This window comes from Coptis chinensis, chromosome 1 (genome assembly GCF_015680905.1).
Source record: "Coptis chinensis isolate HL-2020 chromosome 1, ASM1568090v1, whole genome shotgun sequence".
NCBI classification, from domain to species: domain Eukaryota; kingdom Viridiplantae; phylum Streptophyta; class Magnoliopsida; order Ranunculales; family Ranunculaceae; genus Coptis; species Coptis chinensis.
Window position 1 is genome coordinate 58660468 of NC_141456.1, and position 129647 is coordinate 58790114.

The 129647-nt window shown below is 37.5% G+C and overlaps 4 protein-coding genes, 1 long non-coding RNA gene and 2 pseudogenes across 16 annotated transcripts; 4 read left to right on the forward strand and 3 right to left on the reverse strand.

Annotated features, from left to right (window-relative positions):
• Nucleotides 1-35421: 35421 nt before the first annotated feature.
• Nucleotides 35422-35982, reverse strand: LOC147524714 (uncharacterized). Its single transcript, XM_086576073.1, has one exon. It carries the CDS (start codon nt 35980-35982, stop codon nt 35422-35424), a length of 561 nt encoding a protein of 186 aa, XP_086432199.1.
• A 25751-nt stretch (nt 35983-61733) lies between these two features.
• Nucleotides 61734-63818, reverse strand: LOC147524715 (uncharacterized). The gene is made up of 3 exons (XR_015197114.1): nt 63693-63818; nt 63198-63272; nt 61734-61830 (listed from the first exon to the last, which is right to left on the reverse strand). It is a non-coding gene; the product is annotated as an uncharacterized LOC147524715 (long non-coding RNA).
• Nucleotides 63819-66341: 2523 nt separating this feature from the next.
• On the forward strand, nt 66342-68512 carry LOC147524716 (pentatricopeptide repeat-containing protein At3g26540 pseudogene; annotated as a pseudogene).
• On the forward strand, nt 68294-70974 carry LOC147524717 (protein trichome birefringence-like 14; annotated as a pseudogene). Its single transcript, XR_015220478.1, has 4 exons — nt 68294-68416; nt 68810-69013; nt 69611-69806; nt 69960-70974. The product of XR_015220478.1 is annotated as a protein trichome birefringence-like 14 (transcript).
• A 37-nt stretch (nt 70975-71011) lies between these two features.
• On the forward strand, nt 71012-78059 carry LOC147524718 (uncharacterized). 3 transcript variants are annotated; one of them, XR_015220502.1, is made up of 8 exons: nt 71012-71146; nt 71760-71889; nt 72796-72957; nt 74151-74197; nt 76473-76695; nt 76805-76904; nt 77497-77563; nt 77633-78059. XR_015220502.1 is itself a non-coding variant. In XM_086604098.1 (7 exons), the coding sequence occupies exons 2-7, from the start codon at nt 71811-71813 to the stop codon at nt 77682-77684; spliced, it is 630 nt and encodes a 209-aa protein (XP_086460224.1). In that variant the 5' UTR covers nt 71012-71146; nt 71760-71810; the 3' UTR covers nt 77685-78059. The 3 variants fall into 3 exon arrangements, 1 of the variants encoding a protein (XP_086460224.1); XR_015220506.1 differs by lacking the exon at nt 77633-78059 and having other exon boundaries at nt 76792-76904; nt 77497-77545; XM_086604098.1 differs by lacking the exon at nt 76805-76904.
• Nucleotides 78060-79094: 1035 nt separating this feature from the next.
• Nucleotides 79095-79598, reverse strand: LOC147524719 (uncharacterized). Its single transcript, XM_086576087.1, has one exon. The coding sequence runs from the start codon at nt 79596-79598 to the stop codon at nt 79095-79097; it is 504 nt and encodes a 167-aa protein (XP_086432213.1).
• A 23993-nt stretch (nt 79599-103591) lies between these two features.
• Nucleotides 103592-108011, forward strand: LOC147524720 (low-specificity L-threonine aldolase 1-like). 9 transcript variants are annotated; one of them, XM_086604117.1, is made up of 10 exons: nt 103605-104420; nt 104491-104642; nt 104776-104873; nt 105018-105163; nt 105419-105509; nt 105624-105755; nt 105847-106238; nt 106432-106532; nt 106799-106917; nt 107447-108011. In XM_086604117.1, the coding sequence occupies exons 7-9, from the start codon at nt 106137-106139 to the stop codon at nt 106866-106868; spliced, it is 273 nt and encodes a 90-aa protein (XP_086460243.1). In that variant the 5' UTR covers nt 103605-104420; nt 104491-104642; nt 104776-104873; nt 105018-105163; nt 105419-105509; nt 105624-105755; nt 105847-106136; the 3' UTR covers nt 106869-106917; nt 107447-108011. The 9 variants fall into 9 exon arrangements, 7 of the variants coding, with proteins under 7 accessions (XP_086460243.1, XP_086460236.1, XP_086460240.1 ...); XM_086604110.1 differs by having other exon boundaries at nt 105471-105545; XM_086604114.1 differs by having other exon boundaries at nt 105471-105509.
• Nucleotides 108012-129647: the final 21636 nt, after the last annotated feature.

A 129647-nucleotide genomic window follows, 5' to 3' on the forward strand; every position in this document is an offset into this window, starting at 1 on the left:
AAGTAGATTCAAAAGTAATAAATTCACTACAATTGACAATCAAAAAAATTTATGCAACAAATTAAAATTGTAATGGACTCGAGTAACCGCTCGATAGATCGAATTCATTACATACAAAATTGAATTATAATTAATAAAATTCATTAACAAAAAACTAAAAGAATAAGAGATTGGGGAATTAAGGTTTAGAAAACATACCAATAAATATACATATGAGTTATTGGGACGGAGAGTTGAGAGTGTTATTACTCTTTTTTTCTCTTTCATCTCTTTTGTTTTTCCAAACAAAGAAAAACACTTGCCAAAAGTGTTGTTTCTCAAAATACATAAAATTAGAGATCATGAACTTTCTCACGTTAGTTAGGGGAAATAGATTTTTATTTTGGTGAGTTACGGTGAGGTTTTAGTAACAAAACTGTATTCATATATATGGTAGTTACTTTTTTTGAGTATTATCCAAAAAAAAAAAAAAAAAAAAAAAAAACTTTTTTTTAAGAAGTTGAGGTGAGCCGTGGGTGTACCACTCCCCCCCCAGCCTCCAATCGAAAGTACCGTGACTCCTTGTCATCTTGATCTTGGCGTTTCCCCATCCTTCTCCTCAAAGTATTCTGATCTTTTTTTCTACTTCGGGTACAATGAAAATTTTTACGTTTCCGAATGGATAGCTTGGGTTCCTTAATTCCTTTTATAGACTCCGCCTGAAGGATAGGGATCACATAAGGAAATCCGAGTACTTGTTGAACAAGGATCTCTGACCTTGGGGAGCACGTAATCGGTAATCTGTGCCAATGGTCCACTGATATTCCAGTCCAGCCTCCTTCGTCTAAGGCCCACAACATAGATAAGTCCATTCATAATTATCGTAAGAAATCCATGCTTTACTAGCCATTTTGCCCCGCCCATGGCAGGGATTGTTTATTTAATATTGAAAATTTTTGTTTATTATTTGTTTTTTTTATTGGAATTCATATTTTTATTAATAACTCTTATATTATATAACAAACATTAGAAATGGATAACAATAAAACCATTGATAAACATATATAGACATTTGAAATGAAAAGTTATACTCCACAGAACATTCAAACAGTATCGAGTAACTAACAAAGTTTACCAAAAACAAATAAACTAAAAGTTAGGCAAATGTATTGTGGAAATCCTACTATTTGGTTCTAAAAATGGCTAATAAAAAACTTATCACTATATATACTACAACTACCATTTTGGAATGAAAAGTTGTTGGTAACAACATCAGGATTTCAATCATATGTCAATCAATATCATTACTTGCAACAACTATCACGACACGACGCGACACTTCTGTCATAAACTTTCATATATAATCGTCGTCCGAGAATAGAATTGTATTGTCCAATACTCAGACCTAGCTCCTATCCACGTTCACATTTCGAAAGTCATTGATAATTAGATTTACATGTTTCCTGAGACACCTGGAATAAAAAAGAACATTTTTCGTTATTAGATTAATGCTCAAAACATTTGAGATCCTAAACTGAAACCGAGTGAGTAGTTTATTTTCAATGATAAGGTACTAATTTTCATGTGTGCTAAACAACATAGCTCTAATTAAAATATTACACAATAATTCTTTCCATTATGCTAAGCAAGTTTACATAAAAATCTTTTCCATTACCTGAAATAGTTTAAACAATATGCTAAGCAGTAAAATTCTCAAACACTCGATGCGCTGCCACATGGAGAAGCGTCAGTCATACAGATAGTACTTTACCACTTTATCTCTGAAATACGAAATAAACCCATAAAAATAAAATTCAGGATGGTACTTAACACTCAATATATATAATTCAGGAAAGAAGAAAGCAAGATAAAAATAAAAATTCGCTTCATGATTTGAAGAAAGACATTTAAGATGAAAGCCAACAAAAAGCCTCCTTTCGATCTTTGGCCTTTCTTGAAGAAGAAAGTAATGATAGCTTTGAGATCAGCTTTGAGTACGTAGTCTTTTTGCACTTAAGATTCAAGACTCATGGGAAGAAAAAAAAAACTAAAATAATGACATGCATGATTTAGTTTTTCTCATTATCAAAGCATGACAACTATACTTCATTCATGCTAGTACAAATGGTAGCCTGAAATTCATGACACCTTAAATAACCAACTTACCATTTCAGAGGAAATATCATTTGTAGCTATACCATTAGGTATAGTAACATTCTGAAGAAGGAATTTGTCTTTTCAATTCAAATATGATGGTGTCTCCTTTTGTGCTTGCATCATCACTAAAACAACAACGTAACAACAACTTATAAACTGCAACTCCAAGCATAAAAACAGATCAACACATCAATCTAAGTCAATTCCCTATTTGGTCATAATTTGACAAAATTGTCCAACCAAAATCAGAGCAACACACTACAAAATGGCAAACTTTGTATCAATCACAAACGAATTCCGAAGGATTTTCACCTTCATGTGTATAATGATTTTATTGTAAAATACTGAAATCTATCAAAGCAAAACCTAAACCATCTAAAACAACTATGTCCAATGTTCTAACCTAATTATCCTAGACAAAACCACTTTTAACAAAAAAGATCAAATCTAACGGCTAACCTTAGCTAATATGAGGTCCTTTTAATTGAGAGGTTTGAGTTGAGATAAATCCAAATAGCCTCCAAAACTTTACTGGTAAACCACACTTTAAAAATAATATGACAATAGAATTAAAAAAATCTTTAACAGTGTCCCATATAAGATATGTGTAGCGAACAAATTTTGCGCGTGGCTTTTAATTAAGTGTTTGGCGTCGATGGCTGCAAAAGGCTATTTAAAACATTAAATAATTATTTTTATTAAAAAAAAAAAAGAAAATAGAAAATAGATCGCTGAACTTTCGCCGTTTATTTTGGTGAAAGTTTGAACTCAAATAACAAAAAAGAGAAACCGAAAACCCAAATCCTTTTCACCGGCTCACGCTTTTCCCTTCTTCACGCCGATTCACCGCCACGCCAATTCTTTGCCTTCTTCTTCTTCTTCTTCACCGCCATTTTGTGCCATCGCCCGATTGCTGCCACCGCCATTGCTCCACCGCCAGATTCTTTGCCTTTTCTTCTTCTTCTTCTTCACGCCCGATTCTTTGCCACCGCCAGCTTGCTCCACCTCCGATTTGCTGCCTTCTTCTTCTTCTTCTTCACGCCCGGTTTCTTTGCCGCCCGATCTTTGCCTTCTTCTTCTTCTTCAATCATACGCCTCCTCCATTACTTACTTTACCTTCTCGGTAATCCATTATCTTCTTCCCCACGTTTTATTTTAGAGATTTGTTTAAGAAATTGTATATTTTTTTGTGATTTGAAGCAGTTCATTAGTTTATTTAAATCTAAATATTGTAAGAATATTTGATCAATTGATTCGACTTTTCTATTGTTAGAATATTGTATATATATATGAGGTTTTAATCCAATTTACGTTATTTTTGGATAAAAAGTTCGACTTTTCAAATTTAAAGCTTTAGCTTTCATCGTATTGAGTTCTAGTTATGTTTTCATGGCTATTGTTTGCTTCCATTATGTGAGACCAATATTTGGTGGTAAATCCCACATTTGGACAGTTAATATGGCCTTGTCACAGTCTTTTTTTTTATTGGTTCTCCTATGTTATGTTAGGATGTTACTGAATATATTAATTTTTGAACTTGATATAGGATATGATATTCTTGCTGAACAAGATTGTCTTATTTTTTTTTTATGTAGTTGTAGTTCAGTTTTTAAATGGATAAAAGTTGGATGGATCCTCCGATCTAGGAAGATCTGATGTAAGTATATACTTGGTTGTGAGAAATTTATCGAGTTTGCTTGGAATAATCGAATTAAGGAACTTGGTGGTGAGATTTACTGCCCATGTGTAGGATGCCTTAATCTAATGTTATTGCCTAAACATATAGTGGAACATCATATAAAGAATCGTGGTATACTACGAAATTATGTCCGTTGGACAAAGCATGGGGAGAGTGTGGAGGTAAATCTTTGAGTCTAATCGGGTGATGATATGCATTCAATGTTGCAAGATGCATTAGGATTTCAAAACATGGTTGGTATAGACAATGACATACCACCTAGTTCGAATACAAATGAGTCTAGTTCCAAATGACACTTTCGAGCGGATGAGCCAAATGAAGAAGCACATAAGTTTTACAAGTTGTTGAAGGAAGCGGACACACCCTTGTACCCCGGCTGTACTAAGAGTTCAAAATTGTCTTTTCTAGTACGATTGCTTCATGTAAAGTGTCTTAACGGCCGGAGTAATCATTCGCTTGACATGTTGTTGAGGTATTAAATGATTCACTTCCAAATGACATCAATATGCCCAAGAATCATTATGAATCAAAAACAACAACGGGATCTTGGGATGGAGTGCATTAAGATAGACGATGTCCTAATGATTGTATGTTGTATTGGAAGGATAATAAACCAATCATGGACAAGGATAACTGTGATGTATGTGGTGAGTCAAGATGGATCACGACTTCGGAGTGTACAGAAAATAGAGTTAGTTCATCTACAAAACCTAAGAAAAAGGCTGCTAAGGTTTTGCGATACTTTCCTATAAAGCCAAGACTCCAAAGATTATTTATGTGCTCAAAAACTTCTAAAGATATGAGATGGCATGCTGATGATCGTACGAAAGATGGTGCTTTGAGGCATCCAGCTGACTCCAAGGAATGGAAAAGCTTAGACCAAAGATATCCTTCATTTGGTTTAGAATCTCGCAATGTTAGACTCGGAATGGCTAGTGATGGCTTCAATCCTTTTGGTAGTCTTAGTTCTATTCATAGCACTTGGCCCGTTATTCTAGTTCCGTATAATCTGCCGCCTTGGATGTGTATGAAACAACCTTTTTCATCATGTCATTGCTAATTCCCCCCCCAGCAGTCCACGGAAATAACATTGGCGTGTACTTCTGCAACCATTGATTGATGAGTTAAAGGAGTTGTGGGAGAAGGGAGTTGAGGCGTATGATGCCTCTTCAAAAAAGAATTTTTAAAATGCATGCAGTTGTTTTTGTGGACTATTAATGACTTCCCAAAGATTTGCTAATTTGTCCGGATGGAGCACTAAAGGACAACTTGCCCGCCCCTCTTGCCATGAGAAGACTTGCTCAAAATGGTTGCAAAATGGGAAAAAGTTCTGTTATATGGGAAGTCGTAAATTCCTGCCACTTGATCATAGATATCGAAAGAATAAGAGTTCTTTTGATAACAAGACAGAAATGGGAGTTGCCCCAAGCCCCTTTACTGGAAGTGATGTACTTGCTCAATTAGATGGATTCGACCAAATCACATTTGGTAAGGTGAATAGTGATAAGGTTATTGGACAAAAGAGAAGTCGAGAGGATAATTCTTTTGCCACACAATGGAAGAAGATTAGTGTATTTTTGAGCTCCCATATTGGAAATACCTTTGTTTACTCCATAATCTAGATGTCATGCACATTGAAAAGAACAACGGTGAAAGTTGGCTTGGGACACCTGCTGAATTTAGAGAAGAAATCAAAGGATAACCCAAGTCAAGACAAGATTTGGTGTTAATGGGTATCGCGAAAGTCACTTCATCCGATAGCTAAAGAGGGTAACAAATACTATATCCCCCCCCTCCCTTTTACCTTGTCCTTGACCGAGAAGAGGAAGCTTTGTCAATTCTTGAAAGGTATTAAAGTTCCGATAATTTTTCATCAAATATATCAGCGTCATGTTCAGTGAAAGAATGCAAAATACCTGGCCTAAAAAGCCATGATTGGCATGTTCTAGTCGCAAAGAATGCTTCCGGTTGCAATACGTGGAATCTTACCTAAGGAAGTTACATTAGTTCTTGTTGAACTCTCTAATTTCTACAAGCGGTTGTGTTCAAAAGTATTATGGGTTGCAGAGTTGGAACGCCTTGAGTACCGTTATTGTCACACACTATGCAAAATGGAAATGATATTTCCTCCATCATTTTTATGTTATGGTGCACTTGCCTATTCATTTAGCTGGTCAAGCTAAGCTCGGTGGACTATTGTACTATCGATGGATGTACCCAATCGAAAGGTCGAAGAAAGTAAAGATAATAGTAATGGTTACTTTTGTTTATATTTTGTTAAAATTTGAACTTAAATTTTGTCATCTTTTATATTTATTCGGTACTTGTACACTTTGAAGAAGTATGTTCGTAATAAGAGTAGACCGTGAGGGATCCATTGCGAAGGGTATCTTGTCGATGAATGCTTGACTTTCTGCCAAGATACTTAGATGATGGGATGGAGACTAAGTTCAACCGACGAGGAGGAATGAAGAGTTCGAGTTGTTGGATTGGATGGACGATTTTCTATTTTTCAGGATACAAATGCTTTAGGGAAAGGAACGCTTAGGACTTTAATGCATCGATGAGTGGGAACAAGCTCGCTTGTACGTATGTGCTAATCAATTGTGAGGAAGTGGTACCATTTATTGAGTAAGTCCACTTTATTGAAATTGTGCCTTAGTTAAAAGAAATATTATTTATAAACCTATGTCAGAAATGCAATAATGTTTTCATACGGAAACACAAACAAGTGATTAGGGATGAGCTCGAGCAAGGGCAAGTGCTAGGAATGTGGACCGTATTCATAATGAACGGTTTGGTAAATGGTTTGAAAACCAAGTAAGTGTTAATTGTATGCGGTTAGATTATGTATATCGGTTTATGTACTCTATTTACTTTTTCCAAAAGTAGTTTTGTAGATAGCAATATGATTTCACAGTTTTAGTAACATGCCTCAAGAAGGATTCTACTTGTTTTATTTATATTTATGTTTAGGCTGATTTAGGGATATTTAGAGAATGTTTAGTACAGAGTTTAGATTTAGTTTCTTATTTAGGGATGTTTGTTCTACTTGGAATTTAGTCTGCAGTTCCTAGAGCATTGGTAATTAGTCCATCCAACACAAAGAACAAGGAAAAAATAGGAAGATATTAGTAAATCTCTCCCCCCCCCTCCCTCGCATTAGTTGTTTCCTTTTCTTTTTGGGTCCCGAGAGAGTGGAAGACAGAAATGTCTCTCTGCATTACCGCCCGATTTGTGTTATCAATAGTGGTAAAGTTATTAGGGCTATTCAAAATTTCAAACCTTATAATAATTACTCATGTACAACAATTTATATTCCCTCGGATAGAGTGTTCGAGGTCCGAGCCTCAAACCTTGTAATAAAAGTCCAATATTCCGCCATGTTGTTTGTTGCAAAAGAAGCCATTTTTTGTCTTCTTTCTTTTGATTGAGCTACTTGCACTTGATTTTTATGTTTACTGAAGTTTAACATTATTTTTTCTCATTATCTGAATAGGTCCAGCAAATGAAAAAGGATGGGGAGTTGGTCAATGAAAGCAACTTGAGTTTAGCATATGGTCCTAGTCGATTTGCTTCTTGTTTCAAGGGCTGTATTGCAAATGGATACAGATTTCACACAAAAGCTCGTGGAGGTCACGAAGGAAAACTCAGAATAGTGGAGTTCCTCTAATACTAATTGTGATATTGAGGTGGATCTATTGACAGTGACAACATTGTGTTGCTCTCACGTTTGTTTGAATTCAGTTTTCATCTTGCATCATATCATTAAAAAATTTCTTACTTGATTGAACTGTCTAGAACAACCTTTGGTGCCTTCTTCTTCATTGTGATTGGGGGTTTCCTTTTTCTATTAAGAAGAAGAAGAAAAGTTACATTCTTTATAGTTTTGATTTGAATAGATTTCAAAACGTTAAAAAATAAATACTAAAATAAACTTACAAATCAATGGACTGCAAAATGTATAAATATATTTCATTGATGATATAAATATATATATATATATCGATCAATTTGGTGTGCTACTGTAAAACAGAAGATATAACTATCAAAACGTAAACCCATTGGGTGTCTCCATTCAAGGCTTTAATCACGACTGTTGCTGCTACTACCTATTAATACCTCCTGGTTTTGTAAGGCATAGCCTACATATCAATCGAATTAATTCATGCAATTAGTTTATGATATACAAAAGTTGAAGGGTAAAATATTGTCTCCTACTTTTCATAAAACTTACATATTAGAGTAAAAATTGTTTTTGGTATTTAGCAAACACTATAAAAGAGCAAAAATATTTACCTGAAAAAATCCTCGCCAATGGATCTCAACACGGTCCCCCGGATGTAATTAGTCTAAAAAATCCAAGGCATGAATATTATGAGGGGGAATGTCTATTGGTGGTGCTCTTATCCTATCCCAGTGCACACATTTCTCTATCACTGGTGTCGTGAATAATGAGATGGATATCTGAAAACAGAGCAAACATCCAATGAACAAATTAAGTTCCAGAAGGTACATACACCCACTCAAATGAGCTAAAGATTCACTGAAAAGTGTCAATAGTGCTAGTGCTAGCATTTTGGTCATTTTCTATCCATCATTCTATAGCTTGAAACAATTAGATGTTTTGAGGCTTTAAATTTTAAAATTGATGTTGAATTAGAATAATAACAACATGAAATCAACTCATCATGGAAAACGAAAATGTAGGATAAACTTTAATACCTTGCTTGAAAGGTGTTTGAAGCAATCATAGCGAAGTTCAAGATCATAACATGACAACATATACTGAACATGCCCATTTTGAAATGAAAAGGCGGAAAGAAGAACCTAAATTTCAGTCATTTTAAAACCATAACCGTCCGACGTTGAAACTCATAAACCATTCATTACAAATCAAGAGTCAACCATTGTATTGTGATAAGTGAATCAAAACTAAAAATTAAAATAAGAAAGAAACAAAGGTTGAAGAGAAAGGGAGTTTGACAAAAATGGTCATTGTCGATTTGAGAAGATAGATTGGATTGAGGGCGGCGATGGTTTCATCCATTACCCAAAACAAATCATACAAAAAGAAATCTCTAACCAAAAAAATCTGAAAAAGAATAACTCAAAATTTAATATAGATCTCAATTTCTTGAAAGAATAGTGGAAAAATAAGATTGGGTGTTGATTGAGATAGAGAGAAGATAGTTGATGAAGACTCCTCCGAGGTTTTGTAGGAGTTTAATTATGAAGAGTTTCAAAATATATGGAACTTGTCGGCTATTTGGGTTTTAGGTTTAAGAGTTTAAAAGTAGAATGGTTTTTTTGTTTTTGAATCAATTTTGTTGTTTTACAACCGTAGATATATCACGAATCCTTTTTTAATGTGGCATGTAATTGTTTTCTCATAATTTTATGGATCTCGAAAACACATAACCAATCTCGAGCAAATCCAATGTCTGGTGTAATTTTTAGTAGGGACTGACTTGCAAATAATCAAAATATTGTCCTGATTTTTAATTAATTTTGGGTACCTACTTAAAATTTTTGCTGACGTGGCTCACTATGAGCATCCTGAAAGAACCGATATTAATGTAGATAAGATTTGCCTAATATACATGAGACATTGATTCCACCAAGTGGTGAACTGTACGTAAGAAAGTAAGGATACCGACAGAAGACTTGATTAGTTCTTCATTCATACTTTGACAGGACTTTTTGGATCTCATCATTTACGTTCAGGGCTTCAAAGAGCAAGGCCTCGTTGTCACCTGACGGTGAATTGAGCTTGGTGACGCTGTTGTCTGAGGGTGACATTCAAATCATCCTGAGAGTTGTTCAGAATACAATTGATGAGATAGGCGCAGTTACGCAGTACACTTGATGTACGAACACAATTACGAAAGGAAGTAGACGGTAAATGTACAATAATGAAAAACATGTACAATGAACATGTTGTGACCTAATTCTTTTTCTTAGACTTCCTGTTTTTTTCCCTCCCCTTCTCTTTAGGGTTCCCCCCCTTCTTTATACTTGGTTCATCCCCTAGTCTGCGCTCTACCCTTCATCTTCTTTCCATCCCTCGGTTATGATAAACCCATGTGTCTTCTCTGACTTCGCACACCTATCTCTCACCTTTTGCACTATCCCCTCTATTTCTGCCCTAGGCGTGCTGCCTACCCTAGTCCGTGATGACCCACCAGCCCATGGGCTTTTTCGAACCTTTGGGCCCAATCATCCCGAATCGGTCCGTAACAGTTGCCCCTTCTTGGGAGCGTGGACCATGCTGGGCTGCGATGCCAAGAACACCGAAATGCTCTTCAACCAACTGACTTTCTTTGTACTGTAGAAGCCAGGTGTCGGTTTTTCTTAGGTTGCTTTGAAAAACTCTAGGGACCTGAGCCACCTCCAGTACTTCTTTACTCTAACCTTGCTTCTCTCTTCATTCTTTCTTCCCCTCTCAAACTCCATTAAGTCTCTTCAACCTCTGACCTTTTTCTACCCCTCTCAGTATTTGGTGAACTCTCTTTGTTTGCCGGCGTGGGAATGAAGTTCTTCAAGCTTTTTTAGTTGCTTCAAGGTTAGATCAGCTCATCTTACTCCTTTTTATTCTTTTCATTGATTTAATTTTGCTTTATCTATTTCATTTTTATCAAAATCTCTCTCTCTAAAACCTCATTCTCCATCCCAGTAGCCGTCTTTTTAGTATTGGGCTTTGTAGTTGTTAGCCGCCACCTCATTTTTATCCTTTTGTAGTTAATAGGGCTGTCAATTAACTAGTTCATGGCAGATCTTTCACCCCTTTACCTCTCGCGACCAAATCCACCTACTTTAGAACAGTCAGTCCTCGAACCCCCGGCTGCCACTCTTAGACGGCCTGACCTCGAGGCTATTCGTGCAGCGTTTGAAATCCCTGACGATGTTGGAGTCGAGTTTGTGCCAAAGTTAACTCAATTTCCGCACTTAGCCCCTTTTCAAAAGGGACACCTGGTAGCTACAGTTGGCCAAATCGTGGCCGTCTTGCGCTTTCCTTTAACCGACCTTGATTGCGAAGTGTGCAATTTCTATCGTATATCCCCTAGTCAAGGGACTGACAACTTCTGGAGAGTCTTGTTAGCGGCCAATTTTTACAACAAACATAATTCTACTAAAATTAGTTGTCACGACCTATCTTCAAATTACTAGCTGAAGAGAACCACCAAAGCTAAGGGCGTTGGCTATCATTATTTCTGCTCTCGTTCTGGTAGGAAGTCGTTTATTCTAAATCTCCCTGGCTCTGATAAAGACCGGGAATTATTTCCTTTATATTTGTCTGGCAACTGGAAGTCTACAGAAGATGAACCTCGTGTTCGTTTGAATTATTCCAAATTCCGTTTTGGGGGTGAGTTATAGCTATACTCCCTTTAATATTCATAGTTTACCCATGTCTTAGTTTGATGTTCTTAATTCACAGGTTGGTACGCAGACTCCAAAGGCGAACCAGGTGGGATATCTTCATTGCTATTGATGTTCACCTTTTGCGTATGTTAGAGATTCAATTCTCTAATTTGACAAAGTGCGAATATAAAGATTTTTCCTTACTCACGATATTCGTGTGCATAGTTTTGAGTAAGGATTTCGAACCAACCTAAGTTTAGGACAACTTACAACTTGTTTTTGCTCCTTAGGAAACTAGTGAGTAAGTTTTAAGCTATGGTTGAATTGATACTAACTACTTGGTTTCTTTTAATGCAAAAAATGAAAACTTTAAGTTACGTATACATGCAACTAAAACAAAGATAACAATTGACTTCTAGATAGGTGTGGAGAGTTAGTTCTCCTCATGTGAAGATAACCTCTATTGTATGATTCTAGGTTCTTGCATCTTAACCTTCCTAGAACTCATAGACAAGTCCTAATAAAGATTAACTTGATCCTTAACACTGACTCATCTCTAAGATCATATTGCTAGCATGTAGAACCAAAGTAATGACTTATCTCTAAGATCATCACCTTGATTTCTAACTAGACTCTACACCAACTACCATTTTGGGATAGGATGTAGGTCTAGTTGTTCTTCCTAAATAACTTACTAAAATCACATCACAAAGGTTATCCCTCATATGAGCATCATTAACCCCCCACAAGGGAAGGTTTTAGCTCATGATCCTAGGGATAAAAATGAAAGATGCAAAATAGATATGTATATGAGAAAGAGAAAGAAGAAGAAGAATAATAGAAGAACTCACTTACATTAAGAAGTTTAGATTTTATTTAGAACAATAACACAAAAGTTTCTACCATTAAAACTATTACAAGCCTTTTTCATAAAAACTCCAAACTAAAACTAAAACTAAAAACTCTACTAAGGAACTAAAAAAAAACAATCAATGATAAAGGAAAAGAAGTCAAGGGAGTAAATGGAGTGCATCCCCCTTGTTTTGTTTTTTTCCTTCCTTTCTAGAATTTTCCCCCTCATCCCACGTGAAAACACACACACACACATTTAATTCACTTTTATCCACCACATTAAAACAAAGTGACACCTTGATTTTTTTTCACTATTAACACCTAATCTTATTAATTACATGCAAGGTGTCAATTTTGCACCACTAATTTGACACTTTTGTCTTGACATGCTCCATGATTGATGACTCATCTCTTTTTATAGGCCCGAAAGGTGGGTCCATGTGTTATGTCCATTGGTGGGTCCCAACGTCGATTTTTGCAATTTCTGTCCTAAGGTAGAGCTAGTCGTGCTGATCATCTGGGCAGCTTACTTACCGAAATTAGAGTCTAGGTTAACGAGATATGAGCTCCGAAAGTTTACGTTTTCCTTTACATAGTCCCGTTCTGACTCGATTCTGTCATGTTTGAGTCCCCGGCTTTGTTCCGTCTTTGTTTAGCTTCACATGGTTGATTTGGAAGAATTCATATATACATCGTTCCCCGTGCTTTAACGCAGGTTTAACCAATATTTTCATATTTTACTGCAAAGACCTGCAAAAGTACGAAAATATACTTATTTCATGATTATTAAACACATAATTAACCAAATTTATATGTCTTAATAGGGTTTAATATTACAATTTTGGGTGCTTATCACACTACCCCAAAATAGCACTTTGCTTGTCCTCAAGGAAAGAAGAGACACTAAAACATATAAGTGGCCAAAAATGTGTAGTCCTAACTAATTCTCGTTTCGCAGAGTGCGGTTGCATTGAATATATACAACAAGACCTTAAACTACTAGGAATTCCCTAGTGGACGAGTTATAGCCTCGTGAGAGTTTTCCAGAGAAGATACTCACAAACTTCATTTATACTACAACGACTCAGTGACAAAAACTCATTTCCTAAATTAATCTCAGATATCCATACATCTCCTTAGCAGGGAACGAGGATTGATTTCTTTGAAACTCAAGTTAATATGCATTCAATAATTAAAACATCTATATATGATCATGCATACAGTGAACTCTTCATTGAAATGTACAAACAGGGCCGTTTCTGGATCCTTTGGATAGCGTCCCTAAATGGGTTCTCATAGGTATATGTCGAAACACAAATTTGCTCATAATTTTTCCACTCGGGTTTTGCTAACTCCAGTGTGCAGTGGCACACATTTCCTCACATCTCAATGACAGTTAGAGGAACCGAGGTCAATCAATCACGTCTACTACTTATTATCACACCTTCCTACTCCTAATTGAGCTAGATGTCTTTATTAGGTATTATGGGGCTTAGGTGATGGTATAGAAGAAAATAGAAATGGATAATCAAAATTAACGAGTATGAGAGAATAGGGTCTTCAAGATCACTAGAGAAATCCTTGTTTTCTTTCCTGCTTCTAACTGAGTTTCCCAACCTTGCGCTTAAGCCTCTAGATACTGATGATGATTTTTTTTTTTTTGAAGCAAGTAATTGACTTTTATTTGGGACAAGTCTTTCTCTTTATTTTTCTACATTTCATTCTATTTCTCATACTCCTCATTTGGGTAAGTTTAATTTATTTAGGGTTACTAGACGGGTAAGGGATTTTTGGTGAAAATGAAAGGTTTGATGAAAGGTTCAGTAGATTGACTAGCGGTAAAATATTTAACAGGTATGAAATTTTGGCTACGTCAATCCAAAGATGGCCTAAATTCTCGCCTAGGGTTCGGATGGTGATTAAGTAAGTAGACGCATGATTTTCTCTATTCAGAAAAACTATTCCTCTATGTCATTACTCATATATCACACATATCGAGGCTTTTTGGTTAGATTCTCATAGGATTGATCATTTAAGTAACTAACCGTGGGTTCCAGAAACTTACTATTATGTACAATCGATGATTCTCAGTGCATGAATGTTCATGAAAGATGTATAAACTATTGCATATGTATTATCTTAAGTTTCTTAAAAACAAATCCTAATTCGGATACTAATGTGAGATCTCTAGATAATTTTTATCATAGAAAAGGAAACAAGACTTTGTCAATAAGTACAATTATTAACAAGAAAATAAAAACTATATACATGCTACAATTTGCCTAATTTTTGCTACAGGTTTAAAGCACCCCCAAACAGAATGATGCTTAGTCCTGGAAGTATCAATAGATAAAGAAAGAAATTACCTGAGAACCGTGAGCAAAATTAGGGATGGATTGCTGGAACAGAAAGTTTGGAGAACATAATATATTATACATAAAGAAACAACGAAAAATAGTAGCACACAAAACATAACTATTTACAGTTAGATATATGTACAATGGCATACTCAAACTTACCATCCAGCAGGATGTGTTGGTCTGGAGTCCTCTATAATGAAATGCATTTCCTTAGCATCACGCCAAAAGATAATAGTCTGCCAAATTTCTGCCCATTCTTTGTCTCCGGATTTGTTCAAATGTGTCATCATTTTTTCGTCGTTCGTGTAACAACGAACATGGCTCAGGTACCGAGTGGGACGTTTCCATTGCCTAAACCTTAATGAACGAATGATTTTGTTTGCTGGGCACATAGAATCTACCTTGACCCAGTCATGAAATGTAGCTGAAAACTGCAGGAAATGTGTCCTCATAATACGGCAAGCAGTTACTGGTAACAGTATATACTGATCCTGAACAGTGCAAGCTTGCTTCAGATTGGAGATGACATAACCTGAAATATCAAATAGTGTATGACGCTGAGCAAGTGCATTTAATACTACGCAGACAGCCTCATTGGCCGTAGAAAAATGCCAATCTCCCATGATATTCAGGAGTATAAACAACATCGTAGTCCCCATGTTCATGGTCATGCTTGCTAAGGGAATGGTGATGGCTCGCCATTGCATCGGTCCAGTTCCTACTTGTTTAATTTCAAGACCATCACCATATGATGCGCGAAAAGCAGGCCAATAAAAGGACATGTGAGAATTGTGGAAGTTGTAATACCATGCTTCTGCCGGCTCGTGATAGGGAAGATCCAAAGTTAGGGCAAGCTATTGTTTAGAAAAAATATGACGTGTGCTACCAACTATGATTGTGAACCCGTCTAAAAAAATGTCATGCACATGGTTGAATGCTGGTGTGTCTTCCATATTAGCATAAAAGTATGCAGCCAAACTTGGAGAATAAGTTTGGTTAGGTTGAAGAACTAGGGAAGACCACCCAATGTTAGTGATGTAGTCACGGAAGAGATGGTCATAAGTATTGGAATCCATCATAGACTGAAAGGATTGCTTAGGAATGAGTTTCGGAGGTGTCATGTTTGATGAAGATGCAATGTTTGATGAAGATGCCATGTTGGATGAAGTAATGAAATGGGTAAGGATAAAGGCAAATTGGATGGATAAATGAGTATGAAAGAAAATAGACCCTCCTGTAATGACATTGAAAATCACATGTTAAAATTGTTCTTGTCACAACGTGAATTATGACAATTCTAGTAGGCATTTCTTACAAAAGAAGACACAAAAATAACAACAAAATTCATAATATGACGAAAAACGTAATGATATATTCGATTATTTATTTATTGACTTAGTATTATTATTTTATTTTCATTCAATCATAAAATCATGGATTATTATGATGATTCTGGAGACGCATATCGTGCACCACACTGTTTAGTTCTTCAATTTGTTGAAATGCGATCCGAAAGTGTCCCTTTGGCTGGCAGAGAGTGTAGTTTGATTCTCCATTAGGAGAGCGTAATTTTGCAAGGTCTGAGAATGATTTTCCAAGATTTCCTCCTGTTCAACATCATGTATTGCTTGACGTTCTTGGAAATCCTTAAGAGTTTTAATGATTATTTCCTGACGAGCGTGTAGTTCCCGCATGCCTTGATGAAGAAATTGAATGCCTTCCATGGGATTAAAAATGTTTAGCATGGCATGTTCATCAAAGAAATGTTCAGAGTTTGAGCTTGGGTCGTTCGGTTCATCTGTCAGAGTATCAGGAGTTCAAAAACCAACGGAGTAGTCTGTGTGTAGTACACTAATATTTGCTCTTTAAAGGGGTGTCTTTGGAGAAATTACTGGATAACCCCAACGCATCATAATTTTCATGACTAAAGTAGGTAGAGGTGCTAACCTTCTTGTTTTCCTGGTGATCGCGTTCCATAGGTGTTGGATTAGACAAAAATCATCCCTTTGAGTCTGCAAAATCCAAAGTAGGTGAAGTTGAGGCTTTGTGACTTCTGATTGGTGTGATGTACCTACCATATTGTGTCCCAACCAGTGGAGCACAACTCGTTGATTCTGTTTCAAAGAGCGTTGAAGAACAACGTGATGTCTATTTTCGACTTCGCCACGAGATACGGTAGCTCGTAGTAAAGTTTTAACGGAATCAAATGTTGACTATGGAAAAAGGAACTCCTGGATATTCATTGGAATTTGAAGTATGTCAGAGATAATTTCCCTAGTCAATTCAAATCGTTGTCCATAGGCATTGAAGTAGAATTTTCCATTTTCAGGTCCGCTAAATTGGTAGAACATCAAAACCAATTCTTGGGAATAACCAGTTGCTGAATGATATAGAAGAGGCATCCATCCTCGGCATACAATTTCTGTGTCAAAATAAGGAGAAAACCGGCCATCATAAAAAAAAAATCAGGTAGTCTTTCTCAGGCATTATTTTTCTTGGGTGATCCATTTGGAAGTATTACAGAGGGAAGGATAGTGAATAATGCTTGAAATGAGAATGGCTGAAAAGAATAGATTTATAGCCAATCTATGAGTCTGTACCAATCAGGATTCTAAGTGTAGTTAAATATGGAATTAATATTTGAAAACACAAGTGACTCGTGTGTTGTTGTGACACATACCTTTATGAACAGCAAATATGGGTATCCATAGTAAGTCTTTTCATGTCAGATTTCCAAAAATAATTAATGAGATGTTTCATTGTTAGAAAATACGGATGAAGGTTTCACAATGCTGTTAGACCTACAGGTAATTTCTGAATTGTTGATCATACCTCAATAATGGAAGATGAAAGGAATAATCGAGCAGCGTGCTCAAGGGTTTTTAGGCGTATCGTGTAGCGTGTTATGGTGAGATTGAATTATTTTGGTGAGTTATTGATATTTCTTCTTTGTTATGGTTTTGGTTGTTGTTGTTTTGTTTTTTTTTTTTTTTTTTTTTTTTTTTCTAAGAAGTTTTTATTTATTTACAAATTTTATATACAAATGTATAAGTCGAGAGGAACGTGTCAACAACACCAACAGTCCAGAAAAAACACCACAAACAGCTAAATCAGGCAACTTTCATGTCAGCTCTGGGGCGAACCCAATTCAGCCAGACTGTGGCTTAACCTTTATACTTTAGGGGACTAGGGTTTAGGACGGTACCATCCCTGACCAATGTGCAATGGTCTAGTAATAATATTACCCTTAGTACATATGGTATAGCCTCAAAATAGAAAACTGCTCAGGGTTGGCCTGGTGGAATCCATTGCCTGTACGAACTAGGAAATGTCTGATGTTGCATATCACGACTCTCTTTGGGCACCATGCTTAGTGCTAAGGGAAAGATAAAAAACACGAGTATATACATGTTGAATCTTTTAACGTCAGATCCTCAAGATGAATGTGAGTCTTTTAACGTCAGATCCTCAAGACGAATCCCAACCTATGGGAGTATCGGGACGACGACGAAGTTTATCCTGCTGAGCTGATGTCAGACAATAATATACCTTATACCGACTCATATTGGATAGTAGTTCAAGACCTGGACAGAAAGGTGTTTGACAATTCATACACTACCCCATCCTTTTCGCACGTCGCTTTCGAGCAAAAGTACTACGACCATTACATATTCGAGATGGGTGAGATTTACACCAAATGATTAGCTAAAGTTCGTGAGGAAGAGAATAGAAAAGGGAAGAGAAAGAAGGAGGGGAAATTTTGGGTACCCATTGTTTACCAGAAGGCACGTTTGCTCGATTAACATAAGACATTTATACTCAATTCTGATTAGAGTTTTTGTGGACTAAGGTTCCGGCACTTGCAACCACACACTCTAGGGATTTTTTAGAAAGGAAAATAGAAGAGGGCCCGGCTACCCTAATGGCGTACTTTTCCTGTTTAAATCACATGGAAGGAAATACACCAGTGAATCTATTAGTCTGTGTAGACTGGATCCTGGAGAAGAGTCTTTTTGACATCTGGAGAATGCAACTCATGATAATGTTTTAAACGTTGGTCATTTACTTGAAATTTGTTGTTATCGTTGAAATTTTTCAAAGATATAGCCCCATAAGTGGTAACAGCAGAGACAGTGAAAGGACCAGACCATCGAGTTTTTAATTTTCCTAGAAAAATGTGTAATCTTAAGTTGTACAACAAAATTTTTTGACCAACTTTGAAATCTTTTCTCAATATGTGCTTGTCATGCACTCTTTTCATGTTGGCTTTATAGGGCTTCAAGAGATCATATGCATCACTCCGAATTTCCTTAAGCTCATTTAACTGCAATTTTCTCTTCTCGGCTGCCGCATCGGTATTATAATTGAGGCTTTTGATAGCCCATAGAGCACTAAGCTCAAGTTCAACCGACAGATGACAAGGTTTTCCAAAAACGAGGCGATAAGGAGACATCCCTATAGGTGTCTTAAAAGCTGTTCTATATGCCCACAAGGCATCAGATAATCTTAGAGACCAGTCTTTTCTACATGGATTAACAATTTTTTCCAAAATGGATTTGATCTCTCTATTAGAGACTTCTACTTGGCCACTGGTCTGAGGATGATACGGAGTTGCCACTTTGTGCGTGACTCCATATTTCTTTACTAATGATTCAAAAATTTTATTACAGAAATGTTTTCCCCCATCACTAATTATGGCTTTGGGAACACCAAATCGAGAGAAAATATTTTCCTTTACGAACAAAACGACCGTTTTATAATCATTAGCACGACATGCCAAAGCCTTAATCCATTTTGACACATATTCAACAGCTACCAGTATGTATAGGAAGTCATGAGAATTTGGAAAGGGACCCATGAAGTTGATGCCCCATACATCAAAGATTTCCACAATTAAAATGGGATTTAAGGGCATCATATTGCGTTGAGTAATGCGTCCTAACCGTTGGCAGCGGTTGCATGCTTTGCAATGCTCATGTGCATCTCGAAACAGTGTTAGCCAATAAAATCCACATTGTAGAACCTTGGCAGCTGTTTTCTTTCCATTGAAATGACCACCACAAGATTGTTCATGGCAAAAGGATAACACGTCATTGTGTTCCCAATCGGGAATGCAATAATGGATTAGTTGGTCGGAACAATACTTGAACAGGTAAGGATCATCCTAGAAATAAAATTTCACAGTGGATAAGAACTTTTTTCGGTCATTACGAGACCAAGATGAAGGAACTTCCTCGGTAACTAGGTAATTTACTATATCAGCGTACCAAGGAGACGAAAAGACAGAATACAAGTGTTCATCAGGAAAGGAATCACAGATGGGTTCTGTATCATTATCGACCTTACTGACGAGTCGTGATAAATGGTCTACAACCACATTTTCGTAACCTTTTTTTATCTCTAATTTCTAGAGTAAATTCTTGCAAGAGGAGAATCTAGCGGATCAACCTCTGTTTTGCATCTTTTTTCGCTAATAGGTAACGAAGCGCCGCATGGTCAGTGTAGACAATTGTGGAAGAACCCACTAGGTGCGGATGAAACTTATCCAAGGCATATACAATGGCGAGAAACTCTTTCTCAGTGGTGGTATAGTTACGTTGAGCTTCATTAAGGGTTTTACTCGCGTAGTGATAAAATGTAAAAACGAATAGTTTTACCTACGAATAAGTGATTAAACTCAAATGTAAGTAAAACTAAAACTATTTTACGTCTTCTAATGTTAACAAAGTTTTTCTACACTCTCAATGCTATTGCACTAAGTGGAATAGAGAATTCGTTCCACTCCTAGTTCTTTAGAATTAACGTTTACTAAGATTATCAGTCTATCAAAGTTAATGAGAGTAACACGAAAATTATACTACGATGGAAATTATACTAATAAGATACGATAATTCAACTACGGAATACTAAATTGATACTATGATAAGGAATTAGGGGGGGATTGATTCCACCTTAACTCAACTTAATTTACTAACGAAGAATCGTCGTAATCCGAATTGAAATGTTTTCGCATAACAATTGGGTCTTCCTAATCCCTAGTTGTTCATGGTAATCTCTACCAACTAACAACTAGCATGTGAAACAATCAAACCCATTCTCATGGTGAACTAATTGTTTTCTAGAATGGAATGGATTATTACGTCTATTCTACGCTAATCAAAATCAAGTTTTCATCAAGGCTTCTTCAACCCCTTCTAATGGAGGTTTTAGCCTAGAATTATTACACTATCACTTCTCAAACAAGAACACATAGAACAACCCATTATTGGATAAATGATTAACTTATAAATCTAATTTGAACAATAATAATGATGATTCCAAATGAATTAAAACAAGATTTAAAACTAAATTAGCACTAAGATTATGAATACTAATTATCAATAGAGACAAACTAATTATGAATTTAAGACAATTAAATCTAAACAAGAATTGAATCAATAATCTAAAGTGAAATGAAGAACTATTACTTATTATAAAACTAAAATCTGATTCTAAATAATAATCTACTTGTTCTAACTGATTAATTGAATGTAAAACTAATAGCTCTAAAAATTATTGGCTAATGGCTAACTAAAAAACTAGATGCTTAAGAGTTAAGTTTTCTATCTTGAAATGGAGGAGACAAGATCCACTTTTTTGTGCATGGGCTGAGGAGCCATGTTTTGGGCTGGAAAATCTAGCCCAAAACCCAATTTTTTCAGTCCACAGAGGCCTTTTCACCTAGATTTGACTTCAACAGACTTTTCGTCTACTTTTGCTCCTTTGATTAGGTCAAAGCTTAGACCATTAGAAAGCTCTTTCCAAGGCGGTCGTTTTGACATAAAGTAGGCCCAATTCTGAGGTATGAGTCCAAAGATATGGCCTTCGAAAGTTCTACTGACTTTTGTGCGTTGTTTCTGCCTGCGTTGACTTTGACTTTTCAACTTTGTCCGGGCTTTAAAAAGATTTTTCTCCTTAAATCTTGGCCTTTAATCACAGAACTCCTTAGCAACCAACCCTTGTTCCTTTATCTCGCAAAAGTGACACATTTTTGTACATAATCGACTCCAATGCCTGAAATACATAAAAACACATAATCAGCATTAACTCCTATTTATTACTCGCATAATTGGTCTAAAAGTATTATTGTTAAGGGGTTAAAACTACAATTTTGGGCTCTTATCACGTAGTAAATGACAATTGGTTTATCTTCTCGGCGTTGCCCTAGTACAACTCCAATAGCATAGTCGCTCGCGTCACACATTAATTCAAAAGGTTTAGACCAATCAGGTGGTTGAATTATGGGAGCGGTAGTTAGGGCAGATTTTAAGGTCTCAAAAGTTTGTTTGCAATTGAAAGTGAAGTCAAAAGTGGCATCTTTAAGCAGGAGATTGGTTAAAGGTCGAGCAACCTTTAAGAAATCTTGAATAAATCTCCTATAGAAACCTGCGTATCCTAAAAATGTGCGAATGTTGCGAACTGTTTTTGGTATAGGAAGTGCAGCAATTTTTTCAATCTTAGCTTTATCGACTTCGATTCTGTCCTTTGAAACAATATGGCCTAGAACTATTCCTTTGTAACCATGAAATGACATTTTTCCCAATTAAGAACGAGGTTTTTCTCTTCACAACGTGTGAAAATCTTTTCCATATTGGACAAACAGTTATCGAAAGAATCACCATATATTGAGAAGTAGTCCATGAATACTTCCATAAAACGTTCAACCATATCACTGAAAATGTGAAGCATGCAGCGTTGAAAAGTACCAGGTGCACTGCAAAGGCCGAAAGGCATTCGTTTATATGCAAATGTACCAAATGGACAGGTGAACGTGGTCTTTTCTTGATCAGCAGGATCTATGACTATTTGAAAATATCCTGAATAACCATCAAGAAAATAGTAATATGTATGACCGACTAACCGTTCAAGCATCTGATCGATGAAGGGAAGTGGTCCTTACGAGTGACAGCATTAAGTTTGCGATAATCGATGCATATTCTCCATTTTATTAGAATACGAGCAAATTGGAGATACATTCATCTTTATCATTGCGCACAACTGTAATGCCATATTTCTTTGGAACAATGTGTACTGGACTCACCCAAACACTATCGGAGATAGGATAGATAATACCCGCATCGAGTAATCGTAAAACTTCGTCCCGTACCACATCCTTCAAGGTGGGGTTTAGACGACGTTGTGGCTCATGCGACGTCTTAGCACTTTCTTCAAGATGTATGTGATGGGTGCATACACTAGGGTCAATGCCCTTAATATCATCGAGAGACCATCCAATAGCAGAACAATGTTGTTGAATGACATTAATTAAACGAGATTCTTTATCGTCAGTTAATTGTGAAGAAATGATAACTAGGTGACGACCATCTAGATCAAGATGTACGTATTTTAATTCCGAAGGAAGAGATTTTAAGTCAGGAGTGGGTGGAGTGGGTATTATAGATTCTTGAGGAAAACCGTTTTCCATGGAGTAAACAGATTGATGTTCATCCAAGTCACTAGACATCATGGTCGTAGGGTCAAATAGTGGTATTGACTCTAATAACTCATTTACTTCTTGTGTATTATCATCGTCCTCAAATTCAGAATTGCTAAAGGAAAGAAATTGGTATACTTCATCTTCAGGAAAAGAGTTTGTTAAATACTCTTGTGCAATGCTCTCAACCCTGTTCACTTCACCATTAATGTCAGGCTCTGGAATTTGTTTCATCAACTTGAACACATTGACCTCGACCGAAAGATTTCCGAAGGGCATGGTCATGGAACCATCCCTACAGTTAATGAGAGCATTAGCAGTTGCTAGGAACGGACGTCCTAAGATGATAGGAATGGAATCACATGCAACTTCTGTATCCAAAATAACAAAGTCTACAGGATAGTAAAAGTCTTGGACTTTTACAAGGACGTTTTTCACAATTCCTTTTGGATACTTAATGGAACGATCAGCTAACTGTAGATTCATGGTGGTAAGTTTAAGCTCATGAAGACCTAGTTGTTTAAATAAGTAATATGGAAGTAAGTTCACACTAGCTCCTAGGTCTAGTAGCACAGTAGCCGTATATTTGTCACCTAAGGTGCATGGAACTGTTGGTCTACCAAGGTCCTTGTATTTGACTATACCATTGTGTTCTGTGATGGATAGAAACTGTTCGGTGAAGAACGCTTGTTGAGGAACATTAGTTCTTTTTTTTGTGGTGCACATATCTTTTAGAAATTTTGCATGTTTTGGCAATAGCTTTAGGGCATCGAGAAAAGGTAAGTTGATTGTCAAATTCTGAAAAGTTTCTCGAATTTCATCAAAATTCTCATCAGGTTTATTCTTTGCCAAGCGTGCAGGAAACGATGCCTTAGGGTGGAATTTGGCAAAGGGGTCCACTTGCTTGTTTCCTAATTTCTGAGATGTTTACTTTGTTGGATTTGGTGAATCCTCCGTAGGTTCATTATTGGAAATAGATTCATTGGAACCTTCGGATACCTTTGGTTGATCATCTGGCATACGTATTTGATTGTCTACAGTTTTGCCAGATCGAAGAGTAGTGATTGCGTGCACCTCACCTTGGTTTAGAGTACTTATACCAGGTGCATTGGTGAGTTCAAAGGTAGTGTTTGCTGGCTTAGGGTTTGGAACTGCTTGTCTAGGAAACACGCCTTTCTAACTCTTTTCTTACGCCAATTGTTGAAGTGATTGTTGGATAAACGTTAAAATTTGAGATTGTTGGTTCATGTAAGCTAAGAAAGTCTCACTTGTCCTATCCGTAACGAGTGGCGCAGGTTGTGCAACAGGTACTAGTTCACGATTATTGCAGAGAAGCTGTTGATTATAGCTGGGATTTGGATTGGCTGGAACAAGGCTGCAGTTGGTTTGATAGTTAGCATTGGAATTATTTTGGAATTGACTTTGTTGGTATTGCTGATTATTTCCTTGGTGGTATGGAATAAAGTTGTTGGGTGGTCGAACAGGTGGATTAGCAAAACCTGGAGGAGCCATTTGTGGTGGAGGTGGGCGCCAAGCGAAATTCGGATGTTGTCGCAAATGTGCATTAGGAATGTTGAATGCACATGCCTCTTCTGATGGTTGAGAAGGGGAGGCATATAACAAGGGACAATAAGCATCAGGATGGTCAGGGCTGAGACAAAGAACACATGAAGATGTGTCAACGTTCATGACCTGTTTTGGGAGTTGATCATTTACTTGAACTGCAAGGGCATCTACTTTTTTAGTGAGGGATTCTATCAAATTTTTTAATTCGGGATCGGATTTTACCTCAAAAATAGATGTAGCTTTTGTAACAGTATCCTTAGATGACCTAGACGACTCAATGTTACCCCAGTGGGTACCTCGTTTTGCTTGTTTGTCAAGAAAATTATATGCTTCAGTCGCTCCCTTGTCCATGAAGCAACTGCCGTTCATTATATCAAGTGTTTCTTTTTGATGATCGGAAAGTCCATTAAAGAATGAATGAACAAGAACAGTAATATCTAGCTGATGATGAGGACATTCTAACAGAAGATTAGTAAATCGATTCCATGCTTTCGTAAAGGATTCATGAGGATTTTGACGAAAGAATTGAATTTTCTGAAGCATTTCAGTAGTTTTCTTTTGAGTGTAAAATTGTAGCATGAAAGCTTGCACAAGTTTATTCCATGTGTCTATGGATTGTGGTGGTTGGCCTGCTAGCCAAAGTGACGCTTTATCAGCTAAAGTGAAAGGAAACAACCTAAGCAAGAGTTGTTCGGTAGAGACGGCGGGCTGATGAAATGTTGTGGCTACTTGCTAAATCCTACGAAGGTGATTGTACGGTTTCTCATGATCTAAACCATGATAAACAGGTAACAATCCAAAAACGTAAGGCGGGATTCTAAAATCGCCGTTAATATCCTCGAGTTTGATACAGGAAGAAGGTCCTTCCTGTAATACAGTATAGAAGTCCGATAGGGGCTTCTCAGTTGGTGGAGGATCGTCGGTCATAACGACATAAGTTAATGGCGACAAAGGATCTTGATGAAGGTGATTAACAGAAGAAGAACAATTTTTAGGTGAGAACTTACGCAATTGCCTATCGTATTTTTTTCGACGATAGGTATGTTTAAATTCTTTAGTGGAACCAGACCGTAATCTCATACAAGCATAAAATTAGATCTAATTGACAAAAGAACTTATTATTACTTGAATTTTATGATTCTCTTGAAGTATTAGAGTTGAACAACGTAAGCTAAGCTGCTGCTAATGTAGCAGTGAAGCTAGGAATACACGTGCATAAACCAACAACCAGGTCACAAGAGAGATATGAGGGAGGCTTTCTGTGCAAGCACGGTTCTAATTAAGTAACCTCAATCTTTCAAGTTTCCTAGACACCATTGGAATATGATTAAGATTTATGGAATTAAAATTTATGCAAGGTCTTACTTAATTATTTTTATTTTTTATTTTTTTTACCTTAAAATTTACGCAAGGGAGAAAGTATAATCATGCAAATACGAGCTACTCATACATTACTAGATACAGTAGCATGTGAAGATACTCTACTCATACGTATAGCAATACGAATAGGTAAGGTTGTATCATCAATAAATGCCCGACACGCTGAGGCAAATACACATCAATAAATAATGATATGTAGGCAAATAGGTAGATATATATTTCGTATACGTATATCTACACTAACATGCAAATTGTAATCACTCATATGTATCTAGATACATTAGCATGCAAAGATACTATACGTACGCAGATAGATACAACAATGCAAAAACGTAAACTAAACATGCAACGTATTATACATAAACTAAAATACGACTCTTGTATTGCATAATAATTCGATTTCGGCAATACTCATTGAGATTGCGAGTGTCATATAGAGAGCAACTTCACCCCGTAGGGTTTAGAAACAACTTACCCAACTCAGATTTTAACCCTCGTTGGAATGTTCTCCTCTTTCTTGACAAAATCAACTTATTAAACAAGACCGTGTAATTATACGTAGAGAAATACTAAACATGCAACAATAGACACTTATACGTATAAATAGAGATAACCATGCAAAATAGTACCATTTGTATGTATATATATATTAATATGCAATTCATACCCACTTAATCGCATATATATATTTACAGGCATATTAACATGATTCATGCATATTTCTAGTCTAATACGTAAATAATAATCCATAAACTAGTACATAATAACTACATACATGGTATTCATGCAAAAACAGTATAAAATTGGGAACTTGTAGCATCCCGCAAGTCTGCCAAAGAAATGAAACAGACGTTTCAACCCGTCGACATCCTTAATCTCAGAAGATATTTGAAGTATTTGTTACCGGTCTAGAGAGTTAGGCCTGGTAATGGAACAAGATTTCACAGTGGATGCTGGAGATGAAACAGGAGTACCAACAGAGACTAAACACTCACGCACGCGAGTTTAACCAGCAGACGCGTGTCCAGTATCGCGCACGTGCAGGAGTCTTCAGCAGTCATCCCAAATTTTCACAACAATCTTATATTAATGTATAGATTCTGTTCCAGGTCCTAACTTTTTATTCCTGTAAGTGCAACCAAAAATTCAAACTCGGATCAGTAGCGAAACCCGGGAAAATTTAAAAAAAAAAACAATGAAAACAAATGAAAAACGATGGATAGGAATGAGAGTGGGGTTTCCCCTTGGAGCAATTCCAGCTTGTAATGGAAGGTCTTTTGGTCCTTAGGATGGCAGCGACACCATTTAGATGTTCACCTTTTGCTTATGTTAGAGATTCGATTATCTAATTTGACAAAGTGCGAATACAAAGATTTTTCCTTACTCACGATATTCGTGTGCATAGTTTTGAGTAGGGATTACGAACCAGCCTAGTCTAGGACAACTTACAACTTGTTTTTGCTCCTTAGAAAACTAGGGAGTAAGTTTTAAGCTATGGTTGAATTGATACTAATTACTTGGTTTCTTTTAATACAAAAAATGAAAACTTTAAGTTACGTAAACATGCAACTAAAACAAAGATAAAAATTGACTTCTAGATAGGTGTGGAGAGTTAGTTCTCCTCATGTGAAGATAACCTCTATTGTATGATTCTAGGTTCTTGCATCTTAACCTTCCTAGAACTCATAGACAATTCCTAATAAAGATTAACTTGATCCCTAACACTATGACTCATCTCTAAGATCATATTGCTAGCATGTAGAACCAAGGCAATGACTTATCTCTAAGATCATCACCTTGATTCCTAACTAGACTCTACACCAACTACCATTTTGGGATAGGATGTAGGTCTAGTTGTTCTTCCTAAACAACTTACTAAATCATATCACAAAGGTTATCCCTCACATGAGCATCATTAACCCCCACAAAGGGAAGGTTTTAGCTCATGATCCTAGGGATAAAAATGAAAGATGCAAAATAGATATGTATATGAGAAAGAGAAAGAAGAAGAAGAATAATAGAAGAACTCACTTATAATAAGAAGTTTAGATTTTATTTAGAACAAGAACACAAAAGTTTCTACCATTAAAACTATTACAAGTCTTTTTCATAAAAACTCCAAACTAAAACTAAAACTAAAACCTCTACTAAGGAACTAAAAAAAAACAATCAATGATAAAGGAAAAGAAGTCAAGGGAGTAAATGGAGTGCATCCCCCTTTGTTTTGTTTTTTCCTTCCTTTCTAGAATTCTCCCCCTCATCCCATGTGAAAACACACACACATTTAATTCACTTTTATCCACCACATTAAAACAAAGTGACACCTTGCTTTTTTTCTCTATTAACACCTAATCTTATTAATTACATGCAAGGTGTCAATTTTGCACCAATAATTTCGCACTTTTGTCTTGATATGCTCCATGATTGATGACTCATCTCTTCTTGTGGGCCCAAATGGTGGGTCCATGTGCTATGACCATTGGTGGGCCTGAATGTCGATTTCTGTAATTTCTGGCCTAAGATAGAGCTAGTTGTGCTGATCATATGGGTAGCTTACTTGCTGAAATTGGAGTCCAGGTTAACGAGATATAAGCTCCAAAAGTTTACACTTTCCTTTACATAGTCCCGTTCTGACTCGATTCTGTCATGTTTGATTCCCCGGCTTTGATCCGTCTTTGTTTAGCTTCACATGGCTGATTTAGAAGAATTCATATATACATCGTTCCCCGTGCTTTAACGCAGGTTTAACCAATATTTTCATATTTTACTGCGAAGACCTGCAAAAGTACGAAAATATACTTATTTCATGATTATTAAACACATAATTAACCAAATTTATATGTCTCAATAGGGTTTAATATTACAGTTTTGGGTGCTTATCAGCTACAATGCATAAGAGATCTAGAGAGTGCTCAGTATCCATTTCTCGGTTTGTCTGCAGATACAGGATATCCTATTCTCTTCGACGATAGTCTATATTGCATTAGGGAGCACAAGCACCCCCTCTACCGTCTTCCATTCCAGTCTATTGCTTCTCGGTGTGAGGTCCCGCCTGAGCATACAACTAAGAGCCGTCAAGCTCCACCCCACAAGAAAAGAATAGCGGATAGTGTTTCATGTTCTCCCACTGTTTTGTCGAACAACGAACCCCCTTTTGTTTAGAATTTCGCGGCGCGACGTGAGTGGGAAGAACACCCAGCCATAGATCCACACCTATCTCAGACTAAGACCATAAAGTTTGCTCCAGCTCCCAAGCTTTTCCCCAGTGTTAACCATGACTCAGATAGTGATGATCAAGGGGTCGTCGTGGCCCCAAATTTGGCTAAAAGGCCACGAACTGAAGCTGGCTCCTCTCTGGCTCCACTGGATTCTTCTCGCAGAAGCACGTCTCCCCTTCAGCTTTGCCAAAAGGAGAAAGACTCTACAGATAACCGTGGTGGCTATAGGGCTAAAGTTGTCAGTGATGCCCACCCTCTTTCTTCTGTCAAGCTGCCTACTCGTCCTCTTACTTCTACAAATTCAGCTTTACAAGACCTTGATGTAGCTTCCGCTATGTTTCACGGGGCTCACCTCCCAGCTGATTTGGCTTATGCCACTGATGGTCTCACCGCGGACCACTGCACTTCTCTCTATCAAAGCCTAGAGCATGTAAGTATCCTTTTATATTCCTGGTTGGTTAGTTGCATTCCATTCAAGTTTTAGTACGAGATTAATTCAATTTTCTTAACTTCTCACCAAGATGGATAGATTAGATTATCGCATTTCCTGAATCCCTGTAAGCTAGAATTAGTTTGTGAGGGCTTATGAAGCCTCTTGTCTATAATATGATCTGAACTCTCAATAATATGAGGTGAAATTCCAATAATTAGAATTACATATAACTTCTCTCTAAAATTATCATTCAAGAGCTATTGTCACTCGAAAACATATCTCAACTTCTCAAGTAAGATTGCTTTGAAACTACCTTGTTTTGAATGTCCAAGAAACAATTTGGTTTTTCTGTAAAGTGAAGCCTTACTGTACAAAATCAAACAATCCATGTCATCAACCTTGTATTGTTAATGATGGGTACCTACTTACATGACTAATTGTGATTGTATGGTATTTCATACCTGAATACACTTCTTGTCAATATCCTAAGATAACATATAAAATTTCGTAAGCTTTTTCTGATTTTTTTCTAGTTGGTGACAGAAGTAATTTCTCATGCTTTACATAAAAACTCCCTTGCTGTCAGATTTACGCCACAGAGTACAAAAGTCTTTGTTTTGGTACATATCCTTCGTCTGTCATTGGTACAAGTGACAACTAGGCTATCGTCGGTTCTGACCTCCTTCATTTCATTATATATTCGAATGGTTCTGCTTGCTACTTATGTTAATTTTGCCTGCAGGCATCTCTGGATTCTCTCCACCTTGTTCGTGCTTTCAACCTCTACGCTAGCCAGGGTCGAAGGATGAAGGCGGAGCTCTACGGCGTTGATGGTAAGTCTGGCCTTCGCGCCAAATGTGACCAGCTCCTTGTTGAAAGGGATGCTGCTCGACTCGAGATCGAGACCTTGTGCACTGAAAAGGAAAATCTTTTGAAGTCTCAAGATAAAGCCTTAAAGAAGTGCCTAAAAGATAGAGAGGTTGAACTTCAGAAGCTGTATTCTAATGAAATTACTCGTGTCTGCAAAGAGTATCGGAAAGAAGTTGAGGAGCACACTGCTTTAGCAGTTAAGCAGGTCCGCAAAGAATTAACAGGTCTGAAAAAGTCAGTCCTAGCACCAAGACCCTCTCCTATGGATTCCACTCCGCCATCCCTTGTTGCTATCGAACTTCCTCAAAACCCCTTCGTGATCCCTCAAGAGACGTCTGATAACGCACTTGCGGACTTGTCCACCGCGATAGATATTGTTCCAGAACCTCTGACCGCAGTTAATACTATCTAGGAACCCTTGTCCGTGATGGAGACATGCAAAGATGACCCCTTGTCCGTGATGGAGACATGCGAAGCTGACCCTTGTCTGTGATGGAGACATGCGAAGCTGACTCTTGTCCGTGATGGAGACATGCAAAGCTGACTCTTGTCTGTGATGCTTATTTTGAATTTTGAGTTCCACTTAGATTGTCTAATTTTGGCCATCGTGTACTTCCTGGTATTCCAGGCACGCCAGTCTTTTTTGCCTGTTTAAGTTTCCACTTTTGAACATCTTTAAATGTCTAAGTCTCTTGTTTGCCTATACTTGTTTCCTCGCTATGCCCCCTAGTTTTTGTGCGGTTTCTATATGTATGAAATCGGTGAAAACTATGTCACTTACATTTTATTATTTCTTGCTTTGCTTAATATTAGGCTCATCGTGAAGCCCCTTCGATGCACCTAACACTTCGGATGTTCCTGTATCCAAGTGAAATCAGAACTTGCTGGAAAATATTATCACAGCTATCACAAAGGTTGGAGACTTAGCCTTGGTTTCCACATTTGGTAGTTAGATAACTATCTGTACGCCACGTATAATCTGATTAAGACGTAGTTACTAGAGATTGGAGCTAAAGAAAATACAACAAAATTCATATCATGAACCTGTTCTATTTTGTGATTCATATTCATTTTATGACTTTAACGTTATATCTATCCCTTTCGTGTTTCTTTTACACATACATTGCAACACTATCTCTTTGACCCATTTTGCATTCCAACTCTTCATGGACTCGTACTATTTTTTTATATTCTTATACCAATGTCGAGTCTGTGGACAACTAATATCTACCCCCAGTTGTGTTTTGGACCGGTTTGCCATACCTTGTCCGGGACAACTAATATCTGCCCCCATTTTGTTTTGGACAGGTAGGCCATATGCCATGCCGTGTCTGGGACAACTAATATCTGCCCCAGTTTTGTTTTGGACTGGTTTGCTATACCGTGTTCGGGACAACTAATATCTGCCCCAGTTTTGTTTTGGACTGGTTTGTCATACCATGTCCGGGACAACTAATATCTGCCCCAGTTGTGTTTTGGACCAGCCTGCCATACCATGTCCAGGACAACTAATATCTGCCCCAGTCTTGTTTTGGACTGGTTCGCCACACCGAGTCCGGGACAACTAATATCTGCCCCAGTTCTGATAACCGATTTACAATACCCTAATATCATTTTTCTTATATCTCCTTTGCAATACACCATATCACCTTCCCGATAATCAACATTTAACATCCTATATATATCGATGTATCTAAATACTATGTACATGTCCAGGTCGCAGACTCCTTTCAAAGAGGTACTACCATCCATTACATATAAAACTTTTTCAACAACCTTATGTTCCACAATTTGTCTATCTCTGGTCCATTGGGATACTTCAGCTTGTAAGTTCCATTGGGACCTATACCAATGACGAGGTACGACCCCTCCCAATTCGGTCCTAACTTCCCATCCTTCGACTCCTTGGTGTTCCCCATTACTCTTCGCAGCACCATGTCCCCCACTATGAATTTTCGTTCCCTTGTGTGTTTGTTGTATCTTTTCTGGATCCTTCTATGATAGTTTATCAATTTCATTCAAGCTACCACCCTGACTTCTTCAGCCAAGACCAAATCTTTTCGAATTATAGCTTCATTAAGGCCTGACTCCACCGCTTTCAATTTGGTGGTCGAGGCGATCATTTCAGGTGGTATAACTGCCTCCATACCAAATGATAGCACGAACGTTGATTCCTCAGTTGAACTCCACGGTGTTGTCCTATACGCCCAGAGTACACTATACAGGTCGTACGCCCATTGTCCTTTCCTATCTTCCAATTTGTGTTTCAAATTGTCCAAGATACATTTGTTAGAAGCTTCTGCTTGTCCATTACCTTCTGGGTTTCCTGGTGTTGAAAAACCTTGTTTGATTCTGTAAGATTGAAGAAAAGCTTTGACTTTAGATCCGCGGAGCTGTCTACCATTATCAGCTATAACGTTATATGGTAGGCCGAATCTACACACAATGTTTTCCCATAGGAACTTTATCACATGTTGCTCCTTAACTTGTTGTAGGGCCACCGCTTCAACCCATTTTGTAAAATAGTCAGTGGCGACCAACATGAAACGCCTTTTCTCTGGTGCCATAGGCATTGGTCCAACAACATCCATCCCCCACATTGCAAAAGGCCACGGACTGAAAATGTTATGCAGAGGCTCTGCTGGAGTAAAAATTAGTTTTGCATGCATTTAACACTTGACGCACTTCTGGGAGTATGTCATAGAATCTCTTTCCATGTGTGGCCAATAATACCCTTGACTTAAAAGACGATGCGCAGTGGTTCTTCTTGCGGATTGACTACCACATTCTCCTTCATGAAACTCCGCCAAAACTTTGTTGGCTTGCTTTGGGTTTAGACATCGAAGCAACGGTCCTCCAGAATTCTTTCTATACAAATCCCCGTCCACCATAGTGTATCTCCTAGCGGTTTGTTCCAGTCTCCTTTTTTCTTTCGGGGTCTTCTATTTCTCTTCCTTCCAAGAAGCCTTTCATTTCATCTGACTAGTCCTTAGGCTCTACATCATCCTACATCACTGCTGCGACTTCATGCCAAGTTCTCGGATGTTTCCTGTATTGAACATCAATTGTTCTGCCTTCTATTCCTTCTATCATTGCTGCAACATAAGTCAACGCATCCGCGTGTCTGTTCTCTCCTCTGTTCAAATGCACAAACTTGATTGACTGGAACCTCGCTGCCACCATGTTCAACTCATGTAAATATTTAACCATCCGTGGACATCTAGCTGTGAACCCTCCATTGACTTGGCAAACTACCAAATTCGAATATGTATAGACTGTTAACTCCGTGACTCCCGCCTTCTCTGCCAACTCCAATCTTGCTAATACTGCCTCGTACTATGTTTCATTGTTAGATACATTGAATCCAAGTTTCATAGAAAGCTCTAACCTTGTGTTCTCTGGAGTAACTAGCACCATGCCAACTCCACTCCCAGTATCAGCAGATGATCCATCCGTGAACACCCTCCAGCCATTCTTTTTGTTCCACGGGTCGTTTTTGTCTGCGGCCTTTATGGCTTCAGCTTCGATTTCCATGTCCGCACCCCACGTTGGATCCTCCGTGGGGAATTCTGCTACAAATTCTGCCACTGCTTGAGCTTTCTCCGTGGTCCTAGCTTGGTATTTGATCTCATATGGACCCAACAAAACAGCCTACTTGAGCATTCTCCCTGATTTTTCTGCTTTCAGAACCTGCTTTAAAGGCAAATTAGTCATGATAATAACTGAATGAGATTCAAAATAAGGTTTTAGTTTTAGTGCAGAGAATACTAGCGCCAGAGCAAATCTCTCTATCCTGATGTATCTTGTCTCTACATCCAATGATGTTTTACTTTGAAAGTATACCGGATACTCTACTTCGTTCTCTAGATGAACCAACACAGAGCTGATTGCAAATTCTGACACCGCGAGGTACAAATATAGCTTTTCACCTGGGCATGGCCTCGAAAGTATTATTGGTTGTCCCATATACTTCTTGAGTTCTTGGAAGGCTCGTTCACAGTTCTCTGTCCATTCGAAGTCAGTCGTCTTCTTAAGCAATTGATACAAAGGCTTGCATTTGTCAGACGATTTTAAAATGAATCTATTCAACGCTGTTATTCTTCCCTCCAATACCTGCACATCTTTCTTAGTCCGCGGTGATGGCATATTGTCCAAATATCTAATATGTTCTGGATTGGGTTCGATTCCCCTCTGAGTAACTATATAGCCCAAAAATTTCCCAGACGACACCCCTAAATGTGCATTTTTCCGGATTCAACTTCATTCTGTGCTTCCTCAATATCCCAAAAGTTTCCTCCATACCTTTCATGTGTTCTTCCTCCGTCATGTTTTTTTCTACCATATCGTCGATGTAAACTTCCATCCTTTTTCTTATCTTGTCCGCGAACATTTTTTCCCCCAACCTCTGAAATGTTGCACCTGCATTCTTAAGACCAAAGGGCATCCAAGTATAACAATAAGTCCCTCCATTAACGACAAATCCGGTCTTAATCTGATCTAGTTCATACATCTCCACTTGGTTGTACCCCAAGGAAGCATCAAGAAATGAGAATATTTTGAACCCGGTTGTTCGGTCCACCAACTCGTTCACTTTGGGCATCAGAATATTTTGGGCATTCTATGTTAACATCTATGAAGTCCACGCACATGCGCACCTTGCCATTCTTCTTTGGTACTGCTATAATATTGGAGAGCCAAGTGGGGTACACATTGTCTTTTATGATTCCTGCCCTTAGTAATTTTCCAATCTCTTCTTTGATACTATCTTCATACTGTGGGCGCACACTTGGTGGCCTCTGTTTCACTAGCCTTGCGTCTTCATTCATGTTCAACCGATGACATGCAATCTCCGGGTCTATTATGGATATTTCCTCCACAGACCAAGCAAACACATCCTTGTTCCTGCTCAAAAATTCTATCAGCTCTTTTTTCCATGCCTTTGGTAACAACGATCCTACACCCGTAAGTTTCTCCTCCTCCGTTTCTCCCAAGTTAACCATTTCTACCTTTTCCATTGTCTTGGACTCTGTCCATGGTATAGGTGTGTCTGCGGACAGACCTATCTGTAATTGCTATGCTTTCCTTGGGTGTTTCGGACCTTCCGGTCGTGCATTTCCTTTCAACATATCTTTTACTGTGGCAAAATGACTTGACTGTGCCACAAACTGATCTCCCCTGATCTCATACGTCCCATTTGATGAAGGAAACCTTACGACCTGATAATAAGTGGATGGGACGGCTTTCACAGCATGAATCCATTTGCGTCCCAAAATCATATTATATTGGGACACGGAGTCCACTACCATGAATGTGGTCATGACTGTGACTGGGCCTGCAGATACAGGCAATTCTATTTCTCCTATGGGTTTAGTCATACTCCCATTAAAACCAAACAAATTATTTCTAGCTGGTTTCAAGGTCGATGTCTCTATATGCATTTCGTCTAGGGCAGAACGGAACAATAAATCTACTGAACTACCACAATCAATGAAAATTCTTTTAGTAAGATAGTTACCTACTACCAAAGTTACCACAAATGTATCATCATGAGGAAGGTTGACCCTCTCCCTATCCTCCTTTGTGAACGTTATGTTGTTATAGCCGGTCGGACTCTGCGGTATAGCTCTTGGCATCAAGTTCACCTCGTACACCTGCTGTAACTGAACTGTCCGACTTACCTTGTCTCTTTGACCATTTCAAGTCGGTACTTCACCGCTATAAATGACATTGATAGTTCCCATAATTCTACAATCTTCAGGTATCCTACCATCTTCTCTGTTGTCCACGACAAACTCCCTCAAGTGATGATAACCCGTAAAAACTCAATTAGATTACTCTAACTTAATTCTTACAGTATCAATTATTTTTTTCCTACTCTAAGATATATATTCATGCAATATATAGAGTACGAAATCGTTCTACTCATAACTCTCTTGACTTAAACGAATTCAACTAATCAAGTACAAAGAACAATGGTGAGAGTAATGTGTGATGTGATATTTCTATTCTACGATTATACGATGGATTCAAATAAATCTAAATTAACTAAACTAATAAAAATAGGGTTTTGATGGAAGAGAAAGTTAAAAAGAAGAGTAATCAATCCACCTAATGACTAGTTTCATGCAAGAATCGAATTATTCATTGAAAAGAGATCATATTTAGGTTTTCACGCAATGATTCAACCTAAAGCCTCAACCTTTATCATCCCTAGCAACAACCTACATCTCTATAGTCATTATTACTAGCATGTAAGATTATTACAATCAAGTCTCTCGACTTAATTGTAATAATCCCTAGTTTAATTTTCTATATGCTTATTTTGGAAGTCATACAATAAATTAAACTCGTTGAAATACATACACAATTAAACAATTCTACTAAGCAATCTATTATTCATTAGGCTTCATAATCACTCCCTCTAATGGGGGGATTAGCCTAATATCATTATACTATCATTTCCAACACAAGAACAATAATAACAAGTTATAATTTAATAACTAATTTAAACTTTATAAATCTAATTTTAACAATAGTCTAAGAATCAAAATGAAGACAACCTAATTTATGAATTTAAAACAACTAAAATTAAATAAGAATTTAATCAATAACTTAATTGAAATGAAAACTAATACTTTATTATAAAACTAATAGTGATTCTAAATAATAATCTACTTTGTTCTAACACTAATTAATTGAAGGTAAAAACTAGATCTAAAACAAGCTATTAGAACTAATTAATGGAGTCTAACCTAATTTTCTAATCTAGATCTAGGTATCCTTAAGAGCTAAGTCTTCTTCCTACAAATAGAGGAGACCAGATCCACTTTTTCGTGCATGGGCTGAGGAGTCATGTTTTGGGCCGGAAAATTGAGCCCAAAACCCAACTACTTCAGTCCACAGAGGCCTTTTCAGTTAGATTTAACTTCCACAGACTTTTAGCCCACTTTTGCTCCTCTGATTGGGTCAAGTCTTAAACCATTAGAAAGCTCTTTTCGAGCCGGTCGTTTTGACATAAGGTAGGGCCAATTCCGAGGTCTGGGTCCAAAGATACGACATTTGGAAATTCTGCTGACTTTTGTGCGCTATTTCTGCCCGCGTTGACTTTGACTTTTCAGCTTTGATCGGTCTTTAAAAAGGTTTTTTCTCCTTTAATCTTGGCCTTTAATCACAGAACTTCTTAGCAACCAACCCTTGTTATTTTGCTTCTACACTTTGTTTCCATCCTTAGCCTTTTTATTTTGGCTTTTTGACTCATTTTATTCTATTTTTGGAGTTTTTATTTTATTTTATTTTTCTTTTCTTTTCTTTTTTCTTTTCTAAAGCAACTAACTAATTTTTGTTTACATTTCTCTTCTCTTTTCTTCACTCATCCCATTTCTTAGACTTATCTAGATAGGTAGGCTGATTTTATTTTTTCTTTTGTTTTATTGGGTAAAGGATTTGTGGTTTGTGAAAAGGCTAATGAAAAGCTCAGTGGGGCGACTAGCGGATAATAAATTTCATATAGGTGTGAATTTCTGGCTATATCAATCCAAAAAGGGCCTAAATTCTCGCTTAGGATATGGTGTGATGATCAAGCAAGTGAATATGTGATTTCTTTACTCGGAATTTACTTCTCCCTTATGTCATCATTCAGATATTTCACTCTTATGAGGCTTTTGGGCTAGATGCTCCCAGGATATGTATTAAGTACTCTAACTTAGGTCTCAGAAAAATATTGCCAAGTACAATCAAAGATGCTCATGCAAGATGTTCGTGAAAAGATGCAATGACTATTACCTACGTATTAATCTATGTTTCAAAAATTAAATTCTAATTCAAGTACTACGTGAGATTTCTAGACTAATATCATCATGGAGAAGGGAACAATACTATTATCACTAACTGCCTAGTATAAACAATATTTATGATTTTTTTATTTTTTTTTTATATAAAGAAAAGTGCCTAATTTACATCCTAAAAGTGCCTAATTTTTGCAAATGTTTCTATCCCACCCCCAAACAATCAAATGCTTTGTCCTCAAAGTGTAAAGAGATAAGGAAAGAATTTACCATAGAAACGTGGCAAAAATTGGCAGTACCTGTAATAGAAATATTATAAAAATGATATGATAACATGAAGCACAATTAAAATGTTACGTACTAACTAACACAAACTCAACTAGAGTAAACATGGCAAGCAAAGGGTGGAAAAAAGATTTGAAATGAAATACCAAAATACACCACCCCCAAACAAAATTACAAAACTCTTTTTAAGTTTGAAAATTTTTGTTTGGCCTATACTCTAGAAAGTTGGTATTGTACAAAAACTTGGGTCTTTTAAAGTCAGATTCCCTAGATTTAATGTGATATATATGTATTAACATGCAGTTTCCCATATATCAATAATCTAAATAATTGTGGATCTTTCCATAAATAGTTAACACGGGATGCACCATTAAACAGAATTAAGCACCAATATTTCCTATGGCATGGCTTAGTAGAATGGGAGTAAATTCTGATGGATCTAGAACCTAATCGAGCATAAAGTTTCTTCTTTTTCTTTGAACGAAAAGATGTCCAAGTGAATGATCATGGAGAAAATGGATGGTTGTGGAAGATACTTGGAATGTGGATAAGTGTTAGAAGAAAAGGGTGGGAAGAATGATTGGATTCTGTGAGGGATTAGCTCAGGTAGTTGGTGGTAGGGTGGTGCTCTAGGCAGTGCTTGAGAGGGTGGATCATCACAGGCTCTTAGAAACTCGTCAAATTCCTCATCTAGGTTGTTTGCATCCATATAATTATGGTATTCGATCATCTCCATCTTTGAGGAATTCATCTATCTCGTCTATTGTAAGGTTTACTCCATCTCTTGTAGTGTCGGAAGGCAGGGTGGAAAATTCTTTCTCTAGTTCAGTTATGTTCAAGGAGTCAAAATTATGATATTTGTCTTCTTCCATAAGAAGGGTATCTACTAGTGTAGGGACGAGATCGTCGGAAGCACTAATGTGATATACCAAACTCTCAATAGACTTAACTTCACCTTCTACAGGAAAACCTAGTTGTCTTTGCTTTTGTCTAAACATCTTAACTTCCACAGAAAGATTTCCAAAATAAAGAGTCATTGAGCCATCCCGGCAATTGATTTGGGCATTGGCAGTTGCCAAGAAAGGACGCCCTAAGATGATGGGAATAGAATCATGAGCAACTTCTGTGTCAAGAACAACAAAGTTGGCTGGATAGTAAAAATCCTACACTTTAACGAGAATGTTTTCAACTACACCTTTAGGATACTTAATAGAACGATCGGCTAACTGCAAAGTCATTTTGGTTGGTTAAAGTTTTGTTAGACCCAGTTGTTTATATAAATAAAAAGGGAGTAAGTTAACACTCGCTCACAGGTCTAATAAAGCAGTTGTTATGAAGGTATCACCTAAGGTGCATTAGACAAGAGGGATCGACCGTGGTCCTTGTACTTAACAATCCGTTATGTTCAGATAAAGAGGGATATTGTTCAGTTAAGAATGATTCGTGGGGTATGTTGGTTTTCCTCTTCTTGGTGCATAACTCTTTTAGAAACTTAGCATGTCCCGGTAGACTTTTTATAGCATCTAGAAAAGGTAGGTTTATGGTCAGATTTTTAAACACTTCCCTAATCTCATCAAAATTTTCGTCCTTTTTAGACACAATTAGTCTCTCGGGATACGGTGGTTTATCTCTATATTTAGCAATATTATTAGTCTTTGCTTTATTTCTAGCCATTTTCCATCTAGGTGTCCATATTGGAACCTCTACAGGTGTAGGGTCTTCAATTTCTATTATTGGGTCTTGTAAGGTTTTCCCTTTTGGTTGTGGTTTAACTGGTACTTCTACAGTTGTAGGGTCTTTAGTTTCTATTACAGTATTTGGTATGGTTTCATTTTCAGCTTCTGTTTCGGGTGGTCTTCAGGCATAGTTACTTTGTTATCAACTACTTTTCCTGAACGAAGGGTAGTGACTGTCTGTAGGTCCCCTTGGTTTATATTACCATTACAGTGAATACTGTTTATTACAAAGGCAGTGTTTGTTGACTTAGGATTAGTAATCGCTTTGACTCGAAACACCTTTGTTTGGTTATTATTTTGGTTAGGAGACATGTCAATAACCTTTTGGCACAAAGACTGCATCGTTTGTTTCATCATATTAGAGTTTTGATCATGCTGATCTTTCATCAAGTTGGAGTTTTGTTGCATAATTTGATTTTGTTTTTCCAACAATGTCACTACTAATTTGTCTGTAGATGGTTAAACTGGAATTAAGGCTTGTTGAGCGTTCATGTCTTGATGTTGATAGTTCTGGGTCATGGGCACTAAACCTCTATTCTGGTCACCTAAGTTTCCTTGTCCTTGAGGTTGAGTTAACTGGTGGAAGTTTGATGGTGGTGGTGGTGGTGCATATAAACAAGAGACGATAGAAGTCGGAATGCTCAAGACTAAAACAAACATTATAATGAGTAGATTTAATGTTCATGACTGGAGTGGGTTGTTGTTGAATAGAGATGGCATCTACCTTTTTAGTGAGGGCATCGATAAGAGTTTTAAGCTCGGAATCAGGTTTAATCTCAAAAGAAAAAAGAGTGGAGCGGGAAGAGTCGTTACCTCCCCAATTGTTGTTCCTCTTATATTGATCTTCTAAGAATGTATAAGCCTCCAAGGCTCCTTTACTAAGAAAACTACCCCCCAATCATGATATCTAAAACTTCCTTATGACGATGTAAAAGCCCCTTGAAGAAGGCACGAACAAGCGTGTCCTTCGCAAGATTATGATGCGGGCATTCAATGAGAAGATCAGTGAAACGGTTCCAGGCCTCTGAAAAGGATTCATGAGGATTCTAGTGGAAGAAATGAATCTTTTGAAGCATTTCATCTGTCTTCAGTGGTGGGTAAAATTGTTCCATGAACAATTGAACAAGATTAGCCCATGAGTCTACAGAGTTTGGCGTTTGGGCAGTTAACCAAGACGCCGCCTTGTCGGCTAGGGTGAATGGAAACACCCTAAGTTTAACTTAATCCGAACTTATGCTAGGATGATGGAATGTAGTGAGAACTTGTTCTATCCTACGCATATGCTGGTAAGGTTTCTCGTGGTCTAAACCATGAAAAACTGGTAATAAGTTAAATATATTAGGGGGAATTCGAAAATCCCCCACTAGGTCTGCAAGAACAATGCACGACTTAGGACCATCGTTTAGGGCTTTATAAAAATCAGAGAGAGTAGTCTCTTGTTCTTTAGCCATTGATGTAGGTGTAGTGTGTGAAATTCTAGATAGGCGTGTGGTATTTATGTCTATGAAAAACAAGCCTGATTATACTAGAATTAAAACTCCTCTGACAGAAGAGGCGAGGAGTGGAAGAAGGAGTACCTGAATGCCTCCTTGCTACGCATTTGAATAGCGTCTTATATACCGATCTCAGTGTTTGTATGATGTTAGAAACACTGAATAACTTGAATAAATGAAAGCTTGAACTAACCTGTGAAAAATCGGGCTGGTACACAAGAGAGCGTGGGTCGCACTCACTTTTAGCCTGGGTAGGGCTCGGGGTGCGCTCCGACCTTGCTTGAGGAACAGGCACTTAGGCGCGGGTCGCGCCCAGGTCAAACTCGAGTTCCAGGCGCTTGAGTGTGGGGGGCGCTTGAACTTTGCCTTGGTTGGGCAAAGGGCGCGCTCAATCTTGGATGATGTCCAGTGTTTTAGGCACGGGTCGCGCTCGAAAATAGGCTATTTAGGGCGTGGGGCGCACTCCAAAAAATTTTAAATTTTTACAGTAGTTTTCTAAGAGGTCTATCAAGTATCCTGTAAAATTTCAGATCAATCGGAGCTATGAAAGTCCTTCTGCTCCCCTTCAAAGTTTGTGAAACAGTTTTCGGACACAATATAAACAACTGAATGGTTAACCAATCAAAATAGAGAAAAAAAATCGCCAAACTTTTACTAGAGACTCCTGACAGATCATGGGTATTCCTGTAAAATTTTAGAGCAATTGGAGTTCTACAAACCCTCCTTATCGGTTGTTCTTCCAGAAATTAAGTGTTTGCAAAACTGTAGAAACACACTAGAAACACTCTACTAGTTAGGAGGTCAAAACAAATAAAAAACTTGTCATATTTTTACTGCAAACTCCTGACTTAGGATACATACTCCTGTAAAAAGTTTAGAATTTTTGAAACTACCTAAGTAACCTTACTTGTCTGTTTTTCAAGAACTTACAGTTTGAAAACTGAAATGCAGCACTGTAAAGATCATATTAGTTCACTAGATAAAACAACTAGGAAAATTCTGACAAAATTACAGTAAATCAATAACACCTTAAGGATTACGCCTGTAAATTTTTAGAATTTTTCGAAATTTACAAATACCTTTACTGCAGTGTTTTCCTCTGTGAATCTGCAGCCCCTATGCCTAAAACAGTGAACAGTTCCAAAAATTCAAGAAATAAGAATAAAAAATTAAAAGGGTGGGTGGGTAGAGAATGGGGATTGCCCTTTGAATTCAAGCAATTGAATTCTTGTCTTGAACGAGATTAAGATGGCAGCGGCGCCATTTGATAACCTGTAAAAACTCAATTAGATTACTCTAGCTTAATTCTTACGGTATCAATTTTTTTTTTCCTACTCTCACATATATATTCATGCAATATATAGAGTACGAAATCGTTCTAATCAAGCACAAAGAACAATTGTGAGAGTAATGTGTGATGTGATATTTCTATTCTACGATTATACGATGGATTCAAATAAATCTAAATTAACTAAACTAATAAAAATAGGGTTTTGATGGAAGAGAAAGTTATAAAGAAGAGTAATCAATCCACCTAATGACTAGTTTCATGCAAGAATCGAATTATTCATTGAAAAGAGATCATATTTAGGTTTTCACGCAATGATTCAACCTAAAGCCTCAACCTTTATCATCCCTAGCAACAACCTACATCTCTATAGTCATTATTACTAGCATGTAAGATTATTATAATCAAGTCTCTTGACTTAATTGTAATAATCCCTAGTTTAATTTGTTATATGCTTATTTTGGAAGTCATACAATAAATTAAACTCGTTGAAATACATACACAATTAAACAATTCTACTAAGCAATCTATTCTTCATTAGGCTTCATAATCACTCCCTCTAATGGGGGGATTATCCTAATATCATTATACTATCATTCCCAACACAAGAACAATAATAACAAGTCATAATTTAATAACTAATTTAAACTTTATAAATCTAATTTTAACAATAGTCTAAGAATCAAAATGAAGACAACCTAATTTATGAATTTAAAACAACTAAAACTAAATAAGAATTTAATCAATAACTAAATTGAAATGAAAACTAATACTTTATTATAAAACTAATAGTGATTCTAAATAATAATCTACTTTGTTCTAACACTAATTAATTGAAGGTAAAAACTAGATCTAAAACAAGATATTAGAACTAATTAATGGAGTCTAACCTAATTTTCTAATCTAGATCTAGGTATCCTTAAGAGCTAAGTCTTCTTCCTACAAATGGAGGAGACCAGATCCACTTTTTCGTGCATGGGCTGAGGAGCCATGTTTTGGGCCGAAAAATCGAGCCCAAAACCCAACTACTTCAGTCCACAGAGGCCTTTTCAGCTGGATTTAACTTCCATAGACTTTTAGCCCACTTTTGCTCCTCTGATTGGGTCAAGTCTTAGACCATTGGAAATCTCTTTTCGAGCCGGTCATTTTGACATAAGGTAGGGCCAATTCTGAGGTCTGGGTCCAAAGATACGACCTTTGGAAGTTCTGCTGACTTTTGTGCGCTATTTCTGCCCGCGTTGACTTTGACTTTTCAGCTTTGATCGGTCTTTAAAAAGGTTTTTCCTCCTTGAATCTTGGCCTTTAATCACAGAACTTCTTAGCAACCAACTCTTGCTCCTTTATCTTGCAAAAGGGGCGCATTTCTGCACATATTTGACTCCAATGCCTGAAATACATAAGAACACGATAGTAGTACTAACTCTTACTTATTAATCACATAATTGCTCAAAAGCGATATTGTTAATGGGGTTAAAACTACAGTTTTAGGCTCTTATCAAGTGACCTTCATCAATCATCTTCTACACCAACCACCTCAAAGCATAACATTCATTGGTGCCATGGTTTCGTAACTGATGATGCTGGCAATATGGCTTGTCCGCCCTCTCCTCTGGGTAATTCCGTGGTGGTATGTAATCCTGTCGATCTCTTATCACCCTAAAGATTTTCTCCAAAGGCTTGTTCAACTGTGTATATACCTTTTCTTGATATGGCTTTCTGACCCTTTCTTCCCTCCGTTCTCTTTCCCTAGGCCGATCCGCCTTGTACCCCTTTCCTTTATAGTCCACTTTGCCTCTCCTTTCATCATCTTTCTCTACTGTACTGACCCCTTTTCCCCCTTTTTTAGTAGACCACGGTATATAATCCTCACACCTTATATACTTCTCCAATCTAAGATACAGTTCTGCCAAGCTAGATATCACCTCTTCATTTTTTACTATGGACATGTGTATTTTACTTCCTTGGCGAACTCCATTCCTAAAAGCTATCACTGCAGTCTTCTCATCTAAATTCTTGTCACGCCCCGAGACACAACACACATCCCGAGGACGTGGAATGCATCTCGAGGCAGACACCTATCCAGATTCTACCGAAATTTCGTCAGAGTTTCCTTTGTTTGATCGACATTCGTAAACCCTAAAACCTATCATAAACCTGTCATAACCTGTCATAAACCTGGAAATCCTAAACTACAACCTTCCAACAACATATATATGTAACCCAACCTTCTAAACAACATCACATCCCATCCACCAACTATGTAAGTGTAACTGCTACTTAAATACATCAAATTTTACATCCAAATGAGCGGAGCTCTGTATATATACAAACAAAATGACTAAACCATCTCTATACATCCAAAGAAAAGAGCTATGCTCATTATATACAGCAAAAGAATAACCTAGATTATCTCTATACAGCCCAAAATATAAACTTGACTCTGTCTCTCGTCAAGGATAAGGGAATCCTCCCAAATCACCATACCCGTCATCACTAGGGTTAGGAAAACCTTCCTCCGCAACTGGCTCGTCTGAAATGTTAAGTAGGATGAGCAAACAACTATGCCCAGTAGAAACGCACATAGCCAATAAATAGACTACTTATAACAAAACAGTTAAAACATGCAGGTTTTTATAATAATATCAAAATATCGTGACTATATACATACGTCACTAACTGGCATAAATCATATCGGCATGCTTCTTTAATATTCAAAATATAGCTTTCACAATCATCATCATACAACTATTGGGGCATTTGATCCTATTAGAATGGTGAAGGTACGACCGGGTTTTCGGTGCCCCCAGGCAATCTCGGTTCAAGACTTCCCGGTGTGGAACCATGCACCGTTGTTTTTCTGATTTTCGGCAGCAGGAGATGAATTGCCGTTGTTGTGTTCATTACACACAAAATCCCCAAAGCTTTTTAGGGCTCGGTGGGCCCTATGACCACGACCCCATACGGGCCGTCACCTAACTTACGGTGGTCAACTGTTCGACGATCGCAGACCGCCTTTCGGGATCGACACACATCCGTGGAGTGGACTAAACTCTCTCTCCTCGCGTCTAAACCTCATCGAGGTAGCATGTAACCCCACACAAGCTAATCACCATACATACAGTGACACGCATAAGCATGGTTATCTAGAAAAGTAGAAAGGAATTCCCGGACTACATCCGGTGAGGCATCCCTTTAAAGGTGGCCCACCACCTCTCGAAAAGGTATACACCCGGTTGGAATCCTAGAATGAACCGCCGTCTCAGGAAATGCGACGACAACAGTTCCTTCTTTATAGAATTCACGGTTCCTTTTCTAAATCTCCTCGTGATAAACATAGTAATATCTATATATATATACTCGTATTATCGATTATTTTCAAATACTCTAGTTACATATCTAGTTTTTCTTTTAAAGCTGTTGATTATATAGGTGTGAGTTCCCGGATTTCCGAAATCGAAAGCGAACAACCTATATGACTCCCAAACGGGCTATCGTAGTAAATAACAACCGATGATTCCTAAACGGCGAATCATCGTAGTAAATAACACTGACCATCCGGGACCAATCAGGAACCTCGCAGACCTAGTTACAAACAACGGGTAATCCTTACCGCGTTACCTAATCCATCTCTCTCTCTCTTTCCATCGGACAACAAGAGATAACCTTTCCCCAAAACCGGTTTTCACTTTTAACCGTAAAACAATCCCTCGCTACCCCGATTTTTTAAAAACCCATTTCACGCGAAAGCTATATATATATATAGTTTATAGCGAGGGAAATGATGATCAAAACATGAATATCATATATACATGCATGGTTGATCTATGCTAACTATCTATTTCCTAGTTAAACAATTCAAATCATGCATGAAAATAAGCGCTATATATTGGTATGTAGGTTCCTACCTTAGCAAGCTCCGTTCTCCTCAAGCCCACTTAACCGAATCGAGCCCGCTTAACCGGATCCCCCTCAGATTTACTCCTACACATCATATATATATCGTCGACCATTAGAAGTTATCAAACGAGCGAGAATTTTATATAACGTAAGTCGAGAAGAATCTCACACTACTAATTTGGTTTCGGGTAAATTTTTATCTAACTACTGGATTATTAGAGCTACGGGCCATTTAAAGCAATCGTTACTCTGACGGTCTCTACGGGCTATTTCGAGCCACTGCAGGCCCACACGACAACGCCAATTATATCGCGTTCAATAATGATTAAGATTTTTCTCGACTCCGACAACAACAACAAATTCCACTATTCCATTCACATTAAATTCTCGCAATTTTCTTTGTTGTCTTCCTTATCAATCGTTCATTACTTAATCTACTCTTAAACAATTATAAACTGGCATGAACTGCTCAAAACCGAAAGTGAATAGCCGAAGATTCTTACGAATCAAGAACCAAAATCGCCTCCTAGCTTGTTGTTTCCACCAAAATCGCTCCACTCTAGCTTCTCCTCCACCAATTTCGCAAAGCTCTCCCTCTCCAAACAAACTCGCCGCCATTAAACTTTCCCTACCATTAATTTTAGTAATACATCACAAACTATCGAAATAAGTTTTAAAAATTTGTTTGGAACGAAGTTAAACTCACTGGCGTGGGCGGTGTAGTATGAATTCAATCAATTTGACTCTTCACACTTGATTGAAAGTGTTGTTAGTGATTGGGTGTTTGAATTTTTGGGTGAAATCGATTAGATTTGGGCGATTTTAGATTTCTCTCTCCTAGGTTTTAGTAATAGCGAATTGGGGAAGAAGAGAATTGAGTCTGCGCGATTTTCGGTTTCGCGATTTCGGGTTTTTTTTTTTTTTTTTTTCTAGTTGGGCCGATATATTTAGGCCCAAGCCCAATACATTAAGCTTAAGGTCCTAATCAACACTAACCCCCACTAATTCGACTTAGCGTCTTGATTATTTTTCGCCTATCCCGCTAAATTTAATCTCGCTATATTCTATCTCACCGCAAAGTATGACAATAATAACCCACTCATGCGTGTAAGTCGTTAACTTCGTGCCGAACGCCGGCGGAAAAGCCGCTAACCGACATTTTGCCAAATTTCGCTTTATAGTCGCTACACTAACGTGCCTTTATGAGTCGGAGTTAAGTTTTAGTAAGTTACGCATGCGGGTTGAAATATAAACCCGACGACCAACTTACATAAACGACCCTAGATTTAATAGGAAATTTCTGAAAATACCCCTTAATAATAATTCAGGACTTTACATCCTACCCTCCTTAAAAGAAAATTTCGATCCTAAATTAAATCATACCTTATTTATTTCGAACAATTACGGATATTGTCGCCTCATATCGGCTTCTTTCTCCCGTGGTTGCTTCCTCTACATTGTGATTTCTCCACAAGACCTTGACCAACGGAATGACCTTGGACCTCGATCTCTTCTCTCGTGATCTAGAATCTGAATCGCCCTTCGGGATAGGTAATGTCTTCTTCCAACTCCAACGATTCCAAATCAACAACATCACGATGGATCCGGCTCATACTGCAGAAGATCGAGATATGGAACACGTTATGGATTTGATAGCCTTTTCGGTAGCTCGAGCTTATAAGCTAGCTCGAGATCTTCGAATAATCGGGGAATGGTCCCACATATCTAGGTGCAAGTTTCCCTTTCATTCCGAACCTCTCAATGCCATTCTTCGGAGATACTTTCAGAAATACCCCGTCACCTTCATAAAATTCCAAAGGGGACGTCTACGCTTATCCGCGATAACTTTTTCGACGACTGGGGGCTGAAAGCAACCGATTCAGTATCACTCTAATCTTCGGTGGTGTCACTAACCATCTCTCGCCCCAACATAATACTATCTCGGTTCACCATCCAATGAGAGGTGTTCGCAAGGTCCGCCATACAACGCTTCAAGCGGAGCCATACCAATACTAGATTGGTAAGCTGTTATTGTAGCGAACTTTCCCAATGCCAAATGAGTTTTCCAACTACCCCCAAAATCAAGCACGCAAAGCCCGAAGCATATCTTTGATGATTTGGATGACTCTTCCGATTGCCCATCGGTCATGGATGAAATGTCATCTTGAATTTCGGTTTGGTCCCCAATTCCCTTTGAAGACTTCTCCAAAATGAACCCCAGAAAATTGAGTACCTCTATATGAAATTATCGATAATGGTGCCCCATGCAACCTCATTACATCGACATGTAGATTCTACTTAGCTTTTCAGTGAGAGTAAGTAGTCTTGGTGTATGAATGGGCGGACTTGGTCGGATCTATCAACAATGACCCATATAGAATCCATTCCCTCATCGGGTCCTCGGTAACCCGGATACAAAATCCATGGTTATATTCTCCCACTTCCATTCCGGAATCTCCAGAGGTTTAAGAAGACCAGGTGGTCTATGGTGTTCAGCTTTCACCTGTTGGCATGTGGCACACTTCTTAACATATTCATGAATGTGTCGCTTCATGCCCGGCCACCAAAACTGACGACGCAGATCTCTGTACATTTTGGTACCACCAGGATGAATGGTATACTTCGATCTATGTGCCTCCTTCAAGATACTATTCCGCAAGGAGTGATCAAAAGGTACCCAAATTCTTTCCTCGAAATCGATGCTTCCGCCTCGGATTTTTTCCCAATCAACATCCCAAGATTATTCACATATCCACCGGTACCTAGGTCCATCCCTCGATGTATTACGAGCATTCACAATCTCACGGACTAAGGTGTTTTCTGCGCGTCATCCGCTATCATCCGCGTGCTTAAAAAGAAAGACGACGAGGGATCTCCACTTCCATTCCCCGTGATCTCAAAACCATAAGAAGCGCGGACTCCAAAGAATTGCCACTCCTTCATCATCATCCGAGCACAAACATGTTTCGCTTCCTACTCAATGCATCGGCCACTACATTTGCTTTACCGGATGGTATTGCGAATGTGAAGGTATAGTCCTCCATGTACTCAACCCATCTCCTCTCGCCTCATATTCAAATCTTTTCATGAGAACAAGTACTTGAGACTCTTGTGATCCGAGAATATCTCAAACTTTCACCATACACATAATGCCTCCATATCTTTGGGGCATGAATGATCGCCGCTAACTCCAAGTCATGAGTAGGATAATTCTTCTCATGGGCATTCAATTGTCTAGACGATACGTTATCACTTGGCCTTCTTGCATTAAGACACATCCTAACCCGGTGTTAGAGGCATTAGTATAAATCACATAACTTCTTCTTCGGATCTCGGAATAGTCAAAAATTTGTGTTATCAATCGCGTCTTTAGCTCTTGGAAAGCTTTCTCGCATGCCTCCGCCCATTCAAACTTCACATCCTTACGTGTCAATCTAGTTAAGGACGATATTTATGCTAGAGAATCCTTCTACAAAACGGCGGTAATACCCCGCCAATCCCAAGAAACTCGATTTCGTCGGCGTCGGTCTCGACCAATTATTCATTTGCCTCTATCTTTGCACGATCAACTTTGATTCCATTCTCCCGATACAACATGCCCTAAGAACCTCATTTCATTCAACCGGAACTCACACTTGGCGAACTTGGCATAAAGTCGATGATCCACTAATGTTTGGAAGACAATCCTCAAGTGTTCCTTGTGTTCAAATTTCTAGTCTTGGAATAAATCAAGATGTCATCTATGAATCGATAACAAATTGATCTAAGTAGTTCCACATCACTCGGTGCATGAGATCCATAAATGCAGGTTTGGAGCATTTGTCAATCCAAATGGTAACACCAAAACTCAAAATGCCCTAGCCGGCGCGGAAAGTCGTTTCTCAGATATCTTCTTCTCGAATTCTCATCCGATGGTAGCACGTTTCGAGATCTATCTTCGAGAAATACTTGGCACCCCTTAAGCGATCGAGCAGGTCATTAATCCTAGGCAACGGATATTTGTTCTTGATAGTCACATTATTGACTTAGATAATCCACACATAGCCGAAATGACCCATCCTTCTTCTTCACAAAATAACACCGGTGCTCCCAAGGTGACCGACTTTCCCTTATAAACCCCAATCTTTTCAATTCATCTAATTGGGACTTGAGTTCTCTCATTTCGAGGAGGAGCCATTCGATAAGGAATCATCGAATAGGCGACGCGTTCCGAGATTAGATCTATTACAAAATCTATCTCACGCCAGGGTGGAGGCAATCCCGGTGAATGATCCGGGAACACTGCCAAGAACTCACTAACTCTGAGGAACAAGCTCGGAAGATTCGAACTTCGCCCGCGGAGACTAAGACCGACTAACAACCATTATCTATCATACTTGAATTCGGACTTGGCCTTCACCACTAGTGATACCGTCAGTATTTCTAATCCCCTCAAACACAACCTCAGTCGTCCCTTACTCTAAGCGTCACACGTCTTGGCAAAACAATCTACATGGGCATGATACTTCCCTAACAAATCCATCCCTACGATGACATCGAAATCTTTTTAGGTCCATCACCGTTAGATCGACTATCATCTCCCTATCACCTATCTTTATCACACAATGGTGACAAACTTCAAAGAACATAGTTTTCTTTCCTAGAGGAGTAGATAGAATAAGCTTCCTCCGGTATTAACTACATCCAAACCAAGAATCTCCACCATATTTTTAGCAATGAAAGAATGAGTAGCAACCAGTATCAAACAAGACATGCACCTTATGAGTAAACAAACATATCATACCTTCCACCACTGATCGGTAGAAGCGATATCTGCCCATAAGCATTATATACCGTGGCTTCCTCTTGGGACTGATCACGGGATCCACAACTTCTTCCTCCGGCACTAGATAATACACCTTGGCGTGGTCTCTCGTTCCACCCACGAAGTGGACTTGGGACAAAACCGCTTGATATGCGAACTTTCACCATGAATTATAGCAAACCACACTCTCTCCCCGTGTGTGTACTGTGGTATTACAGATTGCAATCTAGCTCTCGACCACGAGGCCTCAAATTCAGACCGGTCTTTGCTGTGCGAAGGAAGGAGGGTACCTCGGTGGCCTCTGTGATCCGGCTCATCGGTCTCCGAATGGTGGTAGACTCGTGGCTTTGGCTTAACCACATTCAAACCCCCACGGTAATGCGGTGGTGCCTCCACCGTGGTGCCTCTTTGAATAACTGGCCTATACATCATTTGCGACCACTGAACCACTACCTTGGTAAACCCCGCCTCTTTCCCCTATCCCCGCCTACCCCGAGATAAATTGTCTTACCGCTTCCAACCTCTTTGCCTCAGAAGAATAAGCGATCATCCACTTTTTTCAATACCTTTGAGCTCTTCTCACGGCTTCAAAGATAGGAATCGATCCGAAGGACCGACATCTTGCTTTCTGCGTATACGGTTTTAAACCATCAATGAACTTCCTCGCTTTAGCTTTTTCCGTGGAAATCCACTCCTTCCCATATCGTGAAAGAACGAAGAATTTCTCTTCATAATCGCCCTTTTTGTCATGTTTCCTTGTTCTAACTTCGAGGAATTCCATTAAAACTTCATCTCTCGCCTCAGAACATACCTCAAAAGAAAGAGTTCCTCAAACTTAGCCCAACTCATAGGAAACGTCTCCACGCCCTTAACATCGATCCACCGGTGTTTGGCTTCACCTCTAAGCATGAAGCGACCAAAGTAACCCGTTCGTCGATCAAGACACATCATGGAGTCCAAAGATACTAGACATGTCTAACAACCCGGTCTTGCCTACTTTAACCTCGAGGACCCCACAAATTCAAAGTGGGCGTAGCGATGAAATTTGCAAGCGAGAAACCCGATTGACTTTCAGACTGGTGGCTGAACTCCTCAACCCTCACCGTGGTCGGGGATGCTACCTCCGTGCTTACACCAAGGGTGGAATAACGATGGATGTCGAAGAGTTTGGGGCTCGTTCCGACTAGCCCTCAAACTTTCGATCTCGAATTTCATTTCATTACGTGGTTTCGAGCCATTTGATTCATCGCGGGAGCCTATCCATTCGGTCCTCCCGACTACGATCCGTGTAGTATCATCACCACTAGTACCTTCCGGGATCCATGGTAACTATTCCGCGCATATACACAGAGCCAATTCATTGCATGATGATAAATGAGAGAGAATTCTCAAAATTATGCAAGAGGGCGCAGTCGCTAATCTATGGAACTCACATGCATAGAATTAATGCGGTAAATTTCAAGAGATGAGCGCAGTGCGCTTAGGAAGAGCAGGGTAGCCTCCACCCTCGAAATGAAAATTCCTCCCAATTTTTATAGTGTCCGATTCGTCCAAACTTCCAACACATGTCCAATTTCTCCATTTGTGACTGCATTAACTACCCGTCGCGACGCCTCGACATTGCTAAACTAGTATTAACGCTTAACGTGAAGTAATGAACTACTACTTAGGGTTTTATCGGGTTTTCGACTAAACTTTCAAACATCGTCCGCGACCGAAGTCCCCATTTCTGACTCCGTGACGGATCTAATAGTGGGCCTCGATACGATCGTTTTACATCACGCCCGAGACACAACACACATCCCGGGGCGTGGAACGCATCTCGAGGCGCATTACACCTATCCAGATTCTACCGAAATTTTAGCAGAGTTTCCTTTGTTTGATCGACATTAAGTAAACCCTAAAACCGGTCATAAACCCTGTCATAACATGTCATAAACCTGGAAATCCTAAACTACAACCTTCCAACAACATATATATGTAACCCAACCTTCTAAACAACATCACATCCCATCCACCAACTATGTAAGTGTAGCTCGCTACTTAAATACATCAAATTTTACATCCAAATGGAAATGAGCTCAGATATATACAAACAAAATGACTAAACCATCTCTATACATCCAAAGAAAAGAGCTATGCTCATTATATACAGCAAAAGAATAACCTAGATTATCTCTAATAAAAATTAGTCGGTCTAAATTAATAGACTAATCTAACCCTAATTAAACCCGCATGGCCATACCTATCGTTGAAAATAGTTCGCGACAAGCGGGTCGATCCCAGCGGGGATTGCTACTTCTTGGACAAACGAGTGCTAAAATATTACCTAACCTAATTCGACAATGTTGTTTTATAGAAATTTGGAATTTACTTCTACTAAAATTAACTAATTACTCTGAAGGAAATAAATTAACTCGAGAAATTGATAGAGAATTCTAGGACTATCAATCCACCGTAGACTACGTTTTATATTTCTAAGAGTAATTTTAATGTTCAGATTTAATAACGAAGAAGACGAGGGAAAAGTAACCCTCGCTTTTCGGGGATATGATCGTGATAATCTTAACTAAACATGTATCTTCTAAAAGTTCAAAGACTAATGATCAAATTTAAAAGATTACTTTTCGTCTTTTACTTCAAGACGAAAGTAATATCTAAACTCTAAGACAAACAGTTAAAACAGACTTAATCAATAGCTTAATTTAATATCGAACTATATTGATGCATGACATACTATATGAAAGATAAATTCTTGCTATCAAATCACTTAACTTAGAAGAATATAACAATATTAAAACCATTTGGAAATCATCGAAATTAATCCCAAAGAAAACACAAACATTAGCAAGGCTTCATCCGTCCTAGACTTTAGTTTAGTCGTACACATAATAATGAATGGAAAAACGAAATCAAAAGAAGAATTAATCATTGCAAAACCGTAGTCCAAAGAAATGTGTCGCCTTCTCCACTTCGTGCGGGTTTCTCCAAAGATCGGTGTTCTCGCCTTTATGTGTTCTCGCCCTTCTTCTTGTTTTCTCTTCTCTATATATATTGGATCCTTCGGGCAGTGTTTGATTTCGATTAGAAGTCTCTAATTCGGTCGAAGTTCGTGAACTCAAAACCGAATTGGAAATCAAAAGATCGACCCGCCACGTCTTCCTTCATGAATTGGATACTGTTTTTTTTTCTATCAAAAGGGAAATAGTTGTTTAAGCCCATGGGTGATTAGAAGGTTCGGTTCGGTCGGTGGGAGTTTTGATTGGTTCGGTTGCTGATTTTGAATCGCCGAAATTAGAGGGATTGGTTTCTCTGTTCTTTGCGAATTTGAATTGGAGAAGGAAATATAAGACTTGTTATAGTGCTTCTTGGATGGATAGGAAATGGTGTGGCTATTTGTTAGTGGTACCGGATTTTGAGTATTAATCGGGCATACGAAATTCAAAGACTTGATGGGTGCGGTTTTATAACCCTTTATTTTGACTCCATCCCACATGGCCGGTCTAGGAGAAAGAAATTCAAGGATAAAAATAAACCTCGCGGATACGAGGTTTAAAATATAGGTAAGGTTACCTTGTGATAACGAGGTTTAATAAGGTTTAAGAAAAGTTGGCCCATAGCTTGCAAGTTTGTATTCTTCACATTGAATTTACCAATATTCATATCCATAGTCTCCGGCCTTGTTTTTCTACCGATGATCAGTGCTAAGGTACCAAGTCCAAATCAATAACGCCTCAATTCTCATTAGCGGAACCGCAAAACGGTATATTCCCTAATATCGATGGCGCTTCCATTGAACTGAACAACTAGCGCCGGATCAATCTAACCACAAGTTCGCCTAATAATATCCCGAATCTCGATAGTTTGCAGTTTTTAATCAATAACTCCAATTCCTGTAAAACCACCAAAAATACACTAACTACATCAAACTAATAAATTAAACTAACTAACTAATATAAAATTGAGCGTGAAATATATAACATTTATGCGCTTTATCAAATACCCCAAACTTACATTTTGCTAGTCCTCGAAAGCAAAACTAAACTAATAACAAAACAAAAATTTAACTCACTTTCAGAGGAATCACGATTACACTTAGCATGTGTAACAAGCCGTTAAACCTCTAGGTTACCCCTAGTGGACGAGTTTAGTCTCGTGAGGGTTTTCAGAAATGGTACCCACAAACATTAACATAGTATATAACAAATGGTGATATAATTTTCTCAGAGATAAAATTTTTTTCGCCCACTACTAAACAAGTTCAAAAATCAGCAATTGTCACAGTTTACATCATCATTATCAAGACGCATCACTACTTCCAAAGATAGAAATCATTGACTACTTTCCAAAACCAAAGCGTGTGTGTGTTTAGCCAAACTAATACAATCTCCTATCCAAGTAACGGAGTTCCTAACTTACTATCCAAAGAATATATCAACCTCAATCCTTACCATTCATACACTCACAAGAAAGTCTCTCTCTTAGATAAGTTTTCAATTTTACCTCCTCAGATGCTAGGGAAATGAGTAAAATAATAGAACATCCCACATATTTTTAGCCAAAAAGACGGACTTGTGGAAATTTCAAAACAAATTAGTCTCATGGAAAGAACATCAATCACACGTCGCGAAGTGCTCCGGGTCCTTCACTTTAGCATCCTCTCACCTATTCTACACTTCATATCATACTTTTGTGATAAGTCTGGGTATTAAGACGGGGCTTAGGATAGGTTGACAAGAAAATGGTAAAAAGGAATCAAAAATTTCTGAGAATCAACTAAAGACCATTTTGTACTTGACCTTCATGGAAAATTTCTTCACTTTGTAGATCACATTACTTGACTTTCTCACTACTTCTACTCAATGATTTTTATTTATTTATTTTTTTTTTTTATTTTTTTTTTTTTTTTTTTTTTTTTTTTTTTTTTTTTTTTTTTTTTTTTTTTTTTTTTTTTTTTGATATTGACTCACTTTGAGCAAAAGGAATGATTTTCTTCATTTGATTTTGGTAAATTTTCCTTAGAATCTTCTTTCTTCTAGCTTTCTCCAAATTTTTTAGAAATTCTAAATATGGGTAAGGCCAATAATATGGGTTTAGACTCCTTATCCTGAGTTGGGTTAAATATAGTTGGTTTGAGAAAGAAAAAAGCTTAATATATAAGGCTCAAAAGGGTTAACATGATGATCCTTAGGTGTGGTATAGATAAAGGCTAATTGGCTTACTACTGACTTATCAAGATGATATATTCGCTTCGAATAGACTACAAGACCTAATGGCTATCTCCCCAGTTGATGTCACCGCGGATCGACCAAATTAAGAAAATGAGACCATACAACTAATTTAAGCACGGAAGAATGATTGAAATAACTTGGACTCGGAATTTACGTAAAAACTCTCCAAGAAATTCAAAGGCTAAAGTCTCACGGGTTAAGTCTCTATATTCCTCTTCTAGTTCACTAGGAGATTAAATTACTCTTCAATTTGACATGTATCAGGTGGCTAATAGTGCATATTCCACTTTGGCTTAGACTTCATCAACAAAATCTATTTCTAGAGGTAGAAAATAGTCTAAAAGCAACAATAACTTCAAAAGTGATTCTTAACTTCATAGATTCCTTGAAAATTAGTGGCTTTAGAAATCATTTTTTTTTTTTTTTTTTTTAATTTCTCGTCATAGAAAATCACCATTAATCATACCATGTTAGACATATTTATTTTTCGCTAAACAAACATTTTGTTCCCACCCCCAAACTTTTTATAGACATTGTCCTCAATGTTAACATAGATACGGAATTTAAAAGATAACAACATGGACAAGTAAAAGTATATAAGGAAAGAGGTTACCAAGAGCTTCCAAAAACGAAAAATAATATCTTTGATTCACCTGTAGAAATTAGTACCTCACAAAAGATATAACAATGATAATATAAAAGAGGAACCAAGTTACTACAATGACTAAAATGTGTCACGTGTCTCACCCCGTAGAGTTACACGCCTCCAAAAAGGCGAGAAAAGGTGCTAGAGTGGAATGCATGATACGCGTGCACAAAAAGACTCAACAAAAAATAAAACATGGGTTGCCTCCCATAAGCGCTACAGCTTAACGTCTCTAGCGCACGAATGCTCAAGACATACCATTCTTAGATTAGCATTTTGTCTACCAACTAAAACACAAAATGAACTCTCCAAAATTGAAAAATTTCGACAGAGTCTCCTTTGTATTTTCGACATTTCATAAATACAAAACCCGGCCATAACCCGAAAATCACAATAATATGTTTCTCATTGGTTAACCCAAATGGAGACTAGGGTCGGAATGAAATATGGTTTACCCTTGTCCCTTTCATTCAAAGTATTAGCAATTTGACTATGGTGTGACTTCAATCTTTCCTAATGGCTTCGAAAGCATTATCTTGAGTAGCAAGTCGACCGGGCTTAAATAAACCGGTTGGGTTGTTGCACGAAATTTCATGGCGTTTTGTGATAATTGAGCAATGGCTTCTTCTATGGGTGAAAGTTTAGGTGGTTGAGGTGCATCTTGTGGTATTGGGTTTGAGTTACCGCGGGGCCTCCCCGGTGTATACCTTTAGACCAAGACAAGTTAGGGTTATTACGCCACCCCCTTGGTTATAACTATTATTAGAAAAGGAGTTATTGCTTGGGTTCGGTATGTGTTAAAGGCATTGACTTGTCGCAAATCGCCGTGGCAATTATCAATAACATGATCAAGACTATCGCACAAAAGACAAACTGGGGGTCTCAACATTATTAACTCGAAATGGAGATTTTGTCTCCTTTTCTTGCTCAAGAGCACCAACTCTTCTAACTAAGGAAGCTATTTTAGCATTCGCGTCAAAATCCTTATCAACGTGAAACATAGCATTCTTTGTAAGCATTACTACTAGCCACCTTCTTAAAGCTCACGACTAGTTTCCCATCTTGAACCTTTTCAAAGAACGTCTTCTAAAAACGACCATGCATCATCCACGGTCTTATCACGTAAATCTCCAGACTTTCATGGTCTCAATCATAGCCTTAGAGCTAAAATCAAGACCCCTCATAGAGAATGCAGATAAGTCTACCCTTCTAAGTTATGGTTAGGACATCGCAAAAGAGCGGGTCCTCGAACCTTTCCATACACTTCCATAATGACTCCCCATCACCTTTGGCAAAAAGATGATAAATTTTTCTAAAAGCAATATTTTATGATTAGGAAAAAAATTCTTTAAGAACACAATGCATAATCTTTTCCCATGTAGTTATGGAATTAGATGGAAGGGTGTGAAACCAACTCTTCGCTTTCTCGCCCAAGGAAAAAGGAATAACTTCAACTTTATAGCCTTCATCGCTAAACTTGTGAAGCTTAACAAATTCCACGGATATCCTCAAATTCCCTTTACGTGAAGATACGGATCTTCCTCATCCATTCCCCTAAACTTAGGAAGTAGCCCCAGTAGATTGGGCTTTAACTCAAAATGATTAGCATTACCTCCAGAGAGGAACAATGCAAGATGGTCGAGTTGTCCTAGTGGGATAGATAAACTCCTTAATGGATCTAGGTACTTGGGCAACAACTTCGTTATTATTGCCTCCTTCCATTTTTAATTATTTTTTTATTATTTTTATTATTATTTTAAGACTCTATAGGACGACACCCTAACAAAAAGAAAACTAACTTAATACCTAAGACTATAATTAATGCAAACGATGCACACACACAAATAATATCAAACACTTTGATTTCAAACCCGATTGAATTTTCAATAATGTTTAATATATTTGCTCCTAAACCCAAATAACACGATTCCGGTTCTTGGCAAAAGCAATCGCCACTCGATCCACGGTCAAAAGGGCTTTCCCTAGTGGCCGGGCTAAACCTCGTCTAATGCAAGATGCCTAAGCGTCGTCAAAGGTGACTTAACCAATCCTAAATGCAAGAAACAATAAAAATAAGCAAAACACACAAAACAAACAAAGTCCAAGCCCACAAAGGAAAGAGAGGCATCCTCGTGAGCCTTCGGGGCTACTTACTATGCGACGGGTGACGACAAAGCAAGCAACTTCACAAAGTCCACAACAAAATCCGCGACTATCGACCTTGTAAAGAAGAAATCTTTGCTTAACTATCGCAAAAATAACTAAAATTAAACACGTAAACTACTAATTAATATAACTACGACTAAACTTAAACTACTTAATTACGATAAATAAGACTTTAAAACTCAATTGTGCCACTACAACATCTCGCAAATGGGCCAAAAACTTGATAAAAAATTAGTCGGTCTAAATTAATAGACTAATCTAACCCTAATTAAAACCATGGTAAGCCTATCGTTGAAAATAGTTGCGGCAAGCGGTCGATCCCGGGGATTGCTACTTCGGACAAACGAGTGCTAAAATATTACCTAACCTAATTCGACAATGTTGTTTTATAGAAATTTGGAATTTACTTCTACTAAAATTAACTAATTACTACGAAGGAAATAAATTAACTTGAGAAATTCAATAGAGAGAATTCTAGGACTATTGAATCCACCGTAGACTTCTGTTTATATTTCTAAGAGTAATTTTAATGTTCCAGATTTAATTTAAGTAGCACGAGGGAAAAGTAACCCTTTGCTTTTAGGGATATGATACGATCGTGATAATCTTAACTAAACATGTATCTTCTAAAAGTTCAAAGACTAATGATCAAATTTAAAAGATTACTGCGTCTTTTACGCGACGAAAGTAATATCTAAACTCGGTACAAACAGGTTAAAACAGACTTAATCAATATAATTTAATATCGAACTATATTGCATGCATGACATACTATATGAAAGATAAATTCTTGCTATCAAATCACGAACTTAGAAGAATATAACAATATTAAACCAACTGGAAATCATCGAAATTAATCCCAAAGAAACACAAACATTAGCCTAAGGCTTCATCTGTCCTAGACTTTAGTTTAGCTGTACATAATAATGAATGGAAAAACGAAATCAAAAGAAGAATTAATCATTGCAAAACCGTAGTCCAGCAGCGGTGTCGTCTTCTCCACTTCGTCTGGTGCTCTCCAAAGATCTGGTGTTCTGTCTTATGTGTTCTCGAGCGCCCCCTCTACTGTTTCTCTCTTCTCTATATATATTGGATCCCTTCGGGCAGTGTTTGATTTCGATTAGAAGTCTCTAATTCGGTCGAGTTGCGTGAACTTCGAAACCGAATTGGAAATCAAAAGATCGACCTGCTCACGTCTTCCTTCATGAATTGGATACTGTTTTTTTCTATCAAAAGGGAAATAGTTGTTTAAGCCCATGGGTGATTAGAAGGTTCGGTTCGGTCGGTTGGGAGTTTTGATTGGTTCGGTTGCTGATTTTGAATCGCCGAAATTAGAGGGATTGGTTTCTCTGTTCTTGCGAATTTGAATTGGAGAAGGAAATATAAGACTTGTTATAGTGCTTCTTGGATGGATAGGAAATGGTGTGGCTATTTGTTAGTGGGTACCGGATTTTGAGTATTAATCAGGCATACCGAAATTCAGCACTTGATGGGTGCGGTTTTTATAACCCTTTATTTTGACTCCATCCCACATGGCCGGTCTAGGAGAAAGAAATTCAAGGATAAAAATAAACCTTGTGATACGAGGTTTAAAATATAGGTAAGGTTACCTTGTGATACGAGGTTTAATAAGGTTTGAGAAAAGTTGGCCCATAGCTTGCAAGTTTGTATTCTTCACGTGAATTTACCAATATTCATATCCATAGTCTCTGGCCTTGTTTCTCTACTGATGATCAGGTGCTAAGGTACCAAGTCCAAATCAATAACGCCTCAATTCTCATTAGCAGACACGCAAACGGTATATTCCCAATATCATCGAGCCTCCATTGAACCGAACAACTAGCCGGATCAATCTAACCACAAGTTAAGCACAATAATATCCGGAATCTCGATAGTTTCAGTAGGTTTTAATCAATAACTCCAATTCAGTAAAACCACCAAAAATACACTAACTACATCAAACGAATAAATTAAACGAACTAACTAATATAAAATTGAGCGTAAATATATAACATTTATGCGCTTATCAATCTCTATACAGCCCAAAATATAAACTTGACTCTGTCTCTCGTCAAGGATAAGGGAATCCTCCCAAATCACCATACCCGTCATCACTAGGGTTAGGAAAACCTTCCTCCGCAACTGGCTCGTCTGAAATGTTAAGTAGGATGAGCAAACAACTATGCCCAGTAGAAACGCACATAGCCAATAAATAGACTACTTATAACAAAACAGTTAAAACATGCAGGTTTTTATAATAATATCAAAATATCGTGACTATATACATACGTCACTAACTGGCATAAATCATATCGGCATGCTTCTTTAATATTCAAAATATAGCTTTCACAATCATCATACAACTATTGTGGCCGCTGCATCCTATTAGAATGGTGAGGGTAACGACGGTACTTTCAAATTTACCATTGTGCAATCTCGGTTCAAGATACTTCCCGGTGTGAACCATGCACCGTTGTTTTTCGATTTTACCGGCAGGAGATGAAATGCCGTTGTTGTGTTCGTACACAACAAAAATCCCCAAAGCTTTTAGGGCTCGGGTGGCCCCAGTGACTACTAACCCCCATAATGGCCGCCACCTAACTTACGGTGGTCAACCGTTCGACGACCGCAGATCGCTTCGGATCCCGACACATCCAGAGTGGACTAAACTCTCACTCTGGCGCCTAAACCTCATCGAGGTAGCATGTAACCCCACACAAGCTAATCACCATACAAAAATTGACACGACAAGCATGGTTATCTAGAAAAGTAGAAAAGGAATTCTGGACTACATCCAGTGAGGCATCCCTTTAAAGGTGGCCCACCACCTCGAAAGGTATACACCACGATTGAATCCTAGAGCTTAATCTGCCTCTCGAAATGCGACAACAGCCTTCCTTCTTTATAGGAATTCACAGTTCCTTTTCTAAATCTCCTCGTGATAAACATAGTAATATCTATATATATATACTCGTATTATCGATTATTTTCAAATACTCTAGTTACATATCTAGTTTTTCTTTTTAAAACTGTTGATTATATAGGTGTGAGTTCCTGGATTTCCGAAATTGAAAGCAGAACAACTTATGACTCCCAAACGGGCTCATAGTAATAACAACCGATGATTCCTAAACGCTTAATCATCAGAAATAACACAACCATCCGGGACCAATCCGAACCTCGCACCTAGTTACAAACAACCGGGTAATCCTTACCCGCATTAATAATCCATCTCTCGCTCTCCCATCGAGACAAGAGATGCTTAACCTTTCCCCAAAACCAGTTTTCACTTTTAACCGTAAAACAATCCCTACCCCCGATTTTCTGAGAAAACCCATTTCACGCGAAAAGTTAAATATATATATATATATAGTTTAGTTTAGCGAGGAAATACAAATGTAAAAACATGAATATCATATATACATGCATGGTTGATACGCAACTATCTATTTCCTAGTTAAACAATTCAAATCATGCATGAAAATAAGCAGGCTATATATTGGTATGTAGGTTCCTACCTTAGCAAGCTCCGTTCTCCTCAAGCCCACTTAACCGAATCGAGCCCGCTTAACCGAATCCCCTCGTATTTACTCCTACACATCATATATATATACGTCACCCATTAGAAGTTATCAAACGAACGAGAATTCTTATATAACGTAAGTCGAGAAGAATCTCGACACTACGAATTTGGTTTCGGGTAAATTTTTATCTAACTACCGTTAACAGAGCTACAGGCCATTTTCGCATTGTTTATTCGACGGTCTCTTCTCTGGGCTATTTCGAGCCACCGCAGCCTACACACGACAACGCCAATTATATCGCGTTCAATAACGATTAAGATTTTTCTCGACTCCGACAACAACAACAAATTCCACTATTCCATTCACATTAAATTCTCGCAATATTTACTGTTGTCTTCCTTATCAATCGTTCATTACTTAATCTACTTTTAAACAATTATAAACTGGCATGAACTGCTCAAAACCGAGTGCATAGCCGAAGATTCTTACCGAATCAGCAACCAAAATCGCTCCTAGCTTGCTGTTCCACCAAAATCGCTCCACTCTAGCTTCTCCTCCACCAATTTCGCAAGCTCTCCCTCTCCAAACAAGCTACTGCCGCCATTAAACTTTCCCCTACCATTAATTTCAGTAATACATCACAAACTATCGAAATAAGTTTTAAAAATTTGTTTGAAACGAAGTTAAACTCACTTGGCAGCGGCGGTATGACGGAATTCCAATCAATTTGACTCTTCACACTTGATTGAGTGTTGTTAGTGATTGGGTGTTTGAATTTTTGGGTGAAATCGATTAGATTTGGGCGATTTTAGATTTCTCTCTCCTAGGTTTTAGTAATAGCGAATTGGGGAAGAAGAGAATTGAGTCTGCGCGATTTTCGGTTTCGCGATTTCGGGTTTTTTTTTTTTTTTTTTTTTTTTTCTAGTTGGGCCGATATATTTAGGCCCAAGCCCAATACATTAAGCTTAAGGTCCTAATCAACGCTAACCCCCACTAATTCGACTTAGCGTCTTGATTATTTTTCGGCCTATCCCGCTAAATTTAATCTGCTATATTCTATCTCACCGCAGGCTATGACAATAACCCACTCATACGTGTAAGCTGTTAACTCGTGCCAGCTTCGACGCGGAAAAGCCGCTAACCGACATTTTTGCCAAATTTCCGCCTATAGTCGCTTACCTAACGTGCCTTATGAGTCGGAGTTAAGTTTTAGTAAGTTACGTACGGTTGAAATATAAACCCGACGACCAACTTACATAAACGACCCTAGATTTAATAGGAAATTTACGAAAATACCCTTAATAATAATTCAGGACTTTACAATTCTCCACTTTCATGGCCTCCGTGTTGAACCTGGACACAAATTTCCTTAATGATTCTCCGTCTTCTTATTTCACATAAAACAATGCGGACATGTCCACCGCTATTTTCTTTTGATGAATGTAATGAGTGACGAATGCCTTTTCTAGTTCACTGAACTTCTCTATACTTCCAGCTGGCAACCGATAAAACCAATCGGAAGCTCCCTCTTTCAAACTTGCCGGAAAAAGCATACACCATAAACCATTAAACTTATCATCTTGCCATAAAGCTAACTGTTGGTGAAAATGTTGTATGTGATGCACCGAGTCTCCCTTTCCATCAAATCTATCGAATCTGGGTTGTGTGAACCGCCTTGGTACCTCCATTGACCTCACCACCGCCGCCAACGGGTTGTGACTAAGCGTCGCTATTACCTGGTTTGCCGTTCCTCTGCTCTCCTGCTGCACTGGTCGGATGGCTTCCCTTTCCCTTTCCAACATGTGTTGAACTTGTGGTAATGTGACTCCATCTGCTATTCCACCGCCTTCCATTTGTGGATCTAACTCTACTCCCTTTCCTATTCCATCTAACGGCTGCACAGGTTCCTCATCTAAGCTTTCTTCATCAGATTCATCTTCTATGATATTTTCCTCTCTTCTTGTTTCTTCCGCTTCCCGGCCTCTCTCTTCCCTCAGCCTACCCATCTCTACCTCTATCTCTCTCATTCTCTCTACTGCTGTCAGATCTGTTTCTCCTCCTACCTCCTCTACTTGATTGACCACTCCTATACCATTTGCTTCCCCGACCTCCATTTCTGTCTTCGCTCTTGCTTTTCTTTTCAATGGTGCCATCTCTTCTCCTAGAACCGTGGTTTTTAACCGGTGTGGTCGTCAATTTAGTCCCCTCAGACGGTGCCAATTGTTGTGACCTAATTCTTTTTCTTAGACTTCCTATTTTTTCCCTCCCCCTCTCTTTAGGGTTTCCCCCCTTCTTTATACTTCGTTCATCTCCTAGTCTGCGCTTTACCCTTCATCTTCTTTCCATCCCTCGGTTCTGATAAACCCACGTGTCTTCTCTGACTTCGCACGCCTCTCTCACCTTTTGCGCTATCCCCTCTATTTCTGCCCTAGACTTGCTGCCTACCCCAGTCCGCGATGACCCATCAGCCCATGGGCTTTTCCGAACCTTTGGGCCCAATCATCCCGAATCGGTCCGTAACATAACAAAAACAATTGATTCACCAGTCATAACTAATGGCATGCAAATATATGCAAGTTATTTTCGTATTAATGTGTGAATAACGTCATAAAAGCAGAGAACCAGAAAAGATGGTGACACAAACAAAAAGGCTTTTACTGCAACGTTTTATACAGTATTTTTCGTTTTCATTACCACCACCATATTAATACCAATATTTCAGACGTGTATCCCTAAAACCATTGGACACAGCCTTAAAAACCCTTGATATTTGAATCTATAGTCTATACTCTATATACTAGCATGTGTCCTGTGCTACGCATCAGTTCGCCAAGTTGTAAAGAACTAAAATGAAAATTGTTAAAAAAACTAAAGAGAAACAATTTTTAAAAATGGGGAAAATACACAATTCCTATATATAAATTTTAGCTTTTAAATTAAAAAGACTATCCTACAATTATTGAAGAAGGAGGTGGTTCAATTTTAATAGAGAACAGGGAGCCAATTGTAATTAATAAATAGGAGAGATGTAATTTAAATAAACGTAGGAAGGTGGTTCTAAAATCTTAAAATTGAGAGATTAGAAATACACTGTTTGGTTGGGAAGTGTGGTTACTACAAACCCGGCTATCATATAGTGTAGAGATACTATGCATGGGTGAAAAACTTGGTGCCTCTGTACTTAACAAACTCATTCCCAAGAACAGCATCCTCAAAACCAAAACACATCCAACTCAATTATTCTCAATCACATTGACAAAAAAGCAGTTTCAATCCTCTTTTCAAAAGTCAAAACCAGTATCCATCCCTTTTCCCATTTATGCCCGTCTTTTCTTACATTTAACCCAAGCCTACCAGTTTTTTTTATTAATCGTGCTATTGAAACTTATGGTAAGTGCGGGTGTTTGAAGGATGCTAGGGGTTTTTTTGATGATATGCATCAAAGAGATGGTGGGACTTGGAATGCGATGATTACGGCTTACTCTCAAAATGGGGATGGTGAGAATGCTTTGTTGGTGTTTTGGGAGATGCATAGATCGGGTGTTTTAGCTAATGAGATTACTTTTGCTAGTGTGCTGGTGTATTGGATATTTATGTTTCTAGGCAAGTTCATGGTCTTGTTGTAAAGTATGGGTTTTGTTTTAATGTTATATTAGGCAGTTCGTTGGTTGATATTTATGGGAAATGTTGGCTTATGGACGATGCTCGTAGGATGTTTTATGAGATTCGTAACCCAAATGCTATATCTCGGAATGTTATCGTTAGGCGATATCTAGAAGTTGATAATTACAAGGAAGCTGTGGTTATGTTCTTTAAGATGGTTGGGACGAATGTTATGCCCTTGACTTTTACTTTTTCTAGCGCTCTTGTTGCTTGTTCAAATATTCCAGCACTCAAGGAGGGAGAACAAATCCATGCTGTGGCAGTTAAAGTTTGTTTTGTAAAGGATAAGATAGTGGTGAATTCGCTTATCGATATGTATGCAAAGTGTGGTGATTTAGTGGATGCTCGTCGACTTTTTGATCAACCTGGTTCAAGGGATGTGATTGCTTGGACATCAATTGTTTCGGCGTATTCAACTTGTGGACGGATAGAGAGGCAAGGAAACTTTTTAATGACATGCCTGAACGGGGTGTCATATCGTGGAATGCCATGTTGGTGGGTTACACACGCCTCTTTCAATGGGAGGAAGCATTGGACTTCATTTTTTGGATGCATAGAGAAACAAACGACGTTGACTCTTTCACTCTCAGTCTGATTCTTAACGTTTGTGCAGGGCTATCAGATATTTTATTGGGAAAACAAGCTCATGGTTTTGCCTATAGACATGATCTTCACTCGAATACATTTGTTGCTAATGCAATTCTTGACATGTATGGGAAGTGCGGGAGTTTGAGAAGTTCAAAGGTTTGGTTCTCTGAAATGGGTCACTTCAGAGATAGAGTTTCGTGGAATACTTTCATCTCTAGCTATGCTCGTCATGGTTTGAGTGAAAAAGCGATTCCATTGTTTGGGAAGATGTTATTGGAAACAACAGGAACTGAGCTCGATTTCAGCACTCTCTTAGCAGCTTGTGCAAATATCTTTGCTCTTGATCAAGGGAAGCAAACTCATGCCTATATGCTCAGAAATGGTTTCAATATAGATGTTGTTATCAGAGGAGCATTGGTTGACATGTATTCCAAATGCCGCTGTCTTGACTATGCTATAAAGGTTTTTGAAGAATCATCCTCGAGTGATCTGATCCTGTGGAATTCGATGGTTTTGGGATGTGCTCATAATGGTAAGGGCGGGGAGGTTCTTGGCCTTTTCGAGTCGATGCAGGAGGAGGGAATCAAGTGTGACAATGTCACCTTTCAAGGTGTTTTGCTTGCTTGTATAGGTGAGGGATTTGTTGATTTGGGTAAACAGTATTTCGATTTCATGAGCAAAGACTTCTGTATTATTCCTCGGTTGGAACACTATGAGTGCATGATCGAGCTCTATAGTAGATATGGATACATGGACGAGCTTAAGGATTTTGTTCAAAAAATGCCGTTTCATCCAACTGTACCAATGTTGACGAGGATTTTTTATGCTTGTAGAGAATACATGCATTCAGAATTGGGAGAATGGGCAGCACAACGCCTTAATGAGCTTAAACCTTTGATTCCGTTTCAGTTTGAGATCTTCCCAGACAATCACATTGATACATTGTGATGGTTACACTATAGGTAGTTTGGAACTTACATTTTGGCGATGGTGTAAGAAGAATTATATATTATTATTTTGTTTCCATTTTTAGAAAATTAACTTTGTTCTTGGTCTCAGTGGTCTGAAACCTTTTGACAATGTTTTCTAGCACTCACAATTTTACCTACTCAAATCGGTGAATGGTCTCGAAAACTTTCTTTGACGTATTCACTTTTATAGCAAGCTGAACTAAGTGATGCCTTGTGTGGTATCTTATATTTGCTTCAAAGTCTTTAAAAGACTTAAAACATCAAAATTAATCTTTCTCTGAGCAATTAATCTTTCTCTGAGCAATTAATCTTTCTCTCTTTGTTTAGATATATCTATGATACATTTGATTGGTTCACATTTTGAATTATTTCGCTGTGGTGTAGAGATTCTAATGGGTGCTCCCATGGACCCATTATCATCAGTAAACTCAAAGGTGCACACTAAAAAAGACTTTTCAGATTCATTCACGACGGGGGAAACAAGAAAAGAACAGACTGCAGAAGGTTTATATGCACCAACCAATTTTTCTACCATGCTTTCTACTGGAGGGAGAGATGACGACAGGGACTATCTTGTTGAAAGTAAAGGTAGAGTGCTTGTATGATTCTTATAACTGTTTTTCCGATAGTTATTTTATTACTTCACTGGAAATGAGCTATTCGATAGGCAATTTTTCTCAATCATCTTGCATATAGACTTAAAGTTGCGGTCAGTCATCACTAGTCAATATTTTGCAAATAGTCCCATTTATATAGATGTTGATTAGTTTTAGGGTTCGTCAATTACAGTAGGTACAAGATCGATTGGGCATTCATTTCTTTATTTTGTTTCATTGTGCTGCTTGATTGATAATGTATGATGCGAACTATAACTAAAGTTCTCATTGACGTCTTCTGCTATTATTATTAAGCTCAACAAGTTGAACTGTTAAGGGTGTCTGAGTGGTTATAAAATAAAACTATCCCTGTTCTACCACATTCTTTTTGAAGTGAATAAGTTGTTATATCCTTCTTGTGTCATCAAAAGAAACTTTAGTAACCAAAAATAATGTTATAGCTGCCAATAACTTTTTAATCAAACAAGCATAGGCATATTTGGTAACGTTCCCATTGCCCTTAAAAATCGGAATATTTTTATTTTATGCTGAATTTATTTTCACGATTTATGATTGTTTACCCCAACAGATTGTAATTATGCAAAGGGCAGATGGGTTGCCGACAGCAGGAAGCCATTGTACTCTGGGTTTGGATGTAAGCAGTGGCTGTCAGAGATGTGGGCTTGTAGGCTCACCCAGCGAACAGATTTTCCCTATGAAACCTTCAAATGGCAGCCTGAAAATTGCAGGATGCCTGAATTTGAAAAGACAACATTCTTGAGAAGGTATGCATCACTGTTTTGTTGTTCATGTTTTTCACTTTATAGGAGAAAAGCTATTTATTCTTGTGTATTCATTTTCTGGTCAAACAATTTCCTTTTCCAGAATTCTGACTAATTATATTGGTGAGTTTTCCTAATGGTGATTTTGGATCCTAGGATGCAGGACAAAACTGTTGCTTTTGTAGGGGATTCTTTGGGAAGGCAACAGTTTCAGTCACTTATATGTATGGTTACTGGGTGTGAAGAGATCCCAGATGTTCACAATATTGGAAGCCACTATGGCCTCGTCAAAGCTCGTGGTGCTATTCGTCCTGATGGTTGGGCTTATCGGTTCCCGAGCTGCAATACAACCATTCTTTATTACTGGTCTGCAACTCTTTGCGACCTGGAGCCCCTTAACATTACTGATCCAAAAACTGAGTTTGCCATGCATCTCGATCGTCCAGCAGCATTCTTGCGAGACTATCTGCACAGGTTTGATGTCTTGGTACTTAATACAGGGCAGCATTGGAATAGAGGTAAGCTAGTAGGCAACCGCTGGGTGATGTATGTTGATGGTAGGCTTAACAATGATAAGAAGCTGGCAAAAATGGCGAATGCAAAAAAATTTATAGTTCATAGTGTTGTTAAGTGGTTGGATTCACAGCTTCTTCAGCAGCCACGACTCAGAGCTTTCTTCCGGACAATCTCACCTAGGCATGTTTTTTAATAGGGATTGGAACACTGGGGGGACATGTGATAATAGCATTCCGTTGGCTGGTGGAAGTGAGGTCCTGCAAGATGAATCTAGTGACCCTGTTATTGAGAGTGCCGTAAAGGGTTTGAAGGTTAAAATCTTGGATATTACTGCTATTTCTCAGCTGAGAGACGAAGGCCACTTATCAAAGTACACCATTAGACCCACAGAGGGTATGCAGGATTGCTTGCACTGGTGCCTGCCTGGGATACCTGATACTTGGAATGAACTTCTAAGTGCACAACTATAGGCTATTTCGTAACACCGAGTCTAGACCCTGATCAAAGGAAAGCACTGACCAATTCAGTCACACCAAACCAATTATTCAGTGCAACTTCCTGACTGACGGACAGATGCCACGCTGAGTTCCGGAATTCTATAATCTCTCGGAGGGAAACATTCTCTTGCAATTTCAACTCTACATTTAAATAAGAAGGGATTAGGGATGCATTGAAGATACTTGAATGGAAGGGAGGTCTCAGGTCTTGGGTTATGCGTAATCTGTTGCTGCCAATCGGTGGATGCATTTCATCTTTGGTGTTTAGATGTTATCACTTCTCATTGTTTTCCATTGCCTATACCTGAGGTCCATAGTATATTATCCATAGTATGTGTAATTCTATATTAGCCCATTTTCATTATTTGTTTGTTTCTGCTTCTGAACTTTGTTAATGGTTATATATATGTGATACCCATTTTTGTTATTTGGGTTTTTTCTTTGTTATTTTGGTTTTGTGAGTGTTAAATGTTGAGTAACTTGGATTTGAGTATTTGTTAACTTAGTGTATGAACAAATTCCTCTGTTGGAACTCTTTTTATTACAAATGCATACTCAAAAGTAAAAACAAATGATATGAAGTACATGATAATATAGATATTTTAGTGATTGTAACACACACAGCATCTATCTTGACGAGGAGGACCCCGCGTTTGTGTTGTTTTGGGTGTGTGTGTGTGTGTGTGTGTTGGTCTATTTTGTTATTCTGCTATTAGTGTCCTAGACAGCCGAAAATGTACGTTAGGGTGTTTGCACTATAGATCCAGATAATCAATTTAGTATCTAGCTCATGTATAGTTGGACTTGTAACATGTTGTAAGTACACAGATAGATGCTCGAGTTGGTCTTCTTGGATTGAGTTTGTTGTTGTTGTTGTGGTTGGAGTTTGTTGATTATCACTTATTGTCTACAAAATCTGATGACTTTGGTTTCTATTCGGCAGAAAGATGATATTGGCGTTGGAGGCTCGTGGTCTGAATTCATTAATTATCTCATGGACTCTATTAAGTCTGCCAATGTTAAGCTTGCTGTTGGAGGATTCCAAGTGTCTACTAATTCAGGTGTCGGTCATGGTGAGTGTAGTATGTCCATTAAGTCATTAACTACTTTTCTTTTTAATCTCATGGACTCTATTAAGTCTGCCAATGTTAAGCTTGTTGTTGGAGGATTCCAAGTGTCTACTAATTCAGGTGTTGGTCATGGTGAGTGTAGTATGTCCATTAACTACTTTTCTTTTTAATCTGATTATTTGAAGGGGAAATCTTGTACAATAACTGGTGCAGCCATGCTGGGAACAATGTTGTAATGATATATAGATACTTATTTCGAAATAAAATGAGGCTTTTCATATGGAATAATACAGGAAATGTACTGATGCGAGCACAGATGCTTATGCATTTGATGTATTACTGAAAATGCAAATGCAAATGCACAAGGTTGTCGGCAGACCATAACTCCATGTCAGTTGTGACTCTCTAACAGTAGTGTAATGTATAATTTAATATCTCTTTCTCATTGGTTGCACGCTTTAATTTCCATTGCATAGTACGATAAATATTTGAGTAGAAAACTCAGATGTATTACAGTGACCCTGTAATTGGGTTAAATTGAGAATTACAAGACTTAAAGGTTGGAACTACTCTAAGTATATCCAAGCTGTTGCTAGCCAATTGGGATGATGGATACAGCTTATAGTAATATGGTGCAAATATGATTTATAGGCCATCTTATGTATTGCTTCTGTCAAGAAATAATTAGTTTTCGACGACTTTTCCTGCTTTACTCATGTATTACCATACCATTTGTTATTTACTGATTTTCGTATTCGTAATTAGGTTTCTCGCGTATTATTTTTTGTAGATTAAAACTGTTGTGTGAAAATTTCAAGTGCGTTATATGCTAGACTCTAAGTTTATTGCATGCATAAGAAACTATCTGATATTCTGAAGCCTATACTTTGTGGAATTTTGGTGTTTCAGGTGCCAAATTTGCAAAGTTAATAGCTCACAAGACTAAGGGAACTCCTGTCATTACTATTTCACTTGATAGACTCATGAATTCATCTGCTAATGATGCTGTAGCAATAATATCTTGGCAGATTTTCAAAGCATCCAGAAGCAGGCATGATCTACTTGTAAAAGGTTGTAACTTCTGTTTTTCTCTCATTCATAAATCTAGACAATATTGTCATTTTTGTCTTAACTCAAAGCATTTGGTCTGCAAGTAGCTATCCTTGCCTGTCAGTGTTGCACTTCTACTTCATCAAACTATTTGTTGATGTTACTTGCCTGTTCTGACATTTACATGCTAGAATTATTTTACTTCTTAAGTGGCAATGGCAATTATATTTATATTAGAAATGAAGGCGTCGAGTGCCTAAGAGGTCAATCCTTGGGAAATTGGGCTCAACCCACCTTTTCCACCTTCACCAGGGAAAAGGGATGGAAATGAACAAAAGTTGTAACTATATAAACAGAGAAGGATGAAGAGTAAAATTCATATTGTATCTTATCTAGATGTTTGTGCTATGTATATATAGAAGAGTAGAAGACCTACTTGTCAAGATGCTTGGACCTGTACGAAGAAACATAAACGGTTACAATCCATGAGATCAATATGGTGCAAGTAGGAGATGGTGCAAGTAGGAGACTAGAAAACTGTGATGAAAAAGCCAAAAGATGGTGTGGTTTGTTTCTCTCTTAATTGAAATAGGCATGCGTCTTTCAAATGGTTCTGGTTACTTTAGACGAGGTGATTAGGTGTGGATGCCACAATAGTAGAACTGATATGCAACAAGGCCGAGAAGCTTGGTAGTCAAAGTTTCACAACTCATAATTCCTTCAAATGTTAAACTATTGATCCAAGATTGAATGGTTTGTGAGAGATGAAAACATATTTTGCAATTTGCAATGCATCCACCACATTGCTTGATTAACATTTGTGCAAGTAGAAAGATAAGTATTAGCCCACCTCCCTTGTAAACGTTTTACATGATCCCATAAAGGCCTCTTGTCAATTATTCCATAAGATGTCATATGGCCCCGCTCTTGTGCTAGTTGGTTGAGAAGTTGTATGGTACCCCACTTGTGCCAGTTGGTTCCCAGTCCTCTGATAATTATATTCTTGGATTAGATAAATAAAAAACAGGGAGTAGTCCAAGAGACTGAAATCAAACTAAGACTGAGAATGTGCCTAAGTCTCTATGGAATTCTCCATAATGGTGGTAATAAGGAACATTTCCTCATTTACTTACTTGCTTTCTTCATGTGCTTCGCACGCAAGAAACATAATTTATTCGAACTGTCTTATGATTTTCTGGCTTTTCCCAATGCAGAACAGCAGCGCTCCTATGAGTTAACAAACAAGCTATCTGCTGAAAAGGTTAGTTTAGTTTTGCCTAGTTATAATAATAGTCGTAATCATAGTCATAGTCATGGACATAGTCATAGGCATACTGTCATAGTCATAATCATCTATTATATGAAATTTATTGAGTTTGCCAATTTGAACTTTATTTGCATTCACCTGCATATGTCCTCAAAGATTTTAAACACTTATCTTTGTTACTTGTAACTTTACTGCTGTCCTACGTATAAGAAGGGCAGAAGGCTATCGTTCCTTGAGGATTACACTTTGTTACTAAGCTATAGCATTTATCCTTGAGAGAGGTTATCGGAAGAAAAAAAATATATATCCTTTGGATTTTGAGATGCTGTGAGCCTTTGATTATAATATAGCTTCGGTTCCATATTTGTCCAATTATAGACTAACTTTCTTGATTCTTTTGATCATCTTTTGCCACCAATACTTGGCATACTCATACTTTATGCCAAAAAGATGATTTCAGTGTTGTATAACAATGAACTTTGATCTCTATATACATCCATATCACCATATGGGAAAGGAAGATGACTAAACTATTTAAGCCACTCTAATATCCTGCCTTAGAAACTTTAAAATTTTGAGATATTTTTAATTTGATTTTAACTAATGCACATCCTATTGGTTTCTCACTACAAACTTATCAGATGGAAGCAACTAATGAAAGGTTTGAAGTTTTGGGGATGGTAATTTGTATTTTGATTGACTTGACCCTTTAACATTATTTGTCGGTTGACTCTGTACTCATTTAGTCCTCCTGGATCTCACTTCAACCTGTTTTTTTAACTTTGAAGTTTTTTTTGATACTTATTCTTTAGAATTAAGAAACACACGCCAATACTAATTGAATTATATAATTCATTATGCTTATTGATTAAATTTTCAAGTTTGATGCATAGATGCTAGTTGTGAGCTCGAGATTATCTTTTGTTAAGGAAAATCATGAGAGGCTATAATCCATTATGCATTTTTTGTCCATCCATCTTTATTTCTATGTCTTATTCATCTTCAGAATTTTTTTAGTTGTTGCTAGAAATCTTTTAAAAGATGTCAAAAATATTTGAGGCATAGAAGACCACCTACTTCATCTATTTTAACACTGTTTCTGGTACTAGTTGTTTTAGTAATGTGCACTATATGTTGAAGAAGTACAAGGGTGGCATGCTTTGTGGTAATTGAACTCATATATCTGCATTCAGATTTATTTAATTATGCAAAAGTATATGGTTTTAGTTACCATTTTTTCTGAATCCTGCAGGTGCTAGCTAGTTTAGTTGGTAAAACCTTTGGGTGGTGATACCAGAGGTTTGGGGTTCGAACCCCTCCAGCATCACCGAGTTACTGATCTCATTAAAAAGACTTGCCAATCAAAAATTAAGAAAATAAAAATAAAAATCCAGGCCTTTATTTGTTTCATAGAGGAAAAGAAGATACATAAGCAACCAAGTGATGACAGAATAATGAAGGGTTATTTAGGTTTTAGTACAACTATTAATAGCAATATTAGGGTTTACTACAACCTTTTTTTTCTTGACTGTGAGCTCACCAAGTTGACCTTGGTGATTCTGTTTATTTCTTTTATACGGCCAGAATACCCTAAGCGTTCCGGTCATGTGAATAAGCATTCACCAATAACATAACTTGTTACACAGCCAAACTTGGAACCGAACAGTGAAGTTGAGGTTAATCTTTCACTGGTGCCCGGACTCAATCGTATGTACTCTGTAGTACTCTACTAGTTAGTTTTGCAAGTTAAAGGTGTTGAGTTATACTTGTCGCGTAATTTCAAGTATTAATTGCCGACATCTAAGAATATGTTATGAGCTTCTTTCAAAATCCCTTAGAAGTTCTAGGCCTTTTTTAACGTGTTCCAACTGTCTAAAAGAAAATAAATACATGTACTAGTCTAGTTAATTATTCTTCAGTCTTCACACATAAAGAATCACTTGATCATTTGGAGAAATATTATGCTTGGGAACATTCTGATGTGATATCTCTTGATAGTATTTTAGTTTCTTGTAGTAGTTGTGATTTCTAATTATTATGTGATCTATCATGTTGCTTTTACTTGATAACAGACATTTGGTTGTAGTCATAAAATTCCGTTTTCCATAGTAGTTGGCTATCCATTCTTGATTACTTAATCCCTTGGGACTACGGAATTTAACTGTTATATACGTACTTATATGCTAGAAGATTTCTCTATCTTGCCACCTCTTTCAGATGGTGTAGAAGTGCGTGTACTGCAATTTGACTTGTCCTTTTGATCAATCAGGAAAATAATGAAATTATCAAAGCCGAACTTACCCGGGCTTTGTCTTCAAAGGAACAGAAGCTTTTGGAGTTTGCCGTATCAGAGAAAGACCAACTTAGCCTGGCTTTGTCTTCAAAGAAACAAAAGCTTTCGGAGTTTACAGTACCAGACAGATTATCCCCCATCGCTTCTCCTCTCATTAACTTGGATACTACGACAGTTTGTGATGCAACCAGCTCTCTAGGTGAGTGCTATTAATTTTGTAGGCATTTTTATGCTGTTAATTGTGGTGAGAAAGCAATTTTGGTTATCTTCATCATGAGATCATTTATCCTTGAAGCAATGCTTTAAAGGTGGAAACTGGAGTCAAGCATTAGTTGGATTGGATTGCGTATCTACTGAACATTCAAGGACGTTCGGAACTTTTTCGGAAGTCAATGAGAAGCAAAGTTGGTAATATAATGGTTACTAATCTATGTAAAACCCAGTGTAGATGTTAGATTTTAAAATGTGTTAAATCTTCATATATAGATCAAAATGTTTCCATTATCTCTGTTGACCAGAAATTGAGCGCAAGTGTTGTCTCAAAAAATAATCTATTGTCTTTAACTATACCATAAAATATTTAAGATAAAGGAAAAGTGTATCATTAATTTGTAGAAAACAGATGATGAAAAAGGTACAGGAACCATTAATTTGAATTAGTCTGTTCAACACAAAGAATGAATATAGATTTTGTTGATCTTTCTTTTGTTAATATAGGCCTATGTATAACAGGAAGATGCTAGTAAAAACCTCCCTCCCCCCAACACACACATCCGGTAATCATCCTGAAGTTTAAACAACAAGTAAACACATTGTGTTGAATGGAGCATCAGAACCTTATACCACTTCTGCATTATCTTCTAGTTTTTGTTTCCCATGATTTGGATGTATATCCTATATTGGTATTTATGATTTTATTTGTATGGAATAACATCTGTGAGTTTTTTGTCCTATTAGATCTGTTTGAGATATAATTTTTTGCTTGCCCTCCTAACTGCAGACCAGCCATCCAGCCAGGGTTCTCTATCCATGAAATTCAGTTCCCGTGCTGTTCCTGCATATCGCAGGTACCATGTTATTAGTCATTCTGTGATCATTTTTACCTTCAATTCCCTAATATCATATGTCATGGGCAGGCAACATGTCAGCGGTATCTTATTGGATGATTCAGAGGATGATGGTTGGTAGGTTCTAAAGCTTGTTTATGCCCCACCAGATCTTTTGGGAGTTGCGATTTTCCACTAACAACAGACCATAGCTAGTTAAAGAAAAAGAAATACAAAATGAAAGGTAAAGCAAAGATATACAGAGAGAGAGGGAGAGAGAGACTATACTCAAATATCTTGCCGATAGGTTAACACAGATTTATATTATACTCTTACAAAATTTGTGAAATTCATGTGGCATAATGGTAGTTGATTTTTTGTGGCTAGAAGGTTTCAATCTACGATTTGTAATTACTTGACCTGACAGATAAAATAGAGCACAATGTGAAGTGCGTGAAATTGGAGACATGGAAGCTAAAAGATAATGGATATTTTATTTGTATCTGTTTTGCTAAAATGGTTGTCTTATTGTTTGGATATCAATTGTGGTCTGAAGGACTTGCAGTTTTCTTCAGCCAACTACTAGGATTATTTCATTTTGAAAGTATAGCATAAATGCATGATTGATGGTTTTAGCTGTTTTACATAGTCCACTTTATCACTTGCAAGGGCTCTAATATACACAAAAGTTGACATCGTATTACTGCACTTGTTTTAGAATGCTTGTTACAATCTATATTGCTGTTCTACTCTGAAATTCCTGGGCGTTATAAAGTATAAACTACGTTTGCATAACAGACGCAATACATTTTTTGTATCTCATATTCTCATATTCTCATATACAAGTAAAGTCTAAATATGTATTCATAACCATACCATTGATTTTCCAGAAGTAACTACACTAGTTAGAGAGGAAGATAAAACTGTCTAATTACAGTTTTTGAACAAAATTCCGATCCAAAGGGATCTTAAGTTCTACACATTCTATGGTTCATGTTGCTTAACTTGCTTTAAAAGACGTCTTCTTTCCTCTATACTGAGTAACGTAAGGCAACCAGTTGAAAATATCTGAATGACACTCAATTTAAAAGAGTGTCATTCTGTCCGATACTTTTCCTTTCCCTAGAGTAGGAGAACAACCAGCAGTCATGCAATAAACCACATATGATCCTGAAAGTCAGAGAAAGCCGTGTTCAAGAACTATATATAATTTGTACACTTCAGAGGTAGTCAGATTTAACTAATGGACACATCACATGCATTCAGAACATTCAAAAGGAAACAAATCTAGAATAGAGAATGTTGTGCTTCAATGACGAAAGCGAAGAACAAGTTAATTGATTTGAGAAACTTCCTTCAGTTTTTTATGAAACACTAGCCAGGCCAAGATGGTCGGCAGTACAAATAGCTTTCCCTGTGCTTATGTAGGCACTATTTGCTCCTACGAACTTGATTGTGAGAGGAATATGGGAACATATCAATATCACTAATCTATTTCTTTCGTTTAATTTTTGTTGTGATGCTCTTCCTCGCCTACTCTACAGTATAAAATTTATGCGTGAAAAAAACTAAAGTGCTCAATATAAAGGAAGAAGAAATACAGAGTACTGATCACATCATAATTGTTTATGAAATAGACTTGTCTGCCAGTGCTGTAGCATGCTCTGCTTTTATTCATGCTTCCTGCTTTGTTCTTTTCACTTTCTCCTGCAACTGAGAACTTATTCTTCCACCATTGCTTATCAAAGACCTTTTCTTCCTGGAGCAACCTGGGCCTTGGTGTGATTTTCGAGCAAGGGTCCATTTTTGAGCTCTTTCTTATTGACAGAGAAGTGGGGATGAACATCTTAAGAGCTATATGTTCATCATTCATGCTTCCAGTTCTCAACAGACCTTTCCTTTTACCATTTCCTCTCATCTTCCCACGCTTACTTGGGGATAAATGCTCTTTAGATTTTTCCCTCTTCTCTAAGGTCACTGTTCCTTGTTCAACTTCTTTTACCATCGAATTCTCAACTATATCTTTCAAAGAGAGTTCATAAGAATCCTCAGGCATGTTTTGGATCATATGCATCAGCATCTCCCTATCTCTAGCAATTTCCTGTGCGCGCTCGGGAGACACTAGGCGACGACGGTAAATTGGTGAGGCCCTAGTTCGAGGACCAGTTTTCAACAAGGGTGGGGATGAATGTTGTACAAAACAGCATTTGGCCAGCAAAAAGACGAGCAAATAACTTAAATTTTAAGCCTGTAATTTGTTCTTTTGGGTCAACTAAGTAGAAGTTACACAAGCAAGAAAAAAAAATCTTAAGTCATTAGCATCTGTGCTGCACTGCTGCATATGAATGACGATGAAAAAGCAAACTAGACCATACTACAAAATATCGGGATATGGCAAAATATCAACTTCTGATTTATGGATATGTATTGTGGATATATCCTCCTGTGTGGGGATATTTTACATCGGGGCATTTGTAAATATCGTGGATATATTGATAAATATCGATATATCGATAAATATCCACACATTTGAAATATCCACATATTCTTTGTTTCTAAAAAACACCATTGAAGTCCAGAATTTTCAAGGTTTAAGAGTGCAACAAACGGCACTCATGATATTTAAGCAGAGAAGACAAAGTTTACTAATTTTCATTGATACTAAAAAAGTAAATCATTTCAGTACACAGAACATACTCCATAATGATTATTAGTTACCTCTTGATGAAAAGGTAAATTAATCTATACCTTCTCAATTACAACCCACTTGTTGTTTTGCCAAGCTTGCCGCACCCTTAAATTAGATCTTTGGAATCCTTTAAGGTGGATGGACCCACAATCTAATCACAAAGTTGTTATTGTTCAGCACCTTCACGACCTTTACCCTCCAACATTGAAGATTAAAAGCTTCTGCAGAATCACCAACCATCCGCTCCTATTCCCTTCACTGGTGACGGATAAGGCCTAACATCTTCATAATTGACAAGTATATACCTAAGAGTGTATGTATATCTATATCTTCTGAAATGATTATACCAGGAAACCAGGATTCATACTACCTCTTCTCTTTTCAACACTTCCACCTCATTTCCTTTTTTGAACTTCATGGTTTCGCTTAAGCTTGATCTTGTTCAGTGGCAAATAAATCTGAATTAGAACGAAATTAGTGATATATTGTCATACTTATCTATTATATCGTCGATATATCGCGATATTTGACGATATATCGGGGATATTTACAGATTTTATACTGGAAAATATCTTTAGCATATCCTTGATATATTCATATCTTTTGCTGAAATCTCAATACATATCACGATATATCGCGATATTTTATACTATGGACTAGACTAGGCTCCAGATTTAATGCATCGCTTTAGATATACAGATATAACTTGAAAAATATACCAATATTAAACAAATCGCATGGCTGAGTACCATATATGCATTTTAGGCTAAGTCCAATGATTTGGTGTGCCATCCCAGCAAACCACAATAGTATAGTGAATAGAGTTAGCAGGTTAGTGTTTTCAAAACCAATGGTGTTTTTCACAGCCGCCGTGCCAATGGCGTATAGGAAGGATTTTTTTTTTGGACTCCCTACCAGGAGTGGCTATGAGATTTATAGGGCCCTCTGCATAATGTCGAAACAGGGCCCTCGGCCATAAAAACAAATGTTTTTTGACAGTGTAATACAATAGTAAATCAATACATACATATTTGCATGAGCAACACTTGAAAAATTAAGCAACACCAACACAATGAATATCATTGAAATAAATTGAGATTTATCCGAGAACCTAATAAAATTATTGAGCCTATAGAAATAGAAAATTTGATGGAACAAGAGATTGTGAAAATTGAAAATTAGAGTGTGAAATTGTGTGAAAGAAGAATAAAAAACTATTAGTCTTCTTTATTTTTTTTTACTTTTGTTTTTGTTTCTTTGTTTTAACTGGTTGTCTAACTTAATTGAATGAAGAAATAAAACTTTATTTTGGAAACATAATTTAATTAGTAAGACAATTATTTCAATTCCTATTTTAATGGAGAGAATATGAGAATAAAGAGAATAATTTAGGCTAGAATTTTGGATTAATTTGATTTATTTTGGAATCAACATGTTATAGGTAATTTTGGGGTCCTGTGTGGTCGCCCTCCCCGCACATGCTCAGCGCCGCCCCTGCTCTCCACTCTCCAACCGCCATTCTCAAAGGCATGTGGGAAAAAAAATTAAAAAAAAAAAAATTCTAGTTGCCACACAGTGTAGCGTGTGGCTTAGATTTCTTTTACCCGCCACTCATATTGGCGTGTAAACTTGACACTATCTCGTTAAAACTGACGCTATAGATAGGTAAACTTATACCGATAGTGTTCGCGGGTTAGCGTTTTGACGCACCATTGGATCATAATTTTCCAGATATTTGGTGTTTTGCCGCACTATTGGACTTTGCCCCAAAGCATGACTTGTGTACATATACGCGCGGGGTGCAAAAGTCATAATGATCTACTTATATATCGAAACTAGTTGGTTCAGGGGCCTCAACTAGTAGCACACAGTTTAACCCCTTTTCTGTTCGTGTTTGGGTCCAACAGTTACTTTTTAAATATTTGGATGGGGAATGGGTCCATTAGTCTTTGTCGACTGAATGGGTTGGAAAAAAAATGAACACCCAAAAAAGAGGGGTGACAGAAAGAGCACACCTTATTCGGCTAGTGAAGTTGAGTTAGTTGTGAGTGACTTCAAAAGAGTAGAAGTGAGGTTTACCATAGATTGTTTAGAGTTTGAATGGTTAGGAGTTGAAAAAAGGAAGGTAGGATCTTTAGTTTAGGATTTGTATTGATTTCTAGTTTATGAAGAATATCAAAAGCTTAAGTTGTTTTAAAGATTAAAATAACATGAACCTGAGAGAAATGAAAGAAAATGATTGATTGAAAGGAATAACAACTACAAAAAAAGATTGATTGATTGAATAACAAAAGCAAATACAAGATTGAAATGAAGAATAATAAAGTAAAATGATTTGAATGAAAAAAAGACTAGAAAAATAAATCCTACATGACACTAGATTAAGTCTAGGTGTTTTTCTCTCCCTAACTTTTAGTTCTTATACCCCTACTTTATGCAAATAACTGATTTGCCCTTCTCCATTACATTTGAGACACATTACCCTTTACTTTATGCTTTTGCTTTTTTTTTTTTTATTTCTTCTTGATCAAGATAGGTTTTAGAGAAAGCCATCTTTTGAGTTGAGGACATTTATCTCTGGTCTTCTGAGTTAAGGACTTGCCTTTCAGCTCTGTGGTTATGAGTCCTTGACCTTTGACCTTGACTTTGACTTTTTCAATACTTTTTCATAGCAGCTTCAGGTCTTCATAAAAAGCGTAATTCAGACTCTTTTTGGTGGTAAGACGTAGCTTTTATGATAAATAGTCTGAATTTCTCTGTAACTTGAAAAATGCAATAAAAGCTATGAGTTGTATTTTCATTAAGCGTAAGAAGGGTTGCAATGTAGTAATGTAAGGATAATAAAATGCACATTTGGGAGCTGATTACCACCCCCAAATAATATCTTCCTTGTCCTCAAGAAAAGATGAGAGAAAAAACTAAGATCACAAATGAGTGATTTATTATAAGTTAAGTTATACTAATCTCATTTCGCAGAGTGTGATTGCATTGACTATATGCAACAAGGCCTTCAACCACTACGAATTTCCTAGTGGACGAGCTTTAAGTCTCGTGAGACTTTTACAGTGAAGGTACTCACAAACTTCTTCTATTTAGTACAAGGGGTCTTGTTTCCTTATTCATTCTCAGAAGTCCATACATCTCGTTAGTGAGGAATAAGGACAAGCTCATTGGAACTTAGAATAACATATGTATAGTAATTTAATGACCTAAAGATAAATGTGCAAAACATGAGCAATGACATGCAAAAGCAGAGTCATTTCCGAGACTTTTGGAGAGCGTCCTTAAGGTGGGTTCTCACAGGGATGTATTGCAATCACAACTCTCTGATAGATTCACTCAAGGTTCGTTCTCTCAAGTGCAGCGAGCACTTATATTCCTCGCATACTCAAATGACGTCTAAAGAAATCGGGGTCGATCGATCACGCTTGCCACTTACTATCACACCATCCTATTCCTAATTGAGCTAGAGGTCTTTTATTAGGAGTTATGGGGCTAGGGTGATGGTCTAGAAAGAAAAAGGAAGCGAAAAACAAAATCTGATAAGTTAAGAAATTGGGTCTTCAAAATCCTTGTAATAGAGAAGAACCTCGTTTTGTTCTTTGCTTCCGAATTGTGATTTTTTCTTTTAGCCCTTTGACTTTGTGACTCCATATGATTTTGAATTTTGGGAGTTCTAACTTTGCTTTTGTTTCTTTTTGTTTTTGAGATCGTCTCTTTTTTATTTTAAACTTTTGGGAGATTCGTTTTTTGACTCATTTGAATTTTTTTTTTGGAGTTTTGGTTTTTTATGAGTCTTTCTTTTCTTTTCTTTTCGAACCAACTAACTGATCTATTTTTGTACAAGGTATTCTCTTCTTTTTTTTTCTGATATCCATCCAGTTCTCGACTCGTCAGCTGGGTAAGCTTTTTTATTGTGTATTGTAATGGGTCAGGAATTTATGGCGAAGAATAAAAAAGCTTTTAGAAAATGGTGAAGGCTCAAAAATGGTAACTTGAGGAAAAACTATCTTTTTGGGGTTTTAACGTTTATTTGGCTATATAAAAAAAAAAAAAAAAAAGACCTAAATTCTCTCTTAAGATATGACGTGGTGATCAAACAAATGGACGTGTAGTCTTTCTATTCGGACATCTTTTGTGTTATCACTCAATAATCATTCAGATGAGGCTTTTGGTTAGATTCTCACAAGATATAGAACTTAATTGTTTTAACCTTGGTCTCGGAAACTCACTACTATATACAAACAAAAGCTTATGTATGTCATTCAGGAAAAGATGCAGAAACTATTGTACGTATATTAGTCTAAGTACGAAGAATAAGTATTTACTCTATTGCTATAATGAGACTTCTAAACTTTTTATTCATCATAGAAAAAAGAAACAAGTCTTTTTAATACTAAACAGAAAAATATTTTTGGTACTTTTTCAATTTTTTTTTAGAAAGAAATATATTATTATATCTACTATAGAAAATTGTCTAGTTTTTGCAAAATGTTATTATACCACCCCCAAATAGAAATATACTTTGTCCTCAAAGTATGAAGAGATAAGGAAAGAGATTATGGCGATACACCTGTATTCTGTTCTTCATTATGAAAATACGCCACCCCCAAATAAGTTCGAGGCGTGAGTTGTTTGATATAGAATGAGAAATACATGGTTTTATTATACTAGAGATTATTATTCTACTATGAAATATCTTTTTGTATTTATGAAAACATATGTAATGTAGAAGATCAAACATGTATGCATGACTACGATTGAAAAAGTGTAAAACGTAAAGTACGTAAACAACTATCTAAACGGACACATATGAAATGTATGTATGTATGTGTGTGTGTGTGTGTGTGTGTGTGTGTGTGTTTAGAGAGTAATTGTTTTTCTCAATCTAAATGTATCTCTAACCATATATAGGGTGTTTGACAAGAAGATAAAATTATACGTAAATCCGGTATCATTTTGGTTACTCTGTGGCGTATAATTTTCATTTTTATATCCTCTAGTCTTGAAAACTATAGAGTGATGTTTTAAGAAACTCGTACTCAAAAGTTGTGATCCTAGACGCTAATAATTTTTTCTAGAAATCAAACCATATCATAATAGATAATCTCAGGCAACTTTCGTGTCGGCTCTGTGGTGAACCCAATCTAGATAGACAGAGCTTTAGCTACACAAGTTGGGGGGATTTACTGTGCAAGACATGGAATGTCCTGACCCGGGAGAATAACTCGGTGATATAGGCTACCCTTCGTAAGCAAAATTGATCTCAAACCGCCCCTAGATTGCGTTGTTTTAGGGGTTGGTCTGTGTAAAATTCATTCCCATTTTTTTTTTCTAGAAAAATCACAAAACTCTTGGTGTATTGAGAATCCTTCATAAGGAGAATGGAAAAAAAACAACTATTTTTTAAAAAGAAATGTAAGAGAAAAAGAAAATTGTATACTCGCTCCATAGGAACAACCTGGGCCTTGGTGTGATTTTTGAGCTCTTTCTTATTGAGAAAGAAGTTGGGATGAACATATTAAGAGCTATATGTTCATCATTCATGCTTCCAGTTCTCAACAGACCTTCCCTTTTACCATTTCCTCTCATCTTCCCATGCTTACTTGGGGATAAATGCTCTTTAGATTTTTCCCTCTTCTCTAAGGTCACTGTTCCTTGTTCAACTTCTTTTACCATTGAATTATTAACTATATCTTTCAAAAAGAGTTCATAAGAATCCTCAGGCATGTTTTGGATCATCTACATCAGCATCTCCCTATCTCTAGCAATTTCATGTGTGCGCTCAGGAGACACTAGGCGATGACGGTAAATTGGTGAGGCCCTAGTTCGAGGACTAGTTTTCAACAAGGGTGGGGATGAATGTTGTACAAAATAGCATTTGGCCAGCAAAAAGACGAGCAAATAACTTAAATTTTAAGCCTGTAATTTGTTCTTTTTGGTCAACTAAGTAGAAGTTACACATGCAAGAAAAAAGAAAATCTTAGGTCATTAGCATCTATGATGCACTGCTGCATATAAATGAGGATGAAAAAGCAGACCAGACTAGGCTCCAGTTTTAATGCATCGCTTTAGATATACATATTCAACTAGCTTCCGAACCCGTCCTACGAACGGGTGTCGTTATATTAAATTATTCTAAAAAATATTAGCAACTATTCATAGCTATGAGATTTGGAAATTATATTAATCACTTGTTCAAATTTCTTGCACCACTCTCTATAAAAAGAAAACACCAAACCTTGGTAAAAAGTTTGATTAAAATTTTGCGAGAATGCCCAATGTGGCGAAGATGATATTAAAGCTATTTAAATAGCAAGGCATTCCCAATCATAATAAAATTATTATAATAAACACTACTTAAAATGCAAAACTATACTTGTCGAGATATTATATTCTCCCTATATATATAATACAACTATGTTTCGAGGTTCAATGCATTTGTATCAAGTTTTCGATTTTACGTTAATTATTCTTTGAGGCTAATTTAATGTAGTTGGATATAGTTTCTGATTTCCCATTAATTATTCTTTGAGGTTAATCCAATGTAGTTGTATCAAATTTTAGATTTCCCGTTAATTATTCTTTGAGGTTAGTTCAATGCAGTTGCACTAAGTTTACGATTTCCCGTTAGTTATTCATTAAGATTAATTCAATGCAGTTTCATCTAGTTTTCAATGTTTCGTTAATTACTCTTTGAGATTAGTTAATTGCATTTGCATCAAGGTTCCAATTTCTCGTTAATTACTCTTTGAGGATAGTTTAATACATCTGCATCTAGTTTCTGATTTTCCGTTAATTATTTTTCGAGGTTAGTTTGCATCTAGCTTACAATTTCCGGTTATTTATGCTTTGAGGGTAGTTCGATATAGTTACATCCGGTTTCCGATTTCCAGTTAACTATTCTTTGAGGTTATTTCAATGCATTTGCATCCAGTTTCTGATTTTCCGTTAAATATTCATCAAAGATATTGCATCCAATTTTTGATTTTCTGTTTTTTTTTTTTTTTTTTTTTTTCCAAATAAGCTAGGGTTAGGCAGACACCCACCTGCATTAAATTAACTTTTCCTTACATAGATATTACCACTCGCATCCTCTTTTACAATTTCCTGCACAGGAAAATCTAATGGATGTGCAAAGTGAACCGTAGAAAATTCACCATTATATTTCCATGCAAACTAGCAAAATAATCCGCTACCCTATTCACTTCACGAAACACATGAGTAAAGGTTATGAATCTGAATCCATCTTTCTTCCTTTCAATCGCTGCCACCACATCTCGACAGTACCAAGGTGGTTTCTCTAATTTATTTATCGCTTTGATGGCTCTTAAGGAGTCTGATTCAATTTCAACTTCTAAAAAGCCTTCTGCCAAACATCTCTCTATACATACCTCTATCGCTTTTAGTTCTTGGAATAAAACTGACGCAAGTCCTCCATTTCCACAGAACGCAGCCAATACCCTTCCTTCATTATTTCTAATGACACCTCCATGACCTGGACCATTGTCATCTAAAGCACCATCTGTGTTAGCTTTCAATCTATTACCCGCGGGGGGAATCCATGAACAGTTTGTATGTACCTGCTGTTTGAAAAGAGTAGTAATACCTAGCCTGACAAACAGGCGTCTTCCACTAGCACTGTCACTGATTTCCGGTCTAGTAACTTGAAGATAATTTCTCAAATCACGCACCAGCTTATTAAAAACCACCTCAACTGGTTTCGCATTGTGCTGATTTTCTGTCTTGTTAGTTAATCTATGATTTTAGTTTAATGCAGTTGTATCTAGTTTCTGATTTTCCGTTAATTATTCATTGAGGTTAATTCAATGCAGTTGCATCCAATTTTCGATTTCTCGTTAATTGTTTTTTTAGGTTAGTTTAATGCATTTGCAGCAAGTTTTTGATTTGCCATTAATTATTTTTTGAGGTTTGTTCAATGCAGTTGCATCAAATTTATGATTTCCCATTAATTATTCATTGAAGTTAGTTAAGTGCAGTTGCATCCATTTTTTGATGTTTTTATATTCGTTAATTAGTCTTTAGATTAGTTCATTGCATTTGCATCCAGTTTCCGATTTCTCATTAATAACTCTTTAAGGTTAGTTCAATACATCTGCATCTAGTTTATGATTTCTAATTATTTATGCTTTGGGGTTAGTTCAATGCAATTTCATCCGGTTTCTGATTTCCCGTTAACTATTCTTTGAGGTTATTTCAATGCATTTGCATCTAGTTTCTGATTTCCCGTCAATTATTCTATGAGGTTAGTTCAATGCAGTTGCATTTGCTTTTTGATTTTATGTTAATTATATTTTGAGGTTAGTTCAATGCATTTGCATCCAGTTTCTGATTCACTGTTAATTATTATTTGAGGTTTGTTTGATGCATTTTTGCATACCGTTTCCGATTTCCCGTTAAATATTTTTCAAGGATTTGCATCCAATTTCTAATTTCCCGTTAGTTATTCTCTAACGTTAGTTTAATGTAGTTGCATCCAGTTTTCGATTTCTAGTTAATTACTTTTTGAGTTTAGTTTATTGCATTTGTATAAAGTTTCCGATTTCCCGTTAATTACTCTTTGAGCTCAGTTCAATGTATTTGAATCCAGTTTTCAATTTCGTTTTAATTATCCAATGTGGTGTGTAATACCAACTTTCTACTTATCCATCTGTAGTGTCATTGCAAATATGGCATACAAATAAATTATGCTTAATTTACTATATGGGATCATCAAAGATTATCCAGTTCCCGATTTCCCGTTAATTATTCTTTAAATTATAACTGACTCACTATGTAGGATCTTCAAAGATTATCTACAAACGGGTCCTGTCATATTAATTATTCTGAAAAATATATGCAAATATATATACATAACTATTATATACAAATATTATATTGATCACTCATCCAAATTTCTTATAACATGAAAACCCTACGTACTCTCTATTAAAAAAAAATAACTCACCATTGATAAAACCCTTCAACTTCATTTGTTATTTAATAATAGAAGTTTGATTGAAGTTTTGTGAGATTGTCTAATAAGACGAAGTTCATATTGAAGCTACTTGAATATCAATGTGTTCCCAATTATATGAAAAAAGATAAGATAAATACCGTTTTAAATGCAAAACTATACTTATTGAGACATTCCCACAACATATAACACAAATATATTTTGAGGTTAGTTCAATGTATTTGCATCTAGTTTCTGATTTTCTGTTATTTATTTTTTTAGGTTAGTTCAATGCAGTTGCATCCAGTTTCCGATTTCTTGTTAATTATTTTTTGCAGTTGGTTTAATGCATTTGCATCTAATTTCCAATTTTCTGCTAATTGTTCTTCGAGCTCAATTAAATGCATTTGCATCTTGTTTTTTATTTTCAGTTAATCATTTTTTGAGATTAGTTTAATACATTTGCATATAGTTTCCGATTTCTCGTTTATTATTCGATGAGGTTGCATTTGCATCTAGTTTTTGATTTCCCGTTAATTATTGTTTGAGATTAGTTCAATGAATTTGCATCCAGTTTCCGATTTTCCGTTAATTATTTATTGAGGTTAGTTCAATGCATTTGCATCCAATTTATTTTTTGAAATTAGTTTAGTGTGGTTGCATCCAGTTTCCGATTTCCCGTTAATTATTTTTAAAGATTAGTTTCATGCATTTGCATCCTGTTTCCAATTTATAGTTTTTTTTAGGTTAGTTCAATGCAATTGCATCCAGTTTCAATTTCTGTTAATTTAATCTCTGAGGGTTAGTTCAATACATTTGCATCAAGTTTCCGATTTTCTGACAATTATTTTTTGGTGTTAGTTCGATGTATTTGCATCCAAGTTATATTTATCGTTAATTATTTTTTGAGGTTAGTTTAATGCAGTTGTATCAATATTTTGATTGTCCATTAATTAATTTTTAAGATTAGTTTAATGCTTGCATGTGCATCTAATTTCTGATTTCCCGTTAAATATTATTTGAGGTTAGTTCGATGCATTTGCATCTAGTTTTATTTGTTCTTTGACGTTAGTTTCATGCAATATTATATAAATTTTAAAATATTTGTCATTATTGGTTTTTTTTTTTTTTTTTCATTTGCTATTATATATTTTGTGATGTTATTTTTTGTATAATTTAATTTTCCATATGTAATTTGTTTTGGTTTGGTTTGGTATATAATTTATTTAAGCCCAACGTCCACTTTAAATGAATCAATAGTTATATAATTTATTTAAGCCAACGTCCGTTTTAACTGAATCTCGTTATTTCGCTAAAATTGAAAATTATAAAATTCAGAAATTTAATTAGAATATGTCGTAATTATTGTGGCCTGTGGTTTTTTAAATCTTTAACTATGACTAAATGTCTAAATCCCACAGTAGATGACACCTCAAATTGATCCACCTTTATTTGTTAGGCCCATATATATAGTGCATACTATACAATTTTATTTGTTTTAGGTGTACACTATTACTTATTTTATGATTAGTTTACTATTTTTCCTTTTTTCCTAGTCACATGTGTGGTTAACAAATGCATAAAGTAAATGTTCAAGCAACTCAATTCATTTTTTCCTTTGTTCTTTCATAGTTTCATTATCATTTTCTAGAAAGAAACTTTGTTATGTTAAACTTCACCTGAGATTAGTGTGGAAACTATTCTTTGTAGTGTAATGATTTTAGGAAAACCGTTTTTGGTTGAAAATATTGTTTTTTTTGCAATTTAGTTATTTTTTTTTCTATTTTTTTAAAAAAAAAATTTCCCGTAATTAGCTATATTGTTTAGGAAAAGTTGGAGACTCTGTGAAACTCTAGATGGGATTACTCTAGATGCGATTGTTTCTTTATTTATATCCTACTTTTTCATAATTAGTAATAGAGTTTAGAAAAAATTGGAGTCTCTGTGAGTACTCCAAAAAATAGATTGGTGAGGGTATAACTATAATATATATCTAAAGATATATTTTTTTTTTTTTTTTTTTTTTTAATTACTATTAGAGTTTACAAAAAGTTGGAGACTCTGTGAAGCCGTGAAAAATAAAGCATAGAGGGTATAGCTATAATATATATCTAAGGACTTGAAAAATATACCAATATTAAACAAATCGCAGGGCCAGTACCATATATGCATGTTAAAGCATGACTTGTGTACATATACTCGCGGGGTGCAAAAGTCATAATGATCTACTTATATATCTAAACTAGTTGGTTCATGGGCCTCGGCTCGTAGCACACAATTTAACCCGTTTTCTGTTCGTGTTTAGGTCCAGCAATTACTTTTTTTTATTTTTGGGTGGGGAATGGGTCTAGTAGTCTTTGTTGAATGTTGACTGAATGGGTTGGAAAAAAACGAACACCCAAAAAAAAAGGGGTCGCGGTATTGACACCCCCATAAATAGGACTAGCACCCCTTTGGCAAAAGGGTAGTGGAATAATGGTTATTCCACATGCGTCCCTTCTTCATATGGGTTTACCACCCCCACCAAGCACCCCATCTTTTTTTGTCCAAGTAGGTACCCAAGTTTGAAAAAAGAAATCCAAACCTTATATTTCTCATTCTCATCTGACACTTTCCCTCCATTCCTTTTCTTGTCCTAGCGAAACCAAACTCCCACCATTTTCAATTCCACAAAAATTTATTTCATTCAAATATGAGTGATAAAAATACCACGGCAGCCAGATTCCGTTAACAGAACAAACCCGCGGCACAAGGGTGCCACCAACAAACAACACTGACGGCAGTCAATTGCCGTAGCTCATTTTTTACTCGAAAATTTCTGGTTTGACTCTCGGTTCATACTTTTTGGAACTTCCAGCCAACCAAATTTTGAAACAAGAAAGTGGAATATGTTGGGGGAAGTTAGAGTTAGGATATTTGCCAAACAAGATATACCTGTTGGAATTGAATTTTCCTATGATTATAACTTTGAATGGTATGGTGGTGCTAAGGTTCATTGCCTATGTGGTGCCCCTTCTGTTATGGTTTTATCTGGGCAAAGTCTCGCGGTTTCCAGATGAGTCTTTTCAAAGAGTCAAGCAATGCAATCTTGTTGTTGTAGATTAGAAGTTGCTTAATGCATATATGGTTTTGTTGCATGGGCGTGGCAAGACCATATTGCTAATTAGCACAATACTCTTAATACGATTTGGTTCACATGGAAACTTTTGGTGTTATTTGTGTATGCAAATGCTAAGTTGATTTGCGGTTATCTTTTTCGACACTGTAGTTGTGATACTGGAATCCCAGAAGTGTCGTATCTTTTATATGCATGTCGATGTGTCTATTATTGTATAGTTAATACTACAATCTAATACCATCTCAATATAAGGATCGAAAAACCATGCTTAATTAGAAGGAAGTTGATGCCAAACACGTTTCTTTACTCTACTGAAATTCCACGACAAGCCAACTAAACAAACTTACGGCACAAGGGTGCCGCCAAAAGACCACACTGACGGCAATCAACTGTCATAGCTCATTTTTCATTCAAAAATTTCTTTACCCCTACTGGAATTCCATGATAGCCAGATGCCGCCAACAGAACAAACCCACGACATAAGAGTGTCGATAAAAGACAACACTGACGGCAATCAACTGCCGTAGCTCATTTTTCACTCGAAAAGTGGGGTGGGGTGCTTTGGATGGCAGGGTGTATAGAAAATGTCTCATTAAATGGAGGGGACCATGGATTTAGGCAAAGGGGTGCTAACTCCATTTTCTGGGAATACCGCGGCCCAAAAAGAGGGGTGACAGAGATAGCACAACTTATTAGGCTAGCTCATTTAGGCCTCTCATAAATAGTAGTATAAAGTAGTACAGATGTAACTAGATATTGAAATAGGATTAGAGCACAAAGTCAACATATATGTAAACAGAATGTTTAAACATCAAATACATCAATTCCTTCACAAGCCAGGTTAAGTGTCAAGATTAATATACTCATGAAGGGTTTGTCATGATTAAGGCTGTGTTTGGTTTGCTGAAAATCAATTCCAAATTAAAATTAGATTCCTTGATTTGTGTTTCCATGAATTAGTTTTTTAAGAAACTGGATTATGTTTGTCTGGTTATAAATGGGAAAATTTATTTTTAGTTGAGTTTAGCTCGGGAGTACCGGATCAAAGCTTATATAACCTGCGAAGCATTCAATCAAAACATCTTCATCTCTCCTCCTCTCTTGCGAGTCGTGGGTGGCCAAAGTTAGAAAACAACTTCTTTTTTCTGAAAGTGGAGGTTGTTTTCCTCCTTTTCAACCCATTTAAAGATTCCGTTTTCCAATTTTTCATTTTCCGGGTTGAACCAAACAGTTGAACAAAATACTTTCTTTTCCTCACTTTTCCTTGAACAAAACACAACCTAAGTGTCCACATGTTACTTGTTGCCAAACACGACAACCTTTGTATATGAGCTCCCCTCCCAACGCATCCAACTATAGCATTTTGCTGCCACAAGATCTCATCCAAGAATGCTATCTTGTCATAATATGTCACCCAGTTTTGGCATCACAACCTCTCATCTATTGAAAGACCCCACGACCCCTCTCATCCTCCTAATATTGCTAAACAATGCTGCTTATTCTTATTCACCCGCTCGAAAACATTCATGTTCCACTCCTAATCTTGGCATTCTATTGATATGTGGAAATTTTGACTTTACCAAAAGTTAGATAATAGTTTTGGTTTTAGAAATTGGTACTTTTGAGCCAAGTTCATGCTCACTTTCCCACCACCTGGATCACAATTCCACCACCGTTTTAGAAACTTTCAAAATACAAAATAAGCAATTGTATTATTCCGTCTTTTACACTTCGGGTAATGTACTATTTTTCTCATGAACTTATATCAGCATTATTCAAACAGTTTTTTATTTGCTTTGGGTACTCTAGTTCTAAACCGTTAATTAAGTGCCCACAAGGCTGTTAAAAATGACAAATGTCACTTGAATAGATGACGTGGCAAGTACAATTGTGAATTGTATATATATATATATATATATATATATATATATATATATATATATATATATATATATATGGTAATTATTTTTAGAAATCATCATCTTGTAAACGTAAATCTCGAGGAATTCATCATCTTGCTCCTCATCTTCTATAAAACCATTCTAGTGAAATGCATATCTTGAGAAATCTATTATCTCCCATCATTTCCCCACTAAAATCCATCATTCAATATGCAAATCTCGACGAAGCTACCTACTTCCCCAATAATTCATCTTTCCTAAAAAATAAGGAAAGCAAAATGGAGAAGTGATTAGTTGTTGCCGAGTTATGGTTAGAGAAACCTAAGAGGGGTTATGGCTAGAATAACCTAAAATGGGTTATGGTTAGAGAAACCTTATAGAAGTGAGATGCAAAAGAAGACAAATTTTTATTTTACTTTGAATCAACTTGAGTTTTGAATTAGGAATTATGAGTATTAGGTATTATGGTGATATCCCCAATTTTTCTTTTAATTTGAAGAAGAGGATCAATTTTGTGTTTATGGATTTAAGCTTGATAAATGACCATGCCACGTCAATTTTAACTGCCACGAAGGCTATAACGGTGTTAGAACTGGAGTACCAAAGTGGAACATTGTCAATAATATAGATATAAATTCCTGAAAAACAGAACATTACCTACTGATAAGCACCCAAAACTGTAATATTAGACCCCGTAGAGACATAACAAATTGGTTGATTATGTGTTTAATAATCATGAAATAATTATATTTTCGTACTTTGGCAGGTTTTTGCAGTTAATGTAAAAATGATGATAAAACCTGTATTAAAGCATGAGAATAGTGTATATATCTGAAGTCTTCCTACCAAGCCTATGTGAAGCCCAAAAAAGTTGGTCTAAAGCTCGGAGACTCAAACAGGACATAATCAAGTTAGAACGGGATTACGAGCATAGAAGCATCAAACTTCCGAAGCTCATATCTCTTGAACCAGGACTCCGATTTTGGCGAGTGAGCTGCTCAGACGATCAGTGCAACGAGCTCTATGCAAAGGTCAGAAGTTATAAACATTCCAAAATCCCAGCCCACCACTAGACGCGGCATGTGGATCCATTTTGTAGGCCCACAAGATTGAATGAGTCATCAATCATAGAGCAAGTCAAGACAAAATGTGCAAATTATTGGCACAAATTGACACCTTGCATGTCTTTAAATGCCTTGACTAAACTTTTGTGCAAAAATAGTGTTTAGTTTTTGCTTGATTTGTTTGGAGATAAGATCAAATTAAAGTGGAGTAAATGTGAGGAGGTAATTTTATGTGGGAGGAAAGGAAAATGCTCTAATATGTATTGAATGGAGAATGGGAGCATGCACTCTCATTCATGCATGTTTGATTTTTTTAGAAAAACTTAAGTTATTGTAATAGTATTAACGGAAGTCATTTTAGTTTTCTTCGTAAAATCTTTTGCCTTCTAGCTTACATTCTTCTTATTCTTCTTCTTTTCATTTTAACTTGGCATACATCAACATCTGGCATAATCATTCTAAGGATCATGAGCCAAAACCTCCAAGGGGAGGGTTAATGATGCTCATGTGAGGATTAGGCTATGATTTTGGATTCCATAATCATTACTTAGAGACTTCGATTCTATTTCTCATCCTGTCCCAAAATGACAGAGATTGACCAATATTTGATCAACTATTGTAAAATAGAACTAGGAGTTGGAATGATATTTCAGAGATGAAATATCAGTTCAATTCCACATGCTAACATGATATGTTTAGATATAGGTATATTGTGCTAGAGATTAGAGATGTAGTGATTTTGTTTTCTAAAAAGTTATGAAACTAATCTTTGCATGAGTAAGATTAATCATTCCGTATCTTTCTCTCTCTTTTATTTAAGAAACAAAATTGTAATTTTTAATAACTTGTTTAGTAAGTCGTATTTAGGAAGTAGAAATAGATCATTCAAAAACCTTCTCACTAGTTCCCTCTAAAAGTTAAATTTCAGGTGATAATTGGCCTAGTCCTAAGGTTTGCACGAACACCCTTACTGTAATTTTACATGCGAATCACGTGAGTAAGGTGAAATTGATTAGTAGTACCTTTTGAGGATTCGTGTTGCAAATACGTTAAACTATCAAAAGAGCTAACATCAAATGGTGTCGCTACACGCCTAAGGACTAAAGGAACATTCCTAAACACCTAGATTAACTCAATGGGGGATATTGTGGGCCTACAAAGTGGGTCCACGTGCTGCGTCTAGTGGTGGGCTGGGATTTTGGAATGTTTATAACTTCTCACCTTTGCATAGAGCTCATTGCACTAATCGTTTGAGTCATCAATCATAGAGCAAATCAAGACAAAATGTGCAAATTATTAGCACAAATTGACACCTTACATGTCTTTAAATTCCTTGACTAAACTTTTGTGCAAAAATAGTGTTTAGTTTTGGCTTGATTTGTTTGGAGATAAGATCAAATTAAAGTGGAGTAAATGTGAGGAGGTAATTTCACGTGGGAGGAAAGGAAAATGCTCTAATATGTATTGAATGGAGAATGGAAGCATGCACTCTCATTCATGCATATTTGATTTTTTTAGAAAAACTTAAGTTATTGTAATAGTATTAATGGAAGCCATTTTAGTTTTCTTCATAAAATCTTTTGCCTTCTAGCTTAAATTTAGCTCTTTACATTCTTCTTCTTTTCATTTTAACTTAGCATACATCAACATCTGGCATAATCATTCTAAGGGTCATGAGCTAAAACCCTTTAAGGGGAGGGTTAATGATGCTCATGTAAGGATTAGGCTATGATTTTGGATTCCAGAATCATTACTTAGAGACTTCAGTTCTATTTCTCATCTTGTCCCAAAATGACAGAGATTGACCAATATTTGATCAACTATTGTAAAATAGAACTAAGAGTTGGAATGATATTTCAGAGATGAAATATCAGTTCAATTCCACATGCTAACATAATATGTTTAGAGATAGGTATATTGTGATAGGGATTAGAGACGTAGTGATTTTGTTTTCTAAAAAGTTATGAAACTAATCTTTGCATGAGTAAGATTAATCATTCCCTATCTTTCTCTATCTTTTATTTAAGAAACAAAATTGTAATTTTTAATAACTTGTTTAGTAAATCGTATTTAGGAAGTAGAAATAGATCATTCAAAAACCTTCTCACTAGTTCCCTCTAAAAGTTAAATTTCATGTGATAATTGGCCTAGTCCTAAGGTTTGCACGAACACCCTTACTGTAATTATACACGCGAATCACATGAGTAAGGTGAAAATGATTAGTAGTACCTTTTGAGGATTCGTGTCGCAAATACGTTAAACTATCAAAAGAGCTAACATCAAATGGTGCCGCTGCACGCCTAAGGACTAAAGGAACATCCCTAAACACCTGGATTAACTCAATGGGGAACCCCCCCCCCCCTACTATCTCTAAACCCTTCATCTATTTCATTTTTTATTTATGTTTCCATTTGTTAGCCGCAACGTGCCTGACGTGCTCACTGGTGTATTTTTCCACAAACATGTACCACGGACCCAGACTTGAAAAAGGACTTACAGGAACTTCTAAGGGCTCTGTAGAACTCTAAGGACTCGGATTTCATCAGTACAATCAGATTTCACTAAGTACACGTGAGCTCGATCGGACACTTATTTCTTTGGCGGAGTTGCGGGTCCGCTCACAGGTTCTACATTTTGCATCTTTTAAATTGTAAGGCTATGCTATGATACGTATCGTATATATGCATGTTATGTTTGTATCTATGTAATATATGTTTTGTTTAAACATATAGATATATTAGCATGTTAGAATATTGTTCCATGTTTAGCATATATATTACCTTATGAGTGGTTTAACATTACCTAATACCATCTCTATACACATAAGTGGTATATCTTTGCCTGTTAACATATATATATATATATATCAGTGGAATATCTCTGCCGTTTAATTTATATATCTGTCTGCGTAGTGAATCTTTGCATGATAGTCGATATATACACATTAATAGAATATCTTTCCAAGGTAGCATATATATAAGTATGGATGGAATATATTTACATGTTGGCATATATAACTTTTGAGTTCTACACATAGTGATCGTGGTATTTTGGCCATAACTTTGGCTATAATTGTCAGAATCAAGGACCAAAATATCAAATTCGGTGAATATCTCGATGTACCAAAAAACTGAGATATATCGGAAATATCGGAGATATCTATTTTTTTGTTGACCAGTTCATTTTTTTTTTTGTAGGTCGATGTATCAGATATATCAGTCAAAGTCAACAATATTTAGTCAAAGTCAACAATATCGGTCAAAGTCAACAATTTATATCGGATATATCGTATATATCGGTCGATATATATCGTTATATCGGAAATTGCAAAATATATCGGAAAAAAATAGATTCAATACTCGGTTGAGATATATCGGATATTTCCATCTCAGTGTACCCAAAAAAACAAGATATATCGGCGATATCTCGAATATCTCGGTGATATTTTGAGCCTTGGTCAAAATCACGCGTATGACCCTAATTCGGAAAGATCTCGGCGGTGTGCACACTGTCACCACCGAACTACGCTCTATGGTAGCCGTTTGCGAGGTCAAAATCCACTGTTTTCCCTTCCAAATTCATCATTTTAGAAAACTGTATTATTTAATAAGTTGATTTTGTCATAAAAGAGGAGAATATTCTAACGAGGGTTAAAATCTGAGTTGGGTAAGTTGGTTCTAAACCCTTCGGGGTGAACTGCTCTCTATATGATATTCACAATCTTACTAAATATTGACGAATCAAATTATTATGCAAAACACGAGTAGTATATTAGTCTATATATAATACGTTGTCTGTTTAGTTTTTACGTATATGTTACGTCTTTGCCTATTAGTATATATACGCGTACGTAGAATATCTTCGTCTGCTACCATATCTATATACGTATGAGTAGTTTCAATTTGCCTGTTAGTGTGGATATACATATACATAATATATATTTAATTTGCCTATTAGCTTCCATATACGTATTACTGATGTGTATTTGCCTGTTCGTATAGAAATATTTATAGATGATACATTTTTGCCTATTAGTAGAATATCTTCACATGCTATAGTCTCTAGCTACATCTGAGTATATTATCTATGCATGATTAGATTTTATATGCCTATTTAGTAATTCTAATTAACTTTACAAAAAAAAAAAAAAAAAAAAAAAAAAAAGTGCATAAATTTTAATAATAATAATATTTTGTGCCTTTATCCTATGTATAAATTTTAAATAACTTAAATAAAAATAAATAAATAAACATAAAATATAATAACTTTAAAAAAAAAATCACATAAATCTTAAACATATTCCAACAGTGTTTAGAAACTTGAACGATTGAGGTTCCTTAATTAGGACCATGCTTGCACAGAAAACCTTCCTTATATCATTCCTGTGACCTGGCTGTTGGTTTATGCACACATATTCCTAGCTTCACTACTACATTAACAGTAGCTTAGGCCTACGTTGTTCACTTCTCGCTCATGCTTAAGAAAATAATAAAATTCAAGTAATAATAAGTTCCTTTTGTGTATCAGATCTAATTTTATGTTTGCATGAGATTAAGGTCTGGTAATAATAAAGAATTTGAACATACTTATCGTAGGAGAAAGTACGATAGACAATTGCGTAAGTTCTCACCTCAACAAAGTTCTTCATCTGTTAATAAAAATCATCAAAATCCCTTGTCGCCATTAACTTCATTCGTTATGGTCGACGAAACTCCACTAGCTGAAAAAGCCCTTTTCGGATTTCTATACTGCCTAACAGGAAGGACCAAACTCGAGGATATTATCGATGATTTTCGAATCCCACCCAACGTTTTTGGATTGTTACCTGTTTATCATGGTTTATACCATGAGAAATTGTACAATCACTTTCGTAGGATTCAGCAAGTAGCCACCACATTTCACTATCCCTCCGTCTTTAACGAACAAGTCTTTCTAAGGTTGTTTACTTTCACTTTAGCTGATAAAGCGTCAGTTTGGCTAGCAAGACAACATCCACAATCCATAGAAACATGGAATAAACTTGTGCAAGATTTCTTGGTACAATTTTACACTCAAAAGAAAACTACTGAAATGCTTTAGAAAATCCAATTCTTTCGCCAAAATCCTCATGAATCCTTTACGGAAGCATGGAGTCGATTTACTGATCTTCTTTTAGAATGTCCTCATCATCAACTTGACACCGCGGTCCTTGTTCGTTCATTCTTTAACAGACTTTCCGATCATCAAAAAGAAACACTTGATATAATGAATGGCAGTTACTTCATGGACAAAGGAGCTACTAAGGCATACAATTTTCTTAAAAAAACAAGCAATGAGAGGTACACATTGGGGTAACACTTATTCTTCTAGATCATCTAAGGACACAATTACAAAAGCTACATCTATCTTTGAGGTAAAACTCAATCCCGAATTAAAAAATCTGATAGAATCCCTGACTAAAAAAGTAGATGCCCTCGTAGTTCAAGTGAACGATCAACTCCTAAAATAGGTCATGAACGTTAACACCTCCCCATGTATTCTTTGTCTAAGTCCTGACCATCCTGATGCTTATTGTAGGGGAAATTCTGAGTATCCCCTGATCTTCCTCTATGCCTTGTGATCTGGAATCCTTTGCTGAATAGAGAAGGGATGAGATGATGGTGAGTTCAGGGTTGAACCGTTTGACGGCTACCTACGTATTTCTTTTGTTCTATTGGAGAATCAAACCCTATTTTGCGTAGTTCTTAAGAGCGAATCCATATGGTTTATATAGGAAGGGCGACGAGAGTCCTAGGGTTAGGGTTGTCATCACCGCTTGTGAGTTTCCTTCCATCTTTAGACTCTGCTTTCCTATTAGGATTCCTCTTCTTATGGAAATCTGAATCTAGACCATATCTTATGAGAGGTAAGTTTCCTTGTTGATCATAATGTCCCATCGTGTATGGAAAGATTATATTTAAAAGGTAACTCCTAAGATATGTCATCACGATTCCTTCCTTATCATTAAAGATTGCCATCTTCAGTTTCCTTCTGTTCAGGAACTGTCTATATCAGTTCCTAACGACTTGGGTAACTGTTATGTTTGAAGGCGGTCAGTCATGTGCCTGGCACATGTCCACTAAACACTCGTGCTAAGCACGAGATCACTTATTCACAGAACTGATCCGATGGTCCTCGTCTCATTCTGGTCATCTATAGTCTTAAGTTATTTCCTATACACGTCATCCGTTCGTTGATGGAAATCCCCTGATCGTGCCATCTAGCACGCTTTGAAGCGCGACGGCGCTTTTGCTTTTGGCGCGAAAATCCGTTTCCAAAACTGTTGTTGGAACTGCTGACGTACCCAATGAATTAAGGCTCTGTAAAGACAGCTTGAACAAACACGCCATTTCCCAAAAAAGGTAATGATGGCAGTTCCATCCCGGAAAGACACACCATTTGGGCTCATCCTAACCGTCCATCTTATCTGCATACAAGGGATATGGTGAGAGAACTTTCATTATCTCTTCTGCTACCTTTTTCTGCATACTGAACCTTTTGATCTCCCGTTAGGGTTTAACCAAAGCTTGAAACTTTTCATCTTTCTCGATCATGAATCCTAACTGGTCACTTGTAAACTTCGGAGATCTTTCCTCCCTGGAACTGATCCACGAGAAATTTCACATCCCTGAAGATATCGGCCTGGAGTGGGGGAGGTTATCTGAGGAGTTGGCCTACAAAGAGATGGCGCTCATCACCATTGATCAACTTAGGGCCGGACTCACTCTTCCCCTCCACCCATTGCTAAGAGAGTGTCTGATTCACTTCAATCTTGCTCTTGGTCAGGCAGCACCCCTGTTTTATAGAATTGTCATGTACACTGCCCTTCTTGCCAAGAGACATGGATTTGCTCTAAACCGTTGGGTGTTCGGTTACTTTTATGAGGTCCGGCGTATTCGAGACCAATCGTACTATTACTTCATGACTAGAGACAAGAATTCTCCGATCATCTTTTTTGAGGGGAAGTAGAGTGACGAAGGCTAGGCTGATCACCACCTTCGTGTGTTAGGTGATGTGTGGGACATTCGCCCCTCTGATGCTGATGGTGAGCCAATGGGAATTCCTGTTCCCTGAAAATACACTCATGCTCCAACCAGTAAGTCTTCCTACTCAAGTACTTTATAACTTGATATAAGAGTCTTTCACATGAATATCTTTGCTATTATTATTTAGATGACTTTTCCCCCTGGAATCAACTAACTACAACTGATGCTGCTATGGTGGACTTCATCAAGAAGATCCCCAAGGAATAGAGGATGCCTTGGGTGATAGTTCTTGATCCCACCCATCTTTTTGAGTATTTCAACATGTCTACTGAAGAATTGTTGCAACTTGCCCCTGGTTTTTCCCCTTATGGGATAAGTAATGTGAGTTCTGGGCGCACAACACTTCCTCCTCCTGTGGATCAGGATGCGGGACTTCTTCCTCCTCCAGTTCAGGACGAATCCTCCTTGATTACTAGAAGGAGAGAAAATTGTAAGGAGAAAAGTTCTGCGGCCGCCTCTAGTGATGTTGTGACATCAGGCCCAGTTCAGGAGCCTATTGTTAGTGATGATTGTGTAATCACTGGCGGGAGGGGCCCTGAACTGCCTTATGAATTGCTGGTGGCTAGTAATTTTAAAAGGGAAGCACGTGCGTCTAACCGTCATAAACGGAAGAGAACTGATCCTTCTTCTGCTTCTGATGTTGCCCCCTCTGGTAAGAAAACAAAGTTTTGCCTTCTCTCTGTTAGTGAAGACACACTTTTTAAGGTTCCTGTTAGTATTCTCCCACCTGTTAAGCCTTGTAAGAATGTAGCTGTACCCCCATCAGTTCCAGATCCTTCTACAGGTTCTGAACAAACTGGTGATAATGTCCTTCTGATTGTTGACCCTTCCCTCCCTGATAATCGCAAGGGGAAGGGTATTGCTGAAACTACTGATGTAACTGTCGCTCTCCCTCCTCCTCGATTCAATGATAGGAGGGGAGTGAGTGACGACATTCCTTTTTTGCCAAGATCTCCAAATTCTCCTGAGAGGGAGATGATTGTGGAGATGAGGCGTTGGGGACGAACTGATGAACGTAACTATCTGTTACCAACAAGCACTCTATTAAAGATGTTGATATCGCGCTTGGAGTTCTGGAAGCTACGCGACTTCCTATTGACAAGGCTAAAGCCAACATTGCTGGGACCTTGGACCTGTCCTTTTGCCGATCTAATGTTCACCTTGCCAAGGTAAGACTTTCTTCTTTGTTCAGTGTTCGGTTTCTCTCATTGTATTTCTTACACATCCTATATTCTTCTCCAGTTAGTGAATAACTTTTTGGCTATGAAAGAACCCATCTTTGCGGCCTCCGTTGATACATCCACTGATGCCATGGCTACTGGTGAGCTGATCTGGGTGAAAGAGGCTGCTGAGAAGAGAACTGCGGAGCTACAGATCCAGGTTGACCTGCTCTTAGCGAAAGAGAAGAAATCTGATACTGGCTTCAAGAATATGAGAGACACTATCTCTAACCTTCGGAGCTCTCTGGAGAAAGCCCAAAAAAAAAGCTGTTGATGCTGCCACTTGGAACTGCGCGCCCACTTCACTACCTTGCAAGCAAAACATGACCAAGTTGCTGATACTTGTCTTGGTTGGTGATGCTCTTGTGTATAATGGTCCCCAGGATGATATTTTGTATCTATGAGATATAGCTGCTGGAGGATTCTTGATTTGGGCTGGAGGCAGTCTGCAATATGAAGATTAATTTCGTTTATTTTTGTTCTTTTTTAATTTGGAACTCAAGTACGAGGGACGCGGCTTTATATCTATTGTTAGTTTGCGTATTGTATGGACTTTTTGTTCATGGATATGTTTAGTAGTGAATGGACTATTTTTGTTTATATATGTGTGTATGCTCTTTACCATTGATTGTTCATATGTATTGTGGTTACTTTTGCAGGTTAGAGTTGAGTTTACTAATCCTTTTTTAACTCCGCCAATGCAACTCATAAAGAATTTGCATTGCCGGTCTCAAGCCTAGATAAAGGAGGAGAGAGAAAGGTGACTACTGTGTATTACTACCATGGATTGATTGATTTATTATATCATTTCAGGTTCTTGGACAAGGTAGAGGTGGAGAAGTTTTAGGGTTTTGCATTGCAGCAAGGTAATTAGCCGAAAACTTCTTTTTCTAATTCATCAATGTTTAGCCATTGAGTATAATAGAATTTCTATAGGTTTGTATGTATGTCAGCAGAGAAACTATATTAGCAGCATCGACGACCAGCAAAGGTGTTGGTGTTGTTGCTCGATTTAGGTGTAGGAAGCTATTTGGAAGAAGAGGAACACAAACTTATTTGGAGTTCTTTATAGCTGGTTTCTTGCTAAGGCATGTCCTAGACTTAATGAATTTATAGCGTTTCTAGAGTACATGGGTTTTACATTTCTTCCTCATCAGTTCAAGTGGAAATGATCTGGATCTTAGAAATGTTTATTTGATTGATTGTGGACCTGGATTTTAGGTTGCTAATAAGCTCGAGGTTTTTCCTGGTTCTGAGTTTCGTGTGGCATTTGAAGAAGCAATGAAGTATGGTGGCAAAGTAATAACCGTCCAGTTCAAGTAAGATACACTTTACCTTTTTGATGTATCAACTTTCAATTATATAACGAAACTGTCAAAAGTTCAATCCTTCTCACTAATGGCTATGAGAAGGCCTATTACTGCTGATTCCGCTTTGATGAATCCTAATTATTTTCTTGGCAGACAAAGGGCAGAAAGTGACACTAGTGTTGTTGAAATCATCTTCAAATCGTCTCTCTGTTGAGTATACCAATCAAGTTGGAGAGGTAGCGAAAAAACATGGCCTAAAGCTTCACATAGATGGAGCACGCATATTTAATGCAGCAGTGGTAAGTAACAATGTGTATGTGGCTATGATAATATAGTTCCTTAGATTTTTCGACCAAAAACGAAAAGACAAAAAGCTGAAAAGTAACAATGTGTATGTGTATGTGGGTTGGATTCATGAAGGTTTTTCTTCATTCAATTCTATATAGAGCTCTATCTATAGTGTTGGAGAGATGTCTCTAATCCAAAGTACTCTCTCACAAATTGTTTGTTAGTCTTTGTTTTGCATGTTTAAACCAACTCATTTATTTTGTCAGACACTCAGACAGTCTCATTTTGAGGCTTTCCCCACAATTTGTGTTATTACAGTACGGTTTCTCAACATGCACATCATTGCCAATTGCAGAGGTGTGTTGTCTCTTGCAAGGAGTAGTGTCTGCGACGGTATTATATTTTCAAATACTAAATTGCTTATATGTCTGTATAAAGGATACAAATGTCTAATGCTGATACTTTGTGTAGTTAAGTCAGAGTCAGACTAGAGTACATGTAGGTGGATGTACAGGATAAAAATCATCGTGTTGTAATGTTGATTTCGAGGTAGTGAAATCGACAACTCTACCTATCAGTTGGGCTGGTGCCTTGCCAAATCGTGTAAGCTCTGCCTGGTTTGCGTTGGTCTTTTTTTTTTTTCCGCTAAATTCTTTTCAGAGAGTTGATAGCAACTTATTTGTTTCAATTTCAGGCTAGAATACTGAGGAAAACATTAGATGGTGGAATGAGGCAAGTGGGGATCTTATGCGCCGCAGCTTTTGTTGCATTGCAAGAAAGTGTCTGCAAGCTCGAGGGGGATCACAGGAAAGCAAAAATTATAGCAAGTTGTCTATGTTTTCTTATATATTGATGCTACCTCTGGCATCACGCCGTTATTCCCTTGGCTGGTCTCATTATTCATTATCAATGTATATTGCTAAAAGCTACTTAGTATCTAGTAGCAGATGTTATCGATTGTGATTTCCATCAGTTTTAAACTTGATGGATGAAGTGAATCGAATCAATCGTACTTGGTTTTATGCAGATAGACTGAATGAAATCAAAGGACTCAAAGTGGATGCTGCTTCAGTACAGACAAATATGGTTAGCTTCTCTAGTTCTGAATTCAAATATTATATCTATTTCACCAAAAAATAATTACAATGCGTTTGTGTCTATGCTGCATTGTTTGGTTCATTAAGTCAGTGAACTGTCTTTAGTCAAGGGCTATATGCTCCATTATCCAGATGATTGACATTACATGGAGTAACAAGTTTACTTATGGTTTATTGTGCAGGTATTTTGTGATGCACTAAAAGGCTCAAACAGTATAGTAGGCAAGCTCTGTGAGGTTTTGGAAGAACATGGCGTTCTGATAATGCCAGTAAGATCATCCAGGTGTGTTTAAGTTTCTTATTGTATTTTATTGCTAATTGGTTTTACTCAGGTTTCAAATTAGAATTTTATAACTAGTCTAAACAAATCCCAAGCCATCACACACGAGACTACATAAATTCTGGTTATAATGTCAGGATGCAGAGGGAATGTATTTGCACATTTTGAAGTTGTTAGCATATGTTAATAGTTTCTGCAACACAAAGCATCATTTTTCTTTGTTTAAATGATCTTTTTTCTCTGTTTGATTTTGTACTTGAATGGAGCAGGTTACTGTGGTGTTTAAGATTTATTTGGGCGATCCAAGGGATAAACTTTGTGATGCTGTTGATGACTTGAAGCTTGATTCTCTTGTGGTTGGAAGCCGAGGTTTAGGAGTGTTGAAAAGGTTCTACTCTTAACAGTCTAAATGCTTGTAAATTTTGGCAATTATATGCTTCTGCCGAAACTTAGGTTTGGGGGCCTTAGGAGAAGCAAATAACTAACACATGATCCACCAACACTGCTTAGTCACTACACATTATGAATATATAAAATCCTGTCTTTCTAATGAAATTATCAACTGTGAGAATCCAGCATCTCTGTATTATCCACTAATCCACATGAAACATAAAATATTATTTTGGGAACTGCTGCTCTTGAATGGAAAATCCTAATGTGCTGGTATCGCTCATCGCTATGGCCTTCATAAGCAGTCATTGGAGGCTCTGTCTTAGATATGTAGCTGAGAAACTTGGTCTAACCATTTACAATCACATTGATTCCACTCGTGATCAAACAAACTCTGCTTTAAATTGACATCTAACTTTACTGTGCCCTTTAACAGACATTGTGCTTATGTTACAGATCATCTCATTCCCTCTGTATAAATTTCTTAGATTATCATGTAGTATATTTTTCTTACATCTTGTCTGCAGTTGGTTGCGGTTCGTGTTTTTCCTTGGGCAAAGAGTAACCTCAATTACACTGCTCAGGCACTTATTATATCTGCAGGTATTATGATAGGACCAAAGCTCTTGTTACTGATGATAAAACTAACTAATTAAATCAGAAAACTCACATCTACTTTGTTTCTGTGATCAACAACTTCCATTGCTGCCTATTTCATTACTGCTGATAAAACAATTTTGGAGTGTGCGAGGAGAAATAGTAGGGAGGCATATGAAAAATCAACTTAGCGAAATTGTAGTGACACAGCTCTACACAAGTTTAGGTTAGATCATGATCACTTTTGGCCATTATCTTCTCTGCAGTAGTATTGTTATCATTTTGGTTTCACATACGTGGAGTGAACACATTGCATTCTTGCTTTAGTTCTGGTCTGTAATGCTACAGTATAGGGAATGGTATGAACAGCTCTCCTTGCAAATAACATTCTCATTTTGTAAAGCTTTCAATAACAAAGGAGAAGCTTCTCCCTGTTTTGTTGTAAATCTTGTGACTTGTAATATTATGGTACGAATGTTTCACCATTTTCGGTTCTTCACGATTCCTATTCTTGGAAGGAGATATTTTATGCTTGTTTCTTCTTTGCCATTTGTTATCTACACGTTACGGTTGGATTACAGTTTACTTTCAACTCTGATTGAGCTTCCTTATAGAATTTTTATGCTTCTCTTATGTATGTTTTTCGCTTGCTGGATTGGAAGCTATTTCACATCTACCACAAAACATGTGAATTGGTCAAATTTTGGTGATGGTTATTACTAAGATTTTCCTTGTGTATAATTGCTTGTAGTCTTAATTATATAATGTGTTTGGGGTTTATGTGGTTGTATTTATGCAGGCGATTTCAGGAGGAAAAAATAATAAATATTAGGATGGAAACCAAAAGAAAATATTTTTTTTAAATAAATAATAATTTGTGACGCCTAACAGGTGTCAGTAAGCATTTTAAAAAAAGACAAATTTATAATTACTGACGGTACTGAGGCGTTAATTTGTTTTGGCGCCAAGTTATAGCGCCCGTTTTTGGGGCAATTCGAAAGTTCAATAGTGACAACAAATGCAAATTTAGTGACGGCGTAGAGGCGTTAGTAATGCACATTTAGTGACGGCGTACATGCATTAGTAATTCATATTTAGTGACGGCGTACAGGCGTCAGTAATTATGTCAATTGTGACGGCATCTTGGCGTCACAAATAATTCTGACACCAACAGAGACGCCTAAATTCCAACACCTTGTAGGCATCACAAAAAATAATTATGATGCCTCCTAGCCGTCACAAAAGTGTTGTTCTGTTGTAGTGTTCACCGTAGGAACACCGAGATGAGGACCCTTGGTCAAGCCATAGCCCATTCAAATGAGGTCATGTCAGGCTATGAGAAGGCTCTAAAAGAGAAACATTTTCGCTCTGATAAGAAGGCTAGTGACCTCTTGGCGGAGACCTCTGAGTTCTATTCTCAAGTGGTGAAGGAGGTGAAGAAGAGGTCAGCTAAAAATGTTATTCGCTTTGCTCTGAGAGTACTTGATGTTTCTCGAGAGTCCTTCGATGCTGCCAGACAAGTTACGTTTGAGGAGGCTATTAAGGCTACTAGATATGTCTCTCAGTTGGATGCTTAGGGGCGAGTGACCAACCCTTTTATTTTGTTTCCTAATCTAGACACCAGTATCTCAGCTATCCAGGAAGAACTTATGCCTGATGCCTCCTCATCCTCTGAAGAAGACATCGATGATGACATGCCTCCCGTTCAACTTCCTTTTCTGCCAGTTCCAATTTCAGGTGAGTGTTCTGTTTAGCCTTCAACCGTTCCAACTAATCCAACCACATAGTCTGTTTTTGAGAGTGAAACATGAAATCCTGAAGATGGTGCAACAACAAGCACTGATAGTGAACCAAAGTTTGATTCTACCCCTGCTTCATAAGCTTTTCAGTTGATGATTCACATAAACAATTATTTTTAAACAATTATTTTATGGATCTGTAATATTGAGCTATATAGCTCACATACAATTTATTTACTAAGCTCTGCAGCTATTCTATTTTATGCATGCATACTATTTACTTACTAAGCTCTGTAGTTCTTCTAGTTTATGTATACATTAGAAGCACTTTATGTTATATGACATGTGTTACTATGCATACTCTACCCCTGATGCCCCCAAAGTTCATTTGGAACAACAATAGGTGACCCTAGTAGGCTAAACAGATTAAAATGAGGCATGACTAGAATCTGATTAGGATATCATGGGAGGCATTCAAGTTAACTGTAATTAGGAGTTCGATCGCAATAGAGTCATATGTCTTTCCGAAAGTAACTTGGTGCCATGAGCACAACACTGTGTTTAATAATGATAGGTTCTATTTATTTAAAAAATAAATAGGTTATCACCAGAATAGCAGTGGGGGAGTCTTCCTCAGCGCCATCATGCCGATACAGTTCCAGGCCTATGATTTGCGTGCTAGGATCTGGATCCGACCCAGATCTTCTCAGCAACTCCTATGTTGATATTTCTAGAGCGCTAGGAACTGGCATACAGTTCAGGATCTCAAGAACACTATCTCTTGCTCCAAGTCAAACTGCCATACAATTTACTAAATAGTTAGTGTGGTCGGATTCCCTAAAGGTTTAACCCATCGAGGAAAATCACAATTTGAAAGAACTGGCGTACAGTTCCAACTGCGTGGGAATGGGAAAGGATCTGGCATACATTTCAACTTTTCCATATTCAGCATCACTGGTTCTAAAGCAAATTGGCATACAATATTCTTGAACAGATAGTGAGAAGATAATTCCCTAAAGGCTCTGCCATTGTGGATCATAAATAAAGAACTAATGCAAAGAATAAATTCAATAGCAATGTGAAGCACTTTATTGATGACTTGGAGAGGAGTGAACAATGTATAGAAAAGCATAGAATAACAATTTACTGATAGTACTTGCGAAGGTGCTGCGCGTTCCATGGTTTGACAAGAACGTCCCCATCAACAGTGCATAGATAATAAAAACCAGTTCAACCAACCTTGTCGATGATGTATGGTCCTTCCCAGTTGGGCCCAAGTTTGTCGTTAGGCTCTAGGATCTCGCGCAAAACTAGATCTCCTAATTTGAAAGATCAAATTTGGACTCTCTTGTCGTATGATCTCTTCAGAATTTGTTGGTTAACAGCTAAGTGAAGTGTGACACCTTCTCGTTTTTCATTTAGGAGATCCATTTCTCTACATAGCAACTCCTCATTGTCCAGAGTGTGCACAACATCTGACTTCGGAGTGGGAGCTACCAGTTCTGGAGGTATGACAGCCTCAGTTCTGTAGGTCAGTGAAAATGGGGATTCACCAGTTGACCGTCTGGGTGTAGTTCGGTATGCCCATAGGACCTTAGGTAGTTCCTCAACCCATAAACCTTTCGCATCATCTAATTTACGCTTCATGTTATCCAAGATGACCCTATTAGAGGCTTCAGCCTAGCCATTGCCTTATGGGTACCTTGGAGTTAAGAACAGATGGGTAATGTGAAGCTCCTCACAGAGTTCAGCGACCAATCCTCCAGTGAACTATTGCCCATTACCTGAGATGATAACTTTGGGTATGCCGAACCTGCAGACAATATTGTTCCAAATGAACTTTCTGACGTCATGTTTTTGAAGGGAGACAAGGGGAACTGCTTCTATCCACTTGGTGAAGTAATCTGTTGCAACTAGTAGGAATCGGACATTGCCAGGAGCAGGTGGTAGAGGTCCTACAATGTCAGTTCCCCACTGTGCAAATGGCCATAGACTGGCCAATGGGTGTAGTTCTGTTGCTGGAGCGTGGATTAGCGGAGCATATCGTTGACATTTTTCACATTTGCGAGCAAAAACATGTGCATCCTTTTGCATATAAGGCCAAAAGTACCATTGCCTTAGAATTTTAAGAGCTAGTGTTCTGCCCCTAGCATGGTTGCCACAAATTCCTTCATGAACTTCTTGCATAACCTGTTCAGCGAGGTGTGGGGAGAGACATCTGAGATGAGGTCCCAGAAAGGACTTCTTGTACAGATCGTCTCCAACGAGGGTGAATCTTTATATCTTTGCAAGCAGGCGCCTTGCTACATTCTTATCCTCAGGGAGTGTTCCATTTTTGAGGTAGGACTTATATGAATCCATCCAACTTGGAGTAATGGTTGGAACAACACAAACTGTTGTAACTGGGATTTGAATGCTAGATTTCTCCTAGAAATCTATAGGGATGGAACGTGACTTACTATTGCCCAGCATTTAGGCAACATATGCCAAAGGATCTGCGTGTCGATTTTCAGATCGAGGCAGCTGATAGAATTGAATGTTCTCAAACTTTCCTTGAAGACCTGATAATAGTAAAAATGATAGTTTTACTTATGAATAAAGCGATGAAACTCTAAACGCAAGTAAAACTAAAAACTGAACTTGTACTAGATTTATCAAAGATTTCTGCTCTCGATACTATTGAAGTAGAGTTAGAATAGAAGATTTATTCCACTCCTAGTTCTTAGCATTCAAGTTTCCTACGACTATCAATCCTACCAAAGTCAATGAGAGAATTACGAATTATACTACGAAATGCTACGGAATACTAAGGGTTGAATCTAGAATAAGAATTAGGGAGGAAATGAATCCACCTTGAATCCAACTTAAGAAACTAGCATAGATTGTTGTAATCCAATTCTTACGTTCTTACGGTAAGAATTGGTCATTCTAATCCCTAATTATACATGGCATCTCTACCAATTCATAACTAGCATATGAGGACGTCCACTCATTCTCATGGCGAATCAACGACCTTCTAGAGTGGAATAGACTCTTATAATGATTCTAAGGCTAACAAAATCAAGTTTTCATCAAGACTTCATAAAACCCCTCTAATGGAGGTTTAGCCTCGATTCATCAAACTATCATTTCCAAATGAAATTGATTACGACATAATATAAAGATTCTAACTTTATTAAATTTAACTAAACAATAATTGAAATCTAAATTAACAACTAAGAAATCATTAACTAACAATAATCGAAATTAATCTAAACAATCATTAAATAACAAGATCGAATTTAACAAGAACTAACTATTTTATTTATCTAATGAATGATATTCAATGATTCAAATAGCTAATCTAAAACAAGGAATGAAACTAATTAATGGAATGGAAACTAATTAATTAAATCCAAAAACTAGATCTAGAACTAAGCTTTTTTAATGGCTACTCTAATGACTACTTTCTAACCTAAAAACTAATTGATACTTAAGAGCTAAGTCTTATATGTAGAAATGGAGGAGACCAGATCAACATTTTCATGCATGGGCTGAGGAGCCATATTTTGGGCCGGAAAATCGAGCCCAAAGCTCAATTTCTTCAGTCCACAGGCCCCTTTTCAGCTGGCTTTGACTTTAACAGACTTTTCATCCACTTTTTCTACTCTGATTGGATCAAGGTTTAGACCATTAGAAAGCTCTTTCCAAGATGGTCGTTTTGACATAAAGTATGCCTAATTCCGAGGCCTGAGTCAAAAGATACGATCTTCGGAAGTTCTACTGACTTTTGTGTGTTGTTTCTACCCGTCTTAGCCTTTAATCCCAGAACTTCTTAGCAACCAACCCTTTGCTCCTTTATATCGCCAAAGTGGCATATTTCTGCTCATAATTGACTTTAATGCCTGAAATATATAAAAGCACGTAATTAGCATTAACTTTTACTTATTACTCGGTCTAAAAGTATTATTGTTAAAGGGTTAAAACTACAGTTTTGGGCTCTTATCAAACCACCCCCAAACAGCATTTTGCTTGTCCTCAAGCAAATATGAGAAATTAGCATAAGTGACCAAAAATGGAGTTCTAACTAATCTTGTTTCGCCAAGTGCGATTGTATTGACCATATGCAACAAGGCTTTAAACCACTAGGAATTCCCTAGTGGACGAGTTATAGCCTCGTGAGAGTTTTATAGTGAAGGTACTCACAAACTTCATCTATACTACAATGACTCAAAAATAAAACTATTGTTTCCTTATCTATGTCTCAATTATCTATACATCTCACTAGCAATGAATACAGAATAATCAAGTCGAAGCCTAAGCTAATATATGCATAATAATCAATCATCTATGAATAAACATATATACAATGAGTAATACTATGAGATGAACTAGCAGGTCCGTTTATGAAATCTCGGAATAACGTCCTTAAGTAGGTCCTCACATAAATGTCAAGACAAAAACCACTCTGATTTTTCAGCTCAAGTTTCGCTACTCCAGTGTGTAGTGGGCACACTTTACCTTACAATCTCAATGACACACAAGGAAACCGGAGTCGATCAAACACATCTGCCTCTTACTATCACACTAACCTATTCCTAATTGAGCTAGATGTCTTTATTAGGTGTTGGGAGGCTTAGGAGATGGTTTAAGAAAGAAGGAAATGGATATTCAAAAAGGACAAGTCTGAGATAATAAAGTCTTCATATTATGTAACTAAAGAAACCTTGTTCTTTACTTTTGCTTCTACACTTTGTTTCCATCCTTAGCCATATTTTTTTTTCTTTGGATTTTGACTCCTTTGATTCTATTTTTGGAGTTCTAACTCTTTATTTTCTTTTATTTATTTATTTATTTATTATTATTATTATTATTATTATTATTTTGGATGGAAACTTCATTTTCTTATCTGAAGCTACTAACAAATTCTTGATTTCAAAGGTCTTTCTCTTCTTTATTCTTCATCTCTATTCTCAGACTTATTCAATGAATGGGTAGGTTGATTTTTTTATTTTGTTTTGTTTTGTAACAGGGTAAAGGATTTGTGGTTTATGAAAGGCTAAAGAAAGGCTCAGAGGGGCGACTAGCGGAAAATAATTCATAGGTTTGAATTTCTGGCTATATCGATCCAAAGATGGCCTAAATTCTCGCTTAGAATATGGTATAGTAATCAAGTAAGTGGACGTGTGATTTCTCTATCTGGATTTTACTTCTCCCTTATGTCATTTCTCAAATGTTCACTCATATAAGGCTTTAGGCTATATTCTCACAGGATTTGTAGAATAAGTACTCTAGCCTAGATTTCATAAACTTACTGCCAACAATCATAGATACTCATGTAACATATTTATAGATAGATGCAAGGATTATTACCTACATATTTGCCTAAGTTTCTAAAAACTATTCTAATGCAAAAGCTATGTGAGACTTCTAGATTATTGAGAGCATAAAGAAATAAAACAATCATAATATTCCTAAGTGTATAGCATACTTTTTATTTATATTTTTTTGAAATTTTTGATTTTTTTTACTTGAAAACAAGTGCATATTATACATATCTATATCCTAACAGATGCCTTAATTACACGTGTTTCTATGCCCCCCCCCCAAACAAAACGCATGCTTTGTCCTCAAAGTATTTAAATAACTAGGGTAGAGAAATACCATTGAAACGCGTGAAATTCTGGAGCATCTGCAAAATAAGGTTAAACATACTAATATAGAAAAGAAAAATTGACGCAACTCTATAAGAGTTCCACCCGTTATGGGGTTAATGAGAAATAGATTGCTTGGGACATAAGCAGACACTAACTGAAATAAAAACTAACCTTAACTCCCGTTTAAGCATTTTCCTCATTTCCCTCTCCAAAGAGAGGAGGTTCCTTCGCATCCTGTCATGCCATGATAACTTGCCAAGCCCGCCGCCATGTGTCGTCAACTTGTGCTAACCTGTCTAGTGTTACTATATCTGATGGGGTGTAAGGAGCAACCAAATGATGTTGCACCTACCATCCCGGCCAAGTCATTACTCGAAATGAGCAAACCACCCAATTAGTGGGTCTCATGACTTCAACCCTTTCCTAATCTCATGACTCCCCAAGACAACATTATCTTCGTAATTAAAGCAGGGAATGGTGCAATACTCTTCCCAACTCCTCTAATCATATTTATCAAGAACTCGAGGATACAGAATTCATACCTCTTCTCTTGCAATATCCAGATAATGTGTAGACATGTCAAACCGATGTCTCTCACTTTTTCTTTTCCAATGACGTTCTTACCAATCCACTGAGCTACAGCCAGTTGGTTGGTTTGCAGAGATGACTGTCGAGCACAATGAGAATTTGTATTGTATTGACCTTCCATGAGAGTGTCGTTCATCAATGCAGGAACTCCAGTATACTGGGATTCCTGCACGGTGGCGTCGAGGTGGCTTTCAGGCTTAATGCCTAGAATCTCAGCCAACTTCTCTCTCGATAATTCTCTCATAACCCCAGCCATCTTCATGAAAACTTTCCGACCATCCAACTCTCTCTTCTTATAGAATTGTTCGACCAAATCGGAGTGGTCGAAATTATTTGTTGAGTACCACAACCTATTCCAATTCCTCCTAATCATCTCGTCACGAAAAAAATGGCGCAAAGCGGTCGGCCGTAAAAGCTTGTTTCGGCAGAATTCTTCGTCTTAGTGCCATTAAAAGTTTTGAACTGATTTGGGGGTTTGTATGTGGTGTAGGAAACGATGTGAACAACCCTACTTAATAATAATAAAAAATGATGGTGGTAGGGCAGCTGTGACGCAGCAGTTCAAATATTTTTCGGTTTTTCTGTAATTTCCGATGTTCGGAATGGTGGTGGGAGTGTTTTGGTTACAGTTTTGAATTGGGGCGTGGTTGTATTTAGGTTCCCCTATTTTTTTTTATTTTTTTATTTTTTTTATTTTAGGTTATGGTTTTGAATTTGGTAATGGCGGTTTTGGAAATTGAAATCGCAGCTGTGATGTTGAAGATGGAGACGCACGTGCGTTGCACGTGTGCGTGAGATTGGGCCCAAGCCCAATTTGATTTTTTGAATTTTTCGATTTTTCACACAACTTCAAACTAAATTTGCCACTTCGTTACTGGTCTGATTTTTGCAAATGAGCTATGGAAATGATCAGGAGAGAATTTCCAATCCAATGATCCATAAAACACTCTATTCCGAGCGTAGATGACATATAAGAAGATAGAAAATGCCTTGAAATATGTGCGTGACGTAAGTTATGCGAACGAATGAATTCTAATTTCATAGATAAAGTCATCCCGAATCGAAATACAATAAAACGGCCTAAGCAACACAATGGAAAGTTGAACAATCCAGTACAAAAACGAACACCCTACCCCCAAACAAATTTTTGGCAACGAAGTTTAGAAAATTGGTTTTAAAAGCTGGTCTTTGAAAGTCAGATTCCCGAGACTTCCTAAATTACTATTTTTATGATTTTAACAATTTTTTTATTTTTTATGAATAAGGTTTAATATAAGAAAAACAATAAAGCAATAAATGCACACCATAGAAGAACATGACTCAAAATCCGAGAAAACATGCAAGAGTGGAAAACGTGAATTATGTTTAACGTGGACTTAGGATCCGGTACTTACAGCCACACACTCCATAAGGAGGGCCCGGTTACCTGAATGGTGCACTTGCCAATATATTGAAATGAAATGAAGTACACCAAATAACAAAATGAGCCGTTTATATATATATTGGTAAGTGCACCATTCAGGTATATATATATCCATCAGTTTTTCATATCTCAACAGTCTAAAGAGTTGGGGGTCTTTCCATAAATAAATAACATGGAATACACCCCCAAACAGAATCAAGAACCAAGATTCTCTACGACGCAACTTATTGAAATGAAAGTGAAATCTGATGGATCTAGAATGTAACCGCGCATGCACCTTCTTTTCGCCTTTGAACGAGAGGGTGTCCAAGTGAATGATCGTGAGAAAATGGATGTTTGTGGAAGATATGGTGGATATGGATGAATTTTAGACGTAAGGAATGGAAGGAATGAGAATGTAGGTTTGGCACAAAACTCATTCATGGTGTAGGTGGGAACTGTCTCAATTCTGAAAATGAAGGTGTCAAGTGCCTTTCCCTTGGGAATTATTTCTGTATTAAGAGGATTTTGAAAATCATGAAGTACTGAGGAAGAAACAAAAGGGTCAAGCTTAAACTCGGGTTCCTTTGAAAGGGTGGAAGGTGGGTAATATTGGTGAGGGAAGATGAATGAGTGTCAGCTAGAGCTCTCAGGTCTAGATCATTAGAAGCCTTGAGATATGCCAGACATTCCTCAATAGGTGGGTCAAAAGAATCATTGGGATAGAGGGTAAAAATTCATCTTCCGTCATAGCGTCACGGGATAAATGGATGTTGGCAAGGTGGGACTCGTAAGGTGGCAGGGAAGAGTTGCAAAAGAGTTGAAGAAAATCTTCCTCAATTTCCTTTACATCCAAGGAGTATTTGTCGAAGTTGGAACTTCCAAAGGAAAGGAATTTGTGCATCTGGTCATTCGGAAACGTGGTTTTGAAATAATCATGAGCTAAGCTCTCGATCATGCTAACCTCTCTATCGATATTTGTATAAGGCAACTGTTTGATCGGCTTAAAAACGTTAACCGCAACGGAAAGATGGCCAAAAGACAAGGACATCGAACCATCGTGGCAGTTTATAAGCGCATTGGTAGTTGCCAAGAAAGGGCGTCCTAAAATGATCGGAACAGAATCGTTAGCGACTTCTGTATCGAGGATAACAAAATCTGCAGGATAGTAGAAATCCTGAACCTTAACCAGCACGTTTTCCACTACACCCTTAGGATACTTGATAGACCTTTCAGCTAGTTGCAACGTCATTGTTATAGGTTGCATTTCATGTAGACCTATTTGTTTATATAAATAATAAGGGAGTAAATTAACACTCGCCCCGAGGTCTAATAAAGCGGTGGTCGTGTGAGTATCCCCTAAGGTGCATTGTACAGTGGGACGACCAGGGTCCTTGTACTTAACTATTCCATTGTGTTCCATTAAAGTTGGAAACTGTTCCGTTAAAAAGGCGTCTTTAGGAATCTTTGTCTTACGCCTAGTAGTGCACAACTCTTTAAGAAACTTAGCATGGTGAGGTAACTTTTTAATCGCTTCAAGAAAAGGTAAGTTTATAGTTAGATTTTTAAAAACTTTCCTAATCTCGTCAAAATTTGTATCCTTGTTTAACATAGCTAATTTCTGAGGAAACGATGGTTTCTCTCTATATTTAGCGTATGGATCAACTGGATGTCTAACCTTTGCTTTCTGTTTCTTAGGTTGTGGTTTAACTGGTACCTCTATAGGGGTAGGATCTTCAGTTTCTGTTTCGGTATCTAGTGTAATATCTAGTGTAGGGACTACTGGTGGGGTAACTATAGACATAGTTACTTTGTTATCCACCACTCTGCCTAAACGGAGAGTGGTGATGGAATTTATCTCACCTACGTTTGTATTTTCGTTACTAGTATTACCGTTTACCTCAAAGGTTGTGTTTGGTGTTTTATGATTAGGTATCGCTTGTCCTGGAAACACACCTTTGGGTTGCACTTTCTCTTGAGCTAACTGCTATAAGGAAAGTTGGATAGCTTGTAAAATCTGTTGTTGAGATTGCATAAAGGTATCAAAACAATCCGGTTGTGGAGTAGTATTTGCTACTGGTTGTGTGACAGGAACTATATCTCGTTGATTATTAATGGGTGGATTTTGGTAGTTATTATTTACCAGAACGATACCTCTATTCATATTATAATTATTATTGTTATAATTATTATAATTACCCTGACCTTGTCCTTGCCTTGGTAGACCTTGGTTGTAGTTGTTTGTTGGCCTAACATTTGGGTTAAACAACCTTGGAGGTTGTTGATTATTTCGCCAACCGAAGTTGGGATTTTGTCGCCAAGCTGCGTTAGGTTCGCTATTAATGGAACAAACATTATCTTGTTGTGATTGTTGTTGTTCATAGGCGAAAGGACAATAGGAGTTGGGATGCTCTGGACTCAAACATAACTTACATGGATTGGAGTTGAGATTCATGACGGGGATAGGCGTTTGTTGAACAGAAATAACCTCTACTTTTTTAGTTAGAGATTCGATTAAATTTTTAAGTTCCGGATCGGGTTTCATCTCAAACATACCGGTGGCCTTTACTGTTGTAGAAGAACTAGCGCCAAGGAGATATCACCATTACATTTATTATTATTATTACGCTTAGTTTGATCTTCGATCTAAAAATTTATAAGCCTCTGAGGCTCCCTTATTTAGGAAACTACATACCCCCATTCATTATGTCAAGCACCTCCTTGTGGTGGTATAACAGTCCCTTGAAAAAGGCACGAACTAGCGTGTCTTTCACGAGGTTATGGTGTGGACATTCTATAAGTAGATCGGTGAAACAATTCCAAGCCTCTGAAAATGATTCATGAGGATTTTGTCAAAAGAAATGAATCTTGGAAAGCATTTCATCGGTCTTCAGTGGTGGGTAAAAATGTTCCATAAACAGTTGAACAAGTTTAGCCCACGAGTCCACAGAATTTGGCGCTTGGGCAATTAACCAAGACGCCGCCTTATCGGCTAAAGTGAACGGAAATACCCTTAGTTTAATTTGTTCAACACCAACCGTAGGATGGTGGAATGTAGTAAGGACTTGGTCAATCCTACGCATGTGCTGATAAGGCTTTTCATGGTCTAACCCATGAAAAACGGGTAACAAATTAAATATATTTGGGGGGATTCAGAAATCCCCAACTGGGTTTGATAGAACGATGCAAGATTTAGGGCTATCATTCAAGGCTTTGTAAAAGTCAGAGAGAGGAGACTCTTTGTCTTCAACCATTACTTCAGGTGGTGTGTGCGGTATATTAGTTAGAGGTGTAATCAGTGGTATATATACTAGAAAGGCGTGTTTGTTGACGTTGCCGGTTGATTACGTTAGGTGTTTTTCTTCGGCCTGACCTTAATCTCATGCAAGGCTAAGCCAATCTTAATGAACACAACAACACTCCAAACAATCCTGATATGCTAGTATGAACCTCTAACAGGAGATGCGAGGTGTGGAAGAAAAGAGTACCTGAATGCCTCCTTACTTCGCTTATAAATAGTGTCTTGTTTACGCGTGATCAGTGTGTATAACAAGTTAAAACACTGAAAACTATGAAGAAATGGCAATTTGAAACAAACTTCTGGAAATCGGGTGGTTGGTTTCAAGCAGAGGGAGGTAAGCGCTTCGAGGTTCGATTTGGAGTTCCGTGCTCTTGGGCGTAGGGGCTACCCAATTTAACCTTGGTGGGGGCAGTAGCCAGTGGAAAACCTCGAGGTCCAGCGCGCAGCGCAGGGGGCTTCCGGTAGGGGCCAGAGTCGTGTTTTGTTTGGCAAGGCGTGGAAAGGCTTCCAAAAAGAGAGGAGTTCCAAGTGCTTGGGCGCGGGTTGCGCTCCAATTATGCCAACCCAGGGCGCGGGTCGCGCCCGTGTAATTTTTCGAGAAAAATTTTTAGTGCTGAAACAGACAACCACAGTGAGAATCAAACAAGGGTGGGTGGGTTATGGGACTTTGGAAAATTAACAATTCTAAAGAAAACAATGTTAAAGGCAACTAAGTAGGCAGCGGCGCCATTTGATAATAGTAAAAATAATAGTTTTACTTATGAATAAAGCGATGAAACTCTAAACGCAAGTAAAACTAAAAACTGAACTTGTACTAGATTTATCAAAGATTTCTACTCTCGATACTATTGAAGTAGAGTTGGAATAGAAGATTCGTTCCACTCCTAGTTCTTAGCATTCAAGTTTCCTACGACTATCAATCCTACCAAAGTCAATGAGAGAATTACAAATTATACTACGAAATGCTACGGAATACTAAGGGTTGAATCTAGAATAAGAATTATGAGGGAAATGAATATACCTTGAATCCAACTTAAGAAACTAGTATAGATTGTTGTAATCCAATTCTTACGTTCTTACAGTAAGAATTGGTCATTCTAATCCCTAATTATACATGACATCTCTACCAATTCATAACTAGCATGTGAGGACGTCCACCCATTCTCATGGCAAATCAACGACCTTCTAGAGTGGAATAGACTCTTACAACGATTCTAAGCTAACAAAATCAAATTTTCATCAAGGCTTCATCAAACCCCTCTAATGGAGGTTTAGCCTTGATTCATCAAACTATCATTTCCAAATGAAATTGAATACGACATAATATAAAGATTTTAACTTTATTAAATTTAACTAAACAATAATTGAAATCTAAATTAACAACTAAGAAATCATTAACTAACAATAATCGAAATTAATCTAAACAATCATTAAATAACAAGATCGAATTTAACAAGAACTAACTATTTTATTTATCTAATGAATGATATTCATTGATTCAAATAACTAATCTAAAACAAGGAATGAAACAAATTAATGGAATGGAAACTAATTAATTAAATCCAAAAACTAGATCTAGAACTAAGCTTTTTTAATGGCTACTCTAATGGCTACTTTCTAACCTAAAAACTAATTGATACTTAAGAGCTAAGTCTTGTGTGTGGAAATGGACGAGACCAGATCCATATTTTCATGCATGGGCTGAGGAGCCATGTTTTGGAACGGAAAATCGAGCCCAAAGCCCAATTTCTTCAGTCCACAGGCCCTTTTTCAGTTGGCTTTGACTTCAACAGGCTTTTCGTCCACTTTTGCTCCTTTGATTGGGTCAAGGTTTGGACCATTAGAAAGCTCTTTCCAAGCTGGTTGTTTTGACATAAGGTACGCCCAATTCCAAAGCCTGAGTCCAAAGATACAATCTTCAAAAGTTCTGCTGACTTTTGTGTGCTGTTTCTGCTTGTCTTGGCCTTTAATCCCAGAACTTCTTAGCAACCAACCTTTTGCTCCTTTATATTGCCAAAGTGGCACATTTCTGCATATAATTGACTTCAATGCCTGAAATACATAAAAGCACGTAATTAGCATTAACTCTTATTTATTACTTGCATAATTGGTCTAAAAGTATTATTGTTAAGGGGTTAAAACTATAGTTTTGGGCTCTTATCAAGACCCCTTACCAGTTCCAGATATTTTTCCATTCATTCGTCCCTGGCCTAATACCCTCCATCAACTTGGAACACAACCAGCTGTGAGTCACTAAAAATTGTGAGGTGTGTTAGGCCCAGGTCGAGGGCCATTGTGAGGCCAGCAAGTGTTGCCTCATACTCTACCTCATTATTAGAGGCGTTCCAACCTAATCAGATGGATTTCTCCAGCCGTATATTGTCGGGAGTAACTAACACAGCTCCAACTCCTGCACCTCTGTCATTTGAAGATCCATCCACAAATAGCCGCCATCCGAAACTCGACTCCCATAGGTCTAGATGGGTGTTTGGAGATTTAGGCAGGATGCCATCATCGGAACTGGGGGTGGTTGAATCGTACCCCGTGTAAGTTATTGGGAAATCTCCCAAGAATTCTGCTAGTGCCTGACCCTTCTCTGAGATTCTGGGGACATAAATAATATCATATTCTGACAGTTGCACAGACCATTTATGTAGCCTTCCTGACCTGTTCGGTTGTTCTAGAACCGACGCAATTGGTACTGCGGATCACTCGATGGTGTGGGATTTGGAAGTACCGCCGTAATTTCTCGCGACAAAACAAGTGCTAAAGTGACTCTTTCGAAGTTTAGGGTACCTTGTTTCGTTGGGTCCGCTCAAGAAATAGACGGGTTTTTCAACCTTATTTTCATCCACGCCAGACAAGACATAACCGATGTCGAGTCGATGAACGCGAGATAAAGACTCGGGACTTCTCCCTTACCGGGCATTGAAAGGATTGGCGGTGCCCCCATGTATGTTTTTGAGTTGATCGAACGCCTTTTGGCACTCTTCCTTCCATGCGAATGAGGTGTTCTTTCGCAGTAATTGAAATAGGGGTTTGCACTTATCTGAACTCTTGGAGATGAACCGTTTCACGCTAACCTCGCCTCAGAACTTTTTGAACCCGCTCGGGCCGCTAACCCTCGTCAGAACTTTTTGAACCTTTTTCATGTTTTAAGTGAGAGCATTTCTATGAGCGCTCGGATCTGATCTGGGTTCGCCTCAATCCCTCTCATAGTAACTAGGTACCCTAAAAACTTTCCTGATGATACAGTGAAAGCACATTTCGCACGGTTGAGCTTCATGCGATATTCTCGAAGAATGTCAAATGCACGTTTCAAGTGGGAGAGATGATCTCCCCGTTTTAGACTCTTGATCAGGAGATCGTCCACATACACATCCACAATGTCGCCTATTAATCTTTCGAACATCTTGTTTACCAAACGCTGGTATGTGGCTCCTACATTTTTCAATCTGAATGGCATGCTAGAAGGGGATCTGGTTGTAGCCTGACGACCCATCTGTGAAGGATAACAGTTCATGTCTAGCCGTCGCATCCACCAACTTGTCAATTCGTGGTAGAGGATAGCTGTCTTTCGAACATGCACGGTTCAGATCCATGAAGTCAATACAGATTATCCATGACCCATTCTTCTTTCTTACTGGGACAATATTAGAAATCCAGGTGGGGAAATTGATTTCCCTAACAAAATTAGTTGCCTTTAGTTTTTCAACTTCAGCTTTTACCGCTTTGGATCTGTCAGCACCTATCCTTCTCGGTTTCTACTTGACTACTACTGCATCACTGCGGACATTGAGCTAGTGGCATGCCACGTGGTGGTCAATTCCTGGCATTTCTTCGAATGACCAAGCAAACACATCTCTGTGCTCTTGGAGGAACTGTATCAGAGCTTGGCGATCTTCAGAACTCAACAAGGTGCCGATGAAAGTGGTTTTTGGTGAGCTACCACCTACAATTTCCACTTCCTCTAACGACTCCAGTGAGGGGGGGATCCTCCCCCTCTCATGGGACTGGGTCCGGAAGAGGTGGATCTAACTGTAATTGCTATTTGGAGGGTTGCCCACCTCTATTGGTTCAAAAGGGAGTGGGGACTACTTCGTCGCAAGCGTGTAGCATGCTTTGGCAGCCACCTGATCCCTTTTGATCGTCTCAATTGTCCCGTTATATGGGAACTTCAGACATTGGTGATAGGTGTTAGGAATAGCTCAGAGTCTATGCAGCCAGGTCCTGCCTAAGATCATATGATAGGGTATGTTAGCTTTTAGTACAACAAAGTTTATGATGAGAGTTACCGGACCAGTAGCTATGGGTAGTTGGATCTCCCCAACTGTCATAACTTTGTCCCCACTCAATCCATATAGGTTGGAGTTGGTGGCGACCATTTTAGAGTCAGGAATTTGCAGCTTTTTGAATGCGGCGTAGTATAGCATATCTGCTGAGCTGTTGGGATCAACCAATATGTGATGCAAATCATAATCTCCAAAAGGAAGTGTCAAAACAATCGCATCCTCATGGGGGCTCTGGATGCTATAACAGTCAGCCTAAGTGAAAAGGATGAACAGATCTTTGTGGGGTACCGCGTTATCCTGAGCTCCTGTGACGCTCACTGTTCATGATCCTCATCTGCTTGGCGATGCGCATTTGATATCGCACACCCTTTTCAGTGATTTGTCCATTCCTTTTACTTACTTTTTTGGAAATCATATTTATCTGGAGTCGACCATTGAGCGGTCCAATACCTGGGGGATCCTAAACTGACGTGCTGATCTTCTAAGGTTGTACTGTGTTTGCCTGTTCATGTGCCACAAATTTCTTCAGAGACCCCCTTTCAATCAGATCATGTAGTTCATTTTTCAGGGTCCTGCAGGCTCTGGTGTTGTGACCCTTACTTTTATGGAACTTGCAGTAGGTCCTTTGGTCTCTGGTACCCAGAGAGTCAGGCTTTAGCGGAGCTGGCCATTTGAGGTAGCTCTGATTTTTTATCGAGTCCAGAACCTCATCTGGCATTTTGGTCAGAGGGGCGAAGTTTCTGTCTATCGAGAGAAGAGCTTCTTCAGTCCCTTCCAAACGTGGCTTCTTCTGTGGTTTTCCATCTGCACTACTGGCTACATTTTGGTATTACCCTCTAAGCATTCATCCCTTTGATGGAGATTCGGCCTTTTGGCAATTACGATTACGGTCTCTCTTCAACTTTTGAGGGGAAGAATTACCATTCCCTTCTCGGGGAAGCCCAAGAATTGTCTAACTAGTCTTCTTCGCTTCCTGACATTTGTTCAGGACATCTTCTTCCCACCTCGCATAAGTTTCAACCCTGTCAAGGAGTTCCTCTAAATTGCGGGGTGGTTTCCTAGAGAGAGATCCAAATAAGGCGTTGTTTTCATCTAACCCTTGTTTGAAAGCTATTATAGCAGTCAATTCATCACAAGACTCTATTTGGATTGAAATTTCCATGAACTGTTGCATGTAGGATCTCAATGCCTCTCCATCCTTTTTCTTGATGTTGATTAGTGCATCGATCCATTTTGGCTGATGCTTATTGCATGAGTACCTGTCTATGAAGTTCTTAAATAGTTCTTCTGAGGACCTAATCTGACGTTCAGGTAATCTGTGATACCACTGGAGCGTAGATTCAGACAGGGAGGCTTTGAACTCCTGACATATGACATGGTCATATCTCTCATATTCTCCCATAGTGGCACGATACCTGAATACGTGATCTACCGGATCTGACTTGCCACTAAAGACATTGAACTTCGGTTGTTTGTACCCACGGGGATATGGCTTCCTCATCACCCGTGACACAAAAGGAGATATGCCTACCCTCATTATGGCTGATTGAACAAGGGAGTCTTGCATTTTTCTCCCCTTGCCTGTCATCCGATGCATCTGACGGATCAGGTCATTCTTTTTAGTTTCCCATGCACTTTCTTTGGTAGAAAGTTTCCTATTCTGAGTTCTTTTTTGGTGTTGAGTGTCGACATCACGATCTTGGTCAGGAGACTCCGGCTCTGAGGCTGTTCTTGAGTCCTCATCAGAGTTGTTGTATTCTGACTCAGATAGCTCGCACCAAACTGGGTCCCCACATCTTGGGTTCCTAGCATGACCACCTTCCAGAGGGTTGTCATCATCGAGATCGATGAGTGGCTCCTTCCCTATGTCATACTGATATAAGTGCCTTAGCAGCTATAATTCTTGCTCAAGGTTGCTCCTTTGCTGTTCCAGAGCCTGCACCGCCGGACTCGCCTGAACAGACTTGGTGAAGACAGCCCTAACCGTAGGACTCTTGTCGCCCTTCCTATATAAACCATAGGGATTCGCTCTTAGGAACTACATAAAATAGGGTTTGATTCTCCAATATAACAAAGGAGATACGTAGGCAGCCGTCAGACGGTTCAACCCTGAACTCACCATCATCTCATCCCTTCTCTATTCAACAAAGGATTCCATATCACAAGGCACAGAGGAAGATAAGGGATATTCGGAATTTCCCCTACATCTTTTGGCGCCTTCTGTGGGGACGAAAGCAGGTAAATATTCGTTTCAAATGATTGATTTATTCTAAAAACCCTTACTGTTGTGATGGCAGGAGCAAAGAAAACAAAGGGTGGCGTGGTCGTAGGTTTGATCCCCACAGATGGCGTCAAAAGATGTAGGGGAAATTCCGAGTATCCCCTGATCTTCCTCTGTGCCTTATGATCTGGAATCCTTTGCTGAATAAAGAAGGGATGAAATGATGGTGAGTTCAGGGTTGAACCATCTGACGGTTACCTACGTATCTTCTTTGTTCTATTGGAGAATCAAACCCTATTTTGTGTAGTTCCTAAGAGTGAATCCCTATAGTTTATATAGGAAGAGCGACGAGAGTCCTAGGGTTAGGGCTATCCTCACCGCTTGTGAGTTCCCTTCCATCTTTAGACTCTGCCTTCCTATTAGGATTCCTTTTCTTATGGAAGTCTGAATCTCTTATGAGAGGTAAGTTTCCTTGTTGATCATAATGTCCCATCATGTATGGGAAGATTTTATCTAATAGGTAACTCCTAAGGTATGTCATCACGATTCCTTCCTTATCATCAAAGATCACCATCTTCAGTTTCCTTCTATTCAAGAACTGTCTATATTAGTTCCTAATAACTGGGGTAACTGTTATGTTTGAAGGCGGCCAGTCATGTGCCTGGCACATGTCCACTAAACACTCGTGCTAAGCACGAGATCACTTATTCACAGAACTGATTTGATGGTCCTCGTCTCATTCTGGACATCTAGTCTTAGGTTATTTCCCATACACGTGTAATCTGTTCATTAATGGAAAATCCCCCTACACTTATTGTCCCTTGTTATATGCCTCCTCTTCCCAACCATCAGAAGAGGCTTGTGCATTCAACATTCCTAATGCACCTTGGAGACAGAATCCAAATTTTGCTTGGTGCCCAAATACCCAACAGATGGCTCCTCCAGGTTTCGGCAATCTACCTGTTCGACTATCCACCAACTATATTCCATACCGTCAAGGAAATAATCAACAGTACCAACAAAGTCAAAATCAGTTTCCAAGTAATTCCAATTCTAACTACAAAAACAACCGCAACCTTGTTCCAGCCAATCCAAGTTACGGCTATAATCCTTAACTTCTCAGCAATAATCGTGAACTAGTCCCTCTTGCACCACCTGTGCAATTCACTACATACTGATAAGACGAGCGAGACTTTCTTGGCTTACATGAACCAACAATCTCAAATACTGACGTCTATCCAAAAATCACTTCAACTATTAGCGCAGGAAAAGAGTCAGAAAGGCGTGTTTCCTAGACAAGCAGTTCCAAACCCTAAGCCAGCAAACACTACCTTTGAACTCACCAATTCACCTGGTACATTTAAACTAGGGTGAGGTGAATGCGATCACTACTCTTTGATCAGGCAAAACCGTAGACAATCAAATATGTAAGCCAGATGATCAACCAAAGGTAACTGGAACTTCCAATGAATCTGTTTCTGATAATGAACCTACGCTGGAAGCACCAATTCCAACCAAATCACCCACTCAAAAATTAAGAAACGAGCAAGCAGATCCTTATACCAAATTCCAACCTAAGGCACCGTTTTCTACCCATTTGGCAAAGCATAAACCTGATAAAAATTTGATGAAATTTGAGAAACTTTTAAGAATTTGACAATCAACTTACCTTTTCTCGATGCCCTCAAACAATTTCCAAAACATGCAAAGTTTTTGAAAGATATGTGCACCACAAAAAAGAGAACAATTGTTCCTCAACAAGCGTTCCTTACTGAACAGTTTCTTTCCCTCACTGAATCTAATGGTATTGTCAAATATAAGGACCCTGGTAGACCAACCGTTCCATGCACATTGGGAGACAAATATATTGCTACTGCACTACTAAACCTAGGAGCTAGTGTGAACTTACTTCCATATTACCTGTTAAAACATCTAGGTCTTCATGAGCTTAATTTTACCAACATGACTCTGTAGTTAGCCGATCATTTCATTAAGTATCCAAAAGGCATTGTGGAAAACGTCCTCGTAAAAGTCCAAGACTTTTACTATCCCGTCGATTTTGTCATTCTGGATACGGAAGTTGCCTGTGACTCCATTCCTATCTTCTTAGGGCGTCCTTTCCTCGCAACTGCTAATGCATTCATAAACTATAAGGATGGTTCCATGACCATGTCCTTTGGAAATCTTTCAGTTGAGGTAAATGTGTTCAAGTTAATGAAACAAATTCCAGAGGTTGACATTGATGGTGAGGTTAGCATGGTTGATAGCCTTGTGCAAGAGTATTTAACAAACTCTTTTCCTGACGATGAAATAGACCAATTTCTTTCTTTTGGTGTTTTCAAATTTGATGTTGGCTCTTACACTCAGGAAGTCAACGCGTTATTAGAGTCAATACCACTATTTGACCCTACTACCATGACGACGAGCGATTTTGAAGAAACTCAATCCTTTTTTTTTTATGGAAGACGACTTTCCTCAAAAATCTTTAATCCCCACTCCTCCCACCCCTGACTTAAAGCCTCTTCCTTTGGATTTAAAATACATACATCTTGATCTAGATGGTACTCACCCAATTATCATTTCATCCCAATTAACTGCCGATCAAGAATCTCGTTTACTTAATGTCATTCAACAACACTGTTCTGCTCTTGGATGGTCTCTCGATGACATCAAGGGCATTGACCCTAGTGTGTGCACTCATCACATACATCTTGAAGAAAATGAAAAGACGTCACGTGAACCGCAACATCGTTTAAATACCACCATGAAAGATATGGTAAGGGAAGAAGTTTTAAGGTTACTCAATGCGGGTATTATATACCCTGTCTCTGATAGTGTTTGGGTAAGTCCAGTCCACGTTGTTCCCAAGAAGTCTGACATTACAGTTGTGCAAAATGATAAGAATGAATGGATCTCCACTCGCATCCCAGTGAAATAACGAATATGCATTGA

Bases quoted from the DNA above. Each gene is read 5' to 3' on its own strand.
- LOC147524714 (XM_086576073.1), bottom strand. From the start codon at position 35,982: ATGCCAAGAGCTATACCGCAGAGTCCGACCGGCTATAACAACATAACG.
- LOC147524718 (XM_086604098.1), top strand. From the start codon at position 71,811: ATGGACTCTATTAAGTCTGCCAATGTTAAGCTTGCTGTTGGAGGATTC. The intron at 72,958-74,150 runs GTTGTAACTTCT...TTCCCAATGCAG, and splicing joins GCATGATCTACTTGTAAAAG to AACAGCAGCGCTCCTATGAG. The intron at 74,198-76,472 runs GTTAGTTTAGTT...TTGATCAATCAG, and splicing joins ACAAGCTATCTGCTGAAAAG to GAAAATAATGAAATTATCAA.
- LOC147524719 (XM_086576087.1), bottom strand. From the start codon at position 79,598: ATGCCTGAGGATTCTTATGAACTCTCTTTGAAAGATATAGTTGAGAAT.
- LOC147524720 (XM_086604107.1), top strand. From the start codon at position 106,137: ATGGATGAAGTGAATCGAATCAATCGTACTTGGTTTTATGCAGATAGA. The intron at 106,239-106,431 runs GTTAGCTTCTCT...TTTATTGTGCAG, and splicing joins CTTCAGTACAGACAAATATG to GTATTTTGTGATGCACTAAA. The intron at 106,533-106,798 runs GTGTGTTTAAGT...TGAATGGAGCAG, and splicing joins ATGCCAGTAAGATCATCCAG to GTTACTGTGGTGTTTAAGAT.